The sequence below is a fragment of the Panthera uncia genome (assembly GCF_023721935.1).
Source record: "Panthera uncia isolate 11264 chromosome B2 unlocalized genomic scaffold, Puncia_PCG_1.0 HiC_scaffold_25, whole genome shotgun sequence".
Lineage (NCBI taxonomy): Eukaryota > Metazoa > Chordata > Mammalia > Carnivora > Felidae > Panthera > Panthera uncia.
Window position 1 is genome coordinate 4,725,932 of NW_026057581.1, and position 144,179 is coordinate 4,870,110.

General features: G+C 43.7%; 3 protein-coding genes and 1 long non-coding RNA gene across 5 annotated transcripts in view; 3 read left to right on the forward strand and 1 right to left on the reverse strand.

The window, feature by feature from the left end:
- Positions 1-1,514: 1,514 nt before the first annotated feature.
- Positions 1,515-69,555, forward strand: GPLD1 (glycosylphosphatidylinositol specific phospholipase D1). Its single transcript, XM_049654852.1, has 25 exons — positions 1,515-1,880; positions 4,683-4,738; positions 16,509-16,587; positions 19,693-19,790; positions 20,220-20,330; positions 21,942-21,990; positions 22,938-22,992; positions 32,622-32,729; positions 32,957-32,984; positions 33,076-33,215; positions 45,596-45,661; positions 47,385-47,505; positions 49,784-49,923; positions 51,874-52,060; positions 54,241-54,351; positions 55,654-55,728; positions 55,825-55,981; positions 56,474-56,615; positions 57,399-57,504; positions 57,590-57,683; positions 63,652-63,828; positions 64,171-64,331; positions 65,535-65,561; positions 65,684-65,734; positions 68,266-69,555. Exons 1-25 carry the CDS (start codon positions 1,784-1,786, stop codon positions 68,350-68,352), a joined length of 2,523 nt encoding a protein of 840 aa, XP_049510809.1. The 5' UTR covers positions 1,515-1,783; the 3' UTR covers positions 68,353-69,555.
- Positions 69,556-71,696: 2,141 nt separating this feature from the next.
- On the reverse strand, positions 71,697-104,227 carry MRS2 (magnesium transporter MRS2). 2 transcript variants are annotated; one of them, XM_049654729.1, is made up of 11 exons: positions 103,991-104,227; positions 102,172-102,245; positions 98,610-98,646; positions 97,270-97,382; positions 88,568-88,741; positions 86,676-86,806; positions 86,122-86,238; positions 84,703-84,855; positions 84,346-84,463; positions 72,848-72,961; positions 71,697-72,306 (listed from the first exon to the last, which is right to left on the reverse strand). In XM_049654729.1, the coding sequence occupies exons 1-11, from the start codon at positions 104,160-104,162 to the stop codon at positions 72,196-72,198; spliced, it is 1,314 nt and encodes a 437-aa protein (XP_049510686.1). In that variant the 5' UTR covers positions 104,163-104,227; the 3' UTR covers positions 71,697-72,195. The 2 variants fall into 2 exon arrangements, with proteins under 2 accessions (XP_049510686.1, XP_049510687.1); XM_049654730.1 differs by having other exon boundaries at positions 88,568-88,698; positions 97,218-97,382.
- Positions 104,228-118,508: 14,281 nt separating this feature from the next.
- LOC125939468 (uncharacterized) lies at positions 118,509-119,179 on the forward strand. The gene is made up of 2 exons (XR_007463067.1): positions 118,509-118,679; positions 119,002-119,179. It is a non-coding gene; the product is annotated as an uncharacterized LOC125939468 (long non-coding RNA).
- A 19,758-nt stretch (positions 119,180-138,937) lies between these two features.
- The window catches only part of DCDC2 (doublecortin domain containing 2), a 162,860-nt gene continuing 157,618 nt past the window's right edge, over positions 138,938-144,179 (forward strand). Inside the window, exons 1-2 of the mRNA XM_049654965.1 lie at positions 138,938-139,018; positions 139,739-140,130. Of these exons, the coding sequence (XP_049510922.1) occupies positions 139,838-140,130 (293 nt within the window). The 5' untranslated portion in view covers positions 138,938-139,018; positions 139,739-139,837. The remainder of the gene's footprint in view (positions 139,019-139,738; positions 140,131-144,179) is intronic.

The window sequence follows — 144,179 nt, forward strand, 5'->3', positions numbered from 1 at the left end:
GTAATAAGTATTAATACTTAGGCCAATGCCAGTGTAAATCTAATTTTTCTATCTTTATGAAGGAAGGGGCCCATAAAGGCCTCAGGCCAAGGAAATTCCATGCTGTTGGCCTCCCCTTCTCTGACTGTCTAGTGCCCTGTGCAATCCCCCGTTCAGAGTGGGAGCACATTCCCCCCTGGTTCCTGTCTTGCTCCTGGGCTGCCTGGGATGTCCCCCAGAGCCTGGATGGGTGTGATCGCTCACCAGGGCCCGCGAGGGCAAGACCATCAGTACCCAGGACTTTTCTTTGTCACGTGCCCTTGTCCCGGGCACCTCCACCTTCTACTTCTCCCCTTTGCCCATCCATTCCCCCACTTGGAGTAAGGAGGAGCCTAGACCTAGGTTTGTAAAGCACCCTGTTAGCCAGACAAACCATGTCAATTAAAGGTCTCTGGCCGAAAAGCAGTGAGAAGCAGCCCGGCCCAATGCCCTCATGGCTGAGCCCACAGCTGTGGGCTTCCTTTCTCTGGGGCTTACCGGTGGCTGAGCTAAGGTTACAGAGGAAACTTGGCAGACATCTAAGGATCTCAGATCATCCCACATTCTATTCTTCTCTATTTGCTCACCTGAGCATGAGCATGGTTTCTGCCCACCCCTTTAGGATCTCCTTCCTTGCTTTTCCCGTATCTTATGCACAATTTGAGCTTTGAGAGCGTCACGTAATTTTTCCCATGGATTAAGTGCTGTAGATTAGATCCTTCGTGACAGGTGGATTCTGAGCCTAGCATTTTCTGAATTCTTGTTTCCCAGTCTTAAATCGGTCCCACGTCTCCCGCCCCCGGTGGAATCGATATCTTTTCTTGGGGTGCAGGAATCTGACCGTGCAACAGGCTCGAGATAAGCCCCATAAGAGCGACCAGAAGTGGAGAGACCAGGAGTGGTTGCTGTTGTGTAATCCCCTTGCGGGTGTTGGTATCTGTTGCCAAATACTGAAAGAGAAGCTGGTGCCAGCTGTTTGTCATAAAAGCTTTCCCAGCACTTGTGGCTTGGGAGGCCAAGGACGCAGGGCACCTGATACGCGTGTGGAAACGATGCCTGAGAGATCAGCCCTTGTGAGGGGATGTTGACTGTCCATATAGACAGGTGAGTCAGTCAGTCTGTCTCTGTGTCTGTGTCTCTCTCTCTCTCTCTCTCTCTCTCTCTTTCTCTCTTTCTCTCTTTCTCTCTTTCTCTCTTTCTCTCTTTCTTTAAGAAAGCAAAGAGGGGCGCCTGGGTGGCTTGGTCGGTTAAGCGTCCGACTTCGGCTCAGGTCACGATCTCGCGGTCGGTGGGTTCGAGCCCCACGTCGGGCTCTGTGCTGACAGCTCAGAGCCTGGAGCCTGTTTCAGATTCTGTGTCTCCCTCTCTCTGTGACCCTCCCCCGTTCATGCTCTGTCTCGCTCTGTCTCAAAAATAAATAAACGTTAAAAAAAAAAAAAAAGAATATTTGGAGAAAAACTTTGCTAGTGTCACCATACAAATTTCGTGTTAAAAAAATCCAGAGACCCCAGGTCAGAAAGTGGCAATGCTTCAACCCCAGGACATTCACATTTAGGTTGATGGCTTTTTTTTTCCCCCCCTCCTAGGTGGAGTCTGTTTGCTGTTCTGGTGAAGTTAAACAGTAGTTAAACAGTTTGCTGGGCAGTGTTATTATTTTGAAACGACGCCGGGCTTCCCGTGTCGGTGACCCGCTTAGAGGGAAAGCAGGGAGCCTGGGCCTGGATTTCAGACACATCGTGTCACCGGAGTGGTGAGGAACGAGGGCATGTCCGCGTGCAGGTTCTGGCCCGGGCTGCTGATCACACTGGGCTCCCTGTGTCCAAGAGGTTCACCATGTGGCATCTCCACGCACGTAGAAATAGGTAAGTGCCGGCACCTTGCTGTGCGATTAGGACTCTAAGTCCGTCTAAAGGCGTTGAGGAAGAGATGTACGGTTGGTCCTGTGTATTGATAACAAGTTCCCCCGGTTGCAGCCAGCAGCCAGGGGGTGGAGAGCGGTGGGCCGTGACCCGAGTCAGGGGTGGGCAGGAAGCCTGGCAACGATGCATCTTTGATGATACGGTCCCTGGCTGTTGCTCTGGGTGGGCAGACAAACTGGATGAGCTGGGGGCTGCCCAGAAGCAGAACATCTGATCGAATGCAGAGAGGAGAAAGATGCATGGAACCATGGAATTCTGTAAGAGTGAGGAAGATATTTTTGTTGTTTTGTATTTCCAAGTGTGCGGAAAGGCCACTTGTGGCCCCAAGAGTCTATCCCCCAAGTCAAGGGGTTGGCATCAGGGAGGAAAAGGATGCGAGGGAGCTTGGCCACCGGCATTAGAGGTGCCCAGGATGAGGACAGCAGCCGGGAAGGACCGGCTACAGGCAGAGTATCGGATATTGGTGCACGGTACATTCAGTTCTCATATGAAGGGCATTTGTACTATTTTTTAACTCCTGGAAAAAGTCAGCCAATTTATAATCTAAGCAGATGGGATTATATTCTGTAACAATTTTCGGATTAATGTCAGTTAATACCCGATGTCTGGGTTTACTTTTAGATAAAAACAATAATATTTTCTAGTTAGACCACTTCCAGAAGGTACAAAGCAGAACAACATTACAAATAAAGTGTGAAAACTTATCAGTGCAGGATAGACCTAGGTATTGAGTTCTAGCGCCCAAGAGCCTATGATCACAGAATTTTGCTGTCTGGAAGGGCAGTAGAGGTCACTGAGACCAGTCCCTGCGGTTCACGTACAAGGACCTGGATGTAGAAGAATCTCCCAGCTAGCTCGTTAGTGGGCTGGCCTAGGACCGCCTGTCCTGACAGCCAGTCCAGCATTCTTTCCAAAAACATTTATTGCTAGCGAGAGTCAGGAAACAACAGAAAAGAGAATTAGACCGAGGTTCTAATACCAGCTCTGTAAACTAAGTACGTGCCACAAGAACAGTTCATTTCCTCTCTGTTCCTCTCCTGTAGAATAAGGAAGCCAAACTTGCCAATGAATTTGAAAAGTATTTTCCCAGTGTAAGTTCTGTGAAACTGAAATTGGCTACAACCATAAATGGGCTGAAAGAGAACAAGTATAAGTAGAAATACTGAAGAATTCAATCCTTAGAATTTAAACACAGATGAAATATAAAATTAAAAAAATCAGATAATTGCTTGCTATTTTTTAGCCTGTGACAAAGATCCTAATAGATTAATATATACTAAATATATATTAAATGTAGTATATTAATATAAAACTTTGAGCATAATTGAAGACCACTCCTAACCTGTACAGGTTTTGAGGGTTAAAAAAAAATTTTAATGTTTATTTTTGAGAGAGAGAGAGAGAAAGACAGCAAGCAGAGGAGGGACAAAGAGAGGGAGACACAGAATCCAAAGCAGGCTCCAGGCTCTGAGCTGTCAGCACAAACCACAAACCCACGAACCAGGAGATCATGACCTGAGCCGAAGTTGGACGCTCAACAGGCTGAGCCACACAGGCGCCCCAGATTTTGAAGATTTTTATGTAAAAGACAAAACTCCGACATTTACTAATTGGAGGGTTTTATAAATGTCTTGGTTCCTATTTTCACTTCTTCTATAAAGCCTGTGTGGAAGGTTGACATTCAGGCGAGTTAATTAGATTTGGCCTCATTCAGTGGTTTGGATTTGTAAATCACTGGAATCTTCTACACAGGTCGTTTGTGTGGGCTGTGAGCTTGTATCGTATAGTATTAATGCTTCTAGTAGTGGCTGTGTTTTTGTATGGATTATAAAACTGGATGTGATGCACAATAAAAAAATAAGGTATCACCCTTGGAAGTGACTTTGCAAGGCATGTTCATCTTCTAGATTCTAAGAAGATTCAGGGTGTGGGTGTGTGGGCGTGTGGGTGGAGCAGGTGACCTGAGATTTTTTTTTTTTTTTTTTGGTCCATCTAATTGATGGAAAAAAAATTGAGAGTCATTGATTCATTCCATGCTTTTGGCCATGTATCATATTTCCTGCTTAGGCTTATTTATCTCAGTGGGTTGTTGAGGCAAAATACAATGATGACACCTTCTGTTTACTGAGCTCCTAGTGTGTATCAGCCGTTGTGCTCATCACACAGCATTTATTTTGTGTGACTCTCTCAACGAACCTGTAAGGTGGGTATTATTTGCTTAATTTTACTTAGGAGGGAACTGCTACCTAGCCTAGCCTGGTCTATAGTGCTACCTAAGTAGAAAGTTCAGGGGCGCCTGGGTGGCGCAGTCGGTTAAGCGTCCGGCTTCAGCCAGGTCACGATCTCGCGGTCCGTGAGTTCGAGCCCCGCGTCAGGCTTCGGGCTGACGGCTCGGAGCCTGGAGCCTGTTTCCGATTCTGTGTCTCCCTCTCTCTCTGCCCCTCCCCCGTTCATGCTCTGTCTCTCTCTGTCCCAAAAATAAATAAAAAACGTTGGAAAAAAAAAATTTAAAAAAGAAAAAAAAAAAAAGAAAGTTCAAATCCCCGTGCGGATTTGATCTGTAGTTTAACAAAATAAACATCATAAGAATCTTATGCCTGATGAAAATTACTAGTGCGTACACACTTAATTTCCATTTCCCACTTCCTTGACAGCTACAATGACAAAATTACATCTTCCTTTAAAAATATCTCGAGTAAGTTCTGTTTTCAGTTACAGTTGAATTTCATTGATTTAATATTTCAGGACACAGAGCTCTGGAGTTTCTCCACCTTCAAGATGGGAGAATTAACTACAAAGAGGTATAACGTTTACTTTTTCTCTCGCTCGTTAACTTTCTTCCATCGGTGCCAAAAAACCTTAATGACAAATCATAATATGAGAAACGGAGAAAGAATGGTCTAAAAATGGTGCGTCTTCCTGTTTTTACAAAGAGAAGCCACACCTGAGATAAAATATTTTTCACCTCCTGACTGTCTGTTGTATAAAAATTGCATCCGTACAAGGAGCAGGAAGGATTTCTTCAGAAGTCCATGTTGAGAGGCTCTTCTGACGTCTCCTCCTACTGTATTCTTCATAGGACCATCTGGTGGCTTCTCTGGACCTGTCCTCAAATCGACTGCGCCCGTTCTGACCCTATACACTATTGCTAGTTCTATAGCTAAACAGTGTGCTGTGACAGAGGATTAAGTACTTCCATTTGATAAGAGTGGTTAACATTTGCTCCTGATGTCAGGATTGGATCCAATTATTGCCAGTAAGTCCCGATAATTCAGTATGGAAAGCAGGATGGTAACATAACTGAAATCTGTCATATCTTCATACCTCGTTTAGACGTTAGTTTCGACTTTCTTGACACTTCAACAGCAGTTGGTTATCCTCATTGACCCTGCAGGAAAGCAGCCAGGCAAGAGGGGAAGGAGGAAGACTGCCTAATTGATCATGCAAACGATCAATCCTGAGTGTGTACAGAGCGATTTCTCTAGTAGAAATATTCGTGCTTGCGTCACTAACTTAATTTGAAACGTGAACTGGACACCGATCCTTCCCCTCCGCATCCGCCCTGATGCAAAGAGTGATGTCGTCATCAGAAATGACTAAGTGCCCTGAGTGCTTACCCTTCAGCTTTCAATTTATGAAGATCGGGATTACTTCACCTTTTCTGATACTATCCAATCCCTTTCCTTGATCTATTTTATATCTCTCTGTATGTGGGAATTGTTGTAGTATCATTTTCTCCCTATTCAAAACCTGCTCTTCGGTAACTTCTGGACTCAATGGTACAGTTTGGTGAAATGATTCAGAAGGAAGTGGCCTGAAGGATGCCAGCTGTGTGCCTAGACCGTCCCCCACAGGCTGGAGATCTAGGGGCAGGCTCTGTGGAGTTTTGTTGGTTCTGGGGTTATCTTTTGTTAATATATTTTCTCTTTAAAGATTTGACTTACACAAAAAGAATAATGCATCAAGTGGAGAAAATCAGTTCATTAATTTATAAGAACTGTAAAAACAGCAAACCGACCTCACACTGGGTGTCATTATTGCCCTGATACTTTTTTCCCATTGTTTTCTTATTACTAAAATGTGGCTGATCTATAACGCTACATTACATATGTACAGCATCGCGATTCGACAATTCTATACCTTACTCAATGCTCACCGCGCTAAGTGTGGTCACCACCCGTCCCCATGCATTACTACGATATTGTTGACTGTATCTCCTGTGCTGTACTTTTCATTTCCATGTCTTATAACTGGAAGTTTGTACCGCTTAATCGCCTTCACCTATTTTGCTGATCCCCTCCCATCCGTGACCTTCTCCCTGGCAGCCACCAGTTTCTTTGTATTTAAGAGTCTGTTTGTTCATGTGTTTCTTACATTTCCATCTAAGTGGAATCGTGCTATTTGTCTTTCTCTGACTTATTTCATTTAGCACAATACCGTGGAGTCTACCCATGTTATCCCAGATTTCAAGATTTTATTCTTTCTTTTTGGCTGAGTAATATTCGTGTGTGTGTGTGTGTGTGTAATCACCTCTCCTTTATCCATTCACATATCTATAGACACTTGGGTTGCTTTTATAGTTTGGCTCTTGTAAATAATGCAGTAAACATAGGGCTGCATACATCGTTTTGAATCATTGTTTTCATTTGCGGAGGGGGCGGGTGGTAAATACCCAGTAGCAGAATTACTGGGTCATATAGTAATACTATTTTTAATTTTTTGAGGAAACCCCATACTGTTCTCCACAGTGGCCGCACCAATGTACGTTCCCACCAACAGTGCACAAGGGTTCCTTTTTCTCCACATCCTTGCCAACACTTGCTGTTTTCTTGCCTTTTTGACTAGCTGTTCTGACAGGTGGGAGGTGATATCATTGTGGCTTTGATTTGCATTTCCCTGTGATTAGTAACATTGAACATTTTTTCATCTGTGTATTGGTTATTTGTAGGTCTTCTTTTGAAAAATGTCTTTTCAAGTCCTCTGCCTATTTTTTAATGGGATTGTTTGGTGTTTTGTTTTGGTGTTGAGTTGTGTCAGTTCTTTATGTTGTTTAGATATTAACCTTTAATGGGATGCATCATTTGAAAATATCTTCTTCCATTCAGTAAGTTACTTTGTTGTTTTATTGAGTTCTTTTGTGTGTTTCTTGTCTGTGTGTGTGTGTGTGTGTGCGCGCGCACGCAAAATCTTTTTTTGTTTTGGTGTAGTTTCAATGGTTTCTGTTTGCTTTTGCTTCCTTTGCCCAAGGAGAATTATCCATGATTATGTTGCTAAGGCCAATGCCCAAGAGATTACTACCTATGTTTTCTTCTAGGATTTTTATGGTTTCAGCTCTCCTACTTAGGTCTTTAATCTTTTTGGAGTTTATTTTTGTGTATGGTGTAAGAAAGTGGCCCGGTTTCATTCTTTGGCACATAGCTGTCCAGTTTTCCCAGTACCATTTGTTGAAGAGACCGTCTTTTTCTCACTGTATATTTTGACTCTTTTGTCATAGAGAAATGGACCATATATGTGTGGGTTTGTTTCTGGGCTCTCTATTCTGATCCGTTGACCTATGTGTCTGTTTCTGTGCAAGTACCTTTCTGTGCTGATTACTACAGCTTTGTAGTGTAGCTTGAAATCTGGATACACTCCAAGATTCCTCCAGCTTTGTTCTCCTTCCTCAAGATTGCGTTGGCTGTTTGAGGCCTTTTGTGGTTTCACACAAATTTTAGGATTGTTTGCTTTAGTTCTGTGAAAAATGCCATAGGTATTTTGATAGTGATTGCATTAAATCTGAAGATTGCTTTGGGTAATATGGACATTTTAACATTATTAATCCTTCCAATCCATGAGCACGGAATATCTTTCCATTTCTGTCCTATTTAATCTCTTTCATCAATGTCTTATAGTTTTCAGAGTATAGGCCTTTCACTTCCTTGGTTAAGTTTATTCCTAGATATTTTGTTCCTTGTGGTGCAATCATAAATTAGATTGTTTTCTCAGTTTTTCTTTTTGCTACTTCATGATTCACATGTAGAAATGCTACAGATTTCTGCATATTAATTTTGTATCCTATAACATTACTGAATTCCTTTAATAGTTTTTCTTTTTCTTTTTTTTTTTTTTTTTGGAGTCCTCAGGGTTTTCTATATACAATATCCTATCATCTGCAAATGGTGACAGTTTTACTTCTTTCTTACCAGTTTGGATACTTTTATTTCTTGTCTCATAGCTGCATCTAGAACTTTCAGTACTATGGTGAATAAATGTGGTAAGAGAGGACATCCTCGTCTTGTTCCTGAGTATGATGTTGGCTGTGGGTTTGTTGTACAAGGTCTTTATTATGTTCCCTCTACGTCCACTGTGCTGAGAGTTTTTATCATAAACAAATGTTGTATTTTGTCAAATGCTTTTTCTGGATCTCTTGAGATGATCATATGGTTTCAATCCTTTTGGTTAATGTGACCTATTACATTGGTTTGAGAATATTGAACCACTTTTGAATCCTAGGAATAAATCCCATTTGATCATGATGAATGATCCTTTTAACATGTTATTGAATTTGGTTTGTTAATATGGGTTGAGGACTTTTGTGTCTGGGTTCATCAGAGATGCTGGCCTGTAGTTCTCTTAGTAGTGTCTTTGCTTTTGGTATCAGGGTAAAGTTGGCCTCATAGAATGAATTTAGAGATTTACCTTTCTCTTCTACTTTTTGGAATAGTTTGAGAAGAATAAGTATTAACTCTTCTTTAAATGTTTGGTAGAGTACACTTGTGAAGCCATCCAGTCCTGGAATTTTGTTTGGGAGTTTTTTGATTACAGATTTAGTTTTGTTACTAATAATTGGTCTGTTCAAAATTTCTATTTCTTCTTGACTCAATTTTGGAAGACTGTTTCTATGAATTTTTCTATTCTAGTTTCTCCAATTTGTTATATAATTTTCATAGTATTTTATAATTCTTTGTATTTCTATGGTGTTGGCTATTTCTCCTTCATTTCTTATTTTACTCATTGAGTACTTGTCTTTGTTGATGAGTCTGGTTAAAGGTTTATTAATTCTGTTTTATCTTTTCTAAGAACTAGCTCTTGGTTTCATTGATTTATTTTTTCAGTTATTTTGGTTCTAATCTTTACTATCTCCTTCTACTAACTTTGGTCTCTATCTGTCCTTTTTCTAGTTCGTTTAGGGGTATGGTTTGATGCTTCATTTGAGATTTTTCTTGTTTCTTATAGTAGGCCTATACTGCTATAAACTTCCCACTTAGAACTGCTATAAACTTTGCACCCCAAAGATTTCTTCCTTTTTAACAATTTTTTTTTAATATTCATTCATTTTTGGGAGTGAGCGAGACCAAGCATGAGCAGGGGAGGGGCAGAGAGAGAGGGAGACACAGAATCGGAAGCAGGCTCCAGGCTCCGAGCTGTCTGCAGAGCCTGACGCGGGGCTGGAACTTAGAGTGCGAGATCATGACCTGAGCCGAAGTCAGACGCTCAACCAACTGAGCTACCCAGGTGCCCCAGATTTCTTCAAGTAGGCTCCATACCCAATGTGGGGCTTGAACTCATTGACCCTGAGATCAAGAGTGGCACTCTCCACTGACTGAGCCAGCTAGGGGCTCCCCACAAAGATTTTCAGTCATTATGTTTCCATTATGTATATTTCCATATGTATTTTTTAATTTCTTCTTTGATTTTGTCATTGACCCATTGGTTGTTCACTAGCATGTTGTGGGGTCTCCATGTGTTTTTTCCCCCCTAGTTTTTCTTATAATCTCTAATTTCACACTGTTACGGTTGGACTTATTATATGTATTTATGTTCTATAAGAATACAGAATGTGGTGTTTTAACCATGAAATCATAGCAACAGTAGTTATTTGCTTGGTTGTTGTCCTTTTTGTCCTGCTTCCTTCTACCTGCCCATAGAAGAGGTTTTTTCTTTTCCAATGAGAGAACTGATAGATGCTCACCATAGAGAAAAATTGTGAGACGACCTGCATTAACACTTGGCTTTATATCATTCTAGGTGTCATCTCTTTCATTTATTAGCACAACCCCCACCCCACCCCACCCCACCAAATTACGCTCTGCACACTGCACCTTGTTATTTTTCATTTAATATATTGGTGATGTCTTTCCATGTCAGTAGAGAACTTCAGAATCACTGAGAACAAATACATATTTTTCTGTTATCCATAATGCACCATCATTAAATCAACCAGTTCTATATTTTAACTTTTCATTTGGAAGTAATTAAAGACCAATAGAAAAGCTGGAAAATTAGGCAATTCATTTATGCCCTTTACCCAGTTTCCCTAATTGTTGACAACTTATATTTCCTTTTTTTATCCTTTGTGTTGTCAACCAAGGAAAGGAGGTGGAACTGAAAAGGAACAAAGGTCTTTATTTGGGTCTCAGAATTGCAATTGGGAGGGTACAGATTCTAGAATAACCAGAAAAGTGTGCTGCTTGTTCAGGGAAACCAAGGAGTGTTTGAGGAAAAAAGGAAGGGGTGATTCCATGATTTAGATAAAGGAGAGAAGGAAAAACCCTGCTAATTTGGTGCTGACCAGTTGAACAATTTCTGATGACTATCTTCTTGATTATTGGTGTTATCAATTAAAACTGTCCTCCTAGGGGTGCCTGGATGGCTCAGTCGGTTGAGTGGCCGACTTCGGCTCAGGTCATGATCTCACAGTCCGTGAGTTCGAGCCCCGCGTCGGGCTCTGTGCTGACTGCTCAGAGCCTGGAGCCTGTTTCAGATTCTGTGTCTCCCTCTCTCTCTGCCCCTCCCCTGTTCATGCTCTGTCTCTCTCTGTCTCAAGAATAAATAAACGTTACAAAAAAAAAATTAAAAAAAAAAACTGTCCTCCTATGTATTAATTAACTTTGCTGTCCTGTTGAAATTTTATGAGCAACTGCTTGTCAAATAGTTGCTGCTTGTGGCCCAGTTCAAGAGTTCATTCATTGGACAGGAAAATGGAATCTTTCATGTCCAGAGACTTCATCCAATTCCACATTATTTATACATATTGATTTCTTCCCCCCTGAACCATTGGAGAGTAAGTTGTTGATGGGATACCCATTATCCTTTAACACATCATTGTGTATTTCCTGAAAACAAGGATGCTCCTATGTAACCACAGCATAATAATCACAGTCAGGAAATCAACACTGAACAACACTTTGACCCAATCCTCAGGTTTCATTCAAATCTCACCAGTTGTGTCTCAATAATCTTTATGGTTCCAGAACCAATCCAGCACCACGTGACCTACAACAGTTCCTCAGGCCCACCTTGTTTTTCATGACCTTGATATTCTGGAAAGGACAAAGTCCAATAACTCTTTAGAATGCAACTTAATTTGGTTTTGTCTGATGGTTCTCCATGATAGACCCATTGCAGGTTATTTTTTGACAGAAATATCATAGAACATGGAGATGATGCTGTATTCTCATTGGATTGTATCAGAAGGCTCATGATGTCGGGGCACCTAGGTGCCCAGTTCGTTAAGCATAGAACTCTTAACTTCCACTCAGGTCATGATTTCACAGTTTGTGAGATTGAGCCCTGTATCATGCTCTGCGCTGACAGCATGGAGCCTGCTTAGGATTCTGTCTCCCTCTCTCTTTCTGCCCCCGCACCGCTGCTCATGCATGCTCAATCTCTCCAAAAAATAAATAAAAATAAACTTAAAAAAATAACTAGAAAAAAGAAGGCTCACAATGTCAAGTGTACGGTTTCTGGTGATATTAACTTTTATTTCAGCTATTGTATTTTTCGTTTCTAGGATTTCCATTTGGCTGTTCTTCATATATTTCTCTCCTGAGACTGCTTTGGTGGTGGTTGGCGGGGGGGGGGGTTGTTTCAAGTGTGTTTGTGATTGAAGTAGTTTTATGATGGCTGCTTTAAAATATTTGTCAGATAATTATAACATTTCTGCCATCTCAGTGTTGGCCTCCATTGGTTGTCTCTTTTCATACCTTTTGAGATTCTTGGTTCCTGGTTTGATGAGTGATCTTTGATTGAAACCTGGACATTTGGGTATCAGGTTATGAGACTCTGGATCTTACTTGAAACCTATTTTTAAAATTTTTCTTTAAATGTCTATTTATTTTGAGAGAGAGAGCACGAGTGCGGGGTGGGGGCAGAGAGAGAGAGGGAGACACACAATCTGAAACAGGCTCCAGGCTCCAAGCTGTCAGCACAGAGCCCAGTGTGCGGCTTGAACTCATAAATCATGAGATCATGACCTGAGCCCAAGTCAGACGCTTAACTGGCTGAGCCCCCAGGTTTTAGCCCCCCTGAAACCTTCTATTTTAGCTGACTTCGTCCAGCACCACTTTGGGAGGGGTCTGCAGTGAGCGGATACCCACCTCCTAACTCTCCTAACTGCCAACTGGGGGTAGAGGTCAAGGTTCCCCCTGGGGTCTCCACTGATGCCTCCCTGGCTGGGAGGGGTAGAAGTACCTAATACTGCTCCTCACTGTGGCCTCTACAGATGCTGGGGTGTGTGTCATTTGGTGGTGAACATCCTGCTCTCCCCTGGGCCTTTTCTGGTCCCACCCAGTGGGGATGGGGTGAGGTGCCATGTCACTGCCAGTTGGGATTGTATGTCTAGGATCTCCCCATGGTTTCCACTCACCCTGAGGGGTAGGGATGGGAGACAGGACAACACAGATGAAAGTCCTGGGAAAGGTGGGGCCACAGTCTTTTCTGTGTTGTTTGGCTGCAGTAGAGAGGCTGTTGTCTAAAAGTTTTCTGTCTTGCTAGTCTGCCTCTTTGCTGGTCGCATGGTTACAACAGGCTTTTGTTGTGGCTTTCGTTTGTGTGTTTAGTCTATGCTCATAGGAGTTTCTAGTTTTTCTGGTATCCAGTTGGGGACATAAGAGGCCAAAAGAAAATCAAGAAAACTCTCCACGGTATCGTCTTCAGGTCCTGCGTTTCCCCAGCCATCTGCATACTTCCCTCCACCTTCCAGAGGCTTCTAAGTCTCACTTTGTGCACAACATCCCGGGTTCTTAGTTATGTTTAGCAAGAGGGAACAAGAAAAGTGCGTCTCTTCGATCTTCCCGGAAGCAGAAGTCTTAGTGATGTTAATTTTTTGGTAAGATGGGGTCTTTCCATTTTTACACTGGAAACTTAATACGTATTTTTCTACTTTTTCAAAAGGTTTATTTATTTTGAGAGGGGAGGAGAGGATGTGGCAGAGAGAGAGAGAAAGAAAGAAAGAATGAGAATATCCCAGGTAGATTCCACGCCGTCAGTGCAGAGCCTGATGTGGGGCTCAATCCCATGAACCATGAGATCATGACCTGAGCCAACATCAATTGGATGCTCAACCGACTGAGCCATCCAGGCGCCCCAGTATTTTCTAACTAGCAAGTAAATATTTTATGGGGAGAGATATTAAGGTAATGTAAATACCCTGTTTTTCCCATCGGTTTTAGCATCCATTGATAATTCTTGCCTGAAATAATTATGATGGTGGCCAAATTGTTTATCTGATTCCATTATTCTTTCTACGTTTATCGACATTCTAAAGTAGAGCCTTTCCTTCTTCCGCATTCGTATATTTACTTATATCCATATACGTTCGTGGATTTCTTTTTAATGGTTTATATTACATTACTATTGTTTATGTTGAGGCTTCCATTCTCCCAGAGTCTGCCTCTAGTTGGCTTTGGTGTCTATTTATCTGCCTATTTATTTAAAACCATGAGTTCACCCAAAAATATCTCCAGTTATGATCCATCATCACAGGATTCGTTCTAGCCTTCTTATGTCTTATCTGTGACTCCTTTCTCCAACAGTGAGAAGCCTGGCCTTTGTCACTCTTGATACGTGTTCTTACGTGCTCAGTCCCCTTGTTTGTGGCCAGTTTCCTAACCATGTCTGGCAAACCCCTTCAGCCGTGGCACTGCTAGTGGAGTCCGTTTGGCCCAGAAACAAGACAAAACTAAACAGGAAAGACCTATAGGAAGGATTAATATCCTTAATTGCTCATGTATTTCATTGAAATTTCTTGATAGGTATCTTTAGGTTTGGAAACATTCACTTTTGGAGGCTGGTTTTTTTTTTTTTTTTTTTTTTTTTTTTTCCATTTTTGCTAGTTTGGTAGGTGGAAAATGGTATTTTGTTAGAGATTTAATTGGCATTTTAGTGAATTAAGAATGAGGTTAAATATACTTTCAAGGGCTCATCAACTATTTCTAGTACTTATGTGAATCATTTATATCTTCTTGTTTTTCAATTAGGATGTTTATCTTGATGTGGAAAAATGACTTATTAAATATATGAGCCCCCATCATGTATCAAATGATTCTCGTGGTTATTTTTCTCTTAAATTTGCTTCTGGTGCTTTTTACCATGCAAAATGCTTACATTTTGGGGTACTTAAGTGCCCGTTCTGTTCTTTTATGGATTTTGCCTGTATGCTTTGCTTAGAAAGATCATTCCCTCTCTGAGGTTGTGCAATTATTTCCTTAAGTTTGGTCCTAATTTTGTGGCCTCTTGTTTTGCCTTTAACTCTTTAAGTCACCTCGTATTTGTCTGTTGTTATGCCACGCTGGAACCCTCACGGCCACAGGGTTGCGACGACACCATTTGTTGGTTACTCCCCCCCTTTCCTCTTCACTGTATGTTGTGTATGCTTGAGTCTGTTTCTTGACTCTCTTTGATCTCTTTCGATTCCAGGATCCTACTACTTTTATTTCTGTAGCTTAAAAATACATTTTTACGTCTGAAGGACGCATCGTCCCCCACATTTCCCCCCACCCCGCCGGCAGTGTCCTATTTTGCTGACACATTTACTTTTCAAAACTTACTTCAGAATTCTGTTTTAATGTTAAGTAACGGGCTCTCCCTCACCTAGAGTCTTTATCATGTGAAGTAACTAGGACAGTGGCTGACAAGGTAAATATTCAATGAAGGTAACTATTATTTTGCAGTGACAAAAGTCCAACCCGAGCTACCTTTAGAGAACAAGGAGACTTTAGGGGCCCACGTAACTTACAGCCCTGGAGCAGAGCTCCACCCACAGGTCAAGTGGCGGTCTCTCTCCCCGTGGGGGACACGGGCCATCCAGAACTCAGCCTTCAAGCTGAAAATCCCTGAAGGGAAGAGGGTGTCTTCCCCATGGCTCGAGATGAGTCTCGGCGAGGGCTCTAACAGAGCTAGCTTTCATCAAACGTGCATCTCTGAGCCAAACATCGTGGTGGCAGTGGGGATTAGTAAGTCCTTACGGAGAAATTAAGAAGTTTAGGTTGCCAAGCTTTTACTTTGCCCATTTTGGCCATCAGAGTTCATCTGCAGATCACAGAAACCCCTCTGGCTAGCTTCTGCTGAGAGGGGCTCAATGCCCAGGATTGGGGAACTCCGTGCTGACGACGTGTGAGCGCTCGAAGAGCAGGTTCTGGGCTGAGCATCCAGGAAGGGCTCCCAGAACGACACCCGGAACTGGCCTGCTAGGGTCACCTGTGCCTAGTCAAACAGCCACGGCCCCAGTTGCTAGATCCAGATCCAACTGCCTCCTACACAGTCTGGAGAGTAGGAAGCCGCCATCTGGACTATTGGCTCCAGGACCTTGTCACCTCAGCCATGTTCATTACTAGCAAAATAGGTGCTCTGTACTCTACCTGTGAACACCTGGGTCCTTCCGACCTCTGCTGCAAAACCAGGCACTTTCCTGCTAGCTGAAGAAGCAGAGGGGGAGAGGAGGCTCCACCATGGAGTCTGGGAAATGTAGTCTTTGCTTTCTAGCCTCTAGAGACCTCTGGGGCCCCCTGAAGGGGGTCAGAATGGAATGGAGTGAGCTAGTCACCCAAGGAAGACCCCTACCCCCCCAAGCGCAAAAGACATAATCTTACTCTAAAGCACAGGTAGCGGCTATAAACTTGTGTGTACGTAGTCGACCCTTGAACAACACAGGGACTGTGGGGGCGGGGTGGGGGCAATCCCCCAGGCAGTTGAATATCCAAATATAACTTTGACGCCCCAAAAACTTAACTACTAATAGCCTCTTGTTGACCAGAAGCCTTACTGATGAGTCAATTAACACTTACTTTGTATAATATGTATTATATACCGTATTCTTCTAATAAAGCAAGGTAAAGAACCATTGATGAGAAAATACATTAAAGAAAATACACTTAGAGTACTACCTTTAGTGAGAAGAATCTGCGTATAAGTTGATCTGCACAGTCAATCTGTGTTCAAGGGTCAACTGTGTAAATGTATATGTGCGTATATTGTGTGTATGTGCGTATTTTATGTACACGTATGTATGTCTGTATTCCTCTCTTTCACTGATTTTTCACCGGATTATTGAAAATCCTTCTACAAAGCAGTTGGCGAATTAGCCTGGGGGAAATCCCGCTCTGTTGGGTGAACGGAGCAAATAAGTGATTTTTGCTACTCCTTGATCCGCCTGTGTTTGCTAGGACAAGGTTCTCCATTGGAGGGCGTTGTCTTGGATTACGCGTGAGTTTTTATTATCACGTATGCCTGCCCTCCATCCTCCTGTTGTTGGTGGGCCTGTCCCAGGCTGCTGCCCCTTGCCCCTCATCTCTCCGTTTTCCTGCTCCCCAGCTGTTGCTTGAACACCAGGACGCGTATCAGGCGGGAGCCGTGTTTCCTGATGCGTTTTACCCCAGCATCTGCGAAAGAGGTAAGGTGGAGTGTTACAGACCACACGATGTCACCTTCACTTGAGCGGTAGGAATGGCTAGGATTTAAAACACACGACACATTATATTTTCCACTATCGTTGGTTTGCGTTAGCTGCATTTTCTGCGTAACCAAACCTTACCTACTCGAGCACGGAAATTCTGAGAATTTTCACGATCCTGTGCGCCCTTACTTTACTGCTTTGTGGCGGAAGAGAAAACATTTTGAAAGAGATTGAAGGGTCTGGGTTCTTGTTCTGTTAGCATGTGACTTTCAAAAACTCTTGTTGAGTCTGTTTCCACACCTGTAACATAGTAAAAATGCCTGCTTGCCTCTTTACTGGATTTTTGTTGGTGTTAGTGCATATTATTTTGTCAAGTGTTCTGCAGACCTGAGGTGGTGTTATCAGCAAATTGGGCTCATGGGTGTGTCATTCGGAGTCCCCAGTAGTCATGGAAGGTGCTCCCCAGTGGAGTGATTTGGGGTGTTTTATAAGGTGACCATTTACAAAGACAGGGGCACAATATAAGAGAACTGGGGAGGATAGTGCAGGGAGGGGGCAGTTAGTGGACAGGCTGCTGCATGGGGGACCACTTGCTGGGGCCAGACCTTCAGCTGGGGACACAGCCAGTCCCTGTGACCCCACAGCAGGGGAGCTGGGAAAATGAATACCCCCATCTGTCTCTCTCTCTCTCCCTTCTCTTTGATCTCCTCTGTGCTCTCCCCATTGGCCAAACCCAACCCAAGCAAAGCTGGAGGGCAACGAGACCAGTTGAACAGGTCCTAGGGGCACAGGGTGGGGCAGAGAAGGGTGACCGTGGATCTGAGGGACAAATGGAAGACATCCAGTACGCTGGTCATCACGTAAACCATTTTTGGAATCTTGGAGTCATAGCCATTATCCCAATGTTTGGTTGAATACAGTGACGCTCGTAGGGTCAGTGGAATGTTTAGTGCCACACCTGTAGTCATGACCCCAGATAACTAAGCTTTTGTATTTCTCACGTTTGGAAGGTTGGGTTTTTCTTTTTTTTCTTCCGTTTCCTTCTTAGTCTGTTAACTATCCTTTCTTAATCTTGTTACTGTTTTGCCTGCTTGTTACAGCTTTTTTTTTTTTAACCTATTTCCTCTTTAGCCCTTCCCAACACTGTGTTCAGGGAGCTATAATGTCTCGATAATTTAACAGTTCCTTGATCTCTTCCATAAAAAAGAAGTAAAAAGATTTTTTTTTTTTGTCAATTAAATTTGAGAAAACTTGCTTAACTATGTGCCATTTTAAGAGACCAATTAAACACACAGTACTGCAGGCTTTGAGAAGAGTATAAAAGGGGACCCCACTCTCCTGAATTTTCCATTTTTCCCACAGTGGTAGATGCCCTCCCCCAAACAGCACAGACCAATTCATCAGTGAGGTCGCTTAGAATTATAAAATATGGGTGCCTGGGTCAGTTAAGCATGACTTCAGCTCAGGTCATGATCTCATGGTTCATGGGTTTGAGCCCCGAGTCGGGCTCTGCCCTGACAGCTCAGAGCCTGGAGCCCGCTTCGGATTCTGTGTCTCCCTCTCTTTCTGCCCTTCCCCTGCTTGCACTCTGTGTGTCTCTCAAAAAATAAAAAAATAAAAAAATAATAAAATATGTACCAATTATGAGGAATTGGATGCAGACTCCTCTTACTTAGACTTTTATGAAATTTTCCAGATTTCCCCTTGGTCTCACACATACCTACTTCCACAGCACCTGTCTCTTTCGTGTTTAGGGGTTCACTTTTATGGCATCTTTCGAAAGCAAATGTTCTCAAATGCTCAGCTGCCAAAGAAACAGCTTTGTTTTTACACTCCCGTTGCATCACTTTACCTAGTACTGAACAAATCCTGTAACTACAACAATGAGGACCATCCTAGCCAGGAATGGAAGGAACCCTGCCGACTCCTGTAACACAGCTTGGCTGTGGGGACAGGTACCTGCTGGCTGCCACCCCCCCACCCCCACCCCCACCCCCAGGCCCTGGGCGGGCTTTCTTTTGCTTCTGGTCAGATTCCAGAGGGGAACAAAAGACAATTTGGTTAAGGGGAGGTTTGTCAAAAATGGTTACCTCTATACTTAATTTTGGATTTGTACTGAGTTCTGTAAAATAGGAATTATAAGTTTTATCTCTAGGAAAACCATTAGCACAAATCAAATTTCTTAGTTGCAATCTCTCTGAAAATCATTTCCACAAAAACCAATGATCGAAAACTGGTCAGGCTGTTTTTACTTTAGCGACAGTGAAAATACTTGAACTGAGGGACCTAAACTCTGGAGTTTTGGCTTCAGTTGCCCCTCGTGACATTGGACACCCCAGGAAGAATGTGTGGCTTTGGGAGTTTTCGAGTAGATGTCTGGTCCCGTCTTTCTTATCCCCGCTGTGGAAATAAAGGGAATTAAGACACTCAGCTGATGCTTGGGGCCGGTGCCGTTATAAAACAATTGTTGTAAATTAAAATGCTTGAAAGCCTTTGGAGTATATCTACTGTTGTCTTTTGTGCTGGTGGGGTGGACTGTGATGGATGGAGATTGCACACATGCACATATACACCCCACACACACCTATACGCCCCCCTCCCACTGCACCTCCCCTCAAACCACACACCCCTTCTCTCCTTCCCTTTATTATTTGTTTAAAATTATTTTGTTTTGAGGGAGGGGCAGAGAGAAAGGGAGAGAGAATCCCAAGCGGGCTCCATCCTGTCAGTGCAGAGCCTGATGTGGGGCTCGATCTCACAAACCGAGCAATCATGACCCGAGCTGAAATCAAGAGTAGGATGCTTAACCAACTGAGCCACCCAGGCGCCCCCTCCTCTCCTTCCCTTTAGAGCGCAGAATTGGAAACCCTTCCAGCTTCCATGGCAGCCCAGGTGATTTCAAGATGCTGTGAGCCAGTTCAGGCTCCTTTCTCTCTCTCTTTGTGCTGGCTCTTCTGTTCTAGAGGCTTCCCCTGAACATCAACAGAAGAAACTAAGAGACTCGGAGGGGAGGAGGAGGAGGGTCGTAGCGGGCAGCAGTGGTGGCAGATTTGGGAATCTCCAGCTTTTAAAGAAAGACTCCTGACACCTTTGTCTCATCAGGGCAATTCCATGATGTGTCTGAGAGCACTCACTGGACCCCATTTCTGAATGCGAGCGTTCATTACATCCGAGAGAACTATCCTCTTCCTTGGGATAAGGTAGGCACGGCCCTCAAGCCAAGAAGAAATTCTCTTCTAGACCCGCCGAGTCCTTTGCTTATGTCTGCATCTACTCCGTTTGTCCCCCGTCCCCACGCCAGGCTCTGGGAGGGCTGCCCCCCACCCCCACCCCCACCCCTGCATACCTTCAATGCCAAACATAGCATGTGGCTAGTTAATATCTGAATAAACCACTTAAAAATGTTTGGGCTATGTCACTTCACTGTTTTGCTCCAAGGGTAATTAATCTGAAATCCGTAAAATATTTTGAAGAGTCCTTTGTGGTTTTTGTAACTGGAAACTACAATGTACCTGCCTCTAATTTTAGTGTTTAAGTCTCAGTAATGAAAATCATACTTATTAAAACTGTTAATAGGATTTGTATAGACAAACCCAAACACCTAGGACTCTAATTCGCTTCTTTGGCAGGACACAGAGAAATTGGTGGCGTTCTTGTTGGGAATCACCTCTCACATGGTGGCTGATGTCAGCTGGCACAGCTTGGGGATCCAGCAAGGGTTCCTCAGGACAATGGCAGCCGTGAGTACCTGTCTTTGGGTTAATGATGCTATGGGAGTGTTTCCCACCCAGGATTAAAAACTCACCCTTTTAGAGGAGAGGAGAACTTGAGATTATTCAGAGGTCATGTCATTTATTTTAAGAATAATTTATTTATTATTTATTCTCAAGCGGGTTAACATACAGTGTAGTCTTGGCTTCAGGAGTAAAACCCAGTGGTTCATCTCTTACATACGACACCCAGTGCTCATCCCAACAAGTGCCCTCCTCAATGCCCATCACCCATTTTCCCCTTTCCCCTGCACCCCACCCCCTCAGTTTGTTCTCTGTATTTAAGAGTCTCTTATGGTTTGCCTCCCTCTGTTTTTATCTCATTTTTCCTTCCATTCCCCTGTGATCATCTGTTAAGTTTCTCAAAATCCACATATGAGTGAAATCATGTGATACCTGTCTTTCTCTGACTCATTTCATTTAGCCTAACGCCCTCCAGTTCCATCCACGTTGTTGCAAATGGCAGGATTTCATTCTTCCTCTTTGCCGAGTAGTATTCCATTGTGTATATAAACCACATCTTCTTTATCCGTTCATCAGTTGAGGAACATTTGGGCTCTTTCCATAATTTGGCTATTGTTTGGAAGCAAGATTTCTTGCCCAAAGCAGGATTTGTTAGATTTCCATCCATTACGATTTATGCCTCTTAATCTTCCTGCTGCCTATACGTTCATCACACAGGCATTAGCCATTCACTAATGTGCACTGAAAACGGCGATAAATGTGATGTTCTGTTTAGTCACAAACAATATTGGGGAAATTTCATGTTTTATTCACGTTGTGTATTAATAAGGATGTGAAGACCTGCCACTTAGTTCTATTTGAAAGTAATGGTTCCGCGTGTTTTTTCTTTTATTAAATTTTCTTTACCTTTTTAAATTAAATTTTTTTGTGTAGTCGATAGGCTGTTACATTAATTTCAGGTGTACAACATAGCAATTGGACGTCTCGGTCCATTATGCCGAGCTCACAAGTGTCACTGCCATCTGTCACCACACAACGCCACTATACTACCATCACTGTGTCCCAATGCTGTACCTTTTATTTCCGTGATTTATCTGTTTAAGTGGAAGCCTGTACCTCCTTCCCCCCTCCCCTTCATCCATTTTGCCCATCTTTTTGAATGTTCTGTATGAAAACGCCATTCCCCAAACTGAAAATGATGATCTTACCTGGTGACTTATTTCTGGAAGTCCCTTCTGGTCACCAGTTGACATTAGTACCATTCTGTGAGAAGCTTATGTTTGGACTCAGTCAAGATTGTGTATATATCCTCTGAGGCGCAAACATTTGCAATAGCTTTATTTACTACCAGACAACAGGTATACAACTCAGCGGCTAATATAGTTTTGAACAAATAAAATAAGTATTTTAATATAATAGATATTTATTAATGTAAAGTAAAATAATAAAATGAAACATGGTTTTGAAAATTGAGTCCATCCATATGTACCCTTAGCATTTCATTTGGTTAGACAGACAGTCACCTTCCCACTACTGGTTTGGCTGTGGGGTAGGGGTTTGGGCTACAGTTTGTGATGTATACATACGCACACATCGGGTGTTCTCTTTCTTTTTCAGGTTGATTTTCATGGCTCTTATTCGGAGGCACATTCGGCTGGTGACTTCGGTACTATTTACACTTGCCAAATTTTCTTTTGCAGTGGTTATATCTCACTTGCTACGGAGTCACTATCTTAACTCTGTATTTTTTCCCCTATTTTGGTAACTTGCTTCTTTCTCCTTAACTGAGACCATTTCATAATGAATTAGAACTGGCCATGTGGTTCCCTTGAGTAAAAATGTAATTTTCATACTCTATGAAATAGGTATTAAGTCACTTTGTGAAACGACTAATAAACAGGCAGGGGTCTAGATAGTAAGTAACGCTTCTGCGAGCGTCCTTGGGCAAAGACGTGCATAGTTCATGTAGGCTTGGTGCATTATCTCTTTCTCATTCGTGTGTGTGTGTGTGTAAAATTCAACTTATACTAAAAAAAAACCCAAATATTTAAAGTAAAATATGTATTTTTTTATCCTATCTTACCAGTACATATACTAACTAGCTATCTTAATAATTCATAGTATCGGTATACTTTAACATAGAAATGTATTTCCGAAAAGTTGCGTATGTGTATTTTTTTATTTAAAAAAATCACATTTCATCATTGACTTGTGTCATAATTTAGAAAAGCTTTACTTTATATCAGGTTGAAACTCCTTACCTAATATCACCTAATATTTCAGCTTTAAAGTGGCATCTTCCATTTTTTCCCATAGTAAATTACCTCCCAATATCCAAAGTAGATGGTGAATGGGGTTTTTAAAGAACTTTCATGGCTTGTCTTTCCTTCAAGTGAAAAACTCTTAACATGGGTATTTTTTCTTAATTCATATGTTTCACTGCCTAAGATATAAAAGATCGCCTTTTTCTTAAAGATATGCCTGTATCTGAAACAACAAACAGAAATGTGTGACGATGTGATAAATAACCTGGGTTATCCAAATTTGTGTTAAGGAAGCATGCTACATCTTGTCTCTGACTGACCAAATGTACATATTTTTCTTGTACCCTAGGAGGAGATGTGTTGAGCCAGTTTGAGTTTAACTTTAATTACCTCGCACGGCACTGGTAAGAGCAAGTACACTCACATATGTGTTCCCTAAATGGCATTGACCCTTCTTATCCCTCTAGAAAATATAAGTGTAAAATTGTAAACCTGTAAATTCTAAAAGGCAAAACTGCAGATTAGAACATTCTAAGTAGATTCTTTAAACTTGTGAATTATACCATGTAAAAATGCATATTTTTAAAAATTTTTAAAATTATTATTGAGAGACAGAGTGAGACAGAGCATGAGCAGGGAAGGGGCAGAGAGAGGAAGACACAGAATCCGAAGCAGCCTCCAGGCTCTGAGCTGTCGGCACAGAGCCTGATGTAGGGCTCGAACTCACGAACCATGAGATCATGACCTGAGCTGAAGTCGGATGCTCAGCCTACTGAGCCACCCCGGGTGCCCCTAAAAATGCATAATTTATATATATATAAAAAAAAAAGATGATGTACACCTGTGCATCTACCACTCAGCTTAAGAAATGGAGCCTTACTGGAATCTTACAAGTTCCTTGCCCTCCCTCCTCAACTTCTCTCCCACTGGGGTAACCACTACTGTGGGTTTCCTGTTAATCATTTTGTTGCTTTTCTCTATAGTCTAAAACACAGGGATGTGTCCATATACAAAATAGTACATTTTTTAAGTTTTTAAAAAAATGTTTATATTTGAGAGACAGAGACAGAGCATGAATGGGGAAGAGGCAGAGAGAGAGAGAGAGAGGGAGACACAGAATCCGAAGCAGGATCCGGGCTCCGAGCTGTCAGCACAGAGCCCGACGCAGAACTCCAACCCACAAGCTGAGAGATCATGACCTGAGGCGAAGTCGGACGCTTAGCCGACTGAGCCACCCAGGCGCCCCAGTAGTACACGGTTTTAAACTTTAGATAAATAGAATCGTATAGCATGTATTCCTCAAATTTTGTTTGTTTCTGTTTCTGAGATACAGTCACATGGATGTGTTTGGTGGTAGTTCGTTCATTTTTCACCACTACGTGGTATCCATTTCATGGGCAGAGCAGGTGAATTACTCTGTTCTCACGTGGATGGATACGTAAGCCATAGGGAGTGTTTTTGCTTCACACATCGCGTTGCCATGAACGTTTCTGTACATACACCAGAGAGGAACCTCTCTCATAATCACCACTAGACATGGAATTGGTGGGTCGTAGGGCATGTGCATGTTTAACTCCACTAAGCAAGCCCAGACTTTCAGAAAGGTCTTCCCAATTTCTGCTCTCCGCAGTTTTATATGGTAGTTATATGTATTTTTTTTCTTTTGACGTTTACATTTTCTCCAATGCTGGGTACTGTCCAACTTGAAAATAACCTGTTCGGTGTGTGATGGTACCTCATTAAAGTTTTAATTTGCATTTCCCAGATGACTAATAATGAGGTTGAACGTTCTTTCATATTTGATTGTTCGTGTTTGATAGTAAGTGAAAATCCGATTTGGTGTTTGGCCTATTTTTCTGTTGGTTTGCTTATCCTTTTTGCTTGTTTCTGAGTGTTCTTTGCATATTAGGGCTCCTAATGTTTGGTCCGTTTATCATTATTTGTTACAAATATCTTTTTACGGTGTGCGGCATGTCTTTTTACTTATGATGTGTTTCAATAAGCTGAACTTAATTTTGACCTACAGTAATTGAATATATCGGTCTTTTCCTTTGTAATTTGTACTTGTGATGTCTTATTTAAGAAATCCATGGGGCGCCTGGGTGGCGCAGTCGGTTAAGCGTCCGGCTTTAGCCAGGTCACGATCTCGCGGTCCGTGAGTTCGAGCCCCGTGTCAGGCTCTGGGCTGATGGCTCGGAGCCTGGAGCCTGTTTCCGATTCTGTGTCTCCCTCTCTCTCTGCCCCTCCCCTGTTCATGCTCTGTCTCTCTCTGTCCCAAAAATAAATAAAAAACGTTGAAAAAAAAAATTAAAAAAAAAAAAAAAAAAAAAAAAAAGAAATCCTTCCCTACTTGAGGGCGTGAGATTATTCTCCTACTTAGCCTTCACGAGCTTTTATAGTTTTATTTTTTAAGCTTTGCCTTTCATCTACCTGGAGTTAATCTTTTGTATATTCTGAGATAAAATCTGATTTTCTTTCTTTCTGGAGACAGAACTGATCGTCTCCAGATCAGGGCACTTATCCATAGCCTCCCCTTTCCTCACTGGTCTGTAATGCCCTCTCTGACATAAATTAAATTCCAGATGTATTTGGGTCCATTTCTGGGCTTTCTGTTTTGTTCTATTGATCTAATTGTCCGCGAGCAATACTGATTTTGAAAAATTACAGTGACTTTATAACACATCTTGATGTGGTAGGGCTGGTCTCTCAGCCTGTCCTTTTTCTTCAGACATACCTTGCGTATTCTTTTGCCTTGGCTCTTTCAAGTCAAGTGATAGGAGCAAGTTGCCATGTTCTGAGAAAAATCTTGTTGGAATTTTTATTAGAATTTTATTGAATCTAGAGCTCCATCGGAAGAGAATTTACAGCTTTGCAATATTGAGTCTTCTTATCCGTAAATCTGTTATATAGTTTATTTAACTCTTCTTTAATGACTTTAAAGTTTCACAAGTTTTTTTGTTTTTTTGTTTTTTTTTTTTTTTTTGGGACAGAGAGGACAGAGCATGAACGGGGGAGGGGCAGAGAGAGAGGGAGACACAGAATCGGAAACAGGCTCCAGGCTCCGAGCCATCAGCCCAGAGCCCGACGCGGGGCTCGAACTCACGGACCGCGAGATCGTGACCTGAGCTGAAGTCGGACGCTTAACCGACTGCGCCACCCAGGCGCCCCGAGCAGAGGCTTTTTATTTGCTACCATAAGTGGTAACTTTTGGTACCAGTTTTATCTTCTAATTGATTGTTGCTGTGTAGAAATGCAAGTGACTTTCTAATTTTGACTTTTGTATCCAGCAACTAATTCAAATGTATCTGGAGATGCTTTCAAATTTACGGCAGACTCACAATGCCTCATCTACAGATTGTCACCATTTTGCTTTTCCTATTTCCTCCAGAAATTTCCTTTTTCTGGTGCATCACACTGGCTAATGTTTTCAGTTCCGTAGAAGTGGTGATACTGTGGGGCACCTGGGTGGCTCAGTTGGTTAGGCGTTTGACTTCAGCTCGGGTCATGATCTCACCGTTCGTGGGTTCAAGCCCCGTGTCAGGCTCCGTGCTGACAGCTCAGAGCCTGGAGCCTGCTTCGGATTCTGTGTCTTCCTCTCTCTCTGCCCCTCCCCTGCTCACGCTCTGTTTCTCTCTTTCTCAAAAATAAATAAACATTAAAAAAGTGGTGATACTGAACATGCTTACCTTGTTTGTGATCTTGAAGAAAATGCTTTCCAAATTCATCACGTATAATATTTGCTGTGGGGTTTTGTGACTATCCTTTATCAACTCAAGGTAATTCCCTTCTATTTCAGTTTGCTAGTAGTTTTTGTTATGAATTAACTTCTTATGGATTGAACTCTGCATCTGTTGAAATAGTTCTCTCTTCTTTAATTAATCTTGATTAATTAATTGTGATTCTATTAATCTTATATTTGCCAATATTTAATCAAGTTTAATTCCTGGGACAAACCAACTTTGGCATAGCTTATTTTCTGTTTAATATTTGTTACATCTGTTGCTGCCTGGGCTTTTGCGTTTTTGTATATGGGTGAGCTTGTACTGTGATTTTCCTTTCTTCTGTCCTTGTTTGGTTTTGGTATCAAGGTTGGGCTGGCTTCATGACATCTGGTGGAGAGTGTTCCTTCCTTTTCCGTTCTCTGGAAGTCTCTGTAAGATCAAAACTTCGTTTTCCTGAATGTTTAGTAGACTTTGTAAAGCCCTCTAGGCCAGGTGTTCTTTGTAGAGACTTCTTAAAAACTTCTGTAATGGTTATAGGGCTATAGAGTTTTTTAACTTCTTCTTAAGGAGTTTGATTTTTCTAGGACTTTTCCATTTCCTCTGTTTAAACACTGTAGCATAAGGTTGTTCATAATTTATTTTTTTCTTTATTTGTACTTGTGTTCCCTTATCATCCATAAATGTTCTTTATCCTGTTTTTTCTTACATCTTCTCCAATGACTCTCAAATAATATTTTTCAGGTTTATTATTTTTAAAGAATGAACTTTTGGCTTTATTGATCCTCTCTGTTACATGTTCCCTTTCTCTTTCCTTTTTACTCATATATTTATTTCCTTCAGGTTCTCCTAAAATTTGTAGAGTCTTTTTAAGTTTTTAAATTTAATGCCAGTATTGTTAACCTAGTGTTATATTAGCGTACGATACAGTGATTCAGCAAATCTGTCCATGACTTGGTGCTCACCATGGTAAATGTACTCTTAATCCCCTTTATCTGTTGCACTCCTCCCCCCACCCATCTCCCTTCTGGTAATCATCAGTTTCTTCTCTATACCTAAGGGTCAGTTTCTTCTTTTCTCTCTCTCTTTTTTTCCTTTGTTCATTTGTTTTCTTTCCTAAACTCCACATCTGAATGGGATCACATGGTATTTGTCTTTCTCTAACTTATTTCACTTAGCATTATACTCTCTAGTTCACTCCATGTTGTTGCAAATGACAAGATTCCATTCTTTTTTTATGGCCAATTAATATTCCATCATGTATATATAGACCACACCTTCTTTATCTGTTCGTCAGTTGATGGGCATTTGTGCTGCTTCCTTAATTCGGCTCTTGTAGATAATACTGCTGAAAACATTGGGGTGCACGTATCCCTTTGAATTAGTATTTTTGTATCCTGTGGGTAAACACCCTGTGGTGCGATTGCTGAATTGTAGGGAAGTTCTATTTTTAACTTTTTGAGGAACCTCCACACTGTTTTCCACAGTGGCCATACCAGTTTGCACGTCCACCAACAGCGTACGAGGTTCCTTTTCCTCCACATCCTCGCCAACACCTGTTGTCTCTTGTGTTGTTGATTTTAGCCATTCTGACAGGTGTGAGGTGGTATCTCATTATAGTTTTGATTTGTATTTCCCTGATGATGAGTGATGTTGAGGGCATCTTCCATGTATCTGTTGGCCCTCTGGATGTTTTCTCTGGAGAAATGTCCATGTTCTCTGCCCATTTTTAAATTGGTTTAGTTGTTCTTTTGGTGTTGACTTATATCAGTTCTTTATATATTTTGGATATTAACCCTTTATCAGGTATGTCATTTGAAAATATCTTCTCTCATTCAGTAGGATGTTTTTAGCTTTGCTGATTATTTCCTTTGCTGTGCAGAAGCTTTTTATTTTATGAAGTCCCAATAGTTTATTTTTGCTTTTGTGTCCCTTGCCTCAGGAAACATATCAGAAAAATGTTGCTATGGCTGATGTCAAAGAAATTACTGCCTGTGATCCCTTCTAGGGTTTTTATGGTTTCAGATCTCACATTTAGGTCTTTAATCCATTTTGAGTTTATTTTTGTGTATGGTGTAAAAAAGTGGCCGAGTTTCATTCTTCTGCATGTTGCTGTCCAGTTCTCCCAGCACCATTTGTTGAAGAGACTGTCTTTTTCCCATTGGATGTTCTTTCCTGCTTTGTCAAAGATTAATTGATCATATAGTTGTGGGTTCACTTCTGGGTTTTCTACTCTGTTCCATTGATTTATGTCTATTTTTGTGCCAGTATCCCACTATTTTGATTAATGAAGCTTTGAAATATAACTTGAAGTCTGGAATTGTGATGCCTCCAGCTTTGCTTTTCTTTTTGAAGATTGCTTTGGCTACTCGGGGTCTTTTGTGGTTCTGTACAAATTTTAGGACTGTTCTAGCTCTGAAAAATGCTCTTGGTATTTTGATAGGGATTGCATTGAATAGTAGATTGCTTTGGGTAGTATTGACATTTTAACGATATTTGTTTTTCCAATCCATGAACATGGAATGTCTTTCCATTTTTTGGTGTGTCGTCATCAATTTCTTTCATCAGTATTTTATAGTTTTCAGAGTATAGGTCTTTCACCTCTTCTGTTCCTAGAGATTTTATTGGTTTTGGTGCAGTTGTAAATGGGATTGTTTCCTTAGTTTCTCTTTCTGCTACTTCGTTATTAGTATATAGAAATACAACAGAATTTTGTACATTGACTTTTGTATCCTGTGATCCTACTGAATTCATTTATCATCTCTAGTATTTTTTTGGTGGTGTCTGTAGGGTTTTCTATAGATAGTATCCTGGCATTTGCAAATAGTGATAGTTTTACTTTTTCCTTACCAATTTGGATGCCTTTTATTTATGTTGTCCAATTGCTGTGGCTAGAACTTCCAATACTATGTTAAATAACGGTGGTGAGAGCAGACATCGGCATCTTGTTCCTGACTTTAGAGGAAAGACTCTCAGTTTCTCACCACTGATTATGATGTTCACTGTGGGCTTTTCATATATGGCTTTTCTTATGTTGAGGTATGTTCCCTTTAAACCTATCTTGTGGAGGGTTTTTATCATGAATGGATGTTGTACTTTGTCAAATGCTTTTTCTGCATCTATTGAAATTATCATAAGGCTTTTATTCTTTTATTGATATGATATGTCGCATTGATTTTGTGAATACAGAACCACTCTTTGAACCCAGGAATAAATCTTACTTGATCATGGTGAATGTTTTTGTTTTGTTTTTTTAATGTATTGTTGGATTTGGTTTGCTAGTATTTTGTTGAGGGTTTTTCATCTGTGTCCATCAGATACTGGCCTGTACCTCTGGTTTTTAGTGGTGTCTTTATCTGGTTTGGGTATCAAAGTAATGCTGGCCTCATAAAATGCATTTGGAAGTTTTCTTTCATCTTCTATCTTTTGTAATAGTTTGAGAAGAACAGGTACTAACTCTTCTTTGTATGTTCGGTAGAATTTGCCTGTGAAGCCATCTGGCTCTGGACTTTTGCTTATTGGGGGTTTTTTGATTACTGATTGAATTTCATTAACGATAATTGGTCTGTTGAAATTTTCTACTTCTTCCTGATTCAGTTTTGGTAGGTTATATGTTCCTAGGAATTTATCCATTTCTTCTAGATTGTCCAATTTGTCATCATAGAATTTTTTTTAATATTCTCTTACAATTCTTTGTGTTTCTGTGGTGTCAGTTGTTACTTTTCCTCTTTTGGGGGGGTTGTTTATTTTCTCTCTCTCTCTCTCTCTCTCTCTCTCTCTCTCTCTCTCTCGACTCTGGCAAGAGGTTCGTCCATTTTCAAGGAACCAAGTAGGCTCCCCAGTGTGATAATCTGCTTCTTGCCCCTCTCTGAAACCATGGCTCCCTCCCTCTGGTAGCCAGACCTGTGGGGTTTAGCCCACACCATGTCTCTACCCTTTCCACCCTCTTTAATGTGGCCTCTTCTCGACATTTAGTTGTGGAGGCTCTTCTGCCAGTCTTTGGGTCATTTTTGGGGTTGTCTGCACTGATGTGAGTGTTGTCTAGTTGTACCCATGGGACAAGATCCATTTAGGGTCCTCCCACTCTGCCGTCTTTGCCAGGAGTCTCCTGTTGAGTCTTGATTTGAGACCTAACATATGATCAACACTCGTAAATAGTCCATATGCGCTTGAAAAGATTGTTCTCCAACTTTTGGTCTAATGTACATATGCTTATTAGCTTAAGCTTATTAAATTTACTGTTAAAATGATAAACTAGCCTTTTTATTTTATATTAGGTCGATCTAATAATTACCGAGAAATTTGTTAAAAAAAATTTCCCCTGGCGATGGTGGATTGTTTTCCATTTTCTTGAAGCTCTGTCAATTTGCTATATAGACGTTTTGAAGATATGTTGTCAGGTACATTCAAGTTTAAAAATCTTACATCTTTCCGGTGAGTCGAACCTTTTCCTCATGACGTGGTGACCCTCTTCATCGCCAATGAATGCTTATTGCCTTCCAGTCTCCTTTAGCAACTATCACTGTCGTTACGCTGGCTCTCTTGGTTATGTCCCATGGTGCTTGAATTCCTCACGGCTGGACTTCGAGTTGCATGTCTCCAGGCAGGGTTTGTCGACTTCTGCAGGCTCCCGGGAGACACTGTTAACCTAGGACCATACGGAGTTACATTCAGCCCTTGAAGTTGTCCTGACTACAGAGATAGCACGAATGCAGGACAGACCATTTGTGGGACTGGTGGTAGTTACCAATGTTAGGGGGACAACTATATCTTTTCCCCTTTATCCATTGTCAGTTTCTTGGCTGACCTTGACAGGTTAGGTTGGTTTCTAGCTAATACTCGTGCAGAGGCGTGGCCATTAGTTCAGAGTGTCCTCCGAGGTGGAAACCAGCTTTGGCTGGTTTCTGTGCTTTAGCCCATGCCTTCTGCAGCCCTTCAAAATCGCCAAGAGCTCGGGACAGAGCCTGGCTTCCCCACTTGCTTACCTCTTCAAGTTTCCAGTTTCAATTTATTTTGGGCCTTTGGAAAATTTTCACTTTCTTGCTAGCTTCGTGATTCATCTAAAAAAAATATTTTTGTTATTTTGTCCAGCCCGGAGCTATTTTTATTGGGAGGACCACTCTGGTGCTCTTATAAAAAAAAAAAAAAAAAAAAATGGATCTCTCCATAGAGTCTTTCTCATAAATATACTAAAATCAGGTTTTATTTGGTTGTGATTTCTGTCTGGTGTATTCTAAGGTTTCAGAAATAAAAACGGAAGATGATTCAGCATTAATCTAATGTATGCTGCTCTTTTGACTGAAATAAGGAATATTGTGAATCAAAACCTGACTTAGAATTCTTTTTACTGTCTCACTTCTTACTTCTGTGTGGTCTAAACCAGGATGTTGGGGTGAGGAGCCATTTCGGTGTTTTTAAAAAAATATTTTGTAATGTTTATGTATTTTTGAGAGAGAGAAGGAGAGAGAGAGAGAGGGAGAGAGAATGAATGGGGGAGGGGCAGACAGAGAGGGAGACACAGAACCCAAAGCAGGCTTCAGGCTCTGAACTGTGAGCGCAGAGCCTGATGAGGGGCTCGAACTCACAAACCGTAAGCTCATGACCTGAGCTGAAGTTGGACGCTTCACCAACTGAGCCACCCAGGCGCCCCCAATTTTGGTGTTTTAAAACTAAGAACTTTCAATAGCAATTCAGTGCTCAAAAGAATAAAAATATATTGCTCCTTGAACTGAATTCACAAGACTAATTCTTTTGACACGTTAGAGTTCGTTTCCTGTCTTTCTTTTTTTTATTTATTTATTAAAAAAAATTTTTTTTTTCTTAATGTTTTTTATTTATTTTTGAGACAGAGAGAGACAGAGCATGAGCGGGGAAGGGACAGAGAGAGAGGGAGACACAGAATCCGAAACAGGCTCCAGGCTCTGAGCCGTCAGCACAGAGCCCGATGCGGGGCTCGAACTCACAGAGTGTGAGATCATGACCTGAGCCGAAGTCGGACGCTTAACCGACTGAGCCACCCAGGCGCCCCTCCTGTCTTTCAATGTACCTCCATAAATATCAGGTTAAGGTACAGTTGTTTGCTGTGCATCTTTGGGGAAATCAGTTCACTTTTCTGTGCTTTAGCTTCCTCTGATGCCAAGCAGGATGTAGTAATTCCAAGCACCGGGGCTTGTAGGTAGGACGAAATAAATAGTTCATGGAAAGCCCTTTGCATAATTCCTGGCCCAAAGTAATCATGGAGTGAACAGTAGCTGCTCTTGCTGGCCATTTATCTTTAATTTCAGAATCTTATCTTATTCTAACGCCTTTCTCAGGTACGTGCCCGTCCAAGATCTGCTGGGAATTTACAAGAAGCTCTATGGCCGAGAAGTCATCACCAAAAGTGCAATCGTTGACTGTACCTACCTTCAGTTCTTGGAAATGTAGGTGTCGCCCAGAGGAGAGCTTACAACTGATCTCAGTGTGACTTCCTTCGAGTGCTTTCTGACGTTTTAGTTTCCTGAGTTGGGTTTTGGATTTACGGGATTTTGCTTATTCAAAGGCAGTTGCATGATAGTAGCTACATGTTAATGGAGTTTTTTTCTTCATTATCTGCTTCGCTTCTCTGTACAAACCACACTCACAGGCAAAATTGTTGTTCGTGTTGCAGGTATGGTGAGATGCTGGCCGTTTCCAAGGTAAAGGCTTCATTCTTCACAATCTCAATTTAAAGGATTACGAAGACACCAGGAAAAGCACCTATTGATAACTTCTTTTTCTCTACTGTAGCTTTATCCCACTTATTCCAGAAGATCCCCGTTTTTGGTGGAACAATTCCAAGAATATTTCCTGGGGGGACTGGATGACATGGCGTATTGGTCCACGAACATCTTCCGTCTGACGAGCTTCATGTTAGAGAACGGGACCAGGTGAGATCCGGCTCTACTTGTACGCGGTCCTCCTGCCCTGTCCACCCCCCCACCCCGACTATCGTGCTCAGGTTTTCCACTGATCAAATGCAAAGCTCTCATGAAGTGCTAGCCTCTCTCGTAACCAAGGAGGGAGAGCAAGGAACTCCCTCCCTCACCTCAAAGCTCCGACGCGCTCCCGTGTGGTTACGTGTGCTGCTGTCTCCAGTTTTGGGGACGGAGAGGTGGATCCTGCAGGACTGTGGTCAGTGGGAGGGCCCCCTGTCCACCCCTGTGCCGCGTCCCCTCTTCAGGGAGGACCCGAGTTGTGCGCAGGCTCCGGCAGCCAAGGCCCAGTGAGCCTCTTCTCCGCCTGCCGCCGTCTCAGGGTTAAAGGGTTTCAGAGGCCGCTGCACCAAACTCCCTCCTCCGAAGTGAAACGAGGAGTGGATGCATTTGTAAATCACAGCCTTCGGTTGGAGTCTGACATTCAGCCCGTGTGGAACAGCGTCTGGAGCGCCAGCTCCCGCCCTGCATGTCCAGGATGAGTGTTAACCGGGGCCTCCGACCAGGGTAGACCAGCCCGCTTCCTGCCGCAGTAGACCTTTGGGCTCACAGAGTCTCCCCGCCGGATGGGGGAGCCAAGGCTCCTCTCGGACCTGGCTTGCAACCACCCCACTGAGTATGCAGCCCCCGTGCACTGCGCAGCTAAGTGGGGTGGGGGGTGGTCTGGAGAGGGAGCAGCGGAGGCAGCACCCCATGCAGACAAGGGCAGTGGGAAAGAGGGTTTTAGGGCCGGATCTGTACCAGATGGCGGCTGCTCCAGGTAAGGAGTATAGGACTGGGGTTATAAATTGGAGAGGCCCAAATGTGTGTAGCTCTGGGATATTATATGCTGGGTGCTATTCTTTTGGCCTTAAAGACATTTGCTAGTATTCGGGGCTGGCTCATTTGGTCAGGCGTCCGACTTCAGGTCAGGTCATGATCTCACCATTAGTGGGTTCAAGGCCCACGTCAGGCTCCGTGCTGACAGCTCAGAGCCTGGAGCCTGCTTGGGACTCTGTGTCTCCCTCTCTCCCTGTCCCTCCCCTGCTCACATTCTGTCTGTCTGTCTGTCTGTCTCTCTCTCTCTCTCTCTCTCAAAAATAAATAAACATGAAAAAAATAAAAACACTTTTAGTATTCAGAGAACGTTAACCATAATTATATATTGTGATTTGGAACAGAATTCCCTTGCGTGATAAATTTGACATTAGACTGTAAATATGAAACCTGTTTTAAGTAGCTGGGGAACAGTGAGATAAACAATCCAATATAAATACTATTTTTAATAGTGAAATAAGCCTCCGGTGAAATCACCAGGCTCTCCTTCTGTGGCCATGGGTTTTGGGTGCACACGATGGTAGAGGATGGGCTTTGGAATTTTCCAGACCTGCCACTCACTGCTGGGTTATCCCAAGCAAGTAACTAAACCTCCCTGAGCTTTGTTTTCTCATCTGTGAAATGGGGGCAGAAATAATTCTATCTTTGATTGCGGGGCTGTTGGGAGGTCCACCTGAGGGCGCTCGTGTAAATGGTTCAGTGTGTAGGAAGCACTTTATAAATGTTGGCTCCTAGTGTTAGGACCACCATTGGAAGGAAGTTCAGTTTATGTTGGTCATGTGAGTGTGAATGACCTGCGTTTATTTGTTTTAAAGATTTTCTCTCTTTTTAATTTAAAAAACAATTTTAAATTAATTTTTAAATTTACATCCAAGTTAGTTAGCATCTAGTGCAATAATAACTTCAGGAATGGAATCCAGTTATATGGGAATCCCCATATAACCCCCAGGGCTCCTCCCAACAAGTGTCCTCCTTGATGCCCCTTCCCCGTTAAGCCCTCCCCCCTGACTCATCACCCTTCCAGCATCTTCCTTGATGCCCCTCCCCCGTTAAGCCCCCCCCCCCCCCCCCACTCACCACCCTTCCAGCAATCCTCAGTTTGTTCTCTGCATTTAAGAGCCTCTTATGTTTTGTCCCCCCTTGTTGTTTTTATGTTATTTTTGCTTCCCTTCCCTTCCCTTATGTTCATCTGTTTTCTATCTTAAATTCCACATATGAGTGAAGTCATATGATATTTGTCTTTCTCTAATTTCACTTAACATAATACCCTCTAGTTCCATCCACATAGTTGCAAATGGCAAGATTCCATTCTTTTTGATTGCAAGTAATACTTCATTGTGTATGTATGTGTATGTATGTGTATATATATATATATATATATATATATATATATACACACACCACATCTTCTTTTAAATTTGTTTTAAATGTTTATTTTTGAGAAGGAGTCAGAGTGAGCAGGGGAGGGGCAGAGAGCGGGAGACACAGAATCCGAAGCAGGCTCCAGGCTCTGAGCTGTCAGCACAGAGCCTGATATGGGGCTTGAACTCATGAACTACAAGATCATGACCTGAGCTGGAGTCAGACACTTAACTGACTGAGCCACCCAGACACCCCAATATACCACATCTTCTTTATCCATTTCATCCGTCAATGGACATTTGGACTCTTTGCATACTTTGGCTATTGTCAATAGTGCTACTATAAACATTGGGGTGCATGTGCCCCTCGAAACAGCTTACCTGTATCCATCCCTTGGATAAATACCTACTAGTGCAATTGCTGGGTCATATGGTAGTTCTATTTTTAATTTTTTGAGGAACTTTCATTCTGTTTTCCAGAGTGGTTGCACCAGTTTGCATTCCCACCAACAATGCAAAAAAGATCCTCTTTGTCCACATCCTCGCCAACATCTGTTGTTGCCTGAGTTGTTAATGTTGGCCATTCTGACAGGTGTGAGGTGGTATCTCTTTGTGGTTTTGAGTTGTCTTTCCCTGATGATGAGTGATGTTGAGCATGTTTTCATGTGTCGGTTGGCCATCTGGATGTCGTCTTTGGAGAAGTGTCTATTCATGTCTTTTGCCCATTTCTTCACTGGATTATTTGAATTTTGGGTGTTGAGTTTGATAAGTTCCTTATAGATTTTGTATACTAACCCTTTTAACTTGATATTTCATTTGCAGATCTCTTTTCCCATTCCGTCAGTTGCCTTTTAGTTTTGCTGATTGTTTCCTTTGCTGTGCAGAAGCTTTTTATTTTGATGAGGTCCCAGTAGTTCATTTTTGCTTTTGTTTCCCTTGCCTTTGGAGACGTGTTGAGTAAGAAGTTGCTGTGGCTGAGGTCAAAGAGGTTTTTGCCTGCTTCCTCCTTGAGGATTTTGATGGCTTCCTGTCTTAGATTTAGGTCTTTCATCCATTTTGAGTTTGTTTTTGTGTCTGGTGTAAGAAAGTGTCCGGATTCATTCTTCTGCATGTCGCTGTCCAGTTTTCCCAGCACCACTTGCTGAAGAGACTGTCTTTATTCCATTGGATATTCTGTCCTGCTTTGTCAAAGATTAGTTGGCCATACGTTTGTGGGTCCATTTCTGGGTTCTCTATTCTATTCCATTGATCTGAGTGTCTGTTTTTGTGCCAGTACCATACTGTCTTGATGATTACAGCTTTGTGATACAGCTTGAAGTCTGGGATTGTGATGCCTCCAGCTTTGCTTTTTGGGGTCTTTGGCTATTTGGGGTCTTTTGTGGTTTCATACAAATTTTAGGATTGTTTGTTCTAGCTCTGTGAAGAATGCTGGTGTTATTTTGATAGGGATTGCATTGAATATGTAGATTGCTTTGGGTAGTATTGACATTTTAACAATATTTGTTCTTCCTATCCAGGAGCATGGAATCTTTTTCCATTTTTTTGTGTCTTCTTCAATTTCTTTCATAAGCTTTTTATAGTTTTCAGTGTATAGATTTTTCACCTGTTTGGTTAGATTTATTCCTAGGTATTTTATTGTGGTTTTTGGTGCAATTGTAAATGGGATCAATTCCTTGATTTCTCTTTCTGTTGCTTCATTATTGGTGTATAGGAATGCAACCGATTTCTGTGCATTGATTTTATATCCTTCAACTTTGCTGAATTCATGGATCAGTTCTAGCAGGTGTTTGGTGGAATCTTTTGGGTTTTCCATACAGAGTGTCATGTCATCTGCAAAGAGTGAAAGTTTGACCTCCTCCTGGCCGATTTGGATGCCTTTGATGTCTTTGTGTTGTCTGTTTTCTGAAGCTAAGACTGCCAATACTATGTTGAATAACAGTGGTGAGAGTGGACATCCCTGTCTTGTTCCTGACCTTAGGGAGAAAGCTCTCAGTTTTTCCCCATTGAGGATGATGTTAGCGTTAGGTGTTTCATATATGGTGTTTATGGTCTTGAGGTGATCCTTCTATCCCTACTTTCTGGAGGGTTTTTTCCAAGAAAGGATTCTGTATTTTGTCAAATGCTTTCTCTGCATCTATTGAGAGGATCATGTGGTTCTTGTCCTTTCTTTTATTGAGGTGATGTATCACATTGATTGTTTTGCAGATGTTGAACCAGCCCTGCATCCCAGGTATAAATCCCATTTGGTCATAGTAAATAAGTCTTTTAATGTATTGTTGGATTTGGTTAGCTAGTATCTTGTTGAGGATTTTTGCGTCCATGTTTATCAGGGAAATTGGTCTATAGTTCTCCTTTTCAGTGGGGTCTTTGGTTTTGGAATCAAGATAATGCTGGCTTCATAGAAAGAGTTTGGAAGTTTTCCTTCCATTTCTATTTTTTGGAACAGCTTCAAGAGAATAGGTGTTAACTCTTCTTTAAATTTTTGGTAGAATTCCCCTGGAAAGCCATCCGGCCCTGGACTGTTGTTATTTGGGAGATTTTTGATTACTAATTCGATTTCTTTACTGGTTATGGGTCTGTTCAAATTTTCTATTTCTTGTTTCAGTTTTGGTAGTGTATATGTTTCTAGGAATTTGTCCATTTCTTCCGGATTGCCAACTATATTGGCATATAATTGCTCGTAATATTCTTAATATAGTTTGTATTTCTTTTTTATTTATTTATTTTTTCAATATATGAAATTTGTCAAATTGGTTTCCATACAACACCCAGTGCTCATCCCAAAAGGTGCCCTCCTCAATACCCATCACCCACCTTCCCCTCCCTCCCACCCCCCCTTAACCCCCCGGTTTTTTTCCGTTTTCAACAGTCTCCTATGCTTTGGCTCTCTCCCACTCTAACCTCTTTTTTTTTTTTTTTCCTTCCCCTCCCCCATGGGTTTCTGTTAAGTTTCTTAGGATCCACATAAGAGTGAAACCATATGGTATCTGTCTTTCTCTGTATGGCTTATTTCACTTAGCATTACACTCTCCAGTTCCATCCACATTGCTACAAAAGGCCATATTTCGTTCTTTCTCATTGCCACGTAGTATTCCATTGTGTATATAAACCACAATTTCTTTATCCATTCATCAGTTGATGGACATTTAGGCTCTTTCCATCATTTGGCTATTGTTGAGAGTGCTGCTATAAACATTGGGGTACAAGTGCCCGTATGCATCAGTACTCCTGTATCCCTTGGGTAAATTCCTAGCAGTGCTATTGCTGGGTCATAGGGTAGGTCTATTTTTAATTTTTTGAGGAACCTCCACACTGTTTTTCGGAGTGGCTGCACCAGTTTGCATTCCCACCAACAGTGCAAGAGGGTTCCCATTTCTCCACATCCTCTCCAGCATCTATAGTCTCCTGATTTGTTCATTTTGGCCACTCTGACTGGCGTGAGGTGATATCTGAGTGTGGTTTTGATTTGTATTTCCCTGATGAGGAGCAACATTGAGCATCTTTTCATGTGCCTGTTGGCCATCCGGATGTCTTCCTTAGAGAAGTGTCCATTCATGTTTTCTGCCCATTTCTTCACTGGGTTATTTGTTTTTCGGGTGTGGAGTTTGGTGAGCTCTTTATAGATTTTGGATACTAGCCCTTTGTCCGATATGTCATTTGCAAATATCTTTTCCCATTCCGTTGGTTGCCTTTTAGTTTTGTTGGTTGTTTCCTTTGCTGAGCAGAAGCTTTTTATCTTCATAAGGTCCCAGTAATTCATTTTTGCTTTTAATTCCCTTGCCTTTGGGGATGTGTCGAGAAGAGATTGCTACGGCTGAGGTCAGAGAGGTCTTTTCCTGCTTTTTCCTCTAGGGTTTTGATGGTTTCCTGTCTCACATTCAGGTCCTTTATCCAGTTTGAGTTTATTTTTGTGAATGGTGTAAGAAAGTGGTCTAGTTTCAACCTTCTGCATGTTGCTGTCCAGTTCTCCCAGCACCATTTGTTAAAGAGACTCTCTTTTTTCCATTGGATGTTCTTTCCTGCTTTGTCAAAGATGAGCTGGCCATACGTTTGTGGGTCTAGTTCTGGGGTTTCTATTCTATTTCATTGGTCTATGTGTCTGTTTTTGTGCCAATACCATGCTGTCTTGATGATTACAGCTTTGTAGTAGAGGCTAAAGTCTGGGATTGTGATGCCTCCTGCTTTGGTCTTCTTCTTCAAAATTGCTTTGGCTATTCGGGGCCTTTTGTGGTTCCATATGAATTTTAGGATGGCTTGTTCTAGTCTCGAGAAGAATGCTGGTGCAATTTTGATTGGGATTGCATTGAATGTGTAGATAGCTTTGGGTAGTATTGACATTTTGACAATATTTATTCTTCCAATCCATGAGCACAGAATGTTTTTCCATTTCTTTATATCTTCTTCAATTACCTTCATAAGCTTTCTATAGTTTTCAGCATACAGATCTTTTACATCTTTGGTTAGATTTATCCCTAGGTATTTTATGTTTCTTGGTGCAATTGTGAATGGGATCAGTTTCTTTATTTGTCTTTCTGTTGCTTCATTGTTAGTGTATAAGAATGCAACTGATTTCTGTACATTGATTTTGTATCCTGCAACTTTGCTGAATTCATGTATCAGTTCTAGCAGACTTTTGGTGGAGTCTGTTGGATTTTCCATGTATAATATCGTGTCATCTGCAAAAAGCGAAAGCTTGACTTCATCTTTGCCAATTTTGATGCCTTTGATTTCCTTTTGTTGTCTGATTGCTGATGCTAGAACTTCCAACACTATATTAAACAACAGCGGTGAGAGTGGGCATCCCTGTCGTGTTCCTGATCTCAGGGAAAAAGCTCTCAGTTTTTCCCCGTTGAGGATGATGTTAGCTGTGGGCTTTTCATAAATGGCTTTTATGATCTTTAAGTATGTTCCTTCTATCCCAACTTTCTCAAGGGTTTTTATTAAGAAAGGGTGCTGGATTTTGTCAAATGCCTTTTCTGCATCGATTGACAGGATCATATGGTTCTTCTCTTTTTTTTTTGTTAATGTGATGTATCACGTTGATTGATTTGCGAATGTTGAACCAGCCCTGCATCCCAGGAATGAATCCCACTTGATCATGGTGAATAATTCTTTTTATATGCTGTTGAATTCGATTTGCTAGTATCTTATTGAGAATTTTTGCATCCATATTCATCAGGGATATTGGCCTGTAGTTCTCTTTTTTTACTGGGTCTCTGTCTGGTTTAGGAATCAAAGTAATACTGGCTTCATAGAATGAGTCTGGAAGTTTTCCTTCCCTTTCTATTTCTTGGAATAGCTTGAGAAGGATAGGTATTATCTCTGCTTTAAACGTCTGGTAGAACTCCCCTGGGAAGCCATCTGGTCCTGGACTCTTATTTGTTGGGAGATTTTTGATAACCAATTCAATTTCTTCGCTGGTTATGGGTCTGTTCAAGCTTTCTATTTCCTCCTGATGGAGTTTTGGAAGAGTGTGGGTGTTTAGGAATTTGTCCATTTCTTCCAGGTTGTCCAATTTGTTGGCATATAATTTTTCATAGTATTCCCTGATAATTGTTTGTATCTCTGAGGGATTGGTTGTAATAATTCCATTTTCATTCATGATTTTATCTATTTGGGTCATCTCCCTTTTCTTTTTGAGAAGCCTGGCTAGAGGTTTGTCAATTTTGTTTATTTTTTCAAAAAACCAACTCTTGGTTTTGTTGATCTGCTCTACAGTTTTTTTAGATTCTATATTGTTTATTTCTTCTCTGATCTTTATTATTTCTCTTCTTCTGCTGGGTTTAGGCTGCCTTTGCTGTTCTGCTTCTATTTCCTTTAGGTGTGCTGTTAGATTTTGTATTTGGGATTTTTCTTGTTTCTTGAGATAGGCCTGGATTGCAATGTATTTTCCTCTCAGGACTGCCTTCGCTGCATCGCAAAGCGTTTGGATTGTTGTATTTTCATTTTCGTTTTCTTTTTTCTTTTTCTTTTTTTTTTTTTTTACGTTTATTTATTATTGAGAGACAGAGACAGAGCATGAGCAGGGAAGGGGCAGAGAGGGGGAGACACAGAATCCAAAGCAGGCTCCAGGCTCTGAGCTGTCAGCACAGAGCCTGATGTGGGGCTTGAACTTGTGAATTGTGAGATCATGACCTGAGCCCAAGTCGGACGCTTAATTGACTGAGCCACCCAGGTGCCCCTTGTTGTTCACATTTCTGATGTGTTGGTTGTGATCTCTCCTATTTCATTCTTGATTTTATTTACTTGGGTCCTTTCCTTTTTCTTTTTGACCAAACTGGCTAGGGGCTTATCAATTTTGTTAATTTTTTCAAAGAACCAGCTCCTCGTTTCATTGATATATTCTGTTATTTTTGGTTTTGATAGCATTGATTCCTGCTCTAATGTTTATTATTTCCTGTCTTCTGCTGGTTTGGGGTTTTATTTGCTCTTCTTTTTCCAGCTTTTTAAGGTGTAAAGTTAGGTTATGTATCTGTGACCTTTCTTCCTTCTTTAGGAAGGCCTGGATTGCTATATACTTTCTTCCTGACCTCCTTTGCTGCATCCCAGCGGTTTTGGGTTGTGGTGCTATCATTTTCATTGGCCTCTATGTACTTTTTAATTTCCTCTTTAACTTCTTGGTTAGCCCATTCATTCTTTAGTAGGATGTTCTTTAGTCTCCAAATATTTGTTGTCTTTCCAAATTTTTTCTTGTGGTTGATTTCAAGTTTCATAGTGTTGTGGTCTGAAAATATGCACGGTATGATCTCAATCTTTTTGTACTTGTTGTGGGCTGATGTGTGTCCCAGTATGTGATCTATTCTGGAGAATATTCCATGTACACTGGAGAAGAATGTGTATGCCACTGCTTTAGGATGAAATGTTCTGAATATATCTGTTAAGTCCATCTGATCCAGTGTGTCATTCAAAGCCATTGTTTCCTTGTTGATTTTCTGCTTAGATGATCTGTCCATTGTTGTCAGTGGGGTACTGAAGTCCCCTACTATTAGGGTATTATCAATGAATTTCTTTATGTTTGTAACTAATTGATTTATGTAGTTGAGTGGTTTCATTTTGGGGGCATATATATTTACAATCGTTAGATCTTCTTGGTGGATGGACCCCTTAATTATGATATAATGCCCTTCTGCATCTCTTGATACAGTCTTTATTCTAAAGTCTAGATTGTCTGATATAAGTAAGTATGGCTACTCCGGCTTTCTTTTGTTGACCATTAGCATGATAGATTGTTCTCCATCCCCTTACTTTCAATCTGAATGCGTCTTTAGGTCTAAAGTGGGTCTCTTGTAAACAGCATATAGATGGATCTTGTTTTCTTATCCGTTCTGATACCCTCTGTCTTTTGATTGGGACATTTAGTCCTTTGACGTTTAGAGTGAGTACTGAAAGATATGAATTTATTGCCATTGTGTTGCCTGTAGAGTTGGAGTTTCTGGTGGCATTCTCTGTTCCTTTCTAGTCTTTGTTGCTTTCGGTCCTTTTAGTTTTGTTTCATCCTTTCTCCCCTCAGAGAGTCCCCCTTAAAATTTCTTGCAGGGCTGGTTTAGTGGTCACACACTCCTTTAATTTTTGTTTGTCTGGGAAACTTTTAATCTCTCCTCCTATTTTGAATGACAGCCTTGCTGGATAAAGAATTCTTGGCTGCGTATTTTTTTTGATTCAGCACATTGAATATATCCTGCCACTCCTTTCTGGCCTGCCAAGTTTCTGTGGATAGGTCTGCTGCAAACCTGATCTGTCGTCTTTTGTAGGTTAAGGACTTTTTTTCCCTTGCTGCTTTCATGATTCTCTCCTCGCCTGAGTATTTTGTGCATTTGACTATGATACGCCTTGTTGATAGTTCGTTTTTGTTCAATCTAATGGGAGTTCCCTGTGCTTCCTGGATTTTGATGTCTGTGTCTTTCCCCAGGTTAGGAACCTTTTCTGCTATGATTTGCTCATATAAATCTTCTACCCCTTTTTCTCTCTCTTCATCTTTTGGGACCCCTATGATTCAGATGCTAAAAAAATTTTTTTAATGTTTATTTTTGGGGGGGAAGGAGGGGAAGAGAGAAAGGGAGACACAGAATCCGAAGCAGGCTCTAGGCTCTGAGCTGTGAACACAGAGCCTGAAGTGGGGCTCGAACTCATGGACTGTGAGATCATGACCTGAGCTGAAATCGTGAGTTGGATGCTTAACCGACTGAGCCACCCAGGCTCAGTTTTATTTTTGAGAGAGTGTAAGCAGAGGAGGGGCAGAGAGAGAGGGACAGAGGATCTAAAGCAGGCTCCAAGCTGTCAACACAAAGCCCAATGTGGGGCTTGAACCCATGAATCGTGAGATCATGGCCTGAGTCAAAGTTGGACGCTTAACTGAGTGGGCCACCCAGGCACCCCTAAAGATTTTATTTTTAAATAATCTCTATACTCAACATGGGGCTCGAACTCACAACCCCGAGATCAAGAGTCTCATGCTCTTCTGACTGAGCCAGCCAGGTGCTCCAACATTTATTTGTTTTATAAAATCCATGTGTAATGATCCTCAAGTGGAGAATAGTTTTGGCGTTTGTTTGGGGTAGGTTGTCCAAATAGTTATGGACAGCCAGACCTTACTCTTTAAAAATTTTTTAAACGTTTATTTATTTTTGAGAGAGACAGAGAGACAGAGTACAAGTGGGAGAGGGGCAGAGAGAGAGGGAGACACAGAATCCGAAGCAGGCTCCAGGCTCAGCTGTCAGCACACAGCCCGATGCGGGGCTTGAACCTATGAACCGTGAGATCATGACCTGAGCCAAAGTTGTACGCTTAACCGACTGAGCCACCCAGGTGCCCCTAAACCTTACTCTTTAATTAGGAGAACTATTTGAGAAGGAACAGATTTGTCTCTTGATCTCTGTTCTGCTTTATCAAGGCGGAAAATTCCTTGAATTGATTGTCTCTTCACACCCAAAGAAAGATTCATCAGAGTTTGTGGAACTTGGTGGAAATATGGAGAAAGGCTCCAAAGAAAAAGGAGGCAAATTCAGGAGCGGGAGAAGCAGTGTGTACACTGTCATATTATAAGGATTTCTCAGCGTCCTGATAATTATCTTCCAAAGCAGATATGTCGCTTGAAACTCCTAGTGTAGCTTCTGGAAGAAACAGCGGAAGAATGGTAGTTATGTTTGCAGCCAGAGCTCTGCATAATTCAAAAAGGATTTGTAACTGTAGCGGTTTTGCTGTAAGGCTGCCGTCCCAATCCTGGTGTTGGAGAACAGAGCATTTGAGGAAAAACCTTCTCCGAAGCTGAACGTTGGTCCTGAGAGAGATGATTTTTTTTTTAATTTTTATTTATTTTTGAGAGAGACAGAGAAAGAGAGACAGAGCATGATTGAGGAAGGAACATGGAGAGAGGCAGACACAGAATCCAAAGCAGCTCCAGGCTCTGAGCTGTCAGCACAGAGCCTGACACGGGGCTTGAACTCACGCACTGTGAGATCATGACCTGAGCTGATGTCAGATGCTCAACCGACTGAACCACCCAGGTGCCCCTAGAACAGACTCTTGTAATGTAATACTCCCTTGCTTAGTGCTTCCTTCCAGAGGGAGAGGGAAAGTTTACCTCTTATGTTCTCTTAGTGGCCGTGTCAGTTTACAAATCTTTGTTTTTAAAGGAATGAGATGAAGAAAATAAGACCTATTCAATCATATGCGGGCATAATCGGGCAGAGAGGGGTGCCATTGGGAATCCGTTTCTTTTTGTCTCCAACTCCCAGAGGGTTCATGGTAGCGTGGGGCGGTGGAACAGGTTCACTGGGAGGGAGGAGGGCGGCGTGAGTCTGGGGTGACCAGAGCAGGTGCACAGGAGGGAGGGGGGTGGGTTCAAAGCCCCACGCTGGGCTTTGTGCCGACAGCTTGGAGCCTGCTTTAGGTCCTGTGTCCCTCTCCTCCTCCTTGCAGGGAGGGGTCTGGGGTGACCAGGGTGTGGGGCTGCCTGTGTTACCACCGGGCTGTCTGCAGTCGGCTCATACACCCTCAGCATGGAGGCCCCCGGTCCTTCAGCAGTGCCGTCTGGCTCCGTCACGAACGCCCCTAGACTAAGGCTTCTGGACGCGGCTTCAAGCGCACCACCGATTCTCAGTAAAATTCATGCCTGGAAAGAAGGTGGTGGAAAAATGCCCGATTCATCTGTGTCCCCAGTGACTGCAGTCTGCCCGAGAACCCTCTGTTCATTGCCTGCGGCGGCCAGCAAACCAGCGCCCAGGGGTAAGTGGATTCCAAACCCGTTCATAGAGAAACAACATGCAAACCGAACAAGGAACACACCGAGGGGTGCTCGGTAGACACGAAGACGGGATTTGTAGACAGGTAGGTGCGCGGGTCCGCCACTTACAGCCGTGTGATTTTCAAACAAGTTGCTTAATTTTTTTTGAGGTGCAACTTCCTCCTCCTGGCAAGATAGAAAAAAAACACATGTCCATATTCCCAGAATCATGGCCTGGATTTCGTGCCAGCACGGATGTAAAGCAATTAGCATATCAGCGAGTCGCTCGCTAAGGAGTAAAAATGGTAGTTCACGGTGTTATTACTATCACTGTTAGTACTCATCAACTTGACTTGCTCAGGGTGAAATCTGGGTAGTCCTCGAGGAGACCGGGTGAGCAGAAGATGGTCAGGTGGTTCCTGAGGAGGGGGGCCGGGGGCCCGACTTGTGTTCTGAGGGCTGGCGTCCCTGTGGGGCCCCGTCCCGACCACGTGCGCTTACTAAGCGTGTTCGTATTCTGCACGTCCGTAACGAGAGGGTGTTTGCTCCTCGCCGGCTCCAGGGGCTGGTTTAGGCTTTGAGGCCTCATCGTGAGCAGGACAGAGACGGTTCCCGCGCCCCAGGGTATGTGTCCGGCAGGGAGATGGGCACTGAACAAAACTCGTAGGCAATCTCAAGCGTCAGGAGGGACGTAGCATGGAGTGCCCTGACCCCGTCACAGGAGAGCCCTCGGCGACGAAGTGGCATTTCCACAGATATTTCAGGGTGAGCGAGGGCTAGATACTCGGACGCCGCTGCAGTGAAAGAGAGAGAGAGAGTGTAGAGCCACAGAACAGGAGAGTTAAGCCCTCACGGTTTAATTTATTTAAATGAGGTAAGCCTTTGTTTTTTTTTTTATTTTTTTAATTTTTTTTATTTTTTAATATATGAAATTTACTGTCAAATTGGTTTCCATACAACATGTAACTGAATTGAATGCCTCTGGCTCGAGCTTGTCATGTGTAGGTTGTCAGAGTCCCTACGCCGGCTGGCGTTGTACACGGGCCCCTGCGTTCACTCCCGTTTCCCGGCTGCTCTGTCCCGCTCCTCTGCGCGTCTGGTTTGTTGCCTCTTAAAATATATGACTTTGAAAACATACTTTTATTGCACGGTTCGTTCCAGTGTGTCTTTGAAGATAAATCCGCGTGCCTGCATACCGGCGTCCCAAGCACCTACCGTTTCTTTTTTTTTAAGTAGTCTTTCTTTAATGTTTATTTTTGAGAGACAGGGTATGAGCGGGGGAGGGGCAGAGAGAGCGAGGGAGACACAGAATCCGAAGCTCCGACTCGCGAACCCACGAAATCATGACCTGAGCTGAAGTCGGACGCTCACCTGAGCCCCCCAGGCGCCCCACCTACCGACTGTCTCTTGACCATTTGCATGAAATGCTGAAATCCCGTCTTGTTGTTGTTGTTGTTATTTTTAGTAATCTGGAAGAACTTCACACCTTTTATACCAGAAGAGTTTGAGGCTCCGGGAAGTAGTTTTTTATAAGCACCGGCTCTTAACCTTGGAAATGTGTTCGGTAAAATTCTGTGGAACGTCCTGGGAAGGTTTTTCTCTTTCACCTTCCAGATAATAGGATTTCATGGTCTTTCACCCGAGCTGGACGTGACTTCATGTCCATCGTTCGGGGGCCTGTTGTTTCCTCAGTCTGTCCCGTTTTGTGGTTCTCCCTTCCCGCAGCTCCAAAGTACAGAAAAGTGATTTCCATAGGAATTTGACTGCGTCCCTCACTAAAGAGACTGGAAAAAATATAAACTATACTGAAAGAGGAGTGTTCTTCCGCGTGGATTCCTGGACCTCGGTAAGAGTTTTCTGTTGCTATGGGGGGGGGGGGGGGTGTGAGCTGCCCACTGCGATCTTGACCTGCAGACGTACTGGCTGTTTACTTGTTCACTGAGCGCCCTGTGCGCCTCCAGGCCAGCAAATACCCTTGGCCTCCAAATCTGGTTTTCTCCAGAGACGTCCTGAGATGTGAGTCGGGACCTTTGTGGCCTTTGGCAAGTCCCGCGGAGCCTGAGGTGGCCCTGGCGGATGCTGCATATGAAATCCATCCATGCGATCATCTTTTAAGTGTCAGACAGTTTGGGGCGTCTGGGTGGCTCAGTCAGTTAGGCGTCCAACTTCGGCTCTGGTCACGATCTCACAGTTCGTGGGTTCGAGCCCCGTGTGGGGCTCTGTTTTGACAGCTCAGAGCCTGGAGCCTGCTTCAGATTCTATGTCTCCCTCTCTCTCTTTCTCTCTCTCTTTCTCTCTCTCTTTCTCTCTCTCTTTCTCTCACCTTCCTCTGCTGATGCTCTGTCTCTGTCCCTCAAAAATTAATAATAAAAAAAACGTTAAGTGTCAGACACTCAACTGGGTGTGTAAGATGAAAGGGAAATAGACTGTGACCTTGAGAAAAGGTGTCCAATTGGGGTGATAAGTACACAGATAATCACATGTACGTAGTATGCAACAAACAACGCGGGTGGGCAATACTCTGCCTGTGAGACAAAACTTCCCTCTTTGACTTAGGCCTTGAACAGGAGGTTATATTTCATCAGTGAGCATGTATCTCTGTGGGTTGGGAAGGTTTGGGGGATATTTGGAAATACGGGTAGACTTTTTGGCCTGGAAAACAAGACAAGGGATACAAGGTACTCGGAGAGGTTTGGGAAGGCACCGGACTGTGAAAGAGCTCTGAACGCCGGGAGAAGGGTTCACGCGACATCGTCTAAACGGCGCCTCTGGGAGTTGGGCAAGCGCCTGGGCGGGTCTGTTCTGTGGGGGTGCAAGCAGTGCCGACACGGGGGACGGGCTGCAGCCGCCCCGAGAAGGGCCCCTTACCTGGGTTAGCGCTCTGCTGTTGCTGCCTTGAAATTCCTACTCACTGTTGACCTAGGGGCTCTGTGCTTCCATTTTGCACCGGGCTCCACAAATTACACAGCCAGTCCTGACCCGGGATCCTCTATCACGCACTTATCCTCTTGTCCTAGTTATTTGGATCCCCTTCATAAAAAGGGAAGTCCTGTAAGAGAAACACTTTATGTTCCTGAGGCCTGTCGTGGCCTGGCACACAGCAGGTGCTGATTCAATGCTTCCTGGCTGAACGAGCAAGGCAGAGCTGGGCATTAGGCTGGGCGTCTATGTGCAGCCCGCCAGGGGGACCGGATGGGAAAACCAGAGGCACGGGCCTTTCCTGCAGGGCCCTCAGTGGGCTCTTCTCTGGAGCCCGAGCTGCGAGGGGCTGTCCCCCTGCTCTGGCCGATGCCACTCCACCCGGGGCAGGCCTCGGAATTCTGGTCTGGTCTCGTGACGCCCTCAGGTGGATTTAGAGTTGTATCCCCTGGGCTTGGACGGATCTGGTATGTGGCCGGATTATTCAGGGCCGCTTGGGTGCGCGAGCAAGTTACGAACAGCTGAGCATCCCACACGGACGGCCGGTCCCCGCTCCGGTGTTTTGCAGCTGAGCTCTCCCGCCTGACGTGCCTCTACCTGCTGTGGTTTGGAGGGTGTTTGGGGCATCTCGGTGGTGTTCCAGTTCTTGGGGGTGAAAATATGCACAGACACGCACACACGGACACAGAAATGCACACACACGACGCACACATACACAGAGATCTGCACACACACACCCATGGACACACACGTAGACATGCCCCTGCACATGCATAGACACACAGATACACAATCAGTTCCATATTGAATGAACTCTTAAGCTATTTTAATCCATTAGCTTTCTTTCATTCTGTTCTTCAGGTTAACACAGAGCACAGACCATCCTGACTTTGGTTCAGGCTAAGCCCCAGCAAACTTCCTTACCCGCTGGCATGAGACCGGGGGCTGTAACCGCTCCACCCCGCCCTCCCCCCGCCCTGCATACTGGGATAGTGATTGGCCTGCCCTGACTGCCCATCCCAAGTGGTCTTAGCTATTGATTGGAATCAGCACTTTATTTATTTATTTATTTATTTATTTATTTATTTATTTATCACTTGTCAAAACTGGCTTTCCTTAGACAGTCTAATACTTTTGACAAGAAATAATAGTTTTGCCGATGATGCCATGTGTCTTTACCTGCCTGTACTAATTTTGTTTTCCAGGATTCCCTTACTTTTGCGTACCAGGCTCTGGAGAGGAACATACGGGCAATGTTCACGGGCGGCTCTCAGCAGTCGCTGAAGCACGTCTCCAGCCCCTTGGCTTCTTACTTCCTGTCTTCTCCCTATGCAAGACTCGGTTGGTAGGTAGAAGTTTCTCCTATTCCTGAATGCTATCATCAGCATGACTTTCAGTCATTGAACAGATTTCGGATGGCACCTGTTAGCACCTCATATTCCATTCCGGTCACCATCAACAAAAATATTAATTTAATTTCATCTTTATAATAACCACTTGGGGCACCTGGGTGGCTCAGTCAGCTAGGCGTCCGACTTTGGCTCAGGTCATGATCTCACGGTTCGTGGGTTCAAGCCCCGCATCAGGCTCTATGTTGACAGCCTGGACCCTGGAGTCTGCTTTGGATCTGTCTGTCTGTCTGTCTCTCTCTCTTTCTCTCTCTCTGCCCCTCCCCTGCTTGGACTCTCTCTCAAAATAATATACATTAAAAAATTTTTCAAAACCCAATAACCACGATCTCCTTAAAATTGGTGAAAATGTGTTTAAATACAAGGAGCTTTCACCTGACTGAATAATTACAACAATAAAGTATTACAGAATATTTGCAAAGCTTCAATGTTCTTGAAGACCTAATGTCACAGACGTTTGGGAATCTAATGACATTAGAAGCATATGAACAGATGGCTAATCCAGTGATCGGAATATCCTGACTTCATATGACAAAAGCCTAGTAAACCATGGTAATTATAAATACAATGTTGGGGATTCCTCTGATGTTAATAATCAACCAAAACCGAGCCCCAGTACATAGAAGTGATTGTTTTCTGGAGGTTGGGGGACACTTCTTTTTTAAGCCACGCTCCTTAAAACCATATGACATTGTTTCCCTTGGAAACATTTACTGACAGCTCTTCTTTTTTGGGCCACTAACGCATGCAGCCCCAGCACAGGAATGGGGGGTGAATGTTGTTTTTACTGGCCGTTCAGTCGCGCATAATGGCTCCTCGTGGCCGCCTTCCCGAAGGAGCCAAAGGAGGCCTCCTGCTAGGCTTGCGGTCACATGGGGGTGTGTGTGAGGACAGGGGGGTGTGGGGGTGGGGGAGCAGCAGTGAAGATGGAGGTCTCTCCCCTGCACCCAGCCTCAGAGCGCAGGGAACAGCAGTGTCTCCCTGGTGCCTGTCAGCCCCTTGGAAACTACTTGTCTCCCTCTGTTCTGCCTTTTATTCCTTTTGTGGCCATAAGAACGAGAATAAACAGATGATCTCTGGTCTTTCTAGCTGCCCCAGCAAAGACCTTTGAACCTTTGGGTTTGTCTACTTCTGTACCTGCTCAATCATAGATTCTCATTTACAATCACCCACTAGGGCACCTGGGGGGGGGGGCTCAGTTGCCTAAGTGTCTGGCTCTTGATTTTGGCTCAGGTCATGATCTCACGGGTTCATGCCGTGTTTTCTCTCCCTCTCTCACTCACTCTCTCTCTCTCTCTCTCTCTCTCTCTGCCCCTCCCCTTGCTTGTGCTGTCTCGCTCTCTTTCAAAAATAAATGAATAAACTTAAAAAAAAGAAAGAAAGCAAGATCTACTAACTACATTGAACAGTTAGGATTTTTCACAGCACACGGCACCCTGTGCAGCTAAGGTAGAGATAGCATGTATACTTAACACAAGTTTGTCCCAGACTCAGTTCGTGTCTGTTTGTTACTTGACCTGTCAGAGCCCGTGCCACTGGCTGGGTGCAGTTGTCCTCTCTTGCCAGGTGAGCTCAGGACCACACACAGCTATTCTGGGTTTTGCATAGAGGACCTGAGGCTCTGTGAAGATGCTTTTCACCTGCTCGGGTCATAGGGCCCAGAAATGCCCAGAGGCCTTGGTGGCCTCAGTGTCGTCTCGTTATGTTTCTTGGAGAGCAAGACCGAAACACACGAACAACGTAAACTCAGACGTGAATGCTCTCCGCGGTCAGGCAGGGTGAAGAAGTCAACAAGAGGAAGTTCTAGGGAGGAAGGACACAGGAGACCGTCTTACCCATAGTTCTCAGCAGATACTGCGGGGGGGGTCCTCTCTTCTTCCCCGCAGGGCAATGACCTCAGCTGACCTCAACCAGGACGGGCACGGCGACCTGGTGGTGGGCGCTCCGGGATACAGCCGCCCCGGCCACGTCCAGGTCGGCCGCGTGTACCTCCTCTACGGCAACGACCTGGGCCTGCCCCCCATCGACCTGGATCTTGACAAGGAGGCCCACGTGATCCTGGAGGGCTTCGAGGTGAGGCGCCCATCTCCAGTTTTTCCTTTTGGTGTCCATAAGCCACTGCCTGTCTTTCTCGGCCGAGTCTCCAGAGTGAACAGCCAGTCCCAAGAACGACGATAGCAACACACAGCCGGTGGCCGATGCTTATTTTAAATGCTTGTTTTTAGTTTTGAGAGCGAGAGACAGCACGTGAGCAGGGAAGAGGCAGAGAGAGGGACAGAGTGCTAATGGAGGAGGGCAGAGAGAGAGGGGGACGCAGAATCGGAAGCAGGCTCCAGGCTCCGAGCTGTCAGCACAGAGCCCGACGTGGGGCTCGAATCCACAAAACATAAGATGACCTGAGCTGGAATCAGAGATGTTTAACCGACTGAGCCACCCAGGTGCCCCTCATTCCTTGGTTTTAAGTGGTTCATCAGCAGAAAAATCCCACACGGACTATATGGATGCACGGAGTCTGCATTGACCCCTCTTGGGAGCACCAGGAGCCTGGAAGGTTCCCCCGGGACGTGACCGGCATTCGTTCTCACAAGAGCTGTCTGCGGCCACGCTTCTCGGCACAGACGAGTGCGGGAGTTGGGGAAGGACTGCGTGCTCCGAACACCAAGCACCGGGGGAGGGAGCCCCGGACTTGGATCAGAAGCTGGTTCCTGTCCCGGGGAAACGGCAAGACCCCCTGCTGCCGAGTTAATGCTGTGGAGACCAAACAAGATGACGACGTTCCTGGACACATGTCCACAAATGACAAGCACGGGGTCAGGACCTGACCTGACGGGAGGGGCCCTGTATGGGAACGTTCGTCCGAAGTCGGCTGGCCGGTGTGCGACGTTACACAGTCCCGGAGGGACAGCATGTTTTGGAACCTTCTGACACCACACGAGAAAGCTCCGAAATCAGTCTGCCCGCTGCTGTTTGCTCCTGACTTCTTCACAAAGCCACTCCCGTGTCAGCCTTTTGGGTAGGGTCTAACCCTTTGGGCTCCTGCAGACGGGGAGCGAGAGCGGCGGCTGCCACCTGGGGACAATCAAGGGTCACGCACTTGGGACGTGGAGGGGGCAGCTCTGTGTTCTCGTCTCCCAGTGGCCTGCGAGGAGAAGGAAGATGGCCAGAGGAAGGCGGGACTAGGGAGGGGACTCCTTCGGTCCAGCCCGAGTCTGCAGTGAGCCTTTCTGTGTCCTTGTCTGTAGAGTGAAACGCACCCGTCGTGGCCCCTTCCTCGTGGCCCACGTGCTTTGTGCCCTGGAGCATTCCTTTCTAGTCTGTCGAGTTCCCGCCTCGCAGGAAGGGGCAGTCTTCAGAGGCACCATGCACGCGGGTGTAGCACCATGAGCCATACGTAATTGATGCGGACTCTGGGCCGTGTGTATGTGGCAAACCACTGACTTGTGCAAGACTGGTCATTGTTCTAGAAGTTGTGTAAGAACGGGAGGACGAAGGGAGTTGCGTTTGGGTTGAGGCTGGTTCCAGAGGGTGGGGGATGAAAGGTCTAGGAAATCCACCTTGGAAGAAAACTGTCCCTGAACGGGCTGGGTTTTCTACCTGTAAACCGCGAGCGGGGGGATAATAAACGTGCCTGCCCTAGTCCGTGTAAGGTGCTTAGAACGGGGTCCTCAGCAGTGTTGTCCAGAACTTTCTGTAGCGACATCCTGTAGCTATGCCGTCCAGTCGTAGGGCCACTAAGTGCATCGGCTCTTGAGAACTTGCCAGGCAGCTGGTGCCTCTGGGGAGCTGAATTTTTAATGTGTTCAGTGTGAATTACTTTAAGAGCCACGTTTAGCTCGTGGCCCCTGCTCTGGCCATCGTGTGGCTCTAGAACATCCTGAGTGCTCATCAGACATTAGCTGTTGTTGCTGGTGGGTGTGATGATCATTTTGGATGCTTCCCAGGGGGAGTTTGGCCCTGGACGTGGGGCAGAATGTACATTAGACCGGTTTCTAACTCTGCAGCTTGTGAGGACGGACCCTCTTCTTCCTGGCACCCCCTCCTCCCCTTAAAGCAAGACAGGCTTGCCAAAAATATCCTTAGGGCAGAGCCGCCCAGCGGGGAGTCTGGGCCTCTCAGGAGTGTCACAGGTTGCTGCTTCCTTCCTGGGCCCTGGGGCTCCAGGGCAGGGGTCTGGGTCTCTGTATTCCTGGGGAGTCCTGTGTGCTTCTGAAGGTTGTGGCTCGGCCTGGGGGGAGTCACTTGTGTCTCTTCAGCCCTCAGGTCGGTTCGGCTCGGCCTTGGCCGTGTTGGACTTTAACAAGGATGGCGTGCCTGACCTGGCCGTGGGAGCCCCATCCGTGGGCTCCGAGCAGCTCACCTACAAAGTAAGGCTGATGCTGGGGGCGGGGGGGGGGGGGGGCCAGGGCGGGGGGTCTGGCCCGACAGAGCCTCTGCAGGAAGCGGACAGCCAAGTGTGTCGGCCGCAGTGTGTGCAGGGAGATGATCTTGGGTCCCCCAGTTGGGGTCCTTGATGTGACCACGGGTTACCAGGTGCCACCTAGTCCCTGCCTCGCTGGCCTTAGTGTGGCCTCAATTCCACCAGAAATTACTCCCCCGACCCCCTCAGATGCTGGATGCTGTAGGGGGATGGAGATTCCAGCCGATCCGGAGGCCCTGTCATCCCAGCAGAGTGGTGACCTCCCTGGATCTTCCCGCTCGTGCACAGACCCCACCCCGTCCCTGTTCCTTGCCCAGATCCGGTCCTGGAATGTGGGCTCTTGTCTGCGTGTACCCCGTGCATGGCAGGCCCAGCTTCTGTGCCATGTGTGAGCACAAAGGTCAAAGGCCCTTCATCACCAACCCACCCCACCGCCCGCCACGAGCTCACCCTCTGCCCTCCCCCCTCTACTCCTGGGCCCACAGGCCCCTGCACACCAGCACCCAGCTTGGGCAGCTCCCTCCCTGCTGGAAAGTCCTTTCTTCCCTTTTCCTTTAGAGGCCACGTGAGACCCGTGCCAGAACTGTCCCCCAAACCCCAGTGTGGGTGACACTTCCCGGCCTCACATGGCACCCTCTGCCCCTCATGCCGTGGTGTTGTCATTGCCCGCTTGCTAGCTTTTTGGGAGGACAGAGTGTTGTTATTTATCATGGTTCCTCCAGTGCTTGGCCCAAAGTGGCACATAAATGCTTCTAGAACGAATGAGGATGGAGACCGGCAAGTGAGAGGACAGGAAATGGTCTGCATCACAGAGTGATGGCACGGCGTGTGCGTCTCGAGGCACACACGAGTCGTGTCCAGAGGACTGATGGGCTGGGTCAGGGGAGGCCCCACGGAGGAGCCGGAAACCGAGCTGGCCTCGAACGGGGGAGGCGGGCGAATCGTCCTGCGAACGCACGGACAGGTGTGGGTGGCACGCACAGATGAGTGACAGTGACTGTGTCCGCGTCGGGGGCTCCACCAGTCTGATGGAGGTGACCTCAAAACCGTCTCAGCACAGCAGCAGATGCGTGGGCCGGGTTTCCGTCCCTGGGCTCCTGACAGTAGGGACTCGTGTGGCTTATGTTACCACCGTTCCTGCGTCTCCTGCTCTTCTTTGGGGCTCTGGGCTCAGCACCCAAGCCTCCCGACCGTCCTGGCCTGGCCTGGCCTTGCCTTGCCTTGCCTTGCCTTGCCTTGCCTTGCCTAGGGTGCTGTGTATGTCTACTTTGGCCCCACACGAGGAGGGATGTCTTCTCGCCCCAACGTCACCATCACCTGCCAGGTATGTCTGCGCCTTGGCCGAGGGCAGTGAACCAGACCTCGCCGCATCCCGCCGTCGGCCTCTGGGTGTCACGCAGTTTCCTGGTCTCCCCTACAGGACACCTACTGTAACCTGGGCTGGACGCTCTTGGCCGCGGATGTGAATGGCGACGGTGTGCCCGATCTGGTGATGGGCTCCCCCTTTGCACCGGGTGGAGGGAAACAGAAGGGCATGGTAGCTGCATTTCATTCCGGCCCCAAAGGGAGCGGCAAAGGTAACGCCGGTTGGGGGGGTTGGGGGGGGTGGGGGCAGAGGCCTCCCGGCTCTAGTCTGTGCTGGTGCACATGGCCTCGTGTCCTTTCTTCCTCATCCCGTGATCGTTTCACTGAAATCTACCAGCGTTTAGTCTGGCAGGTGTTCCCGCAGGTACTGTGGATAGAGTCACAGGATGTACAAAAAGGGATCCAGCTTCTAGGTCCAGATCCAAGGGGGCCGGTGGGTTGTTGGCAGAGTCTCTCTGTGGAAGCGTGGGAAGCCCGAAGGCATCCCAGGGATGCCCGCCCCGCCCCCCCCCAACCCCGTCCGTATTGCATCCTGTGCGCCACAGAAGTGAGCTCTGGAGATTTCCTTCTCGTGTGAAGCGGGGGATCCATTTCTGACGGTGGGGGCCCTGCGAACAGCTTGGGGGGTATCTGAGAGCTCCGGCAAAAACTCGGCGCCCCGCCCCCTCCCGTGTGGGGTAAACGGTGCTGGTGGTCTCGTGTAGAAAAGCTGGACGTGGAGGCGGCCGACTGGATGGTGAGGGGTGAGGAGGACTTCTCCTGGCTAGGCTACTCCCTGCACGGGCTCAGCGTGGACGACAGGACGTTGCTGTTGGTCGGGAGCCCGACCTGGAAGAACAGCACCAGGCAAGCGCCCAGGGTGGGGCCGGGGACCGGTGGGCACCCGAGGCCGCCGTGGGAGCCCGCGGAAGGGTGGGGCTCAGACACAGGGGCCGAGGCCTTACCCTGCGAGGAAAAGCGAAGAAGGCTCTGGGGCGAGGTTGCAAATCCTCCTCCTTAGAAGTTTAAGAACGAGGTAGAGAGGCGCATCCGTTTGCCAGGCTGCCGCGACAGCGTGCCCCAGACTGGGTAGCGTAAGGCACAGGAAGTCCTTTTCTCACCGTTCCGGAGACCGGAAACCCAAGGTCAAGGTATTGGCAGGGTTGAGGGCTCTCCTTGGCTTGCAGAGGGCCGCCTCTCCATCCTCATACGGCCTCTACTCCGTGCGCCTCCCTGGTCTTTCTGTTCTTACAAGGACACCAGTCAGATTGCATTAGGGCCCCGCCCTCATGACCTCATTGTAACATAACTACCGCCTTAAAGACCCTATCTCCAAATATACATAATCTGAGGTGCTGGGGTTAGGACTCCAACATGCAAATTTTGGGGGAGCACCGTTCAGCCGTGACCGTAGGCCTCCCTATACCTGCTGTCAGCTGGGAGGCCGAGTGGTGAGCCCCGGACCTGGAGAGTCTTAATACCGGGATTCGATCTGGAAGCCACCCCTGCTCCATGCCAAGGATCCCGGGGCAGGGGGGGGGGGGCAGGGTGGGGAAAAGGAGGCTTCTCTTTGCTCGGTCCTGGACCTGAACACCCGGTCAGTTCTTAATCCCGGGCCCCAGCAGCTGACCCCCGCCTGCTTCATTCCAGTCTGGGCCATTTGTACCGCACTCAGGATGAGAAACAGAGCCTCGGACGGGTGTATGGCTATTTCCCGCCAAATTGCCGAAGCCGGTTCACCATTTCTGGAGACAAGGTATGGCCGCCGCTCCCTCCCCAGGACAGGGGGCGCCACGGAGGGTTCTCTGAGTTGTACCATACTGACTCCTTGCATTTCACAGGCAATGGGGAAGCTGGGTACTTCCTTGTCAAGTGGTCACGTGATGGTGAATGGGACCCGGAAACAGGTGCTGCTGGTTGGAGCCCCGACGCATGGTAGGTCATTCGCCAGGAAACCTGGCTGCTTGTTTCTCACGTGGCTCCTTGACTGTGCCCTACTGGGGGAGAGTTGTGAAATCTGGAGCCAGGCAGACCTGATTTTGAGGATTTCCTTTTCTCATTAATCACAAGCTGCACAAGCCCGGGGGAAGTTACTTAACCTCCCTGAATGTTAGCATCATCGTTTGCAATATACAAATTATAACGTCCCTCTCAAAGATTTGTTGAAAATCCCCCATGAAAGTGAGCTAGTGTGTTTTTAAAGCTCCTGTCCCACTGTGCTTGGATGAGAGGGGCGTTCAGAAGATTCTGTAAATCCATTCACCAGGACTAGGTCTGCTCTGAGGACATGTGTTCATAAACCATTATTTTATTTGCTTTATGGGGGAAGAGTTTTAAAAAGCCGACAAAAACCGTACTCACTTCAAGAGTATCAAAGTGAATCACGTTTATTGTAGAAATTTGTGAAAATACAAAGATGTATATAGAAATCACCCTTATCCAGATACTTAACAACTGAAGCTCATACTACGTGTTGTGTGTATAATATATACGCATTTTCACACCTGATTTTTTATTCTATATCTTGTGCGTGTTCTCATGTTACTAAGATTCTTAAATGTGGTTTTCGATACCTATCACATTTTTTTTTTCCACGTGCACATGCCAACATTTACTAACATCATCCCTATTCTGGAAATTTAGGATGTTTCCAATTTTTCACTGTTGTGAACAGGGTCTTATTGAATATCCATGTACAGAAAACCTTGCCTTTCTGAATAGTTTTAAAATCGGTTCCTGGAGGTGGAGTTTCTGGACTAGAGGGTCTAATAGTAAGGCTCTTAACTGCATCCTGTCAAATTATTTTTCGGGAAGATTTTTGTTGCATACGATATAATAAGCAGAGTGGATTGGGCAAAAGAATGGTGAGATCTTTCATTGCATGATTCAGGACACAGCATTGTCACACCAGGAACTTGCTGACTTAGCTTTGGAAAAGTTGTTCTTCCCCACTCCCCACCCCTTTTTACACAGTCAAGGTAGTGATTTCCAAACTCCTGCAACACACATTAGTGATTTTACTTGCCTCACATCTCTTTCTACTGGAATGCTGTGATTAGAGCTTTCTAAACTTTGTTTTAACGTTCCTACGGTCTTAGTAATTTCCTATTTCAAAATACTGTATAAGTTATAAAAAGGTTAATTTATATATCTTATTACATGTGTATTATATACAATTTGACCTTTTTTGAGACCATTATACATTCACATGCAGTTGTAAGAAATAACATGGGGAGATCCACGTGACATTTTATCCAGTTTTTGCCAAGATAATACTTGTAAACCACAACAGTGTCACAACCAGGTTATTGACATGATGTAATCCACCAGTTGAATCTTGTTCAGATTTTCCTATTTTTTAATGGTTTTATTATTTATTTTGCCAGAAAGCGCATGTGAGTGGGGGAGGGGCAGAGAAAGAGAGAGAATCCTAAGCAGGCTCTGCACGGCCAACACAGAGCCTGACGCGGAGCTCGAACCCATGAACTGTGAGCTCATGACCTGACCTGAAATCAAGAGTTGGTTGCTTAACCAACTTAGCCATCCAGGCACCCCAGATTTACCTATTTTTTACGTGTATTTTGCCTGTATTTCACCCACATTATTTGTGAATCCTGGTACGAGATGAATATGTGGAGCCCTTTGTTACAAATTATTCAGAATTTTAGGCGGGTGACTGGAAAGCATTAAGCCAAGCCTGGGGCCCCGTGTGGTTGCCTGTGTGGCACATGCTGTATCTATGTCCTAAGAACTTGGCTCCTTTTGGTTGCCGTACAGCTTCTCAAACCTGGAATCAGATTAGACATGACCACCCTCGGGGCGCCTGGGTGGCGCAGTCGGTTAAGCGTCCGACTTCAGCCAGGTCACGATCTCACGGTCCGTGAGTTCGAGCCCCGCGTCAGGCTCTGGGCTGATGGCTCGGAGCCTGGAGCCTGTTTCCGATTCTGTGTCTCCCTCTCTCTCTGCCCCTCCCCCGTTCATGCTCTGTCTCTCTCTGTCCCAAAAATAAATAAAAAACGTTGAAAAAAAAAAAATTGTTAGACATGACCACCCTCATTTTTAATCCACACAGATTTTCTCGTGGTACCTGCACTTTATAACCCCTAAAATCCCAGTTGGCAAAGATATGATGTCACTCAAAGGATCGTAGGGAACTAGTGTGAAAACCATGAACTGCCTCCAACAGGTAGCTCATGTGGACGGCAGACAGTGTCACTGTGTTCCCTTCCAAGGGTTGGCATATCTGCATCTCCCGGGGGCTCACGGGAGAGCTTCGGTGTAGATGGGAATCACGGCTCTGTGGTACAGGGTCACCTAACTTGGAACAACTGGATGTACTCACCAGATGCTGGTGGTCTGGAGCTTGACCCTGTCGGGCCTGTCCCCTTCACCCTGAGCTCTCTCTCTGGGTCAGCAGAATCTTTGGTTCAGAACGTGGCCACAACGAACGGCTTAAATATTCAGCGGGGACTTTAGGGTGTTGATGACCTATGAAGCGTTTTCAGTATTGAAAGGGGTTGAGAGGAGGTGGGCACTCGCACAGTGCTGCTGAGATGTGAACTGATATAGCCCTTCTAGAAAGGTTTGGTTAAATGGCAAAAGCCTTAAAGATACTCATTCCTTTGGATGCTGTATGGATAGTCTCTAAGAATCTGCCCTCAGAAAGTTATTTCAGAGCTGCAGGGAAAGATCTTTCTCACAGTGTTAATTATAATAGCAAAAAATTAGAAATGGCTTAAGTGGGTATAAAATTTTATAATCCATAACAATCTCCATTTTGTTTAACACGTCTATGGGTGTCAGTCTCCAGAAAGAAACAGATGCATTGTACAACTTCACTATACTTTTTTGGGGGTGTTTTCCACACCTTTTGTAATGAATGATATGTAAAAAATCCTGGCATTCCCAAGTTTGACACTTCTGGTTTTTACTATTTCACGGTAGTCCGGAAAGTCAGCCACGTGAAGTAACATGATTCATAGTTTGAGTCGCAAGTGTTGAGCCACATCGCAAAGCGGTGTCCCCATTCCTGTGGCTCGTGCAGGGGTCCAGCTGCAGGGACACACCCGTGTGTTACGACAGCTGTGTGTTCTGCTGTCACAGTAAGTGAACTTAGTCTTGAGAAGTGACTAAAACACTTGTGTGCTTAAAAAAACTTTCACCCCCGATCCTGATCTATCCCTTTTAAAAAACCCAAGGTCTGCTGGATGACTTTTGTTATTCAAATAACAGATAGAGAAATACTGAAACATAACCTTGGGTTTGTTTTTTTCCCTCTTGCTTAAAATGTGTATTGTAAGCCACTGTTTAATTTGCATCAACCTGAAGATGAAGTATTTTAAAATTTATTTTATTGAAAAATATGTTTCAGGTGTATATAACGTACACATTATGACACGATCCTTGGAAGTTCTAGTTACCATCTGTCAGAAATGAGGTATTTGGAATGGCCAAAAATTTAAAGTGTCTGAACCCTTTATAGACTTTTTTAGAGCAGTTTTAGGTTTACAACAAAATCGAGTGGAAAGTACAGAGATTTCCCGTAACCCCCTCCTACCCCCCCCCCCCCCCATGAACTGTGGGCCCTGCTGTCTTCTGCACCAGACTGTGCATCTGTTATACCTGATGGACCTACACAGACCCACCATTAGAACCCAGGTTATGGTTTACATTAAAATTCTCTTTTTGTGCTGAATATTCCATGGGTTTGGACAAACGTAGGACCTGTATCCATTATAGTTTCCCTGCCCTAGGAATCCTCTGTGCTCACCTCTTCATCCATCTTCCCTCCTAGCTCCTGGCGAACCAGCGATCTTTCTACCTCTCCATGGCTTTGCCTTCTCTACAACGGCATACGGTTGGGATCCTAGTATGCAACCTTTTCGGATTGGCTTCTTTATGCATTATGCATATTCTGCATTAAGGTTCTCCCATGTCTTCATGGCTTGCTGATTTTTGAGTCCTTTTCAAATTCTGAGAATTGAAAGCAACACCGTGCTGAAATTGTGACTATGATAAAAAGTAAGAGTTTTGGAAGTGCTAATCACTGCTTCCCCTCCCCCAACCTTCTGCACTTGGAGCCATTTGAGAAGTGGACTCATGAATCATTCCTATCAAAATATGTGTCTTCCAAAAATTGGGTTGGAGAATGTGGTCTGGATGGGCAGCCACATTCAGGCTTTTCTGATCTTGGCCCACAAAGTGACCATGGGGTGACTTCTCCGAGAGAGAGTTTGGGTCTGCAGGCCATCACATCTGGCCTGCAGTACGAGCGGCACAGGTGTGGACTCAGGAGTGCATCTAGAAGGCAGACCTGGCTGTGGTCTGTGTGCATCCCACGGGAAGCAAAACCAGCATGATATGCCCACCCTGCAGGCAGGCAGAGCCAGAGGGAGAAGCCACATTTGTCCCCCGCCCCTGCAGGCAGGCACTTCATCCTCCTCCCTGTGGCCAGAGCTCCCAGCATTACTGTGTTCTGTGACCCCAGGGAGCTCGAGTCCCTTTATGTTCAAGAGCCCAGATTGCTGAGCCTTTCAAAGTGCTGGCTGTTTCCTTTTTGTCCTCGCTGTTATTCCCACCGCTATTCTTGGCTCTGCTTTGAGCTTTCAGTTGGTTCTAGTTGACAGCTGGCTATGAACAGGGCATGAGGGAAGGCTGTCCAAGAAAATACAGTACGACCTTGGTTTGCAAGCATAATTCATTCCGGAAACACACTTGTAATCCAAAGCACTCGTACATCAAAGCGAATTTCAAGAACCAGTGGCTCAGCTGTGGTCATGTGACATTCAGGGTCATGTATGACTCATTGTAAGACATTGCTCATTGATCAGGTTAAAACTTATTAGCAATGTTTGCTAGTCTTTCAGAACACTCGCAGAACAAGTTACTTGCAATCCAAGGTTTTACTGTAGTCAGTTCTACACACAATACTAAGACAATGACACAAGATTGTACCTGTTCATGGACGCGTTGCCTGGGTCATCGTAAGCCTCCCGGGACCAGCAACCCCAACCGACAGATGCCATTGTTGTTTTTGAGAAGGTACTTATTTCTGAAATCGAGGTTGTGTTCCAGATGATCTATATAGGCGAAATTCTAGCTTTGTTTAAAAACTGTTCAATATTCACCCATTTAAAAACCATCCATCCCATACTTGCACTGAACCAAGCAACGTGTTTCTAAGCACATTGTGTGACTAAGTCACGGTCCCATTGCTTACGGAACTGACAGCCAGGTGCAGGAGAGGCCCGGTGAACAGAAGCGAGGCTCCCCTGCGAGGGGCACGGGAAGCAGCAGGCACAGCGTGTTGTGGCCGCACACGGGAGGGAAGGGAAGGCTTTGCAGCAGAGGCGAGAGCAGGGCCGCGTTCCAGAAGCGCAGGAGTCGGCCGGCAAAGGGGTGTGGGGGAAGGATGCAGGTTCCAGGCAGACAGCACATCATGTTCAGAGGCCCAGACTTAAGAAATAGAAGGGGCTGTGGTTTAAATCTGTGATGGGTGACGTGTGGGTGAGAAGGGGGACGTGGCCCCCAAACACTAGAGCTGTAAGTAGCCGATTCTCTAAGGCCTCCTGAGCCCACGGAAGGCCTCGTGAAGAATTTAGACTGTGTATCTCACAGGAAGTTTGTGATGTAAAAAAAAGATGGTTGTGTGGAGAATGTATTGCAGGGGTCAGACCTGTCTGATGGGACATCACTGAGCCTAACCAGTGTTTGGTCTCCTCATGGCCACCGTTGGTCAGCGCTAACCTCCCTCCCCCCCACTCCCCCCCCAGTCCCGTGGGATTCTGAGCAGTTGTGTCACTCAAGGTACAGAAGACTGAAGCGAGAAGAACTCCATTCAGCCCTTTACATTTTCTCTTCATTCCTGTGATGGCAGCAGACACCATGCCCTGGTTTGTTTCAGATGAGAAGTCTAAGATGGCGTTCCTGACCATGACCTTGCACCAGGGTGGAACCGGTCGGATGTATGAACTGACGCTGGACACGCAGCCGCCTCTGCTCGGCACCTTCAGCGGAGACCGCCGCTTCTCCCGATTCGGTGGCATTCTGCACTTGAGTGACCTGGATGGCGACGGCTTAGGTAGGAGAGGAACAGGGCCTCTGGCCAAGAACTGGCTCCCCAGTCATCAGACTGGCCCCCGAACTGGGTCATCTAGGCTCTGCCCTTATCATCGACAGCTCAGTGACCCAAGGCCTTTAGGTAGATTTTAGAGCTCGGTAAGACCAGAGCCAAGAGAAAGTTCCACTTCTTGAAGGTGGTAACATGAGAGCCATGCACGTCAGTTGTTGTCCAGGAATGATCGACTGGGGACCAGAGCCTTGACTGTGCTGGGATGAAACCGGGTAGACGATTTAGGGGATGTGCTCACAGGACTTGCGGGAGGTTGGGTTAGGACCCAGTTCTGATTTCTGTCGTCTGCAGATGAAATCCTCGTGGCAGCCCCACTGCGGATAACAGACATCACGTCCGGGCTGCTGGGAGGGGAAGATGGCCGGGTGTACGTCTACAATGGCAAACAGACCACCTTTGGCGACATGACGGGCAGATGCAAGTCCTGGGCAGCTCCGTGTCCTGAGGAAAAGGTAACGTGGGCCCGTGTGGAATCCTAGGCTACGCTGGGGAAGGCGGCTACCTGCGGATGCCTTGTGACATCGTGTCCACTGCGCAACTCTGACGGTTTGAGCTGTCTGGCGGTCAGAGCACAATCACTTGCCTGTGTGGCATAGGCCCGAGCAGCCCTGCATTCTTCCACGTCTGCTTGCCACTGTAGCTCAAGTCCAGTTGGACGTAGGGTCCTGCTCGTTCGGGTCCCAGCCTGACTTGCTTGGTTAGGGCCCACAGCAGCCCCCTGGGATTCCATCAAAACGCCCCCTTTTGTTTCCTGTTCACTGCTTCCTGTTCATCCCTTTTCTCAGGTGGGTTTTTTTTTAAGTTGCCTGGGCCTAAAACACCATTTTTAAATTTAAACAACCTTATTTAATTGCAAAAGTACAGTTCATTGTAAAAATTTTAGAAAATACAAGTGGTACGAATCCTCTACCTAGATTTGCACTCTGCAGAGACGATGCCTTCTGTTAACCTTCTGAGGTGTGTCCTTCTGGTATGCTTTTCTGTCGGCTTAATGGTTCCCATTTATTGTGCACCTACTCTGTACTTGGCACTGCGTTAACACTTGATAGACCTGTCTCCCTCACCGCTACTTCTTCAAGCCACCTCCAAGCTACTATGTGGGTACTGTGCCAGATGAAGACATTGAATGTCCGTGAGGAAGGTGCACCAGGTCACGGTGCTGGGAGAGGGCAGGCCAGGGCCCTGCACCAGGAGCTGATTCTTTAGGACACTCTTCACCCTTACAGGGTGGGTGTGGATAGGGCTTATTAACAGCCATGATCATCTTGTACACAATTTTGTAACTTGACCTGGTCTTCCCTGCCAACGTAGTTGACATTTCTCCATGCCTTCTATCCTCATACAGTGGACTTCCTGGCTGCCTGTTTTATCTGTGGACACACCATAGTTTACGTAGACGTTATTTGAGGGGCTATTAGTCCCTCAGTCCATTTCATTTCACGGTTATAAATAAGGATATAAATATCCATCTATGAACATTTCTGTCCATCTGTCTTCTTGAGCTACACTCCTGTGAGTGGAATTTCTGGTGTCAAAGGGCATGCATGAGTTGAGGACTTCTCCAGAATGTAGATGTGAATGTGGGGCTTCAGGATGAGTGGTTAAAACCTGCATCGACAGTAACACAAGTCTCCCTTCTCTCCCCTTCCTTTCAGGCTCAGTATGTACTGATTTCTCCTGAAGTAAGTACCTCCTGAAGGAATGAAGAAAGAGAAACCACAGAAGTGCGCCCTTTCCCTTATTTTAAACTGATAAGATATTACAGTATGTTTTCAAAAGACCATTAACAGACACTGCTTTACAGGCAAGTTCAAGGTTTGGGAGCTCCGTGATTACCGTGAGGTCGAAAAACAAGGTGGGTATGAAGACTGTCCTTTGGACGTTTATATCCTAAGGCTGGGGTGGGGGGTGGTCTTTCATCTAAAAGGTTGTATTTGAAAAAGAGGAACACAAAAAAGGAAATAACATCCATACACAGTCTCATCACTTTCCCATTCAACCCTCAGGGCTGGGCTGGCAGATTACAGCCTGTGGGACTAGTTTTTGTACAGGCCATGAGCTAAAAATGATTATTACAGTTTAAGTGGCTGGGTGACACCTGAGACTTGTATGAAGCGTCCCTAGTTTTATCAGAACACATTCCTGCTCCCGTGTCTCTGTGGCAGCTACTGTAATGCAATGGTGGGCGATTAGCTGTCCCAGAGACCGAGGTCCCCCACAGACTGAAGTAATCATCATCTTGGCCCTTTCAGAGAGTTTGCAAACCCCGCCATGTCAGATAACCACTGTTAATATGCTGGCATGGTTTCGTCCAGATTCCGGGACAAACACGTAAACGTGTGCGTGCACGCGCTCTACCTACACGGCCTCGTCACCTCCATGTGCTCTATAGCATCTGATGGCTCTTCTCAGACCAATACACATGGAGTTGTTGGGGTCTTTTCAATGGCTGCATCGTATTGGTTTTATTTGGTTCCCTTTCTCAGTTACTTCCATTTTTATAGAATCGTGCAAGCCTCAGAGTGCCTGGGTGGCTCAGTTAAGCATCTGACAATCTTGATTTGGGCTCAGGTCATGATCTCACAGTTGGGGAGATCAAACCCTGTGTCAGCCTCTGTGCTGACAGCATGGAGCCTGCTTGGAATTCTCTCTCCCTCTCTCTAACCATTACAAGAAACTAATTGTGCTGCTAATGATATTCTTAGCAGACTGCTAGACCAAAAGGTATGCACATTTTGGATTTTAATGGGTACAGCAGTTAAAGAGTTTTATCTTCAAGTATAAAGCTAAAGCACCGAACCCATTCATTCATTTAGGAGAGGATGTTCTACAGAACTGTGTGAGCTTTGAGAGAAACAAGATTTATACATGTGGGAAGTTGACAGGATTAAGGCTAAAGCATAGTCTGAAAGTCTGACCAGTACTAACGGTGGGATGGGAGGCCTTCATAGATCATGGAGTGTGGCAGGGTGGGTGACCTCCAGCTTCTTACCGTTTAGTGAAACTGCTCTCGGGTGGCCACCAGTTCAAATGGCTCTTGCTTTACTATCTATATAGTCAAGCCTGGTTAAGTAAAAGTTTAGGGTTATCCAGAAAAAGAGATGAAGTTTATGGGAGGATTCTCAGAATGTCTGGTGACAGAATGTGTCGTAAGCTTGGCTTGCATTTAAAATGCATTTTCTGAAAGTTAGACGTTATCAAGAACCCATGTATTATGTAAGAATCACACATACCCAGCATCCCTTATGCCACCTGAGGAGTGGTACAGATCATCTAGAAGTAAGTTATGGTTGACTGCGTACAACGCTGCACGTTCTCCTTCGTAACGACCATTCCCCTGGGGTGAACACTGAATGCGCTGCAACCCCCCCCCCCCCCCCCCCCCCCCCCCGCCCCGCCCTCACCTGCACAACACACACCTGGGATGGCAGCATGGGAGCAGCTTAGAGATGGACACGGACCACCTGAGGCCTGTCAGAGTGGTGGTTTACGGAGACTCAGGTTGGGAGTCTGAAGACTCGAGAGCATGAAGCCAGAGTCAGGACGGGGCGCACAGGTGAGCCTTGGCCGCGCTGTGTCATACGACGCCCAGGAGAAGCACGCAAACCTGACGTCTGGTTCCTGCACGCAGGTGCTTACCGTCTAGGTGGAAATGTGCCCGGTAACACAGGCCCACGTATGCTGAGCAAGAGCCAAAGGCAGTCAGAAAGCGGGAGCCGGGGAAGGTGAGCTGCCAGGAACCAGGAGGAGGTTGACTAGCTGGACAGGAGGCAGGAAAGGAAGGTGTGAAATGGAGACTAAGCTCAACTACAGGCAACTACAGCTCAACTATGAAACTAAACTACAGGCAAATCAAGTAAATACTTCCATAAATAAGAAGGCAAGATTTTCATTTTTCCTTTTCACACTAGGGTATACAACAGCAAAGGGCAGTGTGGTAAGAGGGAGTGTGGTAAGGGGTCAGGAAATGTTAGCCATTATTCTGGATTCCATGTGTAGTTCTCAAAATCAAATCAGTAGAACTTTTCACAGGAGGTTTGGCCGTTTCGCGGTCGCTCCCTGCTCTGGCCGGCTGGACCCTGGCCAGCCTGGGTTCAGGATCAAGTCCAGGCTCCCAGCATGTAGACCTGCCCCCAGGGAAAACAGTTTAAACACTGGCTGCAGGCTTTGAAGACACTTCTGAAGGATGGTTCCGAAATGGTTTCAAGCAGCAGGGTCTGCCCCCAGAGAAGGGACGGAACTTCCTCAGCCCTGGTTTTCTGAACCTACAGATCTGAGAATGCGGGATTTAAACAACGTCTTATCACCAGAGCATAACGTGATGCCTGGATTATGGCAGAAACTAAAGGCATTATGAATCATCAAAATGTTTTGTGTCCTCTGCAGAACCAAGTTGTCGTTGCTGCTGGAAGGAGCTCTTTGGGAGCCCGACTCTCTGGGGCACTTCACGTCTACAGCCTTGGCCTAGACTAAAGGCTGTCCTCCTCTGCGTCCGTCTCTTGTGCCAGTCATCTCCAGGGGGAGCGTTCCTGCTGGGGGCGGGGCTCCTGGGAGTGGAGATGTCCCCGTCTGGGACGACGATGCAGTAGATGGTGACAGGGGCTCTGGTGAGCCAGGTCCCGTCCTCTTCCAGAGTTTCAGTCCTTGCTTCCCTTGCATTTAAACTTATTCCTGACTTACTGCCTGTGCTCAGACCTTTGTACAACGTCTCTCCTCTTCACAGGACTAGCTACGTCCTTCTGATGCCTGGAAAGACCTCTCTGTGGTTCTCTATCACAATTTCTCCTAAAAATTTCCTTTTCAAAACAGTGACCCGTTCCAATCAAAGTGAAATAGTGTAGTATATAGGAAAACAAATTAGAGAACTAGTATAGTGAAAAGGGGGTGAAGGATAACCTCACAACTGCAAAGGCACCTGCTGTGACTGATTTGGTCCCTTCTTGGGAGGATTATTTCATTTTCAGTGTTTCATATAGTGAAGGATAAATACAAGACTAAAACCTCCTTACCTTTTAGTGCCCTCAAATGCTTTTGTAGAAGCGGCTGTCCTAACTGTGGCGTCTAGTGACTTTCCACTTGTTCTAGGACCTCCCAAGAGGAGCTGCTGTCGCACTGAGTTGGTACAAACTAGGTAGAGAGAAGAGATCTGGCCTGAGCCAGCGGCCACTGCAAGGGACCAGGCAGAGAAGCAGGCCTTGGTCTCTCTTGTTCCTGGGCTGGTTTTAGCAGATTTCATCCGCCAGTCCTGCAGTGCAGCATAGTTAAGGGAAAGGAATCTACCCCAGGGTTTTAGCTTCACTAAAAATGTGAGAAACCATTACTACTGATCCTGTAACAGGGAAGCACACTAGTGAAAGGTACTAAAAGTGCAGGGAGAAGTAATGACAAGAACCCAGCTTCTAAAGAAGGAGTCCAGCAGAAGAGTAAAAGTTGAATTAGAAATCTAGGGAAAGCTACTAGAGTTAATTGTGAGCACAGGTGAGTACATACAGGGAAACAGGACACAAAGTCACCTCTGGATGAGTCCTGTGACTGTCCCCTTTCCTAAAGAGAGGCAGGCCATCTGCATGGTTCCCTAGGGAACAGCAAAAAGCACAAATACCATTTGGTTTCATTTGGGTAACAATTATTGCTAGTTCTACTTATGTGAATTATTCTTTTTAGTTTAAGAGAAATTCATCTTTAGGGCCCAGAAATTAGTTGACTGTAATATAAGTTGAGACGTCTGAGTGCAGAACGGACGCCTGTCTAGTACTGGACCTTTCCTTACAAGCGTGGGTTCCTTTACGCTGCCAGCCCCGAGGAAGACCTTGTCCACGCTTCACTGATAATGATCGTGTTTCAACACAGGCCCTAACGACTTACATTCTTCTTAATGCCTAAACATACCAGACAGCAAGCACCAGGCAGAGAAGGTTAAAAGGTATAAGGTTGGAGGCAAGTTTTCGTGTAGGATTTTATATAGGACATTTAGCCATATTCAGAAGTGCTAATTTGTATTCCTACTGTTGGAGGTCAACCTGGCACAGAGTCCAATGCATCATGTGGTTACGTTTTCACTCCACTAACTGTAGTTCTCAGCATAGATTCCGAAATGGGTAACAGAAATGGAAACATCTTGTAGGGTTTTAAGCTCTCAACACAAATCTGAACTTAATAATTTAACTCAGTTACCTTTATTTCAAGATCTCAAAACACATGTACATACTTGCGGTCTGTTTTTCTATGTATATGTAACAACTTGCTTCGAGATCAGAACGGTTTTATGCCTTTGTACTGCAGATTTAGAGCGATCTGAAGTGGGTCTTGGAATAAACTCAGATCTCTGAATGCCCCAGTCCAGGCACCATCCATTAGCCCACCTCCACAGGTACCACTTAAAGTGTGTTTAACATTGCAATTCCAAAAAATAAAGCTGTGTACAACTCTTAGAATGACTCCCCACGATCTTTTTATTTAGTGGTTATTCATCACAATCGGTTTATCAAGAATAAAGCGAGTGTTCAGATGTCATTTTAGGATGCTATTTTCTGCCTTCCAAAAATGGACAGTCTGAAGAATATTGTTCCTTGAACTTGTGAAACAGGTGATAAGACTGCTCGCTTACGTAACCAAGTGTTTGGTATTAACGTTTTATTTACAGAAGTTAAAACCACTGAACTTTGTAATTTTCAGTGTAGGCCATCTTATTACTTACTGTCTGCTAAGCAGAGCTGGCTGACATTTTGAAATCCTCCTTGATGTGAGCACCTTAGATTATCTGATAAACCATCAGTGACTTCTCTGCAGACTAAGGAGGTAATTGCCATTTCCCTTTTATTGACGAGATGGGACTCATCAAAAAAATTATCTTACCCAAGTCTGCAAACTAAGTCACACCAAAAGGAAAAAGGCCAAAATTCAATTGTGTCTGATCTCAGTCAAATCAAAGTCCTCTGGGCTTTCAATTCTTCCCCTGTCACAGTTAACGTTTATAACCTACTTTACAGTGATAGCACAAGACCAGCAGCAGGTGCTCTGAGGTGGGCCAAAGAGTGTCCTGTGAAATCTAAGGATTACCAGAGAGACTTTGTCTTGAAAACCACCGCACAGATTCAGGACACTAGAGAGCCACGTCTATCCATGTTCCAACACCCACACCACAGAGCGTACTTGGGGGCCACTCTGCCCTGGGCTCAGGCCACAGCTCCTGCCATTCTATCTTCCACCTTTGAAGGCCTCCTGTAACCGCACCTGGGAGTGGGGAAAATTGACAACTTCATCCGTTTTCTTTCAAATTAGGAATAAAAATGCTGTTCCAGGAGCTATCACCAAACCACTTGGTAAACGGACTCCTAAACTTCCCCATATGACATCCTGTTGTAGTATCAGGTGATCCCAACATCACTGGCATATTTGTTCTTTGGAGTACAAGAGCTGCTCTGGAATCTTCCATGTTACTTTTGAAGGGAAGGAAAGCTATCATGTTCTGCAAAACTAACCTCCAGAAAATATAAAAATGGTAGTTAAGATGGTAAGTCGGATAGCCGTTTTGAGACTTACAAATAGCCACAGTTCTGAATCCCAACCTGACTGTAGACAAAATTCTGAAAGTTTATCCACCTTTTGGTTTTAGGAAGCCCATCTGTGGCTATGTGCACTTTTTTTCGGGGGTGGTCGCGGTGACCCCTCTGTCTAAAGTCCGGGAACGACCAAGTAACAGAAGGGAAATAGTTTCTTTTGACACTATTTCTAAAGGCTTTGTTATAGCCAAGCAAAGAAAAATAGTTCCAGGGTTCAAGAAAGTGAAATCTTGATTAAATGGAATCCATGTAAGCTGATGTTCAATCGTTTCATTTTTATTTGCCTTATATAAAAAGGAGGCAAATACAAGAAAAGACTGATTTAAAGCACAAACTTTCCAAGTGTGTTTTGAGGTTAATATAGATTTTCCTACCTTTCCAGTCACCTGAGAGTCAGCACAGGGAATCTTGTTCTTGGGAACTTCCTAAGAGCTGCTACCTGGTCTCATCACACGGGTTCATCAAGTTTTCAGGCTTTGCTTGGCGTGAGGCTGTACTTTTTTTGATATGTATAAATCAGTCTCTCCATGCCTCACATCATGTCTCTGAAAACAGCCTTTTCACTTTGTGGAAGATAGAATTTTGGCCTTTTACAAAGCAAGTACTTTGCAATTAAGTTCTAGTACTGTGAGTGCCCTAATATTTTATCAGACATTATAATTTAAGTATCAGTGATTTTTTTCAAGTCTCTGATTCTATAAAAGAAAATAAAGTATCAGAAGTTTCTCGTGACTATAAACAAATAATCCAGTCTCTACCGCGTTGTCAGGACACTCCTGCTTGATCCGGGTCCATCTGGCCGGAAGCTGTGTTTCATTTCCATGCTTCTGTCTGCCTGAAGGGTTTTTTTGGGTAAAGAGGCCATCTAAATAAAGAAGGGAAATTAATCATTTTAGTTGGTGTCTGTCTGAAAAGAAAAGCCCCTAGTAAAATGAGAACTACCTACCACATGAGGGAAGGACCGTAAGACTTGTATCAGTATCTTACGTGTTTACTCCTGGTGTGAACAAGGAGTAGAAGGGGGAGAAAAAGGGTAAACTTATCTTGATGAGAACACTACATTTTCTACATTTCAATTGGGGTTATGACAAAGCCTGCGGCAGAATTGCTAACATCTGTCTAAATACATAATGCTCATCACAGCGCTGCACACAGAAGAAGTATTTCTAACTTGTTTACTATGCCAGGCACTGTGCTAACAAGTACTTTACGTATATTATTTAACTCTCCCACTAGTACTTTAACTGGCAGATGGGGAAAGTGAGGGAGGCTTAGAGAAATTAAGTGATGTGTTCAGGGTTGCAGAGCCTGTGACCACGTAAGCCCAGGCTGAGTGTCTCGGGAGCCCAGATGTGACCCCTGTGCTGCACTGCTGCGCGCGACTCTCCACACCACACACCACATACCACAGGAGGCAAAGGAGCTTCGAGCTGTCGTCCGAGGAATGACAGCAGACGCCTCCAGATGAGGCCACTTCCCATAAACATAATTCCTGTAATCAGCCAAAACACCCTATGGTCCTAAAAGAGAACACAGTTCATTTTAATCACAAAAGGCTGGGTTCCTTAGCAGTAGAATTTCCCACACTACTCTTGCCCCAGAGCTTAAAAGAAGCCTCTTGTCTGTCCAGCTCCTTCCTGCAGGAAGGACCTAAGAACAAGCCTTGACTGCACCCAGAGACCCAAGAATCAGAAATAAATTAGAAGGAAAACATGATTTAAAAGGGCTTAAATATTTTAAAATCGGGGCGCCTGGATGGCTCAGTTGGTTAAGCTTCTGACTTTGGCTCAGGTCTCACGGTCTGGGAGTTCCAGCCCCATGTCGGGCTCTGTGCTGACAGCTCAGAGCCTGGAGCCTGCTTCGGATTCTGTGTCTCCCTCTCTCTCTGTCCTTCCCCCATTTGTGCTCTGATTCTGTCTCTCAAAAATAAATAAACGTAAAAAAAATTATTTTAATCATCTATAAGCCAAACATAACTCGTACTTTGTTTTCTTCCAGTCTTTGTTTACATACATACAAACCTGATTAGTTACACACAGAGAGTATACACACATTTTTTGCATATGGCTAGTTCCCAAACTGTGAGCTGCGGTGTCCTGAGCATCACAACACCCCCAGAATATTTTAAGTTTTTAAGAGGAACACAGCGACATCTGCAATGTACTCTGAGAACCACCAGTAAGTTGTTTGACTTAACTACTTCATATAAAAATTGTTAGGTAACATCTCAAAAGCTACAACATAATCAAAAAACTTTTGGTCTAGTGATACTATGGAAAGACCCTAAGCATCACGGACCAAGGAAGTTTGGGAAGCTCCGACTTATACAATAAGTATTTCCCCTGTGATTTTCAGAATCGTTGTATTTTTGCAGTGTAATGCATCCATGTACAGAACCAGACTTGATGTTTACTATCCCACAGGGAAGGGATTCCATCTCTAGCTCTGTCAGTTGGTGATCAACCACAGCCTCGTTAGCTCCAGTGACCGGAGAGCTCACCTGTCCCCCAGGTAATTCCGTCACACAAATGATAAACTATCACTGTTAGAAATTCATACCATGCATGAAGGAGAAACCCACCTCCCTGGATGGAACAGGAACTCAGAGTTAGATATAAGCTATCAGGGAGACAAATGCTAAATGAGTTAACTTTTGTTAATGTTCACACGTTTTCTAGTCATCCAAAAAAAGAAAAAAGAAAAAGGCCCTAGTTTATTAAGTTATGTTTAATTTTTTTTTTAATGTTTATTTACTTGTGTGTGAGAGAGAGAGAGACAGAGTGCAAGCAGGGGAGGGACAGACAGAGAGGGAGACACAGAAGCCTAAATAGGCTCCAGGTTCTGAGCTGTCACAGCACAGGGCCCGATGCGGGGCTTGAACTCGTGAACTGAAAGATCATGACCTGAGCTGAAGTCGGACAGTTAACTCACTGAGCCACCCAGGTGTCCCAAGTAAAAGTTATGTTTAAATGAGACTTAGTGTACACGGATCACTACTATCTTTGCTGCAGACTGATTCAGTAATCCGCGTATGAATCAAACATCTGGGAATGCCAAAATGTGATACACTCGAGAGGTAAGCCAAGTTCCAACCAAGCTTGAAATTCCACGTGCTACTAAAATACAGAGAAACTGCATTTGGAAGATGGTGCAGTAGGAGGACCCTACGCTCACCTCATCCCAGGACACAACTGGACACAACTAGACTCACGTTAGTGTTATTAACCCAGAAAACGACCTGAAGATGGGCAGAACAGACTCCGCAAATAAATGTGGAGAAGAAGCTACAGCCAAGAGGGCAGGGAGTATGGAGACAGGGTGGGGAGCTAAATGACAGTGGGGCTGTGCACAGAGGGAGGAACCTGCAGGCACAGAAGAGGGGAGAGAAACAGACCGTCACACGGGGGGCCTGCATGGGAAGACAAATCCACATAACACTGGCTTTGTAAACCAGAGAGGCTAAATTTTGTGAATTCTTATAATCAGCAAAACTTAAAACCTGGAATTTAAAAAAATCAGCAGACTTGGGCGCCTGGGTGGCTCGGTTGAGCGTGTCTCAATTTTGACTCAGGTCGCGATCTCACAGTTCGTGGGGTCGAGCCCTGTGTCAGGCTCTGTGCTGACAGTGTGGAGCCTGCTTGGGATTTTCTCTCTCTTTCTTTCTTTCTTTCTTTCTTTCTCTCTCTCTCTCTCTCTCTCTCTCTCTCTCTCTCTCCCCCTCCCCCATTTGTTCTGTCTCTCAAAATAAGTAAATAAAATTTAAAAAATATATAACTAAAATCAATCAATCGATCAATCAATCAGCAGGCTCAACTTTGAGAGAGCCGAGAGGTCAAGAGGAAACTGAGTCCCTGCCTTTAAAGAGCCAACACGAGAAACAGCCCAGGGGAGATACAGCATAGAAGCAGCAGTGAGAGAGCGTGTCCTGGAGGAGTCTCCCAAAGGTGTCTGTCCCTCCGGGACACGCAAAACAAAGGAGCTGGCAGGTGCCATTTCCCTCCGCACCCACAGCCAGGCCTGCCTCAGTGCCAGCACTGTGGTCTCCTCCCCCAGGAGACCCAACAAACCTTGAGAACACGGACACTCCTACACCCTGGGCACTCCGTGCATCCACACACTCCAGGGCAGGGGCCCATCAGAAGCAGCGCCCCCAAGCCTGGCTGTGTGCAAGCAGCCCCAATGGGGGCCAGCACCGCTCCAGAGTACCTCCTGCCCGGGGACAGGGGAAGGTCAGAATGTGGCCCCAGCAGTGGGCTGGGGGCAGAAAGCTGATCTGACTGCAGGCCCTGTCCGCCAATGAAAGCTTCTCAGGGGACAATGCTGGAAAGCAGCCTGCAGTTCGGTGCTACTGCATCTCTGACAAATGGCTGGTGTGACTCAACTCAAGCCCAAGGTGGCACCAGACTGGCCCACTAACACCACAGAGACCAAACACTGCCCAGAGTAGGCCAAGAGCCACTGCAGACAGCGGGACTGAAGGTAAACGTGGCCCAGACACAACAGTCAGGTGCACTCCAAACACACAGGAGACACCTCTGAAACGCCAGGTTTTGGTGAACAGGGGACGGTGTCCCGCAGGCACACAGGACCTGTTCTTTACAAGGCCACTGCCTTCAAAAGCAGGAGACATAGCTGACTTTCCTAATACATAGAAACAGGGAGACAAAATGAGGCAGAAGGATATGTCCCAAATAAAAGAACAGGACAAAATCACAGCAAGACACCTAAGCGAAATGGAGATAAGCAACATGCCTGATAGAAAATATAGGGCAATGATCATATAGTTACTGGACTTAAGAGTGGAGGACATTAGTAAGACGCTTAACAAGGACTTAAAAAGAACCAATCAGAGATGAAGAACACAATAAATGAAATTAAAAATACACTAGATAGAATATAATGGAGGAAGCAGAAGAACATATCCATTGAGGACAAAGTAATGGAAAGTGATTGAGCTTATTAGCAGGTGAGAGAAAAACAAGTTATAAAGGAGAATAGACTTAGGGAACCCAGTGACACATCAAGTGTAATAACATTCGCAATGCAAGGATCCCAGAAGGAAAAGAGAAAAGGGAGAGCAAATTTATGTGAAGAAATAACTGCTGAAAACGTCAAGAATCTGGGAAAGGAAACAAACCCAGATCCAGGAGTCACAGAGACAGTCCAACAAAATCAACCCAGCAGGTCCACACCAAGACATATGGTAATTAAAATGGCAAAAAGTGGTGATAAAGAGAGGATATTAAAAGCAGCAAGAGAAAAGAAGAACATCAAATACAAAGGAAACCCCATAAGGCTATCAGCTAATTTTTCAGCAGAAACTACAGGGAAGAAGGGAGTGGCAGGATATATTCAAAGTGATGAAAGGAAAACAATCTGCAGCCAAAATTACTCTATCCAGCAAGGCTATCATTCAGAACAGGAGAGATAAAGAGTTTCTCAGACAAACAAGTATAAGGAATTTATCACCACTAACCCAGCCTTATAAATGTTAAAGGGGACTCTTGGGAAAGACTGTGAGAGTACGAAAAGTGGGAAACACAAAAGCAGTAGAAATAAGTATATCTGTAAAAAATCAATCAAGGGACTCACAAAATAGAAGGATGTAAAGTATGACACCACATACCTAAATGTGGGAGAGGAGTAAAGGATGGTTCAAACTAAAGTGAACACCAGCTTAACACAGACCGCTATATGCAGAAGATGTTATTTACAAACCTAATGGTAACCACAAATCAAAAGCCAGTAATAGATATGCAAAAAATAAAGAGAAAGGAATCCAAGTATATCACTATAGAAAGCCAACTAATCGTGAGAGAAGAGAGCAAGGGAACAAAGGAACACAGAAGAACTACAAAAGCAACCATAAAACAAGTAACAAAATGGCAAAAGGTACATATCTATCAATAATTACTTTGAATGTAAATGGACTAAATGCTCCAAAAGACATAGGGTGACAGAATGGATAAAAAAACAAGACCCATCTATATACTGCTTATAAGACACTCATTTCAGACTTAAAGACACTAACAGACTGAAGGTGAAGGGATGGAGAAACGTTTATCATGCACATGAATGTGAAAAGAAAGCTGGGGTAGCAATGCTTAGATGGAAAAAATAGTTTTAAAACAAATACTGCAACAAGAGACAAAGAAGGATGCTACAATCATAAAGCAAACAATCCAACAAGATATAAGAATTGTAAACATTAACGTACCCAACATGAAAGCACCCAAATACGTTAAACAGTTAATAACAAACATAAAGGAAGTAATCAATACAATAATAATAGTAGGGGACTTTTAACACCCCACTTACATCAATGAACAGATCATCCAAACAGAGTATCACTAGGGAAATGGTGACACATCGGACTAAATGGATTTAACAGATATATTCAGAACATTCCATCCTAAAAGCAGAATACACATTCTTCTCCGGTTCACATGGAACGTTCTGCAGAACAGACCACATATCAGGCCACAAAACAAGTCTCAAAAAAAGTCAAAAAGACTGAAGTCATACCACATATCTTTTCTGACCACAATGCTATGGAACTAGAAATCAACCATAAGAAAACAATCTGGAAAGACCAAAAACACATGGAAGTTAAATACCATGATACTAAACAATGAATAAATCAACCAAGAAATCAAAGAGGAAATAAAAAAAAAAGCTACAGAGACACAAATGAAAATGAAAAACCAATGGTCCAAACTCTTCAAGATACAACAAAAGTGGTGCCAAGAGGGAAGTTTATAGCAATACAGGCCTACTTCAAGAAGAAAAATCTCAAACAACGTAACCTTACATCTATAGGAACTAGAAAAAACAAAACCCAAAGCTAGTAGAAGGAAAGAAAAGAGCAGAAATGAAATAGAAACTAAAAAAAAAAACAAAAAAAACAAAAAAAACAGATCAATGAAACCAGGAGCTGGTTGTTTGAAAAGATCAACAGAATTGATAAACCTTTAGCCAGACTCTTCGAAAAAGAAGAGAGAGAGAGGACTCAAATCAGAAATGAGGGCGCCTGGATGGCTCAGTGGGTTGTGTCCGACTTTGGCTCATGTTGTGATCTCAGTTTGTGAGTTCAGGCCCCATGTCAGGCTCTGCACTGACAGCTTGGAGCCTGGAACCTGCATCAGATTCTGTGTCTCCCTCTCTCTCTGTCCCTTCCCTGCTTGTGCTCTCTTTCTCAAAAAATAAATATTAAAAGATAAAAATTTAAAAAAAAATCGGAAATGAAATGGGAAATAAGTGGTGTCACAGAAATACAAAGGATTGTAAAACAGTATTATGAAAAATTATATGCCAACAAATTGGACAACCTAAAGAAATGGATAAATTCCTAGAAACATATAACCTCCCAAAACTGAATCAGGAAGAAATAGGAAATGTGAAGACTTATTACCAGCAAGTAGGACTTATTCCTGTGATCCAAGGGTGGTTCAATATTCGCAAATCAATCAACATGATACATCACATCCACAAGAGAAAGGATAAAAACTGTACTGATCATCTCAACAGATGCAGCAAAAGCATTTGACAAAGTACAATAGCCATTCATGATAAAACCCTCCACAAAGTAAGTTTAGAAGGCACATACCTCAACAAAATAGTCTGTATACCGGAAAACCCAATAGCTAATATCATCCTCAATGGTGAGAAACTAAGAGCTTTTCCCCTAAGATCAGGAACAAGACAAGGATGTCCACTCCCATCACTTTTATTCAACATAGTACTGGAAGTCCTTGGCTCAGCAATCAGACAACAAAAAGAAATAAAGGCATCCAAACTGGTAACAAAGAAATAAAACTTTCACTATCTGCAGATGATATGATACTATACATAGAAAACCTGAAGGACTCCACCAAAAACCTGCTAGAGCTGATACATGAATTCAGTGAAGTTGCAGGGTACAAACTCAATGTACAGAAATCTGTTGCATTTCTCTACACTGATGATGAAGCAGCAGAGAAAGAAATTACGAAAAGAGCCCATTTACAATTGCATAAAAAAAAAGTAAGATACCTAGAATAAACCTAACCAAAGAGGTGAAAGATCTGTACTCTGAAACCTATAAAACACTGATGAAAGAAGAAATTCAAGACGACACAAAGAAATGGAAAGACATTCCATGCTCATGGATTGGAAGAATAAATACTGTTAAACTGTCTATACTACTCAAAGCAATCTACACATTTAATGTAGTCCCTATCAAAACACTGACTGCATTTTTCACAGAGGTAGAACAAACAATCCTAACATTTGTATGGAACCACAAAAGACCGCAAATAGCCAAAGCAATCTTGAAAAAGAAAAGCAGAGGTGGAGGCATCACAATTCTGGACTTCCAAGTTCTATTTCAAAGCTGTAATAATCAAAACAGTATGATACTGGCACAAAAACAGACACACAGACCAATGGAACAGAACAGAAAGCCCAGAAATAAACCCACAAATATATGGTCAATTAATCTTTGACAAAAGAGGCAAGAATATGCCTCCTATGGAAAAAGATGGTTTCTTCAACAAATGGTGCTGGCTCAACTGACAAATAAAAGGATGAAACTGGACCCACTTTCTTACACTATACACAGAAATAAGTTCAAAATGGATTCAAGACCTAAATGTGAAACGTGAAACTATAAAAATCCTACAAGAGAACACAGACAGTAACTTCTTTGGCCACAGCAACTTCTTTCAAGATAGGTTTCCTGAGGCGATGGAAACAAAAGCAAAAATAAACAATCAGGACTACATCAACAGAAAAATCCGCACAGCAGAGGAAACAATCAACAAAACTAAAAGGCAGCCTATGGAACGGGAGAAGATATTTGCAAATGACATATTGGATAAAGGGCTAGTATCCAAAATATATGAAGAACTGATCTAACTTATCACCCAAAAAACAAATAATCCAATTAAGAAATGAGAAGACATGAACAAACATTTCTCCAAAGAAGACATACAGATAGCCAACAGAAGAGACAACATGAAAAGATACTCATCATCACCTATTATCAGGGAAATGCAAACCAAAACTACAATGAGGTATCACCTCACACAGGTCAGAATGGCTAAAGCCAACAGCACAAGAAACAACAGATGCTAGAAAGGATGTGGAGAAAAATGAACCTCATGCACTGTTGGTAGGGATGCAAACTGGTGCAGCCACTGTGGAGAACAGTGTGGAGGTTCCTCAAAAAGTTAAAAACAGACAACTACCTTATGATTCAGCAATCACACTACTGGGTATTTACCCAAAGAATACAAACACGCTAATTCAAAGGGATACACGCACCCCTATGTTTATGGCAGCATTATTTACAACAAACAATGGAAGAACCCTCAGTGTCCATCAATAAATGAATGGATACAAAAGGTGTGTTTTTTTACACACACACACACACACACACACACACACACACACACACACACAGTCAGTCATGAGGCACCTGGGTGGCTCAGTTGGTTAAGCTACCAACTCTTGATATTGGTTCAGCTCATGATCTCACGGTTGGTGAGATCAAGCCCTGCATCGGGCTCTGTGCTGACAGTGTGGAGTCTCCTTGGGATTCTGTCTCCCTCTCTCTCTCTCTGCCCCTCCCCTGCTTGCACTTTCTCTCTAAACAAAATGTTAAAAAAAAAAAAAAAAAAAAGAGAAAGACAAATACCATATGATTTCACTCATATGTGGTATTTAAGAAACAAGAAAAGGGGGGAAAAAGAGATAAAGTAAGAAACACACTCTTGTAGAGAACCACCTGATGGTCCCCTGAAGGGAGGTGGGGGGAGGATGGGGAATAGATGGTGGGGATTAAGGAGTGCACATGTGATGAGCATCCGGTGATGTGTAGAAGTGCTGAATCACTATATTGTACACTTGAAACAAAAAGAAAAAAAAAATCTCCATTTGGTAACCATCACAGTAATATTTGATTCAGGCATGAATTAGTTTTTGGTCAAGTGACAGATGCAAAAACCAGAGGGTGAAAATTTGAAGAATGACAGGACTTTTACACAGTCTCAAAGTATCTCCCTCTGAGACATTTCACTCCACAGAGTCACTTCACAGGAGAGAAAGTTGGCAGACACCTCCCTAACCGATGGTCCCAATAACGGGACAAACAGACATCATGTGCTTCCTGATGGGACTCAATGTAAGAACATACTGACAATGCATAACCAGAACCTGAGGACAAAGAAAGGCTATCAAGGGTCAAATAACGAATCTTTTTCTTAGTGAGTGTCATGGCCATGAAAGACAAAGATCAGAAAGCTGGTCTCCATTAAGAGTCTCAGGAGACAGGGTAACTATGTGATCTAAGGTCTTCTAAGAGACAAAGAGCAGCACCAAGACAAAAGCCTAAATCCAAATAGGGTCCGCAGACTGTAAAACAGCACTGTTTCAATGTCAGTTTCCTGATTTTGACATCTGCATTGTGGTTATATATGAGAATGCCCATGTTTCTAGGAAGTATATACTGAAAGGTATATAGTGAAATATTTACAGGTGAAGGGGCATCACATGTGTTGCTTACTCCCCAGTGGTTCAGGAAAAAAAGGCTGCACAAACAGATACAATGACAGAGTGAATGTGATGTAATGTTGGTGTTTGAAGACACTGCATGAAGGCTCTATGGGAATTCTGGGACTATTCTTGGAAGATTCTAAAATTATCTTAAAAAGAAAAAAACAAGAAGTTTTTCCTATCCTTCAGGATCCCCAGAGACGGAATTTGTAACGGGTGAGGTACTGATCCGAATCTTGTTGTGTGGGAACCAATCCCCCCGAACCACTCACCTCTCATCTCAACGGGGCGGGTCCACACTGAGGACCACACAGGCCAGGAGCTACCAGAGGGGACCGCACGGGCCGGGAGCTATCACAGAAGAATTCTAAAACTCCTGGCCTCAGAACAGATGCCCAGCACACCTAAAATAAATCCAAACCCTATCCGGCTCTACAAAATCACCACGATCTCCCACCTGTCTACTCTGTGACCTCCTTCCCTACCTCTCTCTTCCTGACTCGCCTTCTCTTGCCCCTTCCGGCCTTCTGCTCCTTAAAGAAGCGCAGCCCATCCCTGCTGCAGTCAGTACGTGTGCGGCCCCCTGTGCCTCGCGTACCTTCCCATAGACCGTCCCACTCTGTACGGTCAGCTCCTCGGAAGGACCTTCCCTGACCAGCCCATCTCCTCATCTCACTTCCTGTGAGCATCATCCTTGTGCCGGGCTTTTCTTTCATGGCACTTCTCACCTAACATACTACATGTCTATTTCTATGCTCTCTCCTACTGTCACGTGACCCCCACGTGGGCAGGGACTCCCTGCTGTTTCCCCAAGGCTGAGAGCAGTGCTTAGTATGTAACAGGCACCAAAACGGTGTTTAGAGGATGAACGAATAAATGGACTGCATTTATTTTTCTTTACATCTCAGTACACGGAGAACTAAAACGACTAACACTGTGCCTCGCTGATGATTGTCCTTGGAAGTGACAAGTAAGCTGAGACCTGAGAGGAAGTAGGAGCCAATCAGGCAGAGGAGGTGGGAGCTGAGGGAACGTGTGTGGGAGGAAGTGAGCCTGTACAGAAAGATCAATGCAGCATGGACAGTGGGGCCGAGTGGTTGGCTCAACGTGCAGACGAGGGCACACACACCAGGAAGAGTCCTGCAGCCCAAGGAGCCTGGATCTTTATTTTAAGGGCAATCAAAAACCACTGGACAGTTTCACAGAAGAGTGACCACCAGATGTGCTTCTTTTACAGGCCACTTTTTAGAAGCAGAAGTGTCCTGATGAGACAGGACACCGGTTGGACAAGGATGACAGGGAAAGAGACAGAGAACGACCCTACAGATTACATAGGACATGGAGTCAAAAAGAGTGCTGAGTGCGTATTCAGATTATTTTCTGGAAATCTTACAGTAAGGTATTTTCTGAAAATACAAGGCTACGATGATATGAAGAACTCTGGCAGTTTAGCGTTGCATTAATGTGAAAGTGCAGCCAAGTGCAAAGTACAAGTCTCGGGCTCAAATCCTAACTGTTACTTTATAGCACTGAGCCCTTGAGCAAATTACCTCAATTTCCTGGGCCTCAGTTTTCTCATCTGTAAAGTAGGGTAACACTTCCATCTTCAGAGCTGTGACTTGACTGAAATAAGCAAGCTACCAATGCCTGGCACGTAAGAATTAGGAAAAAAGTCCTTCATTAGCATGGCCTCTCTGTGATTCTGAATTACCGCCACCTCATGGCAGGACCCTGCGGGAGCACCACCTCACAATCAATCCTGCACACACCGCACAGGGGGATCCCGCATTACCGTCGCCTCATGGCGCCACGCCGCACAAGCACTGCCTCACGGTGCGATCCGGCATTACCGGAACGACATGGTAAGACCCTGAGGGCTCACCATCGCATCATGTGACCTGCACCACGGTCTCCTCACGGTGCGATCCCGCACTACTCGCACCTACGGCAAGATCCTCCGGGAGCACCATCTCACTGTGCTCCTGCATACCAGAGCCCCACAGTGGGATCCTAGAAGAGCACTGTGCACGGTGTAACATTGTTTTGTCAAACCTTTCCCACGCGTGGTTCCAGGTTTCAAGAAACCTGAGGTAACCTAGGCTACAGTTATATTTACGTTGTAACAGGGTTTACTAAAAACACTGCCTGAATTTTGAATGAATTAGACTACACATTTTAATTCACTAGGGGTGCATGCATTTTAAGACTCTTCTTACAATCCATTGTATTTTTTTAAGATTTTATTTTCAAGCAATCTCTACATCCAACGTGGGACTCGAACCAACCCCCTGGGCGCCCCTTAAAATCCATTTTAAAAAACGATCTTCAAAACATAAAAAATAATCCCTAGCTTATTGAAATGCAGTCTCACCTCTTCAAGAGAAGATTCTAGATTCATTCCAAAAGCAACTCCCATTAGTCCAAAGAGTGAAAGAGAGAAGGTTCCCATGGTCAACTGCAGGTTCAGCCTCATCATCACATTACGGTGGCTGGAGAGAACACGTACTTGGATGAGAAGGGCCCGCTAGCCATACAGCAAATCCACGAAATAATCTATTGGAGGCCACACAGATTAAATCTACACCTTAAAAAGAGGACATACTCCCATGTGGCATTTATAGATGATGATGTAACTCCTCCCAAAATGACAGGGCCTTAAAAGCTTTATCACTTTAGAATTACTTTAAAAGAAAATATTTACTGACTGATTTATAGAATGCTTTCTTACCTGTCCAGATTGATGAATATGATACTCTGTGAATCATCGATCAGTGCCCTGAGTTCCCGAGCTGCATTGGAAAGATCCTCCGCTAATCGGTAGTAGTTTTCCAACAGCAATTCCATCTCTTCTGCATGGTCGATTCCTGCACTGCTCTTTTCACTTCAATTAAAAGCGTTAATGTAATTAACATGCCCCCAATGCATGCATCATACATTCATACCAAAAACTTCCTGATTCTGTATACAATATTCAGCTACCGATGACAAAACTGGCCTTTGTCTTTTCTTTTACTGTGATGGAGGTCAGTCTGTGAGTGGCTTTGTCAGGCGACCCCAAGCACTATTAGACTAAGTGGGGCGGGGGGCGGGGGGCACAGGTCCTATCCCTATGCAGGACAGCCGGGTTCACTGTATTCCAGGGCCCCAATTCACAGGATTCTCATGCAAATATGCACTACCACCTATAGGAAAATCCAGATGTGTAAATGCTGGTGAAGGAGTGCAAATTCGTGCAAATCAGGTAAAACTAAAAACGAACATAGCATTTCCTTTCCAAGATAGATACCTAATGTTATTTTCATATAGGAAGAAAAGTGTTCTTGAATGATGTCAATAGTTATTTTGTGAGCCTTTACTTATACTCCCTACCACCCTACCATAGGGAATAAGTAGGAGTGAAGTGCTCTGTGCAAGACACTTACAAAGTATATTAGACACACACTGGCCTAATAAAAAGCAAATAAAAGTGTGTTCAAGTTCCTGCTATTATATCTCTCTGCTATAATAGCCCTTTTAATCTTAATTTTTCCTTTTTAAAATATAGGTAACTAATGTCTCAAAATGCTTTAAAAAATCTGTACAGACTGTGGAAACTATGGACGTGACAAAGATGTCTCCATTAATTTCTAAAACTCATCTACAAAGAACAAAAAAAATATTGAGTACTTCAAAAGTAAACATTTAACTTGAGTGTGCATAAGCAGAGTAAATGATTTCTAATTTTGTAAGAGACAAAAGATTCATAAGATAAGCGTTTTTACACTAGACAAAAGATACAGAACATATGTCCATGTCTTCCCCTCCTTCGCCGCCATCTCCCCATCCCCACGTGAATATTTCCCTCTTCCACTGTGCTCCCTAGGTTGTCTGGGTAGATGTGTGGGCCACTTTGGTGGCCAGTCCCTTGAAGATACAGGTAATGGTGTGTTTATACTCATCGTAGACCAGCACAGTGTGCACTCAATATATCCTTGTTACACTGAATAAGATGCAATACATATGGGGAAATAGTGAAACCACCGGGGATAAAAGGTGCCTCTATTTTCTGCTTTTCAGAAAAGGTTACGTTCTCTATGAAAAACCACCCTGAGGAAGACAGGTGACAGGTCCTACCAAAATAAGTAGCAAAGCACGACTACATACTCACAAGACTTGTGGGTCACTCCACTTTGTCAGACAGAGCTCCTCCAGCCTCTCTTCTTCATCCAAGATCTCCAAAATGGACTCTTTGAAAATTTTGATATCGGTTTCTAACTCTGACAGACTAGAAGAGTAGTTGTATAGAAATGATCAATAACATAACCTTACACATTTCACTACAAGAAAAGTGCCTTTTTAAAGTATCTTATCAAATTGATCACTTCTACATTGATGGTAAACACTGACTCGTAAAAAAATTTTGATATTTACCATGCACATTAAGAATCAATTCCCAAACCAAAAATACATCAAAAGACCCTAATGCAGCATTTCAGGCAAAACAGCTTTTCAATAAACATTAGCCCGTGTGCCCTTTTTAGCTCAACTTCCCACCTAGGCTACTTTCCTATTTTGAAGGCATGGAGAGTAAGTCGTTACCATTACCAAGACTAGTTGGTATTTTTAAAACAGGTAAGAAACATACTAATTTTGTATCTGAATTTATACAACGCATTTCACTGTTGTGTCTATCTCCCAAATGGGTAAATCACCTGTATTTACCTTTTGCCATTTTGTAGCAAGATGTGCAGTTTGCTTCTGTCTACAGAGGAATGTTTGGGATCCACTAAAGCTTCCAGTGTCTCAAGGATCAGTGGTTGCAAAACGCTAAGTTTCCCCTGAAGAGTGCTGATCTAGATAACAACATGACCTTTCATAAGAATTAAAACAATCTTTTTAGAATACTCAGGGTCAGTGATCTGTCTTCTGATTAAACACAAAAATCTGTAATGGCTGGGAACACGGTCACTGCTGGAATGCTGACTCTGGACAATTCAAGAACTACATCTACCAGGTTATGAGATAAGCACACGTGATGTTGTCACCCGGCTTGCACTTGGTCAACAGGGAATCAGCTCTCATACGGTCTTCCCGCATAAACATTCATTATGAAAGGAACACAAGACTGATGGACTAAAAGTAAACCCGCCGTTCCACGGCTACAACACAAACTCTACAGTTGATAACCCATGCTCTCAGTCAACAGAATGCAGTTCAAAATTCCTACATAACAAATTCTTCTGAAAATCAAAACGTAACTTGGGACTTTAAAAAAACAAATCAGTGTCAAGTCAAAGTCTATTAGTCAGGTATATAGAAGCATGGCAGACATTCAGCAAGAAAGCACTGACAGAGCTATTCCAGTGGCTAAATATGGATATACGAGTTGGTACAGAGTATAACAGAATTAAGCAGTAATTACTAAAACTAGTTAAGGACATAAATCCCAGCATTTACTGTTGGTCTCAGCAGGAGAACCGAGAGCTTCCTCAGCCTACGTAACCGGTCACTGACCCCTGGCTGCACCTTCTCTTCTCTCCGTCCCCTGCTCCAACTAGTCACCATCGCATAGGCTCATACTAGCTTGAGCTCCTGCTTCATTAGCCCGGGTTGAGTGGGGGATGCAACCATTTCCGGCTCCCTCAGTACAGCAGGGCAGACGAGAGAGAAGGGACCCAGGTTCACCCGGTCCTCACCCCCCGTGCGTGCTCTTGCCCTGCTTCCTTCCCTCAGTCTGGTTAGCATGCTCCTAAAACTGTTGCATGCAGCCAGCTCCTGACACTAACCTGACTAACGAGAAGGACAGATAATGAACAATCTGTGGGGGCCTGGAGGCCAGTGACCACCCTTGTTCAGGGCCTGACAGGGTCTCCAAACACTCAGTGACTATCAACGTAATGGGGGAGTCATTAGAAGAATTACACATGGCTCCTAGGTCAAACTACGTCTCAAACAGTGGCATCGCTAGCTGTCTCAAACAAAGCATTGTACAAAGAGTGATGTGGAAAGTATTAGAATGATCTGATGAGTGATCTGAGCTATAACATTTATCATGTATATGTGGTTTTACAATATACAATTTAGTTACAGAATAAAATGGAATATATTTAAAATTTTTTTGGTATGTTCTCTTGTATGATATTTAGGATGTTAAATATTTTGAATTATCACCCCCGAATACAGTTATCAACTCTGCACAAAGGACAGCCAACTTAAAATGTGCTTAAGGGAATGTCCTAATAGGACTCTTAAAGAAACTTTGTAAACTATACCTAGGGACCTTAGATCTATTTGACTGGGTCATATAGCTTAAGAATTAACTTCTTTCTCTATACAGGACCCTTAGAGATGTTTTTGTTTGGAGGCAGGGTGTGGTTAGGGAAAGTGCCATTGTGACAATACCAACTTTGTCTTAAACGAGACAAAGAACAGGGACACTCAGTCGGTTAAGCATCCAACTCCAGCTCAGGTCATGATCTCACAGTTTGTGGGTTCAACCCCGTATCTTGTGCTGTCTTGTGCTGTCTCTGTCTCTCAAAAATAAATAAATGTTAAAAAAATTTTTTTAATAAACAAGAACAAATTCAAGAAGCTAAATAAAAATATAGGCTTACCCAATATTGTAGGAGTGCTTCTATAGCCCTGAACTCAAAAGGTAAAGGGTATGTGACAAGTTGTCCTTCTCCAGCCAACTGTGAGGGGAGTTCCCGGAATAGCCATTGCTCTAAATTTAAATTACGATAATCTAGTATCAGAAGACACTCTGGAGTTATCACAGCTTTCAAATACTGTAAAAAAAAAAAAAATCATATATATGTATACACAAACACATACACATGCATATATGCAAGTTATAGAGCTGCAGGAGAAGAGTAACAGTCATAAAGTAGGGTTTAATACTTTTTTAAACTTGGATTAAGACTAAACCAAATCATTGTTAATTAGTTTTTTTTTTTTAAAAACCCTAAGATATACTTTTTAAAGAAAGGAAGCCTAAAATATATGTAAGTCTTGATACCTCTAACCCTCAACAGAACTGGAATCAAACTACATATGAAGACTTACGGGTAATCATGAGAATAACAGGGAACAAAGAAAAGGTTTTCTTAAAAGTCATGTTTTGGTGGACTTTCATAAATGACTTAATCCTGATTAGTTTGGCTGAAATGGGAAAGCTGCCTTTTTAAAATGTTACCAAAACATATTAAGCTATGTGAAAATATAAAAACAAAACATAATCTTAATGCTGTAATTTAGAACACCATGAAATTAGAAATTTATTTTAAAGACTGGCATCCTTTTAGTGAGAAGAGTCATATGGACAGGTAGCCTGTGGCCACTGTATTAGTGACATAAAAACTAGAGATTTTTCACATTTTTTTCCTAACATTTTATGACATTTTTTATACAGAAAAGTTGAAAAATCACAGTGAACACCTACATGCATATCATTTAGACTGTATAATTAGCATTCTGCTAAGTTTGCTTTATCACACACTTCTCCATCAAAGAGATAATTTTTAAAAAAATGATCAGGGGAAAGAGTTATTTTAATTCCAGTATACTTAACACAGTGTTATGTTAGTTCCAGGTGTACAATACAGTGACTCAGCAATTGTATATGTTACTCAGTGTTCATCATGATAAGTGTACTCTTAATGCCCTTCACCTCTTTCACCCATCCCCCCACCCTCTCCACACTGGTGACCACCAGTGTGTTCTCTGTAGCTAAGAATCTGGTTTTTTGGTTTGTGTCTTTTTTACTTTGTTCATTTTTGTTTCTTAAATTCCACATGAGTGAATACATATGGCACCTGTCTTTCTGACTTTTTTCACTTACCATTACATTCTCTAGCTCCATCCATGTTGTTACAAATAGCAAGATTTAATACTCTCTTATGGCTAGTATTCCATTGTGTGTGTGTATACCTCACTTCCTTTATCCATTTATCTACTGATGAACAGCTGGGTTGCTTCCATAATTTGGTTATTGTAAATAATGCTGCTATAAACATAGAGGTGCATATATCTTTTCAAGTTAGTGTTTTCGTTTTCTTTGGGTTAATACCAAGTGGTGTGATTGCTGAATCATAGGGTAGTTCTATTTTTAACTGTTTCAGGGATCTCCATACTGTTTTCCACAGTGGCTGTACCAGTTTGCATTGCCACCAATAGTGCACGAGGTTCCTTTCTCTCCACATTCTCACCAACACCTGCTGTTCTTGCATTTTTGATTCTAGCCATTCAGATAGCTGTGAGATAATATCTCACTGTGGTTTTGATTTGTATTTCCCTGATGATGAGTGATGTTCAACACCTTTTCATGTGTCTGTTGGCCATCTGTATGTCTTCATTGGAAAAATGTCTGTTCATGTCTCTGCTCATTTTTTAATTGGATTATTTGGTATTTTTGGTATTGAGCATGGATTGGAGATAGTACCAGAAGTGCCAGGCCCTGGGGAACAAGGGAAACTACACTGCAGACACTACACAGGACCTCTTCTTCATAAGAACATTCCCTTCAAGGACAGGAGACCTTCCTACACACAGAAACAGGTAGAGATACTCATACAGAATGAGAAGACAGGGAATTTGCCCCAAATAAAAGAACAGGACAAGGCCATAACCAGAGATGTAAATAAAACAGATATAGGTAACAAACCTGATGGAGAATTTAAAACAATGATCATAGGGATACTCAACAGACTTAAGAGTGGACAACATCAGTGAGACCCTTGACAAAGAGATGAGGAAACATAAAGAGATAAAGGGCTCAATACATGAAATGAGAAACATTTCGCTTGATGGAATAAACAGCAGGCTGAAGAAGCAGAGGAATGAATTAATAACCTAGAAGACAGAATAATGTAACCAAGCTATACAAAAGGGAGAAAAAAGAATTATGCAACAGGAGAACAGCCTTAGGGAACTCAGTGACTCCATCAAACATAATAACATTCGTATTACGGGAGTCCCAAAAGAAGAGAGACAAAAGGAGGTAGAGAATTTATCTGAAGAAAAATAGCTGAAAACTTCCCTAATGTGGGGAAGGAAACAGATATCCAGATTCAAGAGGCACAGAGAACTCCCAACAAAATCAACATAAGCATATCCACACGAAGACCTATTGTAATTAAAATGGCAAAATACAGTGATAAAGAAATAATATTAAAAGCAGCAAGACAATAGAAGACAGTTACATACAAAGGAAACTCCATAAGCCTACCAACAGATTTTTTTCAGCAGAAATTTTCCAAGACAGAGAGATGGCATGATACATTCAAAGTACAAAATGGGAGAAACCTGCTGCCAAGAAAGAATACTCTATCCAGGGGCTCCTGGGTGGTTTAGTTGGTTGAGCGTCTGACTTTGGCTCAGGTCATGATCTCACAGTTCGTGAGTTCGAGCTCTACATTAGGTTCTGTGCTAACTCTCAGAGCCTGTAGCCTGCTTCAGATTCTGTGTCTCCCTCTCTCTCTTCCCCTCCCCCGCTTGTACTCTGTCTCTCAAAAACAAATAAATGTTTTTAAAAAATTAAAAAAGAGAATACTCTATTCAGCAAGGCTGTCATTCAGAATTGAAGTAGAGATAAAGAGTTACCCAGGCAAACAAAAACTAAAGGAACTCATGGCCACTAATCCAATCCTGCTAGAAATGTTAACGGGGAATCCTTGACTGCAAAGGAAAGACCAAAAATGACAGTATGAAGGTAAGAAACACAAAATCAGTAAAAATGAACATTTCTGGAAAAAAAAAATCAGTCAAGGAACTCACAAAATAAAAGGACGTAAGATATGACATGTATACCTAAAATGTGGGGGCAGGAGGGGAGAAGTAAAGAATGGGTCCAAACTTAAATGACCATCAACTTAATACAGACTGCAAAAGACGTTGTATATAAACCTAATGATAACCAGAAATCAAAACCAGTGATATGAAAAAAATAAAGAGAAAAGACTCCAAGTATATCACGAAAGAAACCCAGCAAACCATGAAAGAAAGAAAGGATCAGAGAAAATCTTCAGAAACAACCACAAATCATATAAATGGCATAAATACATTATTTTGAATGTAAATGAACTACACACTCCAATCAAAAGACACAGAGTAACAAAATGGATTAAAAAAAAAAAAAAGACCAATCTATATGCTGTCCATAAGAGATGCATTTTAGCCCTAAAAACACAAGCAGATCAAAAGTGAGGGGGTGGAAATATTTGTCAAGCACATGGAAGTGAAAAGAAAGCTGGGATAGCAATATTTAGATCACATAAAATAGATTTTAAGAATGTAATTGGGGCACCTGGGTGGCTCACTCTGTTGAATGCCCGACTTTGGCTCAGGTCATAATCTCGTGGTTCATGAGTTTGAGCCCTGCATCAGGCTCTGTGCTGACAGCTTATAGCCTGGAGCCTGCTTTGAGTTCTGTATCTCCTCTCTCTGCCCCTCCCCTGCTCACACTCTGTCCCTATCTCTCAAAAATAAACAAACTTAAAGTTTTCAAAAACAAACAAAAACAAAAACGAAGACTATAATAAGAGACGAAGAGGGACACTATATAATTATAAAAGGGACAATCCAACAAGAAGATGTAACAATTATAAATATTAACGCACCCAACATGGAAGCAACCAAATACATAAAATAGTTAAACATAAAGGAACTAAGTGAGAATAATACAATAACAATAGGGGACTTTAACACCTTACTTATATCAATGGACAGATCATCCAATCAGAAAATCAACAAGTTAGGTGATGGGCATTGAAGAGGGAATCTTTTGGGATGAGCACTGGGTGTTGTATGGAAGCTAATTTGACAATGAATTTCATATATTAAAAAAAAAAAAAAATCAACAAGGAAACAATGGCTTTTTTTTTTTTTTTTGAGAAAAAGAGAGAGAGGCAGAGAGAGAGAATCCCAAAAGGGGCAGAGAGAGAGAGAAAGGAGAGAGAGAGAGAGAGAAAGAAACAGGGCTCGAGATTACCTGATGTGGGACTCAAATTCACGAACCATGAGATCACAACCTGAGCTGAAGTCAGATGCTTATTGACTGAGCCACCCAGCACCTGGAAACCATGGCTTTGAATAACACACTGGACGGGATGGATTTAACAGATATATTCAGAACATTCCATCCTAAAACAGCACAATACACATTCTTTCCAAGTGCACATGGAACATTCTCCAGAATAGATCACGTATTAGGCAAAAAAAACAAGCTTCAACAAATTGAAAAAGATCAAATTCATACCATGCATCTTTTCTGACCATAACACTATGAAACTAGAAATCAACCATAAGAACAAACCTGGAAAGAACACAAATACATGGAGGTTAAATAATATGCTACTAAACAATGAATGGTCAAACAGGAAACAAAAGAAGAAATAAAGTACATGGAAACAAGTGAAAATGAATACACAATGGTCCAAAATCTTTCGGATGCAGCAAAAATGGTCCTAAGAGGGAAATACACAGCAATACAGGCCTGCCTGAAGAAGCAAGAACAATCTCAAATAAACAACCTAACCTTACACCTGAAGAAGCTAGATAAAGACTAACAAAGCCTAAAGCCAGCAGAAAAAAGGAAATAAAGATTAGACCAGAGAGAACTGTAAGCCAATATCTCTGTGAACACAGATGCGAAAATCCTCAACAAAATACCAGCAAACCAAATTCAACAATAAATCAAAACAATCATTTACTATGATCAAGTGGAAATTATTCCTGGGATGCAAGGGGGATTCAATATTTGCAAATCAATCAACATGATACATCACATCCACAAGAGAAAGAATAAAAACCATATGATCATTTCAACAGATGCAGAGAAAGCATTTGACAAAGTACAACATCCATGATAAAAATCCTCCACAAAGTAGGTTTAGAGGGAACATACCTCAACATAATAAAGGCCATATATGAAAAACTCACAGCGAACGTCATCCTCAATGGTGAAAAACTGAGAGCTTTTCCACTAAGATCAGGAACAAGAATGTGCTTGCTCACCACTTTTATTCAACATAGTACTGGAAGTCCTAGCCACAGCAATCAGACAACAAAAAGAAATAAATTATCCAATTTGGCAAGGAATAAGTAAAACTTCCACTATTTGCAGATGATGTGATACTACATATAGGAAACCCTGAGGACTCCACCACAAAACTGCTAGAGCTGATACACGAATTCAGTAAAGTCGCAGGGTACAAATCAGTGTAAAGAAATCTGTTCCATTTCTATACACTGATGATGAAGCAGCAGAGACAGAAATTAGGGAAAAAAAATCCCATTTACAATTGCATGAAAAATAATAAGATACTGGGGCACCTAGGTGGCTCAGTAAGTTGAGCGTCCAACTTCAGCTCAGGTCATGATCTTATGAGTTTGAGTCCCACACTGGGCTCTATGCTGACAGCTCAGAGCCTAGAGCCTGCTTTGGATTCTATGTCTCCCCTCTCTCTGCCCTCTCCCCTGCTCTCTCTCTCACTCTCTCTCTCAAAATAAGTATTAAAAAATTAAAAAAAAAAAAGATACCTTGGAATAAATGTAACCAAAGAGGTGAAAGACCTGTACTGGAAACTATAAAACACTGATGAAAGAAGAAATTCAAGACAACACAAAGAAATGGAAAGACATTCCATGCTCATGGACTGGAAGAATAAATACTGTTAAACTGTCTATACTACACAAAACAATCTGTACATTTAATGCAATCCCTATCAAAATACCAACAGCATTTTTCACAGAGCTAGAACAAACAGTCCTAAAATTTGTGCAGAACCACAAAAGACCCTGAAATAGCCAAAGCAATCTTGAAAAAGCAAAGCAAAACAGGAGGCATCACAATTCTGGATTTCAAGTTGTATTTCAAAGCTGCAATAGTCAAAACAGTAGGGTACTGGCACAAAAACAGACACACAGACCAATGGAACAGAACAGAAAGCCCAGAAATAAACACACAGTTATATAGTTAATTAATGTTTGACAAAGCAGGAAAGAATATCCAATGGGAAAGACAGTCTCTTCAACAAATGGTGCTGGGAAAACTAGACAGCAACATGCAAAAGAATGAAACTGGACCACTTTCTTACACCATACACAAAAACAAATTCAAAATGGATTAAAGACCTAAACATGAGACTTGAAACCACAAAGCCCCTAGGAGAGAACATAGGCAGTAAGTATCTTTTTTGCCATTGGCTATAGTAACATTTTTCTAGACATGTCTCTTGAGGTAAGGAAACAAAAACAAAAGTAAACTAATGGGACTACATCAACATAAAAAGCTCCTGCAGAGGAAACAATGAACAAAACCAAAAGGCAACCTATGGAATGAGAGAAGATATTTGCAAGTGACATATCCAATAAAGGGTTAGTGTCTAAAAGAACCTATGAAACTGAATACCCAAGAAACAAATAGTTCAAATAAAAATGGGCAAAACACATGGGCAGACGTTTCTCCAAAGACATACAGATGGCCAACAGGCACATGAAAAGATGCTCATTATCACTTATTATTAGGGAAACACAAATCGAGACTACAAGGAGATACCACCTCACACCTGTCAGAATGGCTAAAATCAACAACACAAAAAACAAGAGATGCTGGAGGAGAATGTGGAGAAAAAGGAACCTCATGCACTGTTGGCGGAAATGCAAACTGGTGCAGCCACGGTGGCAAACAGTGCGGAGGTCCCTCAAAAAGGTAAAAACAGAACTATCCTATGATCCAGCAATTGCACTACTAGGTATTCATCCAAAGAATACAAAAATACTGATTTGAAGAGATACATGTGCTGCTATGTTTATAGCAGATTATTTACAATAGTCAAGATATGGAAGCAGCCCAAATATCTGATTGATGAGTGGATAAAGAGATGAGACATATACATATATTATTCAGCCATAAAAAATAATGAAATCTTGCCATCTGCAAAGATATGGATGGAGCTGAAGAGTATAATGCTAAGTGAAGTAAGTCAGAGAAAGACAAATACCCTGTAATTTCACTCATATATGGAATTTAAGAAAGAAAGAAAAAAGGAGCAAAGGGGGAAAAAAAAGAGACAAACCAAGAAACTAAGATTCCTTAACTATAGACAACAAACTGATGGTCACCAGAGGGGTAGGTGGGTGGAGGGATGGGGACAACAGGTCATGGGGATTAAGGACTGCACTTGTCATGATGAGCACTGGTGATTAAAGTAAAAATTTTTTAAAAAATCAATAAAAATGTTGCTGGTATTTTCACAGGGATTGCATTAAATCTGCAGATTGCTTCTGGAGGTCTGGACATTTTAACTATTTGTTCTCCCAATCCATGAGCATGGAATATCTTTCCATTTTTTCATGTCATCTTGAATTTCTTTTATCAATGTTTTATTTCTAGGTATTTTATTATTTTTGGTATTATTACTATTTCTGATGCAATTGTAAACGGGACTGTTTAATTTCTCTACTACTTCGTTATTAGTGTACAGAAATGCAATGGATTTCTGTCTGTTGATCTTGTATCCTGTGATTTACTGAATTCACATATCAGTTCTTGTAGTTTTTTGGTGGACAAAGATACTTTTTTAAAGGGTTCTAGCTATCAATAACAAAAGTGAAGAATATTTTCTGAAGACTGCTTCCATTATTAGTTTTTTTAAAAATTCTAGTTAAAACAACAGAAATCTGCCATCAAAGACTTCTTAAAGAAAGCAAGTCTCATGTCTACTGGAGGGCCAATACCATTGAGAACCATGTCTCATCTATTTCTGAACTCTAGACATTAGCCCATCCAAATTACATAGGTTCAAATTTATTCTGAATCACTAAGGAAAATTACATTGTATTTAGTGTACTCTGAGTAGACAGGGGAAGACTTTGTTTTAGAAAGCTTTCTGTTAAAATAAAAATTTAAGTTAAGATTATAAATTTTAAGGGATATTCTTGGGCTATTTGAAGAACCAGAATATATGTTCTTGGTGGCTAAAGTTATGCTATGATGACACAGAACTGTATACAACTGAAAATGTCTATTATAATCAAGATTCTTTCTGCTACCATTTCAGAAACTAGAAACCAAATTCCAACAGCGAGAATAGAGACTGCAGTCAGAACTCTTCCAACACAAAATAGAGCAAGAGTCATGCCTGCTGAACATATGTACAGAACCCACGGAAGAGTTAGTTATGCTCATAATGACACGTTATGTTATCAAGTACCCTAGGTCTCACACATCCATTGTCAGTACAAAGGTACTTTTCACCTAGATACTGATCAAGACAGCTAGGAAGCAGGAAAGGACGATGGCATAAAAACCCTTTACCTCCATTCTCATGATAATTCTATTGTTTCTTGTTGTGATGCTCATCACATGCTGAAACCTCAAATCTCTGGCTTGAAGACCTAATTCTTGATATAAGTCAGTTTTCTTCTTTTCTATAAAAGAAAGATTTTTAACAAAAAGAGTGGGCCAAACCAATAAAGTGAGGAGTTTAGTTTTGTATCAGAGCACCCCTCCCACCACCAAGATCACTTTCTACTACCAGAAACAAGCCAAAATTAGTCTTTTTAATAGCCATTTTAGCCTCAAAACAAATTCAAGTAAATTTGGTCAGACTCTAATAATTCTTTTTTGGTCTTATCCATACTTCATAAAATGTCTTTGTACACAGAAGCCCCCGGGGACCAAAATAACCACAGCCATACATGATTAGGACTTATGGTATCGATTTCAAGCTCTAGAGATGGACCATCTTTTTTTGTTTTTTGTTTGTTTTTTTTTTCATACATATTGTAAAGAACTACATTTCCTGTTTTCTATCTTCAGTATTTTAAATCTGTGAAGAGATAATTCAACTTTCTTGGTTCTTGGACTAACAGAAAATGAGAAAATAAAGTCAGTTTTTCACTAGATTCTCCTACCTGAAAACTAAACTTATTACCTAAGAGAAAGCATGATGGATGGAGAAACTCAAGAAACGATATGGTTACAGTAGCATCTGTACTTGTAGCGTCAAATCACACCTTTGACAAAGCTCGAAGTACTACAGTCATTTGAAAGACATAATGAGCAAAACACACCCAAAATATCCCACCAGGATCTCAGCAATGGGAGGGACAGGATCATGGGGTTGGAAGCACATGAGAGATCCGCGGCCTGCATCTGAGGTCAGACAGTAAAGCGATGCTTAGTTTCATTTTAAAAAGTAACTGTCCATCAGCAGCAGAGTCCATCTAGTGCCCTGTCCTTCCCATCTTCTGTCACCCATTGCCACTGCAATGTCAATAGTATTCTGTAAGTCTGTCTTACATGTGGAACAGAAGATGTGTATGTGGACTAGGGCAGTGAAAGGGAGACGAAAGAGAAATTAAATGCACTTCAGCTGCATACCAGCCTCTGCTCTCAAAATATCCCTTTAACATCCGGTTAGAGAGGAAGTGGCTCCTGACAAAAAACAAAAACCAGTTCTGGGAGAATTGTCCAGGTACTGCCAGTTCCAATTAGGACAGATGGACAAATGCTGAAGACACATCTCTTTCAATATACCCACATACGCAAAGAAAATCCTACTCAAAACACTACAATTTTTTAATTTCCATCAGATTCATTCACTCACTGATTAAAAAAGAAAAGTAATTTACAAGAAAATTAAACATACTCACCAAAAGAAGTAACGTTTCCCTCTTTGTCAAATTTTGTCTGAAGAAAGATAATAAAAACAAAATATTATTTTCTCCCAAATGAGTGGACTATTTATAGTATTATACCATATGGTATTATACCTCCCAAATACAAAAAAAAAAAAAAAATGCACAGATAAACCATAACAGCTTCTTTAGGTTAAATTCAGTTAGGAGTTAAGGTTTAAAAGAATCTCTTTAATTTGCTAGGATAAATGTGACCTTGGATTAACTTTCTGTCTTGGTTCCACTGGAAATCTGATAAAGGAGTATCAATGTGTCATAGGCAACATTGCTTCTGGTAAAAACGCCTGATACCTGCTAGACCGCACAGGACCAGGAAGACTGTGGACAAATTAGAAACCTCGTGGGAAGCCATGGCTCTGCTTTTCCTGGAGCATATGGTTGCTCTTGTAACTGGCCGCGTTCCTTGCGGAAGCCCTGGATGGGCCCTGGAGCTGGTTATAGGAGACACCGGCACTACAAGGTGTGGGGATTCTGAGCCAAGGTGTAACTCATACCCACCTTTAAGAACATCAACTCCTTGTACCTGAGCTGTCACATGGGGTCCAGAGAAGCTGCTGGATGGCTGCAAGGGCTTCTTTTGAAGAGGACACATCTGACGCTGCCCTTCTGTGTTTCCTATCCTTCATCCTTCTGAGTAGACTGAGACCAACTGTGGCTCATCTTGTGAATCTAAGGATCTACTGGAGGCTATCAAGTGTCTCTGGTGAGTGTAGGGGAATCAGTAACGATTTACTGAAAAGGCCTCTTCTGATAGTTTGAAGAGAGGACACAATGCAGAAAATCTACCTATTTCCCAGAAAGCAGAGGGAACATTTTTCTACAATACTTGTCCACAAGTACTGAATACTTGTCAAGTTTGAATGTGTCAAATAACATTTAATGAATCACTATGTACTAGGCTGCACTAATTACTGTTAAATATGCATTTCCAGAAAGACCCTAAGATATAGTTGAAGCAACAAATGCTGGGTTATTACCATGGAAGCGTATGCATGCTGTGTTAACAGCAAAAGAACAACATCCCACAGTATATATTTTAGCTGGTTTCTCATGAGCAAGGTAAGATCAACATAAATATGAGTACCATAAGCCATCAAAGGGCAAATTTACATCAAAAGGAACTATTTTGTGTAATACAGACTAGGTTTCCTTAATTTCACAAATACACATGCCAGCTGAAGAAAGTTTGAAAATAAAAATAAAACTAATCGCCCCAAATGACAAATTTTAGAGAAAGCCATGCCAATATTTTACTAAACATTCTCCCAGCCTTTTTCCTCTTCAATATATTCTTGTTACACACACTTCTTTGCAGTCATGCCTCCTTTCCCAACTTAACGATATATGAATATTTTTGCAGGTCAATATTCACCATTTTTTCTTTAATATTTTGATAAAGATCATACAAACTATGATTTAAAAAAATGTTTATCGGGGCGCCTGGGTGGCTCAGTCAGTTAAGCGGCCAACTTCGGCTCAGGTCATGATCTCGCGGTCCGTGAGTTCGAGCCCCGCGTCGGGCTCTGTGCTCACAGCTCAGAGCCTGGAGCCTGTTTCAGTTTCTGTGTCTCCCTCTCTCTGACCCTTCCCCGTTCATGCTCTGTCTCTCTGTCTCAAAAATAAGTAAACGTTAAAAAAAATTTTTTTTTAAATAAAAAAATGTTTATCTTATAAAGTAACATCACCTAGAAAATGAGCTGATTAGTGAGCTTTCCTTTCAAATAGTATCAACTGATTTTCTTAAGTTTTTTTGGTACACAATGATTTCACCTGAAAAGAACCTTCTTTCAGTATTTAATTTCTGAATTTATTCTTAAAAAATTTTTTTTAATGTTTATTCTTGAGAGAGAGAGAGAGAGAGAGAGAGAGAGAGAGAGAGATTGTGAATGGGGGGAGGGGCAGAGAGGGAGGGAGACAGAATCTGAAGCTGGCTCCAGGATCTGAGCTGTCAGCACAGAGCCCGATGCGGGGCTCAAACTCACAGACCATGAGATCATGACCTGAGCTGAAGTCGGACGCTTAACTGACTGAGCCACCCAGGCACCCCTGCTTCGTACAGTTTATAAAGAAAAGTTCTTATGTTCATAAACCTGAATAATGATGATGATGATGGCTAATATATATCAAGCGCTTGCCATGTGAGGCACTATTTTAACGGTTTTATGCCTCTTCCTTATTGGTGTATAGAGATGCAACAGACTTCTGCACCTTGATTTTATATCCTGTGACTTAGTAAATTTATGTGTTAATTAGTTCTAGCAATTTTTGGGTGGAGTCTTTCAGGTTTCCCACCTAGAGTACCATGTTGTCTGCAAATAGCGAAAGCCTGACTTCTTCCTTGCTGATTTGGATGCCTTTTATTTCTTTTTGTTGTCTGATTACTGAGGCTAGGACTTCCGGTGCTGTATTAAACAGTAATGGTAAGAGTGGACATCTTTGTCTTATTCCTGAATCTTAAGGGTTTCACACACAGTTGAGAGTTAATTTGAACTTCACCAGGTACTATTACCCCCAGTGTATACCAATGAGAAAACTAAGGCACAAAAATGTTATCACACCTTGTCCAAGTCTGCCCAGTTAACAGAGGTAGAGCTGAGTTCTGGATTCAGGAATGCTCGTTCAGAACAGGCACATTATTTTTTTTAAATTCAACTGTTGTTTTGAAAAAGGTAAAGCCCTACAAAAAAACCTGCAATATCTTACAACCAAATCCTGTGCAACTTTAACCTAGAGTCCTCTTTTGCTACGATTTTGCCCCAATGGCCTACTTCTCTTTCTTAGATACGTGTCTGTGATACACATTATTCTTATTATTTTACTCATTTTCCCCCCTGAATCATTTCAGATCATCGCAGAGATCATGAACCTTTAAAGCATACACTCTTGGGGCGCCTGGGTGGCTCAGTCGGTTAAACGTCTGGCTTCAGCTCGCTCGGGTCATGATCTCGCGGTCCGTGAGTCCGAGCCCCGCGTCGGGCTCTGTGCTGACAGCTCGGAGCCTGGAGCCTGCTTCAGATTCTGGGTCTCCCTCTCTCTCTGCCCCTCCCCCATTCATGCTCCGTCTCTGTCTCAAAAATAAATAAACGTGAAAAAAATTTTTTTTAAAAAAAGCATACACTCTTAAACACTACACTTTTTCATTTCAACACGCTTCTGCATATATTATATTGCATAGCACGGGTTCAAGCCCCTGTATGGCGAACAGCCTTCAAGGACTTCTAAACATATTCACGAGGAAATCTTGAGGAGGCAGTGAGGAGCTGTGATTTGAACGACCAGTTCTACTATCAAAAGAAGACCTCCACATTCGACACCGAAGTTTCAAGGCTGCTCTTAAGCAAATCTAGCTGGCACTCAGGTCACCAAAGAAAACACAAAGATGACATGACTTACAAGTATAATGATTCACTATGAAACAAAAAATAAGTATTATCTTGGCTGACCAGTCCACCCCAGTTAACTTAATAAGTACAGGAAGTACCTTCTGTAAGTTATCAAATGTACCATCCATACTCACCACAGTAAACACCGGGGCTACGCTGGCTAAAGTGGCTTGAGAGACATCAGAAGTTCTAAACCGGTGCATTTCACCTGAAGAATAAATCAGGGAATTCTCTGTGGTCATACAACAGGTTTCAACGTATGGCTAAGATAGAGAGCTCTTATAGTATGCGGAAGTCTTCAGACTATTTTTTGGAAACATTTTTCCTAGAGGAATGAGGAATTCCTAGAGGAATGTCCCTCTTAACACTTGTAGGTGATTATATTAGATCTGGCAGGGAATGATTTTTAAAAGTAATGGCTTAGGTGAGGTACTAGAATAATTTACGGATTCCAACCACCTTTTTTCTAATGATTACTGCTGTCTCAGAGTTGAATGCACAAACGTATAACACTGTTCTGAGATTAAAAGAAAATGTCCATCTTTTTTTGCAGAATTTAAAAAGGCTTCTCATGAAAATTATATTGGTAGACGTATCTTAGAAAACAGATTGCAAGTAAAACCCGTTTCAGCATTCTAGGATCAGGATTATTGGATCTCTAAGTCGTGAAACCTATAGATTTTACTTCCATGTATTAACTTTTCCACACATATACTTTACACAGTAAATACTTATGTGATAACCCATTGGACTGGAATGCAGATCCCATACTCAGAAGATAACCCAATGAATTGGAATGAAAAATCCTTATTCGAAAATAAATCTATTTAAAACATGTAATTAGACTGAGTTGCAGTGAGTTCTGAAGAATAACCATGTCGATTTAATGACACAAAGGATGCTGTATTCAAAATACCAAAAAGGAATGGGAAGAAGGTGTAAAAAAAATTACCAATTATTTTACACTTCCAAAGTAATCACACGGACTCCACAGAATGTGGAGACACAGTCTCCTTTCCCGTCTTATTCTTTCCCATTACATACACTTAGTGACTCATGTAATTGTCAGCATCTGGGGCTGCTTGTTTCCCCTTTACAAAATACAAATTATAAGAGTCAGGTGAATAAAAGTAAAAGAGCAATAATAAATCAGCATTTGCTAATCAACCACAAGTTAGATAAAGTGTTTCCAAATTGGGGATTGTGAATCTCAACGTTTGTCCTAAAACATCAGATGGGCTGAAACTGGGATCCCGAGCATTATTAAAGGAGGGAAAATGCGATGTACCCGAATACAGACTCCCTGTTGAGCGTGGGGAAGGACGTGGTGATGGCGAGTTGTACTTCAGAAAGCTTTTGAGAATAAAACTGAGAAAACTTAACTAGAGGGCAGCGCAATACTTTTGAGGAACCATACATTGTAACGTCGCTCGTTTCTGAGTATTCTCACCCACATTCTCACACTTGGGGAAATGTGATCATTATGCTGTATCACATGGTGAAAACATTAACAGCTCAGATTCCTCCTCCTCGCCATTGCTCGGACCCCTGTGGCTGTCACACTGCACTGGAAAACTAAGTCAGAGCTTCCTCGGGAGCAACTCTTACTACGAAGTCTCCCAAGTTTTCAGCCTTATTTATAGGTGCGTCCCCATTCCTCACTTGAGCAATGGGAAAAGGGTTACCAGTGTCCATCAGGAAGGGAAAGAAGACTGGAAAAGAAAGTAACAGACAATTATTTCAGGCTTCAGAGCTACCATATAAGGAATTAGGGAGAAATTCTCAAGAACATTCTTCCTCCTGGAGCACTGCAGAGGGAGGGTTGCAGCGAGGGGCGTGGGGACCTCGGCACTGGGCGGACCCGGGGCTGAGGCCTGCGCAGGGTCGGACGGTCGGGTCAGGGCCCTGAAGTCGACGCAAGATCGGCGTCCAGGGCCGCGGAGAGGGCCGTACCTGCCACTGGGGGCCGGCGGGGCCCGCACAGCGGCGCGGCCCGGCTCCGCCCGAGGATGTGGGCCGCGCGGCCGCAGGCGGCAACTGGGCGCGCCCCAGGCGTCAGGCCCTGGGCCAGAGCGCACAACGTGCGCCGGGGCAGGAGCCGGCTCAGGCTCCGCAGGCGTTCCATGGTGCTTGAGCGAGCAGGAGGTGACAGCAACACCCCAACCCCTCATGCCGGACGCTGGCGGGTCGGCCGGCAAGACGCGGCCCCGCGCGGGCGCTTTAAAGAGCGACGGCTGCGTACGGCGCATGCGCGGGTGGCGCCGCGCCTGCACCTCCTCTCCCGCGCATGCTCGGAAGGTGACTTTGGGCAGGCTCCTTGAGTCCCTTGGCCAATCAGAGTTCGCGTCCCTTACGAGGCAAGTCGCGGGGGGTGGGGGGTAGGTGGGCGGGGCGCGCTTACCTGCGCCACCCCAGCTGCGGAGCCGGCGCTTAACCTCTGCGACCTTGCAGAGGTCAGGCTGGAGCGTAAAGGGTGGGTCGTTGCTAGTGATTGGTGATGGTTGGATGTGAAGAAATATACGACCATAATGCTTTGCCGTTTCTGGAGCGTCTTCGTACTGAGGATCAGATACGCAGTTTGGAAGTGAGGAACTTATACCCCGTTCCTAACTCAATTCATATTTAAGTGTATTGTAGCAGAAACAACTGTCATATGGAATGACGGACTAAACTTCTGCTGGTGAAGATGGAAGCACATAAACTCACAAGATTTACACTCTGTATTTAATCAACTGTAAGATAGTATCAATTCCAAGGTAGCATTATTTTATGTACCAGCAAGAAAGAAAAAGTGCTGAGAAATTATGCTTTCTATCATTTTAAGGCTCATCCCAATTTCAGTCTTTTTTTTTTTTATTCATTTTGAGAGAGAGAGCCTGTGCACATGCACAAGCTAGCCAGTGGGAGAGGGTCAGAGGGAGAGAGAGAGAGAGAGAGAGAGAGAGAATATGAATGAATCCCAAGCAGGCTCCACACTGTCAGTGTAGAGCCCCACATGGCTCCATTCCATGAACAATGAGATCATGACCTGAGCTGAAATCAAGTCCAAGGCTTAACCAGCTGAGCCACCCAGGTGCCTCCCAATTTCAGTCTTTATTTAAAAAGTGGGTTTTAGAAGTGATTAAATACAGTATATGTGTATATATATTTTTTTTAATGTTTATTTTGAGGGAGCATGCCTGTGTACAAGCAGGGGAGGAGCAGAGAGAGAGAGAGAGAGAGAGAGAGAGAGAGAGAGAGAGAATTCCAAGCAGGCCCCATGCCCAGCCAGGAGCCCCACTAGTGGCTTGAACTCATCACTGAGGGATCAGGACCTGAGCCGGTAGCAAGAATCAGAAGCTCAATGAACTGAGTCACCCTGGCACCCAGTACATATATATATGTATATATATATGCATATTTTTAAAGCGTGAGTTAGTAGACTTGTGCCTTCCAGAGTAGTAACACAAGACAGACACGAGCTTCACAGATTCCCAATCACTGTGTATAAACACAGAACAATGGAGAACTTTTTGTTTTTTTTTTGTAGGGTATTGGGAATGAAGCTGAATCAGGAAGCCAGCAGACAGAAGACTTCACAGAAGAGGGGGTGTTTGACTTCAGCACTGAGAGCAAAGGATCACATCAAGCCTTAAAATCTGGAAAGAACGTACCTCACAGATTTTTCATTTTACTAAGCGCTTCAGTGATGAAACAGTTCTTCCTAAAACACGCCTTCAGAGACCTTTCTTTGAGACAATGTGTGATAATTCTTTTAAAAAAACTTGACCCCCCCAGCTCAATGAGACAGCTCTGTTTAAGATGGCCTTGCAGAGCCCTAGAAAAGCTCTGGGAAATGGCCAGACACATCACCTTGCCATTCATGTCAAGGGTTTGGGATTTAACCTGAGAAGGGTAGGCGCCATAGGGGGACTTCAATGAGCAGCGAGGTAAAGATCTGAGGTATGTTTAAATGGATGATTCTGTGTGGGGAAGAGATTACAGAGAGTCAAGTGTGGAGGCAGAGAGATGGCAATGATGGTTTGTGCCAAGATGGAGATGGGAGACAGGGCGAGCTTGGTCCTATATATTGAAGACCTAGTTGACAAGATTTGCAGATGGGATGTAAGCAAAGAGGCATAGAAGTTGACTACTTTTTTTTTTTTTTTTTTTTTTTTTTGCCTAAACAACTGGGCAATCATGATGGCATCTAGTGAGAGGGAATTTGAGAGCGGAGAAAGTTGGAGATCAGGTTATGGCATTGTGTTTGATTCTGGACATGCTAAATCAAATATCTAAGCACTGATATCAAGTGAGCAGTCTGGAGTTTGGGGGAGATGTTGGTGCTAACATATACATTGGGAGCTGTGTAGAGGTATTTAAAGCCATGAGACTGGGTATGATCTCTTAGGAAGCGAGACAGCAAAGAGAAAAGTTTCTATGATTGAGCCCTAGATCCTCCAGCATTTAATCGTCGAAAAAAGAGGTGGATCCAGCAGAAGAGTATGAGAAGGGGTGGCCAGGAAGGAGGAGTAAAATCAGAGGGTGGAATCCTTGAAGCAAAGTGAAGAAAGTGTTTCAAGAAAGAGGAAGTGCTCAATTACGTCAGATGCTACTGACAGGTAAGATGAGAAATGGGAATTGCTTATGTTGGAAGTGACACTGGAGTTTCCTGGTGATCTTGACAGGAGCAGTTTCCGTAGGGGGAGGGATTGGGTCTGAATAGTCATCTTCCTATTCAGCCCAAGCCGTGACAAGATCCCAGAAGACTTCTGCACCTATATGACAATTTAGCCTTAAGTTTGTTTTTTTTTTAAGTTCATTTACTTTGAGAGAGAGAGCAAGCAGGGGAGGGGTAGAGAGAGGGAGAGGGAGAGAGAGACAAGCCCAAGCAAGCTCCACGCTGTCAGCACAGGGCTCAAACTTGAGAACCGTGAGATCATGACCTGAGCCGAAATTCAGAGTTGGACGCTTGACTGACTGAGCCACCCAAGCACCCTGCCTTAAGTTTCTTTAATCTCTTTTCTCACCTCTTGAGCTCCAAAGCATGTCGGTTACCTCATCCCCACCTCTGGATTGTATTCTTACCTAGAAATGTTTCATGTCAGGAAAGCCATACCAGTAACACACTCTCTGACACTAGCCTTCTGGAGGCTTTATGCCCACAATTATATTTTCCCATCAGACCCTTGCTGGCTGTCCTCCCTTCTCTACCTAGCCTGGATTATGTAACTGACCATCTGAAACCTCTATGACTTAGTACTTGGAACATGTAGCATTCAGGGGTGTAATCCTAGAAACTACTTTATTTTTGTCCCTCCAATCCTGCTGAGTGGGGCTAGTCCTTCTCCAGCCTCTTGAAAACTTGGGTAGGTCCCATGACTCTTCTGGTCCCTTGGCCCTATGTTCACTCTGTTATCAATTCAGTAATTGAAAACGTCCACTCCATATACCAATTTCAATTCAGTAATTTGCAGTATCAGACCCCTTATACTAATCACAGCTGCAATCTTCATTCAAAGAAAGGACTTGGTACCTCTCTCCTTGTTGGGCCTGGAGGCAAACAAGAATTTTTGGTGTGGATAGAGATTTTGGACAGCTCCCCCAACCCCTTCCCACTCCTTTTCTTACTCCATGGCTGCCATTTCTGACTCTGCTGGGGCAGTGAAGCCAAGTTAGAATGAACGAGTCTTTGACTGAAAGGCAGCATCGTGCTCTCTATAGGCAGGGCAGATATTGAAGCTGACCCCATTGAGGGCATGTCCACGGGTTCTCTGGAAGACCTTCCCCTCTTCCCTCCAGGCCCATTTGGTTGCCAGTCCTTTGATGCAGACAGTGACCCTCCTGATCACTTGCAAATTCTGCCTCTTCTTGCCTCAAATGACCAGGCTCCTCTTTTCCCAACCTGCTGCTCTTTTGGGCAGGATCCTTTAAAAAGCAACCCAGACTGATTTCCCATTGTCACATGTTCACCCCAGGATTCATGCACCATTAGAAGGGAGCACAATTACTTCCCCAGCATAGAGCTGCTATCCTTTGCTTAGGTACAAGCCTGTGACATCTTCAAGCTCTCAGAGTGATCTTAAGATGTCCCTCTCAATAGACTTGAAGTGAGTGGCAAGCACTCTCCTTACCCCTTTCTCTGGAAGTGTTTCTAAATCTTCCACACCATGTCTGGCCTCAGTCTTCAGTCTTCTGATCCTTTGACATCTTCCACCTGGGTGAGAGGTCCACCTGTGTAGTGGCTTCTCTATAAATTCCCTTCAGAAGTTGGTAACTGACCTTGGTGCTGGTACCCTATCTTGGCACTTCAGCGGAAACACCTACGTTCCTCAGCACCCTCGATCCTTTGCACTTCTTTTATTCATTAATGAAGTTATTTATTTCACAAGTACTTGCTGAGCATGACAATGTGCCAAGTATTATTTTAGGCTCTGGGGTAAATGCGTGAAGGAAACAAAGTACCTGTCTGTAGTGAGTAGAATGCTGCCCCCCCTCCCAAATTTATGTTCGCTCGGAACCTCAGAATGTGACCCTATTTGGAAGTAGGAGTCTTTGCAGGTTCGACTAGTTAAGCATCTCAAGTTGAGATCATCGCGGATTTACGGTGTGCCCTCAATTCAGTGACTAGTAGTCTTTATCAGAGAAAGGAGAGGGAGGCTTGAACGCTCAGACCTAGCAGACCACCATGTAAAGGTGGGAGTAGAGATTGGAGTGATTCAGCTGTAAGCCAAGGAGCACCAGAAGCCGCCAGAAACCAAAAGAAGCATGGGTGGATTCTCCCCTAGAGCCTTCAGTGGGAGCGAGGTCTTGCTGATACCATGAGTTTGGTCTTCTAGCCCCCAGAACCGTGAAAGAATAATGTTCTGTTGTTTTAAGCCGCCCGTTTTCTGGTACTTTGTTACGGCAGCCCCAGAAAATGCATACCCTGCTTTCCTGTAGCTTAAATCCTAGTTGATGGGGGCCCATAAAATTCGGGGCCCCAGCTGTGCCCTCACTACCACCCGATGATTATTTCACTGCCCTCTCTCAGTCCCTGCCCCCCTTCTCTCCCTGTAATACCTCCTTTAAGTCTTTAGTGGTGTCCTCAAACCTCTTATTCCAGCCAAGCTCCTCCAGTCATTTCCAGTACAAAATAATTTTACTGAGGGGAAATACACGCTACAGATCAAAAGCAAACAAGACATGTTATAGTTTTATGTTTCCCTTCAGCTTAATTTACTGTTAAGTTCGACCTTTTGTGGCTCTTTAATATTTGGCTTCAGAATTCAAATCAAAGCCTCCTGCCAAAGAATTGTGGGCCTTTAGTAAGAAGTAAATTCCTTCGGAGCCTCAGATGTATGTTCTAGTAACTCTTATCCCTTCACAGCAAATATGGTCCAGGCACTGTACTTGGTCCAGGGAATACAAAATAAAGAGATTGATTTTAGTCTTGGGGAGCTCACCTGAGAAACATGATAATGCAGACAACTGTTTAATTTCCCTTGTGAGAAGAACTATCAGTGACCAGTGCAGGGTCTCAGGGCACTTGGATGCGGTGAACCAACAGGCGAGGTCAGGGAAACCCTTTCTCAGGAAATGACAGTTTGGTTGAGACTGGGATGCATAAACATTAGCAACAAGGAGGGACTGAGAAACATTTCCAAAAAGGGGAAAAATGCGGGGGAAAACAAGTGGGGTTTTTTTGGTCATTGGAAGAATTGCCAGAGGTGTCTGACGACGCATGGTGGATGAGGCCCTCGAGTGGGTCTAGGTGAGGCCAGAGGGGCAGGTGGGAACTAGATTGTCCTGGGCTTTATACACGTTAAGGAGTTTGGATTTCATTCTGTGAGAAATAGGGAAAGTATCAAAGGGCTTTAAGCTAGGGGGAAGGATTCCATTTTCATTCTTAGATGACCACCCTGGAGACATCTTTGGAGACGGGAGTGTATGGGGCAGGGGAAGAGGAGGAGCCGGAAGACCATTGGGAGGCTTCTATAGGCATCCAGACAAGACTTGAGGGGATGCTGGGTGAGGGCAGGGAGAACGGTCATGGGGAGAAAAGACTGGAGAGATATATAGAAGTAGAGCGGGTAGGACCAGGTGATTGGTAAGAGGGAGAAGGCATATAAGCCTGCTGGGGCTGCCGTAACAAAATTCCACAGACTGGAGACTTAAACAACAGACATTTCTTTCTCACAGTTCTGGACCCTAGAAGCCCAGGATCAAGGTGTTGGTAGGTTCTCTGCTTGGCTTGTAGATGGTGCCCTTCCCTGTGCCTTTTTCTGCACATATACATCCCTGGTGTTTCTGTGTGTCCTAATCTCCTCTTCTTGTAAGGACACCTGTTCGATTGGATCAGGACCCACCCTAATAATCTCGTTTTTATTACTTCTTTAAAGGCCCTCTCTCCAAATATGTTATGTTCTGAAGTCCTGGGGGTTTGGGCTTTAAGATATGCATTTGGGGACACCATTCATTCAATAGCAGAAAGTAACGATGAACCCATGATTCTGAGAGAAGCAAGATGGTGGTGGATAGTGCTATGTACTGAGTAAGGGAAACCCGGAGGAAGAAGAGTTCAGCGGAAAGAGTGGGAATTCTATTTTGGACCTGTTGGGTTTGAGATTGCCGAGTACATATCTAGATAACGTTGGTCTGGAGTAGGGGATAAAGCAGTGGGCTAGACGGAGAAATGTGGGGCTTGGGCATATAGAAATAAGTGAAGCTGTGGGCATGTAGGAGGTTGCCTGGGGAGGATGTGAAAGGAGGAAGGGTCCAGATCACATTCTCCAGGGGACACCAACCAATACCGGAACCTGGAGCAGGAGGTCCCCAAGAGATTAAGGGGATGGGCCCTGTGGTCCAGCATGGACTAGCCCAAGTGGTAGGAGCCCCCAATAAAATAGTGGAGTCACTCTGAGAGCTTGCTGTATTTGACTACAGTGGGAAGGTAGGGAAGGTAGTGAAGGTAAAGGGGACTAGAAGTTACCATAGTTTGAGTCTTCGTTAAGTTCCCTAAGAAAACAACCCAGGCTTCTCCTTAGTAAAAATGAATGTAGGTCCTTGGTGGGGGGGGGGGTGGGGGGTGGGAGGAAGGCTCTCTCTGATGGGTTTGGAAGTCTGGCGCACTGTCCCTCCACTGTTTTCCCTGGGGCTTTCTTACTGCCACTGCCATCATTCTGAAGTGGAGTTCACTCTTTTGAAAGTTCTGCCTCAACCCCGACTACGTATTGCGTTTTCTGTTATATACCAAGCATGCACTAAGCACCACAAGCAGTAAACCGGAGGACAAGGTCCGTGCAACATTGCGTTACTGCTTTAGTTTCCCAGACAGCCTCATCTAACTGCCAGGTTTCCTCAAGGCAGTAGTCTCCAACTTCTTGTTTAATCACAAAGGATGCTTTGTGTTACTTCCCTCCTTCCCAGAGAGATCTGGCAATTCCTACAATATTACATCAGATGAAATAAACTTGTATGTAACAAGTGTCTGCACGTGTTGTTTTGCTTTTTAGTGAGTCTGATATGTTTTCGAGTAGATAAATGGTCAATTATTATTAAGTCATTTCTAAAACGTTGAAAGTAGCTTTCAGACTCTCCTTATTGTCACAGAGCCTCAGGATTTGGGCATCCCAGGCTGGGGATCCTGGTCCTAAAAGAAATGCTTTTCCATGGTTGCCAGAGGGGTGACTATGTTAAAGTCGATCTTTCTCTCTCCTTTCTCCTGCTCTCGATGCACCTGTTGCTAGCAGGCATGTTTTTCTAATGAAAACATTTCAGCCCCATGTAGAGTTAATTTAAACAATTTCACCTTTCTAGTATTTCTCTGAGGGACAAGAATATCTAAATTTATATCTCATGGAGGGTATCAACCAAAACACCCAAATACATTTTCTATTTTGAAAAACAATGGCTGAAAATTGTTAGCATATCATGTTCCAAGAAAAAATACATAATCCAAAAGAATGTAGTCAGACGTGACTCATGATTCATAAGAATCTTCTTTTCTGAGTTACTGGCTTTATTGCTGGAAATTTAGCAAAACGTACTTGGTTTTGCACTGAATAAGTACTGCGTACAAGCTGAAGGTTTATATATTGCATAGGAATGGAAAGGATTACAGAGCATTCTTGTATCAAGGTTTTTCAACCTCAGCTCTACGGACATTTTGGATCAGGTGATTCATTATTGGCGGGGAGCGCTGTCCTGGGCATTGTAGGACATTTAGAAGCAGCCCTGACCCACTAGGTCCTAGCAGCACACGGGCCCTGAGATGTGAAGCCAAAGATGTCTCCAGGCGTGGTCACTTTTTCCTGGGCAGCAAAATCACTTCTGACTGGGAACCACTGTATTTTATAAGAATTAGAAGAATCCACCAACCCCAAGACCGTTTCTCCTTTTGCAAGTTAGACCTCTTTAAATTTTGACATTTTCTTCACACATAGTAGACATTCAAAAGTGCAAATCTAACATTACCGGATTGTAGCACTGAATTAAATTTTATTCTTTATGACTTAAACATGTGTCCTGATTTATTTGCATCCATTACCACAAACCACGAGTCCAGCTTTTAAAATCATGATCCTGTTGGGACGCCTAGGTGGCTCAGTTAGTTGGGTGTCTGACTTTGGCTCAGGACATGATCTCATCTCACGGTTTGCCCAGTGTCGGCTCTGTGCTGACAGCTCAGAGCCTGGAGCCTGCTTGGGATTCTGTGTCTCCCCCTCTCTCTGCTCCTCTCCCGCTCGTGCTCTGTCTCTGTCTCTCTCAAAAATAAATAAACATTACCAAAATGTTTTAAAAATTAAAAAAAAATAAAATCATGATCCTGTCTACACCCAGGACCTGCAGTGGCAAATTGGGATCTCTGGGGTCTGGGTCTGTGATCCACCTGGGGGTTCCAAGAGCTAGCTTTCCCACATTTGAAAAGTTTTCAGAACTTTGGCCACAGGAGGGAGCACTATTCCTGTGCTTGCTTGTTCATTTATTGACTATTTTAATACATGCTTTCAGAGTTAAGTGATACAGGGAATTCCTAACCTAGGAATCAGAGGCACAGTTAGTGTATTAGTCAGGATTTCCCAGAGGAGCTGAACCAACAGGAGGAAAGGAGATTTGTCAGGAAGAACTGGCCCACTTGATAATGTCTGAGAAGTTCCAACGTCTGCCAATCTGCTGTCTGCAAACTGCGGGCCCAGGAAAGCCTGTGGTGTGATTCAGCCTGAGTCTGAGGCCCGAGGGCAGGGGGCCCAATGGTGGAAGGGCCAGTCTGGGAGCGGAAGATGAGAGCAGACATCCCAGGTCAAGCAGGGAGGCCGAAGAGAAATAAGTGGTGAATTCCTCTGCTGGTTTGCTTTGGTTTGTCTAGTCAAGCCCACCACCCATTCAATGACGCCCACCACACTGGCAACAACAATTTACTGTGTCTGTTGCTTCAAGTGCTAATTTCATCTGCCGACACCCTCACAGACACCCGGAAATACTGTTCAACCTGGGCACTCTGTGTCCCCGTCAAGTCGGCACCTAAATGTAACCATCACCACCATCCACGTCGGGAGTCCAAACACCTCTCCGTTCTTATGATCTAAGCTTGTGCCCACCTGCCACTGCATTTATTTCGCAGTTGTAATTTTGGAAAGCAGTAGGGCAAGGTAGAATTTACACAAAAGATTGCTGTCCCACGCAACCGTTTTAAAGAATTTCTCAGACTGAAAGTGTTCGAACTGACCTCTTGTACTTTGAAGAGAGCACATATGCGCAGACCCCTGCTAATCGGTGTAGTATCCATCTGCCGGTACGATGAGGAGGTGTCGAATCTGAGGCAGTGTGTGTGTGTGTTTCATCGTTAGTTTTTTCCTTTTTATGAAGATTTAGCATCTATCAAAAGTTTTAAGTTTTCGCTTGTGAAGATAGTAGGCCTAATAAGTTTTACACTTCTAGGCTTTAAAAAAATACACGTCCATGCCCTTCATACTATCATACGCTTGAACTGGCTGTGGAGGACAGCCAAGAACACGATACGGTGAATCTGATGAAAATTTACTTTAAAGTAGTTCAGATTGGGAGAGAGAGAATTCAGTAGAGCAAAACCTTGTGTGACGTGTGTTCTATTTGTTAAATTTACATGAATGTATGTAAAATGTATACATTTTTCAAAAATGTATTAAGTTTTATTAAATCTTACCATTCCTGTCTTCTAAACACCCAGCTTGTCATAGGATAGATCACTGTCTCCTCTTTCCTCTCCCAGCACAACGGGAAGCCCATGTTAAGGTCTGAACCATCTAGGATAATCTGGGAAGAATGGGATTTCACTCTTCCGGGAATGTTGGAAATGTCTGGGGCCACCCCTTCTGCAGTTTACCAGACATAGAAGTGACATTTTGAAACCGACAGAGATGCAACCATACATTTTTAATATAGTCCTAAATGCCTAAGGAAATGTCTCCTATGATCCAAATTACGATACAGGACGGCATCATTTAAGCTGAAGAGGGGGTGCAGGGAATGAGGCTCAGATTTAGTTATGGGTAGTTAGCTAGATGACACTTTTTGTTTCAACCCTTCTTACTGGGAATGCGTCTGACCGTGTTCTTCTTTTCTGTGACAGTCAGTGAAGCTTTGGTGACCTGGGTCATGACGCTAAATGCAATTGCTTACTGAGTGATACGCTGGCACTGGGTTTTATACCAGGTAAACTGACTTCTGATTGCCATAACATCTTACAATCATGGTTGGCCGATGATGGCAGGATCCTGAGAAAGTGGCTGCCGGCTTTGCTTCCCGCGCTCTCGGGGGCTCTCTGATTTGGGGGGTGGAGAAGTGGTGGCTGCAGGAGGGGCGCGGGCTTGTCAGGTAGGATGAGGTCTTGGGGCAAGGCTGTCAGAGAGATTTGTGAGGACTGACCCCACTGGATGACATTCCTTCTTCCAGTTAAGACACCTGTGATGACAAGACGCCCCAGTGTTTGACAGAACCCTAAGAAGGAAAATAATTTCACACAAACGAGGAAGATAATTTCAAATAAACGAGGACACAATACTTTCTCATAGATTTTTTTTTAAGGTTTTACTTACTGAAAGCTCTTCTTCAGATTTTATTTAGACATAGGTTTCTATTGTATAACAGTGTACATAAATGGGAAAATGTAAGCAAAATATTCGTTAAGACACTCCTAAGACTTGTTGTTCCAATGTTAAGTCATAGTTTAATCTTAATTTTTAAAAATGTTTATTATTTATTTTTGAGAGGGAAAGAGAGAGAAAGAGAGGGAAGGAAAGAGAGGGAGAGAGCACAAGCCGGGGAGGGGCAGAGAGAGAAAGGGAGACACAGAATCTGAAGCAGGCTCCAGGCTCGCCCCTTAAATGAATTTTTTAAAGATTATACCATGATTGGAGTGCCTGGGTGGCTCAGTGGTTAGGTGTCTGACTTAGGCTCAGGTCATGATCTTGAGGTTCGTGGGTTTGAGCCCCGTGTCAGGCTCTGTGCTGACAGCTTAGAGCCTGGAGCCTGCTTCGGATTCTGTGTCTCCCCTTCTCTGCCCCTCCTCTGCTTGTGCTCTGTCTCTCTCAAAAATAAATAAATTTTATTTATTCTGTCTCTCTCAAAAATAAATACTAAAAGAATAAAAAAGTGAACTAAGCTTCACATATGAAGTATTAACCATGCACATCTCTCATCTTGGGTGGTGGCAACGTGAACCGTTTGGCCTGATTCCTTCTTGCTCACACAACACACCACTACCTGGTCAAGGACAGGCATAAGACTATCTTGACTGTAAGGCACATCCTGACTTCAGAGACGATGAAAAAACGTATGCATCTTGCAATAAATGTAATGTGGTGATCTGTTTTTTCTTTCCTCTCTTCCTCCTTCTGCCTCGAGTAAATTCGTGATACTAATTTTTTTTTTCACTTGTCTCTTTCAGATGAAAACTGAGTTAATCATGGGAAAAATCAGGCAGGGTTCAGGGTGTGCTGGGTTTTAAATAGGTAAGGTTTTACTGCATGTGAACTTAAATGGACCTACAGCCTTCTCATTTGTTCACGTAGATGTTTTAAGAAGTTCTTTTCAAATCTACACCCCTTATGGTTTTTCTGCACTATCTGAAAATGTCCCTGGGAAATGATCAAATAGGTCATAAATCTGATGGGCTGAAAAATGTTATATTGCACAATCATTGAAACTTCTGGAGTTAGTTTATAATTAAGTTAGAAATCAATATATGTGAGGAGAAAGTACCAGGGTATCTGGCTTCCATCATACTACTTGCTATGCTAGTCATGTCTTGTTGACCAATACCAGTTTTCTAAATTGGAACTTCCAAACTTTACATGACATCAGAACATTATAGTTCACTAAGGCAGCTCTTTCCATTAATTCAGACACTGGACTGCAGTTAACCAGTAACTTCTGCATCAGTGACATAATTTCTTGCAAAATTGGTATTTTGTAATGGTTAACTTTGCTCCTGGCTGTTCACAGCAGGGGGTAGTTCTCTTTCATCAAAGTCTTCTGGTTATTACAGTCCACCAGGGCTTAAGACATTATGCCTTAAAACAAAACAAAACCCTCCCAGGTACTGAGTGGTAGTACTATTTTACCTCACTAATTGTCAGTGAACTAAGGAAACCCTTCCAAAGTGCTTACTAAACAATTGATAGTCCAAACTGGGCATCTAAGATTTTGCCAGAAGTAGCCTTTTAATGATGATAGAGCCAGAGACATAGTCATCTAAGTCATCTTGCTGGTGTTAAAGGGTAGTGATTTTTTTTTTTATTTTTATTAAATTTTTTTTAATGTTTATTTATTTTTGACAGAGAGACAGAGCATGAGCGGGGGAGGGCAGAGAGAGAGGGAGACACAGAATCCCAAGCAGGTTCCAGGCTCTGAACTGTCAGCGCACAGCCCGACACAGGGCTTGAACCCACAGACTGTGAGATCATGACCTGAGCCAAAGTTGGATGCTCAACCGACTGAGCCACCCAGGTGCCCCTAAACACTTTACTTTTTAAAGTTTTTTTTTTTGTGTGAGAGAGACAGAGCGTGAGCAGGGGAGGGGCAGAGAGGGAGAGAGGGACACAGAGCCTGAAGCAGGCTCCAGGCTCGGAGCTATCAGCACACAGCCCGATGTGGGGCTTGAACTCACGAATCGTGAGATCACGGCCTGAGCCGAAGTCGGACGCTTAACTGACTGAGCCACCCAGGAGCCCCTAAAGGGTAGTGATTTTTAACTTTGTGAAAGAATGTTAGGAAGAAAGAAAGAAAGAAGGAAGGAAAGAAAGAAAGAAAGAAAAAAAAAGAAACTTTTGTTCTGAGGTTATATAGAATTAAGGTCAGTGGAAAAAGTCTGTCCATTGTGGGAAAATATGAAAGAAGTCCCTGGGATATTGGAGAACAGGCCTTAAAATGCAGTTTCATCGCTTTGCTCCAAATCTGAATCGTGAAAGGAAACTCACAGTTCACCACCACCACCAAAGAAATCAGCAACCTCAGATATGCATCCTTCTAATTTCCACATTAAGGAAACCTGATGATAACTTGGAGCGGCAGCAGTAAGCCCCTCCCCCAGCACCTTGAATTCTTGGTGGGGGGAGACACTGACTGCTAATTAAGCTTTGGTTTTGTATCTGTAAACACCACTTCTGCCTTATGTAAATAAGATATTTACACCACTTACTTAATGATTATGCACATAAATAATTTAGAGCCGAGAGACAGAGTCAAACCATTCCTAAGGTTTTTTTGGCCAGTTCACAGACCCCAGCTGAAGATAATGAGTAACAATTTTATTAACTTGGAATCAAAGTCTTGCTTCTGTTGAGAGTGACCCAAGGGATTTAATTGTAAGTGAAGGGGATGTATACTTGCCTGAAATGCGGAAAGAATTTTGAGCTTAGGTTGCCAAGTTTTGTGAAAGTTTTTTTTTTTTTTTTCCCTCCTCATTGCTAGATTGTTAAATCACCACGGAGGAGAAACTGCTTTGTTTAAACAGCTTTTCTGTTCCAAGAACCAGAGTATTACAACAAACTCCTCGGGTGACAGAGCAAATTGTGCCATAGGTGAAATTACTCAGAGAAAATTTCCAATATTACATCTCCTTCCAGACGTCCCGCAGGCAAGTGAAATCCACCTAGCAGCTTCTTGCCACAAAGCAGAAATCATTTAAAAAGCCAAGCTCTTAAAAATAAATAAATAAATAAACAAATAAAATAAAATAAAATAAAATAAAATAAAATAAATAAAAAGCCAAGCTCTTGAGGCACTTGGGTGGCTCAGTGGGTTAAGCATCTGACTCTTGGTTTCGGCTCAGGTCATGATCTCACGGCTCCAGGAGTTTGAGCCCCACATTCGGGCTCTGTGCTGACAGTGTGGAGCCCGCTTGGGATTCTTTCTTTCCTTCTCTCTCTGCCCCTCCCCTGCTCGCTTTCTCTGTCTCTCTCAAAATAAATAAACTGAAAAAAATAAATAAAAAGCCAGGCTCTTTGTTCTACACCTTCCGTGTCATAACTGATCCATTCTCCCAGGGGTTCTGGTATTCTGTAAGATAATGTAGTGATTCATCCTTCTGTTTCCAGAAACTAGAGGGTATGAGAATAAAGGAAATCAATGATACATATGATGTATATTGCCACGTTGGAGAAGGTCATTGAAAAGACACGATTGACCTGCGAGCTGGACTCGGGTATTAGAGGTTCCTCTCCCCCTCCCCCGTCCTGGGGATGTGGGGTCCTCCTGCTTTTCCCGCCCCCAGAGGCTGCTCTAAGGACACAGCCTTGAGATGGTGATGTGGTGTTGAGAACACCTGCATGGTATACGTGACTGAACCCTTTTGGGGCCTCTTTATGAACTTTTAAGATATGGCAGGCGGATGCAGGGATCCATTCATCTTGCTCCCGATGAGACAAACCTGACGTGAAAGCTCCCTTTGTTTATTACAACTGCCACCTACCAAACTGAAGTGGCCTGCCTCTTTCTTCCATGTCTCCTTGCCTTCCCCCCTACAGCTGGTTTCAGATCCCATCCAGAGAGCTCCAGAGAGGGCTGTGAACCATCATGCCAACAGATACACAGAAACACACCAGAGGGAATCAGCTGAAGATCGCTGTAGTCCTGACTCCTGCCACATCCTTCTCTGGTACCTCATGCAACTCAACTATCATTTAAAGGCTTTTTGAAACACTCGATGATTTGTGTTTTTCATTTGCCACTAGTTTTAAACTCAACTTCAGACCTGCAGGCCTATCCGCTTTTCCAGAAAGGAAGCAAATCGGTGTAAGGGCTAGATGCTCTTTAGGACAAAAGCGTGTAAAATAAAGGGGGTGGTGATTGGTTAGAATTGGCAAATAATTCATTACAAATAATGAATTACGAGCTGCATTGTGTACCCCTCAAAATTCATGTATTGAAGTCCCAAGGCCCTATTGTCCCAGAACGTGACTGCACTTGATGCTAGGTCTTTAACGAGGTAGTCAAAGTGTGGTTCTTAGGGTGGGTCCTAATCCAAAGATTGGTGTCCTTACACGAAGGGGAGATTAGCACACAGGCCTGCACAGAAGGAAGACGACGTGAAGACAGAGAGAGAAAACAGCCATCTACAAGCCACAAGAGAGGTTTCAGAAGAAACCACCCCGCTGATACCTTGATCTAGGACTTCTAGCCTCCAGAACTCAGCCATGATACATCTCTGTTAAGCCACCCAGTCTGCGGGTGACCCTGCAGCCTGGCCGGCTGACCCCACAGACACATACATGCTCCTCAAACAGGACTGGCTCCTTCTTGGCAGCTTTACACTTCACTCTGAGGTTATGCTGTTTTTAAAAAGATAGATATATAGTCTTTTATCTATATTATAGGCTAAACGTGTTAACCTCTCAACATTACGATCCTGTAATTTATTGTACTTGTGATCATACACAAAAAGGGTGGTTTAGAATATGAAGGTTTTTTTCAAAACCCAAGAAGCGTAGCATTCATAATTAGCTGTACTAAATGTTCTACATGGAGTGTCTTGTCTCATCCTGGCTATAACCTATGGAATAGGTAATATCCTTGCTTCTATTTTACAGATGAGAAGACTGTGGGCATAGAGAGGGTAAGTGCCACGCTCACTGTGGAGAGCCAGAATTCAGGCACTCTCTAGTCCCCTGACCGCTGGTTTTTGAGATGAAGTATCTCACACAGTACTTGTGGGACATACGGCAGTTATTAAATGCTGGGCGTCTCCTAGTTTCTGAGATGGTACACCAGGGAAATCCTTCAAAAACATTACCGGAATTGCGTTTTTGGCCCTACAATGACAGCGATGAGTTGAGTCCCCCAAAAACAAAGGCACAAGAAGGCTTTACAGAGGCTACGGCTGGAGCCGAAAAGAGACACAGCACTGACAGAGGATACTTAATGTAGTCTCCTGGAACAGAGTGGGGACCCTGCTTAAACAGACAAAACCCAGGTTCCCCCTGGGCCCGGTATGCTAAGGAGAGAAAGGGAAAGAAAAATGCCTCATCTTGATTGGTTGAAAGGGCCTCGTCCTGATCGGTGGATATTAGTGGCAACTCAGGCAGCCCATTGGTGAGTTTTGGAGCTGAGGTCCTCTGGTTTATGTCCAGCTCCTACATGGGGCTCATCCTGGCTGCATCCTGATTGTGCTCTGTAGCAGAAGTGGTTAAAAAATATTTTTTTTATGTTTACTTATTTCTGAGAGGAAGGCAGAGCATGAGTGGGGGAGGGGCAGAGACAGAGAGGGAGACACAGAATCCAAAGCAGGCCCCAGGCTCTGAGCTGTTAGCACAGAGCCCTACATGGGGCTTGAACTTGTGGACTGTGAGATCATGACCTGAACCGAAGTGCAGCCACCCAGAGGCCCTTGTAGGAGAGGTGGTTTAATAATAGCCAACAGGCAACGCCCCGGGTGCGTAATGTTTTTCACTTGGGGCTCGTTCCCATGGTCCCTGTCTCCAAAGCTGGATTAGAAACTACCTGGCAGGGGTGCCTGAGTGGCTTAGTGGGTTAAGCTTTCGACTTTGGCTCAGGTCATGAACTCAGGGCTCATGAGTTCCAGCCCTGCATGGGTCTCTCTGGTCTTTCTGCTGTCCACACAGAGCCCTCTTGGGATCCTCTCTCCCTCTCTCAAAAATAAGTAAACATTGAAAAAAGAAACCATCTGGTGACTGAAGGGAAACTGACCACCCCTGGTCCTGACTGGGGAGCTTTACCACCGGGGAGAAGATTGGGGGTGCTGAAGGGTGCGTGCACCCTCATGACGCCAGGATCTGCTTGAATCCAGCTGGAAGCAAACCATTCTTCCCTTCTTTTTCTTTCTCTCTTTTTCCCTTCCTCCCTTCATTCCAGGCTACATAGTTGAGTATTGTGACGTATAGGAGTGAGAAACAGAAGGTGCAGATGGGGGAGGAAGGGCCCAATATTAGCCACACTGTGTAAATGAGAAATAGAGCTTTGTCCAGAGCAGATTCTGAGTATTTGCTAATGAATGAATGCATGCATGCATGCAGTAGGCAGTTAAGATCCAGGACTGGAAGTTAGAGACTCAGAATGGGTAAGGTCATAGGTTTGTGTACAGTGACTTAGTACGGAAATGCTTTCAGGGTGATTGGTAATTACGAAGCCAGGTGAGGGTGTGATTTCAGGCAATATCTCACCAAGGGCAGCTTGAACTCGATTGCACACAGGGACTCTAAAGTATACCTTATGCTTACGAAGTAACCTGACCTAAGTCATTTGATGAATGCATTGCAGTGTGTGTGCATTATAAAATAGAAAATATCTGGGGTGCCTGGGTGGCTCAGTGGGTTAAGCCTCTGACTTCAGCTCAGGCCATGATCTCACAGTTTGTGGGTTCAAGCCCTGAGTTGGGCTCTGTGCTGACAGCTCAGAACCTGGAGCCTGCTTGGGATTCTATGTCCCCCTCTCTCTCTTTGTTCCTCCCCTGCTCATGCTCTGTCACGTGCTCTCTCTCTCTCTCAAAAATAAACATTAAAAAATAAAAAATAAATAATAAAATAAAATATAAATATCTCAGCAATTTTCTTCATCTCTTTCTTGTAATAAAATTCTATCATTACTAATAACTATTGAGTGAGCTGATTTTGGAGGTCAGATTCTCTGTCATCTGGAATATACAATTTTTGATCCCATCTATATGCTATCCAGTGTGGGAAATGAGCAATCCCTCAAGAGCAAAGTTTTGTGCCTAACAGACCCAGGGCAGCTACACCGACTGTCTGACATGTTGACTCCAATGAATTTAACTGTAGTTGAAAACCTCAGGCAAATTTTTTCTTCCTTATTGTGAAATAATTGTCTAGGGATGGAAATTCTCCAGGTGGCTAGTTAAATGCCTCCAGAAGGCATGGGGCATTGATGAATCCCTCTGAGAATTTCTGTAGTTTACTAGTGGCTTTACTGGTTAAAGAATCTCATTAACTCTACCCCTTTAGAGCGGGGTCTGCGGAATGGCCTGTTTGTGAAGAAACAGTAATGTAAATCTCAGCATCTTTGGACGAAACTCTAATGCAGAGTTGTTTTCTTATCTTAAAACCACACTGATAATTGGGAATGCAAACTGGTGCAGCCACTCTGGAAAACAGTATGGAGGTTCCTCAAAAAACTAAAAATAGAACTACCCTACGACCTAGCAATTGCACTACTAGGCACTTAGCCAAGGGATACAGGTGTGCTGTTTCGAAGGGACACATGCACCCCCATGTTTATATAGCAGCACTATCGACAATAGCCAAAGGATGGAAAGAGCCCAAATGTCCATTGATGGATGAATGGATAAAGAAGATGTGGTATAGATATAAACAATGGAGTATTACTCGGCAATCAAAAAGAGTGAAATCTTGACATTTGCAACTATGTGGATGGAACTGGAGGATATTACGCTAAGTGAAATTAGTCAGAGAAAGACAAATATCATATGACTTCACTCCTATGAGGACTTTGAGACAAAACAGATGAACATAAGGGAAGGGAAACAAAAATATAAAAACAGGGGAGACAAAACAGAAGAGACTCATAAATATGGAGAACAAACTGAGGGTTACCTGAGGGGTTGTGGGAGGGGGGATGGGCTAAATGGGTAAGGGGCATTAAGGAATCTACTCCCCAAATCATTGTTGCACTATACGCTAACAAATTTGGATGTAAATTAAAAAAAATTAAAAATAAAATGAAAAAATGCCACACTGATATTTAAAATAGTTACTAACTTGTCTTTTTCAACATTACTAGATTCTATCCATTTTTTTGCATATACCCTGCTCCCTTGCTCTCATGGCTCAAAGCCCTAGATTTTCCCAGACCATATCAGGCCAGGGGGTAAAATTGGTCAAAATTAATAAGGCACATCTTTTCAGGCTCTTGATTCCTATGAAAAGTACCTGTGCATCCCATAACCTTCCCCTGTCCCGAAGGTTCCCTCTAGTTACTTCTAGGAGTTCCCAGGGAATGAGCCCTTTCATCAGCATGGTTCCTGAATGTCCCTCATTTTCTGCTCTTGCTCCTTCTGGTGCTGTTTCCTGAGGCATCCGCTGCTTGAGGAGGCAGGCGCCAGAACCTGTGCACCATTGCCTCTGCAGTGACATTGTGTTTGGCCAGGTGCCACTGCCACGGATGCCATGTTAGAGTCCTCAGGGTCCAGGGAGACACTGCCAAGGTGACACTGCTTCCTGCACCAGAATATCTCTCTTCTTCCCCTTCTCTCCACATTTTATTTTACACGTGACATAAAAGGACTGTTTGTACTCAATGCTTTATAGAATTTGTAGTGAAATATTTATTTTGGGTTTTCCGGCCAACTTCTGATAATGGATAGATATGGAAAAGCTAAAAAATAATAAGTAATAAACTTTTATCTTAGGCAGTTGGGGGGGGGCGGTGGAAAGCAAAGCAAACTCAAGGAAATAACAGCAAAGGGGATGTTTTTCAAAGAACCGGAAATAAGTGACAAAGTAATAAAGCATAACATGGAGATGATCAATAAAGCCAAAGTTGGTTTTTTTCTGAAAAGACTAATAAAATTGACAAAACCCTGGTGAAATTAACGAAGAGTAGAAGAATGCAGCCAAAAGGAACAATGGTGGAAATGGACAAGATGGGACCCGCCACAGACCCTGCAGACCTTTAGCAGATGAGAGGTTGCGATGGACGGCTTAATGCCAGTGAACTTGAAGAAGAGTGAAACGGACATAGTACTAAAATACATTACTTCCCAAATCTGATTAAAACAAAAACAACTAACAGGACCCAAATGAGTTCACTGGCAATTTCACTGGCGAGTTTTACCAAGTATTCAAAGAGCTATAATTTTGATCTAATACCAAATCTTTCAGAAGGTAGCATGACCTTTATATATCAAAACATATATAGGCCAAGGACAACAACAAAAAGCAAATTACATTAATGTAAAAATTCCAATCTAAATGTTATCTGGCAAAATCCAGGAAGGCTTCAGTTTCTGGACGCAATGAAAAGATCTATTGCATTTATATACATTGTCAGCAATAACTAGAAAACAAAATTCTCTAAAAACATCAGTTGCTGAGTCAGACTGAGTTATACATTTTGAGAAATTTTATCTTATCTTATCTTATCATTTACTTATATTTATTTTGAGAGAGAGAGAGAGAGTGCATGAGCAGGAAGGGGCAGAGAGAGAGGGAGTGAGAGACAATCCCAACCAGGCTCTGCACTGTCAGTGCAGAGCCCGATGAGGGGCTTGATCCCATGAACTGGGATATCATGACCCGAGCCAAAAATCAAGAGTTGGATGCTCAACCAACTAAGCCACCCATGTTCCCCTTATTTTTTATTTTAATTTTTTTTTTTAGAGAGAAAGCGAGTGCGTGCAAGAGAGTGTGGAGGGGCAGATGGAGAGGGAGAGAGAGAATCTCAAGCAGCTCCATGTTCAGCCTGGAGTCCGACAAGGGGCTCAATCCCATTACCCTGGGATCTTGACCTGAGCTGAAATAAAGAATCAGACGCCCAAACGACTGAGCCACCCAGACGCCCCTGCAGAATTTTTTATTGTGTTGGTTTTCAAATGTATTGGTATAATGTTGTATATACATGCTCTGATTTTCTTTTCAATATCTGGAGCAACTTCAATTATCCTCTCCTTTTTCGTTTCCAATTTAATTTATTTAACCTATCTCTTTTTGTTATGGGGGAGTAAAATACCAAAAATATCCTTAAAAAAAAAGAAAAATGTGTTAGGACATGTCTCACAAAGATATCAGGACTTCTTATAAGCCATAATCCTTAAGATGGCATAGTTTTACTGCAAGCCTAGCTAATTGGACCAATGGAACAGAGGAGAAAGCAGACACAGATCCACATTATATTTGGACAGTTGGCATATGATAGAGGTAGCAACATATTATAGAGGTAGCAGCATATTATATTGGACACTATATAATAAATTATGGCAACAACTTTTTGTCCATGTGAACAAAAAGGAATTTGATCCCTCTCTCACAACACACAAAAATCAATTCATGGTGAATTAACCCTAAATGCCATACGCAAAACTGTAAAGCTTTTAGAAGGTAATGTAAGAGAATATCATCCTGATCCCAAGATAGAAAGAATTGCTTAAATAATACACAGAAAGCACAAAGCTCAAAGGAAAATATTTACACATCTAATTTAATTAAAATTAAGAACTTCAGTTCCAAGAAAGCCATAAATAGAAAACAAAAACTCCACAAACAAGGAGGTGATATTGGTAAAATATATAACCAATACAGGACTGCATATATTGAGAATATCTGAGGAGCTATTCAATATCCAGAAAGGTAAGGAGAAAAAAATACCTCACAGCTCCATTTTTAAAATGGGCAAAAGGTTTGAACAGGCTCTTAACAAAAGAGGAAACTTAAGTGACCGATAAATACATGTGAAAGAATATTTAGCTTCACAGAAATCAAAGAAATTCTAACTAAACCCTCCAAGATTTTGCCCCCACATCGGCAAAAATTAAGAGATGACAGACTGAGGTCATGAAGGATGTGGAGCCCCAGGAGTTCTCATCCACCACTGGTGAGACTTTAAACTAGGACAACCACTTTGGAAGTCATTTGGCATTTCTATAAAGTTGGATATGTGTGTACTCTTAGAACTGGCATTTCTAATACTTTGTACATATCTTGGAGAAACTCCCACACAGATGCATCAGGAGACATCTACAAGAATGCTTATAGAGGTATAGCTCATAATTAAGAATACAGACAATCCTAATGTGGAAGAACAACAGAATGGATAAACAAATAATGATGCAGTCATCCCAAGGACACCATACAGCAGTGAAAATGAACTCAGCAGCATGCACCAACATGGAAGGACGTTCACAAACAAAATGCAGAGTCCAAAAAATAATGCACAAAACAAGTAGCTATAGGAAAATTCTACTGGTGTAAAATTCAAAAGCATGCAGAACTAAATAATTCACTGGTTAGAGATAGAAAGTGGTGAAACTACAAAGAAAAGTAAGGGAGAATGATAGACACAACGTTCGGGATAGTGGTTACCTGTCGCAGACTATGAGTCTGGAGTTCTCTCTTGTCCAGCAAGAGAGCGGACACAGAATTGAAAATGAGAGAGGCTAATGTCTGGGAGGAGGCAAGAGCCCCCAAACAGGCTTTTTGTCTCTATTGAGTTCTTAAGATCTTACACACGTGATGAATGTGAAGAAAACAATCAGGTGATAATCATTAACTTGTGTGTGCAAGAAACAAAGGCTCTGGGGGACAAGTGGAGCTTGTGATTAAAGCATATTGGCATCAGATGGCAAGTCGTTGCCTGCAGGTGATATAACAAGTTACTCGTGATCCCATTATAATATCTCACTAACTAACCTTGGGCACTTTCGCCCTGTGGTGGCAGCTTTCCCCCTGTGGTGGCAGCTTTCCCCCTAAGCTTTTTTTTAACCCATTTATGTAAGTATAAGGAATTCTTGAACTTACTTCCCCACAGTTACCCATTGGGGTAGGGTGGGCAGGAGCACACTGAGATATCATGGGAAATGGTAATATTTTGTTCTTTTTAGACATCTTTTAAAAAGTTTATTTAGAGAGAGAGAGCAAGCGAGCGTGAGCAGTGCATGTGTGTGCACGAGTGGGGGAGGGGCAGAGAGAGGGAAGAGAAAATCCCAAGCAGGCTCCCTGCTGTAAGCACAGAGCCCAATGCGGGGCTAGAACTCACGAACCATGAGATCATGACCTGAGCCAAGATCAAGAGTGGGACATTGAAACTACTGAGCCACCAGGCACCCCTGGTAATGTTTTGTTCTTGAGCTGGTATGTGGTGGGGGGCATACATATCTTTGCATTATTGGTAATGTTCTTTAAGCTTATTTATTTTGGGAGACAGAAAGAGAAAACAAGTGGGGGAGGGGCAGAGAGAGGAAGAGAGAGAGAGAGAGACAGAATCCCAAGCAGGCTCCATGCTGTTAGCACAGAGCTGGACTTGGGGCTTGATCCCACGAACCCTCAGATCATGACCTGAGCCGAGATCAAGAGTCTGACACTCAACTGACTGAGCCACCCAAGTGCCCCTATTGTTAATGTTTTATACCCCTCACATATGTTTGAAATATTATCATTACACATTCCATATTTAGTAATAACTTTTTTCAAAAAGTTTATTATTAAGAAGGAAGGAAGGAAGGAAAAGAAGAAAGTGGGGAGGGAGGAAGTGAGGAAGAGAGGGGAAATAACAAGAGGGTATGAATAAGAGTCTAGGTGTTTGTTGGCATTCAGCCAAGAAGACATTAATGAAGTAACAGCACTCAGGGAGGGCCGCCCAGCTGAGGTGAGTTTTGAGATGGGTCTTGAAGAACTGATTGGATATGATACCCTGAGGAGATGGGAGAGGAAATGGAAGGAATCCTCATGAGGAAAAGAAAATGAGCAAAGACAATCTGGAGGAATGAGCCCAGGAAGAATCCAGAAGGCAAATAGTCCTCTCTCCCATACTCACTCAAAAGACATCACTGCAGAGATGGCTAAGCCCTGTCAGGGAGGGCCCTGAAAGCCAGGAACAATCAGTGAGGCTGCCTGAGAGGAGGCCCAGCCGGTGCTGACCACTGTCCCCTCTGACCCTCGTAGGGGCACAAGAGCCCTGAGTCCCTTACTCCTCTTGGGGAATCCAGGTTTTATGCTCCTGCTCTATCAGAATGTCCTCCAGGGATTGGAGAAATTTCCACTCTTCGTCTTCCAGAGCTTAGATATGCAGAGTCCGGAATTCCCTAAGAGCAAGGGAGGAGGGCTTCCCGCTGGCTTTTCCTTGCTGTGATTCTGCACCTAGGCTGGGATTTCCCTGAAGTTCCCCTCCCTGTGGAATGAGGTTAGAAACCCTGAAAACCATATGCCCAGAGGCCCCATGAGAGCGTGCAGTAGGTTGGAAATATGGCTGTGCCCCAAGAGGGATCTGGTGGAGGGTCCCCACAGCTGAGGGCCCTGTGAGTCGGGGTCTCTCATTTGGGGTGCCGCTCAAGGTGGATTCCAGCATCCCACCTGGGTGAGTGGAACAAGCCAACCAGGGGTGGGTTCTGTGTAAAATCCCACTTCTTCCATCTTTAGGGGTGAGGGAAGCTCCCAGATTACGGCATATAATACATAACATATACACGGCTGTTTTCTTTGTATGGAATGCTTACACGCCAGGTTTTTGCACAGCTGAGTATCTCTTGTCATTTAACCGAGCTGAATGTTCACCTCATCAGAAAGACCTTCCTTAGGGGCACCTGGGAGGCTCAGTCGGTTAAGTGTCTGGCTCTTTATTTCTGCTCAGGTCATGATCTCATGGTTCGTGAGTTTGAGCCCCAAGTCAGGCTCTACACTGACCATGCGGAGGCTGCTTGGGATTCTCCCTCTCTCTCTCTCTCTCTCTCTCTCTGCCCCTTCCCCACTCACATGCGCACTCTCTCTCAAAATAAATAAATAAACTTAAAAAAAAATCTTCAGTGGCTGCACGAGTTTGCGTTCCCATTACCAGTTTTAAGGGGTTCCCCTTTCTCCACGTCTTTGCCAACCACTGCTATTTCCTGTGTTCTTAAGTTTAGCCCTTGTGACAGGTGTGAGGTGGTATCTCATTGTAGTTTTGTATTTCCCTGATGATGAGTGATGGTGAGCATCTTTTCATGTATCTGTTAGCCATCTGGATGTCTTCTTTAAAAAAACGCCTATGCATGTCTTCTATCCATTTTTTACCTGGATTATTCGGTTTTTTGGAGGGGTGTTGAGTTTTACACATTCTTTATGAACTGGTATAGCCACTTTGGAAAGCAGTATGGAAATTCCTCAAAAAGTTAAAAATGGTGGCTCAGTCAGTTGAGCATCCAGATCTTGATTTTGGCTCAGGTCGTGATCCCAGGATTGTGGGATCGAGCCCCATTCAGACTCTGCACTGAGTAGAGCCTGCTTAAGATTCTCTCTCTCTGTCCCTCTGCCCCCCTTCCCTGCTCATGCTCTCTAAAAAACAAACAAAAAACAAAAACAAAACAGAAAACACAACTAGATGGGGACTAAGGAGTGAGCACCAGATGATGTATGGAATCCAAAAAAACCCAACTGTACACGTGAAACTAATATTACGCTACATGTTAACTAACTGGAATTTAAATAAAAAGAAAGAAAGGAAGGCCTTCCTTAATCCACGTAAAGTATCCCGTAGTCACTGTCACAACCCTTTTCCTGTTCATAGCACTTGCCATGCCATTCTCTAAAATGTCCAGAAGGGTGACACATTGTCTATTTCGTCACTGCTCCAAGTGCTTAGAACAGTGCTTGCCAAATAGTTGAGCAAATGAATGTTATATGTATGTGTGTGTAAAAGGAGTGACGCAGAAAGGGGGAGGAGGGGAGAGAAAGGAAGGGAGGGAGGCGGGGGGGGGGGGGGGGGGGGTGGAAGGAAGGCGCCCTAGCTCAGGTCTCAGCTATGTCCACTACGGGGATTCACATGCATCTGAACACGTCTGCTAGACTGTCAGGTGGACCTGCTAGGAATGTGTTCTTATGAGAAACTGAGGCATCACCAGAGAAAAACACACACCGTAGAGTAAAGGTAGGAAGGGAAGTAAATTTGGTCCCAATAACAAAGGCTGGAACACGGGGCATGGGACAGTGTGAAGATTAGCATCTCACTTGTCAGCTTCCAATTCCCATGTAAATCCAAATGTGGTATCCCCACCCGTCAGCTGATGGTGTTGTTTTCACTTTGGGGCTGTTATAAACGCTGTTTCTGTGAACATTTGTATACACATTTTTGTGCCAACATATGTTTTCAATTCTCTTGGGTATATGCCTAGAAATGAAATTGCTGGGTCATATGGTACACTATGTCTAACTTTTGAGTAACTGCCAGACTCTTTTCCAAAGAGGCTACACCATTTTACATTCCCCCCAGAAATGTATGAGTGTTCTAATTCCTCCACATACTCATTAACGCTCATTTTCTTTAAAATTTTTTTAACATTTATTTATTTTTGAGACAGAGAGAGAGAAAGCATGAACAGGGGAGGGTCAGAAAGAGGGAGACACAGAATCTGAAACAGGCTCCAGGCTCTGAGCTGTCAGCACGGAGCCCGACGTGGGGCTCGAACCCACGGACCGCGAGATCATGACCTGAGCCGAAGTCGGACGCTTAACCGACTGAGCCGCCCAGGCGCCCCCCAACACTCATTGTTATGTGCTTTAAATTCTCACAACCATCCTCGTGGGTGTGAAAGTTCTTATAATACTTAAACTTTCGCCGCCACTCCCCTCTCCATTTATATGCATTTTCTAGTATGTTAGTTCAAATTGTGTCGTAAACACCATACATCAGACATTGTTCTTACTGTGTTATGTAATTGTTAAAAATGTTGACCACATAGTTAATGATGTCTTTGTTCATCAGTCCTACTTGCCTTTTGGACTTTTATTCAAGATCATTTCTTTTATGATTGAGTTAAGTTCTTTGAAATTTTCTTCAGAGAATTCCTACTGGTGGAAAATGCTCTTAATTTGCACTCATTCTTGAGAAAGATAATTTTGCTGGGGTAGAAATCTCATATTTAGAATTATTTCCTCAACACATTGAAGATCTTAGTTCACCGTCTTCTTATTTCTATTGTTGCTTTTGAGAAGTCAGCCATTAATGTGTTTCATTTGTGGTAATTTGTATTTTTCCACAAACCGCTTTTAGGATATTTTGTATATTTTCTATGGCAGAATCACTTCAATGTACCTAGATGGTGATTCTTTGAATTTATCCTACCTGGGATTCATTTGACTTCCTGAATATGAGGATTTATATCTTTCAGCCATTCTGGAAAACATTTCAAATAATGCCTCTGTTCCATTGTATCTATTTCTCCTTCTGGAACTTTGATCAGACATGGCAAATAGTCTCAATGTGGCCTTTGACTGGGACGCCTGGATGGCTCAGTCAGTTAGGAGTCTGACTCTTGATTTCGGCTCAGGTCATGATTTCGGGGTTCAAGTCCCAAGTCAGGCTCTGCACTGGTGTGGAGCCTGCTTGGAATTTTCTCTCCCTTTCTCTCTGCCACCCCCCACCCCTTTCTCTCAAAATAAATAAATTTTTAAAAATAGAAAAAGAACATGAGTCTCAGGTCACCAGGGCATGGGCAGGTGTTCTTAGGGTTGAAGCTGATTTCAGTGCTTGATTACCTCCCCAGCTTTCTGTTTTCACTCAGCTTTTGGCTTTTCTGAATGATTTTCATTCTTGCTAAATTGACAATGCATTTTGAAAGCCTTAAATATTTTTAAATCCAGCATTTTGTAATTGTTTTACAAGGAGAGTGATTCAGGATATTTAGCTCATGTTGGAAATGGGATTCTATAAATATCCTTTTTAAGGGATCCATAAAGGCAGAAATCATATATGAACAAATACATTTCACAGTAGCACCTAACACAACATTGGGTTTATCATAGTAGCTGTTTGGCTCTCCTCAGGATACCTTGGTTCTTTCTTATGTCTGCATCACCCTTAACTCTTAGATTAATTCATTTAACAGATATTTATTAAATACCTGACTTTACCATGATGCTAAGTGCCAGAAGATTCCGGCAAGATAATATTTCCTTCTGCAGTTCAGAGAAAATAGAAACCCTCTGTGTGAATTCTCTCAACTTCTCTCTGCCTCTAAACTTGCCATTTTACTGTGGGGCTTGCAGATCATACCCTAATTAACTGAAGCTTTTCACTGATATTAAATCTCTTGCCATGAAATTGTATGTTTTTCAGAAGAAGAAAATAGTAACTTAGAAAAATGTGACATTTGGTTTATATAGAATTAAAATTTTTTAATGTTTATTTATTTTTTAAGAAACAGAGAGACAGAGTGTGAGTGGGGAAGGGGCAGAGGGAGACACAGAATCCGAAGCAGGCTCCAGGCTCTGAGCTGTCAGCACAGAGCCTGATGCGAGGCTCGAACCCACCAGCCATGAGATCATGACCTGAGCTGAAGTTGGATGCTTAACCTACTGAGCCACCCAGGTGCCCCTGGTTTATGTAGAATTTAAAGACAAATTGCTATAGGTTTCTTTGGGGTTTGCATTATGACAGGAAGCTACATAAAAAATGAAGGTTCAAGTTTATTGTTTCAGGAGATTGTGATTACTCATCTTATACTCTAAATGGCACCAAATCAACTAAAGTAGGAAATGATTACTTTTTATTACTCATAACTCCTTAAATACATAGTGATGTATAGAGCAAGCATTCTTACTAAGCTCTAAACCTCGGTAGGGTGAGGGGGTAAAATGAGAAGGGGAAGGCTTAGGGCAGGTTAAGTAGAATCTACATGATTTGGCTGTGAATAGGAGATAAGGACAGTCCTTCTTACACTTTTGGGTACTTTAGATACAGCCACCTGCGGTAGGCAACTCAGTACACAGACAGGAAGAAGAGTTTGGTCATTACCGACATCAGCTGAGTTAATGGGACAAGAGGAATGCAGGGCTTATCAGAAGCAGCCACCGTTATTCAAATGCATGTCCAAGAAACAGTCTCAAGAAGCTGAAGGTGTTCGTTCTGAGATTGAGATGAGAACACCAGTTGTAACGGTGAGGACGTTCTTCAAAGGAAAACTAGCAGAATATGTTCCACATGTCATAAATATCTCTATTGCCTTGACAGACTGTCAAAACTCAGTGGTGGGTAAGAGTCTGGCATCCTGTGCAGATGCATTTCTCCCCATCTGGCTGTGTCCATCCATCTTCCCTTTCTCCCTTTCTCTCTTTCTCCCTATATTTAATTTTAAGTGAGCAAAGGTATTTGTACCATCGGACAAAGAGGAAATTTAGTTCTTTACTAGAATGGCACTACCAACTCACTTAAATTTTTTTAAGTGTTTATTTCTGAGAGAGAGAAGAGAGAGACAGAGTATGAGTGGGGGAGGGGCAGAGCGAGAGGGAGACAAAGAATCCCAAGCAGGCTCCAGACTCTGAGTTGTTAGTACAGAGCCAAGGTGGTGCTTGAACTCAGGAACCTCAAGATCATCACCTGAGCCAAAGTTGGATGCCCAACTGACTGAGCCATCCAGGCACCACAAACTTACTTTTGCATCATAATAATCAAGGCACTACCCCTCAAGACACAGGAAAAAAAGAAAGAAAAGAATGCAGAGAGTAATGCATACTTGCTTCTCTTGAACTTGAGCAGAAGCAGGACTTTCTTACAATGCTCTTGAAAATACTTGTGCAAAAAAATGTTTAGGAATCCAGGGACCTGATACATCAGCTTTCAAGCACTCCTCAAGTTGTTTCATCTTCTCAGATGGATAAGAAAAAATGCTCACTGTTCCAAACTACTCCTCATTGAGTGAGGGCGTGGTGGAGGAGGGGAGGTGCTCGCAGCCTCACTTCTCAGGTGGAGACTCTGAAGCTGAGACCCGGACATAGCGGTGACGCCGCGGTGACGCCAAGCTGAGGCTGCGTGGGCAGTGACGGGCCTGAATGTGTCAGATCTGTTTACTTTCCCAAGGTCCTATTTAGACTCCTCTCGCTAAGGGATGCCCAGCACACTGCATGCATGCAGAACACTTTTGCTAAGGTAATAATGGCTGGAAGAGAGGCAGGTACGGTGGTTCGTGGGTGGCTCCCTCCACCTGCAGGTTTTCAGAGACCCTCACCTCGGGCACGATGTTTCCGGTGCCAGTTTGCCAGGCTCAGGAACATGCTCTTCACCCGATTCTGTACACGGGGGCTGTCCGAAGATGGTGATTTCCATCAAGTCCCCAGAGTTAACTATGTCCACCGTCAGCAGGACTTGGCTCATCCACTCCATTTCTGGAACTACGGCTCGGTCGGGGCTTAAGCAGCAGAAGAGAGACTTTGAGGGGAAACACGGTGGGAGGTCAGCGGGAGCTAGACGTGAAGGGAATGTTGGCCGGGACAGAGAAAAGCTGGAAGGTGGGCATCTTGGCGTCAAACGTGGCCTGCAAATCCGGCAGAGAGTGCAGAGGGTTGCTCTGCGGGGTCCCTCTCGGACTGGAGGGTTACAGCACCAGCACACCTAGGGTGTTAAGGTGGAAGATGGAGTCAGCCAGCCACGTCTCGACGGAAAACACAGTTCCTGCACAGGAAACCATCAGAGCCGAGTAGAAACCCCGGTGGTGAACGTGGTAACCTCAGAGCCTGCCTGGGACTGGAAGGGCGTCCACTGGTCCCCCTGGGCCTCGGCAGCAGCTACGTCGTCTACTGTGCTAGGTCCCGGAGCTCAAGAAGAGCAAGGGCCAGGGAGCCCCGGCAGAGCTCCGGGAGGCGCGAAGCCTGGGCCCCCTTGTAAGTTTCCTGGCTGGCCCCGCCTCTTCCTGCGACTCCACGTGGGGTTTCCGGGTGGGTCCACCCAATCGACACCGGATGCTCTTGCCTGGTGGCTCTGAGGGGCCGGACCTCCTGCCCGGATCCGGAAGTGGCATTTAACTCAGGCATTCAACCCGAGTCAGACGCTTAAAAAATGGTGCTCCAGCTTAATTTATAAACTGAAAATTATTTAGTACTTACTCTAATGTATATATTACATATATATCAGCCTCTGTGCTAGGCACTGGGGATATATGGATGGATAAAATGGACACAAGTCTTTTCCTTCAGGGTATTTATATGTCTACACATATAATTATAGAAAGACTAAACATCTAATTATACAAAGACAAAAATTAAACATGTAATTATACAAAGGTTTATCATTACAATCAGTAAGAACTGTGGAGGAAAATATAAAATATGTGCAGAGCTATTCTGATCTGGGAACTGAGGTAGTAAATCTTTCCTGGGGAAATAACATTTAATTGGGACTTGGTTGCAAGGAGCCAAAAAGGCAGTGGGGGATAATGAGCTGTAAAGTATGTGCAAAGGAATATTCAAGGACGTGGAAGGATAAGGCTTGACTTTGGGAAGCCGCAGGGAGAATCGAGCGAGAAGAGAATGGGATTCGAGCATTATAAGCCAGCAAAGCCAGGCTGTTGTGATCACTGTTGATGATGTTGGATGTTATCGTACAAAAAACGGGGGACATCCAATAAGTTTTCAGCTGCAAAGTGACATGATTAGATGTGTGTTTTCCAACAGTCTTCCAGGCTCTTCTGTGGAGAATGGATAGTAGGGAAACACAGGTGGAGACAAGGTGACATTTTAGGTGATGATGGTGCCCTGAATTCAGAAAGTGGAAATGGATTTGGAGATGTACGAATGGATTGACTCATCAAGAAATATTTGAGAGGGAGAATGGATAGAACTTGGTGACTAAAGAAACATTATATAAATTTTTTTAAATGTTTATTTATTTTTGAGAGAGAGAGAGAGAGAGGGGGAGGGGCAGAGAGAGAGGGAGACACAGATTCTGAAGCAGGCTCCAGGCCCTGAGCTGTCAGCATAGATCCCGACCTGGGGCTTGAACTCACAGACCTCGAGATCATGACCTGAGCTGAAGTTGGACACTTAACTGACTGAGACACCCAGGTACCCCTGAAGAACCGTTATAAAGCTCGGGGTGAAATGTGGTCTGGTTTCAGCACAGTATTACATTGAAATAATAATTTATTATTTTTTAAATTTTATTTAAAAATTTTTTAATGTTTATTTTTGAGAGAGAGAGAGACACACACACACAGAGTGTGAATGGGGGAAGGGCAGAGAGAGAGGGAGACACAGAATCTGAGGCAGGCTCCAGGCTCTGAGCTGTCAGCACACAGCCCGTGGGGCTCGAGCCCACGAACCATGAGATCATGACCTCAGTCAAAGTCGGACGCTAAGTTTTCTGAGCCACCCAGGCTTCCCCTTAAATTTTTATTTTAGAGTGAGAGAGAGCATGTGCACCTATCTGTGTGCACATGAGTGGAGGAGGCGCAGAGAGAGAAACAGAGGGAGAGAGACAGGGAGAGAGAGAGAATCCCAAGCAGGTTCCACAGTCAGTGAGGAACTGGACCTGGGGCTCAATCCCATGACTGTGGGATTATGACCTGAGCCAAAATCAAGAATCAGACACTCAACCAACTGAGCCAACCAGGCGCCCCTACCTTGAAATAATTATTATTTCCACAGTAAGACAGAATCAGAAGCATTTCAGAAATTTATTCAGGCTCTTGAAGAAATGCCAAATACCTTTATGGCAATGTTTCTGATGCACAGTAAAACTTCTTTGAGAATCTCTTGCCATCTCTCACTCCCGATATCTCACACTTAGGAAGAAGCATAGTTTTGTTTCTACAAAACTCTCCTGTGTGTGACCGCTCGAACATTCCCCAGCATCCACCTGAAGTGGCTTCCCATTCCACCTCAGCCCTTCGTGATCAGGGTTTCTGTAACCTTTGTGGCTTCTGAAATCCTCCCTTGGCTCAGTTTTGGGTTTCTGCATAAGAGAGGACAGCTCCCAAACGAATTCAACAAACAGAAGGAGCAGAGAGACTGAATAGGTGGCTATGTTGTTGTGTCTCTGCAGTTAAATGTGTTCTGTGAGGAAGAGAAATGTGCATGTTCAGATGGGTAGATGAGGGTCCATTTATGGAGACAGAGAATATAGGAAAAGAGGTGGTGTTGGTGAAAACATGCGATCATGGATCATGTCAACGTGTTGAGTCTAGACTGCCTTTTGATAGCGTGGGGTAGCTGTTCAGGAACACGGCTGCTGAGAGCTGCCTTCTACTGCCTTGTGAGAGGCAGTTGTTAAATTTTCAAAAATCTCAAACATAGCCACTAAAAAAATTAAATTGTAGAAATGTACAGTTAAATAAGTTATATTAAAAACAAAGGTAATAGATGCTCAAAATTCATCACCACCTAGATTTTACTATTATCTATGAAGTTCCATGTCTAGTGTAATGATATGGTAGAAATACCAAATAATGGCATGCAACCGTGCATCTCTTGCCTTCAGTGACCACAAATTGGTAGCTGGAAACCAGCCACATTTGCAGTATTTTAACCACAAAAATTGGCAAAAGCTATGAGTCAAGGCCTTCCCCTCCCCAACAGCCAGTAATTAGATACTAAGTGGTCCAAGGGTTGCTCGGTTTACTGCCTTCCATCCCTCAAAACAGGTATTCTGTCTTCTCGCTTGGTAGCATATTTGCACAGATATTTTCCCTGCTCATTCCTGCAACCTGTACATTGTTTATAACTGGTTCACAGAATTCCTTTCTCTTTTTTTTCTCTGCATTATTCCCTTGTCTTTGGTCTTCTTTTGAAAACTGTTAAGTTTCAGGGAGCCTGGGTGGCTCAGTTGGTTGAACCTCTGATTCTTGATTTTGGCTCAGGTCATGATCCCAGGGTCATGGGATCCAGTCCCCCAACAATCTCCTCGCTGAGCACGGAGCCTGTTTGGGATTCTCTCTCTCACCCTCTGCCTCTCCCCTGCTCACACTCTCTTTCTTCCTAAAAAAAAAAAAAAAAAAAAAAAAAAAAAAGTAAAAAGAAAAAAACCTGTTCACTTCCAAGGAATTAATGTATTAGGAAACTTTAATAAAAATGTTTCTGCTCCCCGGACTGCAATGTTTTACACGTTCACTTTTTAGATTACTATGACACGGTGGTCAAAGTAGTTCTGGAATCCCAGAGAACCAGGTTTGAATTTTTGTGTGTGACCTGAGGTAAGCTTCTTTGGCCTCTCTACCTCTCCGTTTCCTCATCTGAGGAAAGAATCATACTTACCTCTGAAGGCTATTGTGAACATCAGGCAGTTTACTTAAAGTCCCTAACACAATGCCTGCTACATGCAAAAACATTCAATTAATGGTAGTTATTATCAGTATTACTTTTACTCATATTTGATGCAAGAGGAACAGCGGGTGATGAAATTTGCACATGACAGGTAGCAGCAAGGTCTCAGGAGGAATAAAGGGAATCCTGGCAGGAATGAGCTGAAAGGGTTCAACTTTTTAAAGAGAATTTTCTTGGTCCCACAAGACATATGTGCCAGAGTGCACTGGACAACACCTCTTTCCTAGAATTCTTAAAGCTCCCCTCCCCTGTCGCACCCAGGCACTGATGCAAGGATGTGGGGTCTGGGGCACACACAGCTGTTCGGCCATTTAGCCTTCTAAAGTTAGGCGGTGGTAGGCGCGCAAAACATCTCAGGTTGTCCTCTTTACCGCCGTATCGCCAGCTTCCAGCATAGCGCCTGGCACACAGTAGGCGTCCATTCGGAGAATGACCGCCCGATAACCCAGACTTTCCCTCCACCCCCGCCCCCAACCCTCACTTCTCCACTCTCTCCCCGGAGCCTGCGGGCAAAGCCCAAGGGGCTCGGGCGCGCGCACGGACTCGTTCGCGGACTCGGCTCAGCGCGTGGCTGCAGTTGCTATGGAAACGGCGAGACGTAACAAGTCCATCCCCCGCCCGGGGCGAGGGAGGCCCGCTGAGACAACGGCAGCGGAGGAACAGCGGGAGCGCCGCGCCACCGCGGGGTTGAGCGCTGTGCCGGCGGAGCCGCCGCGCTGCGCCCCCTCCGGGCCCGCCCGAGCCGCCCCTCCCCCAGCCGGCCCTCCAGTGTCGCCAGGTACCCCAGCGGCGGGCGGCCCCACCCCACCCACCGCCTCCCGTCCTGGGACTCGGTTGCGCGCCGCTGCCCGCAGTGTTCAAACGGTGCCCACGGGACCTTGGCCGGCGGCGGCGCGGAGGGTCGCGGGAGGGGGCGAGGGGTCCCGGAAGCTCGAGCCTCCCCCATAGCCCTCAAGTTTTCTCTCTCTCTCTCTCTCTCTCTCTCTCTCTCTCTCTCTCTCTCTCTCTGTCTCTCAGTGCACGTTAGGCTATTACTTTTCAGCAAATAAAAATCTGGGCAATTCCAGGCAGAACTTAATTGCTTTCACTTGGGGGAGCAAGCAGGAGACAGAAGTGAGGAAGCAAGGAGAGAAAAGCCTTTTGGAAAGAGTAACACGAATATGATACTAGAAATGGAGCTTGGGCATCTTTCTAATCCGTGTGTGCGTGTGAGCGCGCGTGCCCACCTCTCGGTCCGGCGCCCCCTCCGCTTGCCTGCGTAAAGCCCCTCGCGCGCTCCTGTCCGGCGGCGGCTGCACCTGGGCTCGGCCGGTGGCCTGCGAAGCAGGTGTGGTGCGTGCACGGCGAGCGCTGATTGGCTGTCCAGACTTTGGTGAAATACCTGGACGTGGCCCGCGAGTCCGCAGCCCGCAGGGTCTCGGCTGGGTGCACGCCAGGCGCCCTGCAGCTGCTCCTTTTTTTTTTTTTTTTAAACCGCGGGCTTGTCTGTTTCGCGTAGGTTTCAGGAAGCGACCCCCACGGGGTGCGTGCTGTGAGGCCGCCGGGCAGCAGAGGCGCCTCCCCGGAGGAGCCAGCCGGGCGGCGTCCCGCGGGGAAAATGAGCGGCACCGGCGCCAGGTCCAGCCACCTGTCCCAGCCGGTCGTGAAGAGCGTGCTGGTGTACCGCAACGGGGACCCCTTCTTCGCCGGCCGCCGCGTCGTCATCCATGAGAAGAAGGTGTCCAGCTTCGACGTCTTTCTGAAGGAGGTGACGGGCGGCGTTCAGGCGCCCTTTGGAGCCGTCAGGAACATCTACACCCCGCGCACCGGGCACCGCATCCGGAAGCTAGACCAGATCCAGAGCGGGGGCAACTACGTGGCCGGAGGCCAGGAAGCCTTCAAGAAACTCAAGTGAGTCTGTCTGTCCCCACCGCCGCCCACCACTGTCCGTTGCATGAAAGTGCGGGGTTGGCTTGGGGGAAGCAGTGAGCCCCGCCTCGCCCACCCTCGGCGTGTCCAGGGGCTGTGAGTGCGCGGAGCCCCTGCTGCAGGTGGGGTGGGGGGGTTGAAAGTGTGACCGGAGAAGGAATTTCACTTGGGTAGCAGGAGGAACAGGAATCTTAGAAAAGTATTCAGTGACCAGACTGGTCATTTGCACTTTCCGTTGTTTATCCTTTCCTCTTTTTTCCTTTTTCTTGGAACCTGTCTTTTTGAGTTTAAAGATTTCTTAAAGATTATTGAGAAGTATTGGATATTGTGCCACCAGAGGAGAAAATTGTTTTCTGCATTTCACCCCCCTACTGTTTAAATTCTTCCAGACTTGCATTCCGAGTAGAGCTGACCACGCCCCCACGGTTGTGACCCTCTCCAGCCCGCACAGCCTGCACGTTTATGCTATTAGCCTTATGTTTGGAAAAGCTTATTGGCTTACTGTGTTTGTCTACAGGTCTGTCTCTAGGTACTTGAGGGCTAAGACCTTCAAGCACGGGGGTCACTGTTGGTGCTTATTCCCAGGTCCTGGCAGAGAGGTCGCTCATAGTAGGTGTTCAGTGAGTGAGCAAACTGCTTAGGTCTGTGAAGAGAAGGATGATAAGATGTGACTGCTTGCCTTTAAGAGTTTACGATCTAACAGGAGAGAGACTACATGCACACAGGAGTAACTGCGCTTAGAAAAAAAATAAAGTCCTGTGGAAGTTCACAGTTGAGGGAGATTATTCCTGGCGGAGGTGGGTATTGCAGGGCAGGTAGATTTTTAATAGTGCATAGTTTTTTGTTTTGTTTTGTTTTTACTGTGTTAATTGAAATATATTTCACATAGCATAAAGTTCACCTATTTTAATCGTTTCTGTTAGGTTCATGGAGTTTTGCAATATCACTACAGGCTAATATTAAAACATTTCCATCAGTCCAAAATGAAACCCCATCCCAATTTCCCTTTCTCCCCATCCTCTTGATGAGGGAACTTCGGGCAAGCTGAGGGCAAAGGACAGACTGACAGTCCTGCCCCTTCCTCCCCCACCCCCAGGTGGAGTATGTGTGATATTCCTCAGACACTCCTGGCTACTCAAGAACAAAGGAAAGGGGTTTAAGTGTTTGCCTTGGTGGTGGAGGAAACTAAGGCAAATGAGAAATTAAATTCCCTTACTGCCTACAGCCCATTGACAAGTCCTTGAAACTAACAGAGTAACCTCCTTCTAGGAGCTCAGCTGCCTGGATGATGACACTTTGCTGGGGGCAATAGGGAATCTTGGCTTAACAGTATCCTGACCCCCGCCCCCCAACCCCCCAGGATCCTGTAAGTCTACTTTAACATATAAAATTCCTTTGGAAACGTCCTTTATCTCAACTCTGCCATAAAATATATGCTGACAATCATACTTCAAGCTTATGGACCCTCATATACATCTGAAGGGCCTCATGACTTGAGGTTTTACTAAACAGTAGTAAATGGCATTTTCCTAACAACAGCTAGACCCTCAAAGTTCTGGAAACCTTGCGTCCAAAATATCTTAGAGACTTACTCTATCCCTAACCCCCTCCCAACCTGAGGGCATATAATAATCGGTTACCCGTCACAACCCCAGTGCAGCCCTTCCTGCCCACGGGTCCTGTCCCTGTGCTTTAATAAAATCACCTTTTTGCACCAAAGACATCTTCAAGAATTCTTTCTTGGCCGTCAGTTCCGACCCCCCCCCCCCCCCACCATCAGCCCAAAACCCCATCCGTCTGGCATCTGCTAATCTATGCTCTGCCCTCTATGGATTTGTCTGTTCTGGATATTTCATATCAATGGAATCACACAATATGTGGCCCTTTGTGTTCCTGGCTTCTTTCACTTGGCCTGAATGTTTCCCAGACTCATGCATATTGTAGTGGGTATCAGAACTTCATTCTTTTTATTGTTGAAGAATATTCCATGGTATGCTGTGCCATATTTTGTTTCTCCATTAATCAGGTGATAGATATTTGGGCTATTATGAAATGATGCTGCCAGAAACAATCGTGTGCAAGTTTCCACTTTTCTTGTTTATATACCTAGGAGTGGGATTCCTGGATTGTGTGGAAACTTTATATTTCATAGCTTTTAATATATTTTAATTGAAATTGAGCTTGGGCCTCAGGATAGCAAAAACTATCTTCAGCGTAAAGTGTGTGCTTGTGAATTCTGGTTTTAACTGTATAGAAATATTTTCCCAAATATCACTAGTGTCGTCAAATACCATTTTTCTTTTCCTAAATTTGCTTAAACTGAGTTCTGAATGTTCTGCCTTTTCTTCTGCTGGACATTCCTTTTATGCGAGGTGAGGGATACATTTGGATTTCGTTTTCCCTTCTTGGAAAGCTCCTTTACTCCTTTAGCACCCTTTGTCTAACTTCATAGAAAAGAACTAAGTGAAACGATGTGCAAGACAGTTAGATCTTGAGTCTTAAAATCAGACCTGAGACTGAGCTGATCGTTAGCTGTGTATCCTTGAGCCACGGGACTCAGCTGGTGCCTCTTCCTGATGCGGACAAGGAGCGTAAACCGTTCCTACCTCCCAGGGTTGTTAGAAAAGTGAATGGTGTGGACGTCAATGTGCTTTGTGAACACCAAAATGTCATAGAAAATGCAAACCATCTGTACGTCCAGTTCCTTCCATCACGTACTTTGTTGATTTTTCTTTTATTAAATAATTCCTGTAAAAAGCAATGTCATGGGAATGGAAGTATATTTCAGAATCTATTAACAGCTCAAAGTTGCAGACTCACTTTTGTAACTCCCTGTGTTTTTGGTTTACTTGGCCCTGCCCACTCAAAAGATAAAAAGAGGTCCAGTTCCAAACCAAATAGAAAGGTCACTTCAGAGTCATTATGTATAGGTAAGAGATCTGCATGGTTGTTTTTGCTTTTAGTTGACATACAAAAACACTGAGTTTGTCATGACAGGTTCCGTTGCTAGTTTTCCATGCTGACGGATGAATAGTGGATTCATTTCAGTTAAAGGAGTAGTATCTATGGTTATCATGATTAGAAGCCAAGAAGATTTAAGTAATGAGTATATTTGAAGCTTAGCAGTTGCAAGTTTACCTAACGGTTGGGGCAACTGGCAGAACAAAAGACAGGCCAGAAGATATTGAGGGTAATTTGTGTCATTTAGACCCTAAATGATGTTGGAGAATTTAGCATTGGTGGAAAAATAGTACTCAAATGAAAGTGATCATCTTCCTTCTTGAATTTCTTTTACTCAGATTTTTCCTAATATTGTTGAAACCATAATTAAACTCGAGGTAGTTATTAAACTTTTATTGTATAGCACAGGATTGTAAAGGTAGTTATTTTCCCCAAAGTTTTCCTATGCGTTTTTGGAAGTTGACTCTGCTTCGTTAATCTTGTGGATCCAGGATCGCTTTTCTTCACATGACAGTTAACATGTTTTGCTATTATGTCAGAAAGCAGTCCCTCCCTGCCTATTTGCAAAAGAGCCATTTTATTGCTAAGCAAAGGGAGTTCTGCACTGTCCTATGTAAACACTATTCATGTAAGAAAAATGTAATTTCCAGTGGTATTGATTAACTGAAGCATCCTATCCCAAAATGGAAGCAAAATAATAAAACATAGCTATAATTAATCCTAATATAAACTTTTTTTTTTGCAACTCAGCGATTACAGTAATTGAGGTATCTGTCTTTGTATTTATGGTTATAAATTAAATGCTAGATTTATACTTTTTTATACTGAAACATTTATTTAGCACCTGCTCTGTATGAATCACAGTGGGGACCAGATCACAGTGGTGGACTTAGGGCTTGACATTGACCAAAGTATACAGTGTGTAGAATGATCACTAGTTAATATCTATAGCAAGTAGCAATGGAGTAATAGGGGTCTCCAGAGGTTAACTAGTCCAGCGATGTGCATTTTAGTCGAACCAATGCCTAAACCATCCCACATGGCTGAGCATTTCTGTATCATGAAGGTGC

What these genes read in the sequence shown, in the direction of transcription:
- GPLD1 (XM_049654852.1), top strand. Translation starts at nt 1,784, where the DNA reads ATGTCCGCGTGCAGGTTCTGGCCCGGGCTGCTGATCACACTGGGCTCC. An exon ending in CCCCAAAGGGAGCGGCAAAG is followed by an intron (nt 55,982 to 56,473) that starts GTAACGCCGGTT and finishes GGTCTCGTGTAG; the next exon opens with AAAAGCTGGACGTGGAGGCG. An exon ending in CCTGGATGGCGACGGCTTAG is followed by an intron (nt 63,829 to 64,170) that starts GTAGGAGAGGAA and finishes TGTCGTCTGCAG; the next exon opens with ATGAAATCCTCGTGGCAGCC.
- MRS2 (XM_049654730.1), bottom strand. Translation starts at nt 104,162, where the DNA reads ATGGAACGCCTGCGGAGCCTGAGCCGGCTCCTGCCCCGGCGCACGTTG. An exon ending in GGGAAACGTTACTTCTTTTG is followed by an intron (nt 97,383 to 98,609) that starts GTGAGTATGTTT and finishes TTTCTTTTATAG; the next exon opens with AAAAGAAGAAAACTGACTTA. An exon ending in TTGCTACAAAATGGCAAAAG is followed by an intron (nt 86,239 to 86,675) that starts GTAAATACAGGT and finishes CTACTCTTCTAG; the next exon opens with TCTGTCAGAGTTAGAAACCG.